This window comes from Oncorhynchus clarkii, chromosome 7 (genome assembly GCF_045791955.1).
Source record: "Oncorhynchus clarkii lewisi isolate Uvic-CL-2024 chromosome 7, UVic_Ocla_1.0, whole genome shotgun sequence".
Taxonomy (NCBI): Eukaryota; Metazoa; Chordata; class Actinopteri; order Salmoniformes; family Salmonidae; genus Oncorhynchus; species Oncorhynchus clarkii.
This window is the reverse complement of record NC_092153.1, coordinates 48,465,208-48,609,386: the sequence shown is the minus strand read 5'-3', so window position 1 is coordinate 48,609,386 and position 144,179 is coordinate 48,465,208. Positions and strand designations below refer to the sequence as shown.

General features: G+C 43.0%; 1 protein-coding gene across 2 annotated transcripts; it reads right to left on the bottom strand.

Moving 5' to 3' along the window:
* Nucleotides 1-49,855: 49,855 nt before the first annotated feature.
* Nucleotides 49,856-120,086, bottom strand: LOC139413411 (ADAM metallopeptidase with thrombospondin type 1 motif, 9). Of its 2 annotated transcripts, XM_071160764.1 has the most exons (29): nucleotides 106,453-106,594; nucleotides 106,101-106,282; nucleotides 103,165-103,301; nucleotides 102,551-102,668; nucleotides 102,324-102,419; nucleotides 101,287-101,453; nucleotides 101,057-101,186; nucleotides 95,553-95,679; nucleotides 95,185-95,395; nucleotides 94,938-95,105; nucleotides 94,201-94,365; nucleotides 92,817-92,936; nucleotides 85,740-85,847; nucleotides 85,477-85,644; nucleotides 82,725-83,000; nucleotides 80,090-80,251; nucleotides 79,640-79,816; nucleotides 71,936-72,103; nucleotides 66,355-66,531; nucleotides 60,182-60,352; nucleotides 59,852-60,046; nucleotides 59,630-59,759; nucleotides 59,409-59,503; nucleotides 57,354-57,448; nucleotides 57,112-57,245; nucleotides 56,419-56,510; nucleotides 53,661-53,765; nucleotides 50,867-50,975; nucleotides 49,856-50,715 (listed from the first exon to the last, which is right to left on the bottom strand). In XM_071160764.1, the coding sequence occupies exons 2-28, from the start codon at nucleotides 106,243-106,245 to the stop codon at nucleotides 50,886-50,888; spliced, it is 3,927 nt and encodes a 1,308-aa protein (XP_071016865.1). In that variant the 5' UTR covers nucleotides 106,246-106,282; nucleotides 106,453-106,594; the 3' UTR covers nucleotides 49,856-50,715; nucleotides 50,867-50,885. The 2 variants fall into 2 exon arrangements, with proteins under 2 accessions (XP_071016865.1, XP_071016866.1); XM_071160765.1 differs by lacking the exons at nucleotides 49,856-50,715; nucleotides 50,867-50,975; nucleotides 53,661-53,765; ... (7 more) ...; nucleotides 66,355-66,531; nucleotides 71,936-72,103 and adding exons at nucleotides 107,761-107,865; nucleotides 108,325-108,466; nucleotides 108,867-109,013; ... (6 more) ...; nucleotides 119,092-119,486; nucleotides 119,770-120,086 and having other exon boundaries at nucleotides 79,101-79,816; nucleotides 106,453-106,598.
* Nucleotides 120,087-144,179: the final 24,093 nt, after the last annotated feature.

The following is a 144,179-nucleotide window of genomic DNA, read 5'->3' as shown; positions in this document are numbered from 1 at the left end:
CCGTAGAGCATACAAAAAACTAAACATCAGCCCCACAGGTAACTTACCCCGTAGCACTCACTTCTGTCATCATGAAGTGCTTTTAGAGACTAGTCAAGGACCATATCACCTCTTCCTTACCTGACACCTTAGACCCACTTCAATTTGCTTACCGCCCCAATAGATCCACAGACCATGCAATCAATCGCCATCGCGCTGCACACTGACTTATCCCATCTGGACAAGAGGAATACCTAAGTAAGAACGCTGTTCATTGACTATAGCTCAGCATTCAACACTATTGCACCCTCCAAGCACATCATTAAGCTTGAGGCCCGGCGGCTGAACTCCGCCCTGTGCAACAGGGTCCTGGAATTCCTGACGGGCCGCCCCCAGGTGGTGAATGTAGGAGACAACACCTTCACTTCGCTGATCCTCAACACGGGGGCCCCACAAGGATGTGTGCTCAGCCCCCTCCTGTACTCCCTGTTCACCCATGACTGCTTGGCCACGCACATCTCCAACTCAATTATCAAGTTTGCAGATGACAACAGTAGTAGGCCTGACTACCAACAATGACGAGACAGCCTACAGGGAGGAGGTGAGGGCTCTGGGAGTGTGGTGCCAGGAAAATAACCTCTCACCCAACAATAACAAAACAAAAGAGATGATCGTGGACTTCAGGAAAGAGCAGAGGGTGCACCCCCCTATCTACATCGATGGGACCGCAGTGGAGAAGGTGGAAAGCTTCAAGTTCCTCGGCGTACACATCACTGACAAACTGAAATGTTCCACGCACAAAAACAGTGTGGTGAAGAAGGTGCAACAGCGCCTCTTCAACCTCAGGAGGCTGAAGAAATTTGGCTTAGCGCCTAAAACCCTCAAACTTGTACAGATGCACAATTGAGAGCATCCTGTCGGGCTGTATCACCACCTGGTACGGAAACTGCACTGCCCGCAACCGCAGGGCTCTCCAAAAGGTGGTGTGGTGCAGTCTACCTGCCCTCCATGACACCTACAGCACCCAATGTCACAGGAAGGCCAAAAAGATCATCAAGGATAACAACCACCCAAGCCACTGCCTGTTCACCCTGCTATCATCCAGAAGACGAGGTCAGTAAAGGTACAAAGCTGAGACAGAAACTATTTTTCAATCTCTCGATCTCAAGGCCATCAGACTAAGGATCAGACCCTTTTTTTCAATTTTCGCCTAAAATGACATACCCAAATCTAGCTGTCTGTAGCTCAGGACCTGAAGCAAGGAAATGCATATTATTGATACCATTTGAAAGGAAACACGTTGACGTTTATGAAAATGTGGAGCTACAGTATAGAAAACTAATGTCATATGTTTTTTTTTATTGTGTAATGTCATTAATACTGGTATAAAATAAATACTGTAACTTAAAAAGTATTTACACTACAGGTATAAAGTCTCCATCCTTTACATTGTGCATATAATATGACAAATTATTCACATATTTTTGTTAAGATAGGAATGTGATTTTAGGAGGTATGAGAGAATCTATAGTTGAAGTCGGAAGTTTACATACACTTAGGTTAGAGTCATTAAAACTAGTTTTTCAACCACTCCACAAATTTCTTGTTAATAAACTATAGTTTGGGCAAGTCGGTTAGGACATCTACTTTTTGCATGACACAAGTAATTTTTCCAAGAATTGTTTACAGACAAATTATTTCACTTATAATTCACTGTATCACAATTCCAGTGGGTCAGAAGTTTACATACACTAAGTTGACTGTGCCTTTAAACAGCTTGGAATATTACAGAAAATTATGTCATGGCTTTAGAAGCTTCTGATAAGCTAATTGAAATACTTTGAGTCGATTGGAGGTGTACCTGTGTATGTATTTCAAGGCCTACCTTCAAACTCAGTGCCTCTTTGCTTGACATCATGGGAAAATCAAAAGAAATCAGCCAAGACCTCCGTAAATAAATTGTAGACCTCCACAAGTCTGGTTCATCCTTGGGAGCAATTTCCAAACACCTGAAGGTACCATGTTCATCTGTACAAACAATAGGACGCAAGTATAAACACCATGGGACCACGCAGCCATCATAGAGTTCAGGAAGGAGACAAGTTCTGTCTCCTAGAGATGAACGTACTTTGGTGTGAAAAGTGCAAATCAAATCCAGAACAACAGCAAAGGACTTTGTGAAGATGCTGGAGGAAACAGGTACAAAAGTATCTATATCCACAGTAAAACGAGTCCTAAAAATCGACATAACCAGAAAGGTTGGAACTTTGAACCTCAACACAAGGTTGAAAAGGAATAAATAAACTCGCCTTCCTTTAGACCAGAGAGACGGCGAGCTGCAGCTCATGTCCAAATCCTGAATAATCAACGAGGTGTAGGCGAAAAGCTCACCTCTCAGACAATCACTCAGAGTCAGATAGAGGAAAGCGAATCTAAGAGGGAACCATACCACTACACTTCAAACCATCCCATCCTACTCTCAAATCACCGTATTCTCCGACTATCATCACCAATGGGAACCGTCGACACGGCTGGCTGGCTAGCTATCTTCCAGAGTGAACATCTCTCCCTCTCCACTCTTCATTCGTTGTAACAATCCGTCATATTTTAGTCAGTACCCTAGGGACATGTGTCTCATGTAAAGGGTGTATGTTTATTCTGTGTTATTATTTAGTTAGCTACTGAATAAATAATTAAACCAATTTTTGTAGTACTGAATCATGAGTAAGGCTGGGTTTTTTGCAGATGCGTGAGGTTACAACTGTTCAGAATGATGATATGATAAGAGTGACTGTTTATCGATGTAATAGATATATACCTTAGAGTTTAATTTGTGAGATGGTAACTCTTTAAACAACCTCTTCCGTGGTGCCCCAAATTCCTAATGAGTTAGTTGTTACATGATTCATTTAATTTGGGTAACAATTAAACATAGTTAGTGGATTAAATAAAAAACAGTCATCAGAGTAATGAAAGTAAAGTCATGACATGTATCAAGGATTAAACTTCTATCTCGCAGCCCTTTGCTCCATCTTCTGTGATTTGAACTGTCTGCTTCTGGGTCTTATCCTGACTTCTGATAATGTCTCTATTCTTTTGGAACTTTTGTAAGTGTATTTTATTTCACTTTTGTTTATTATCCATTTCACTTCCTTTGGCAAAGTAAACATGTGTTTCGCATGCCAATGAATCCCTTTAAATTGAAATTGAATTGAGAGAGGAGAGAGAGGAAAGAGGGTGAAAGAGAGGAGAGGAAAGAGGAGGAAAGAGAGGAGAGAGAGTGACAGAAAGTCATATCTACAGTATGACTGCAGTACAAAGTTAGCGGAGGTCAGGGGCCAGGGTCGGCAGAGAGGAGACAGATTTGTCTCTGATGGCTATTTTTCGATCTGTTTATTCTCTGAACGGACGGAGATGAGAGCAGACAGTAGATGAATGAGGTTGAAAACACTTCCTGCCACTTAGAGGATGGATTTAGTTTCACAATACCCAGCTGTTTCCCTCTCCAGAAAGCCCATGCAAATTCCAACCTGCAGTTTGGAGACTCCAGAACAGAACATAGACTCTGGGGACTGGGATCAGAGCTGAGGATCAAGCCACTGCTACAGAAGGCTCAAGCCTATTCTCTCATCCCTCCCTTCACCCTTCCCACTCTCTGCCGTTCATCTACTCCTCCCATGTCCTCTCTCCAGGGATAGTTGGATACACACACAGGCTCGCGCACACGTACATGCACAAGTCTGTTATGGCAGGATTAGTGTCCCTCTCATTGAAAGCGACAGCTTTACAGTACCCCATTGTCGCAGTTAATTGTTAATACAGAGGGAGAGAGACTGAGGGAGCCTTGACCTCATCCTAATTCTTCTCCATAGACAGTGATGATACAGCCTGGGTGTCTCATCTCATTCCCCCTGTCTTCTGGCTATTAGTCATATACATTACCTGATAGGAGACGTCAGAGCTCTTCAACATGGTGAAGATCCATAAATATGTAGGTGAAGCTACAGCATATTGTTCTATCCAGTGCACTTTCAGATCTGTGGCCACCAAAAGGAAATTAAAACAAGACTAAGTCCTGTTAGAACCCTGGTCTATCCATAGAGTTGGGAGTGTAATCCCCCAGTGAACAGGAGGTGAGAGGGTCATAGGGATGTGACTCCTGAGTCAGTTCCCGGCAGCCAGCGGCTTTGCAGCATCAGCCATCTGTAACTCATTCTCAGCGGGATGGAGTCACTGACTGCAAAACCACAGAATGCAGCCAGCCAGCCCGCCCATCACAGCTGAGCTACAGACCTCTGCTGCCTCTGATTATAGACCGTCCATCTGCTACACATTCACAGGATGGGAATTGAGCAGGATCCATTCACTGCATCATCACTGCAGCCTCCTTTATTATACAGTACCAGTCAAAAGTTTGGATACACCTACTCTACTCATTCAAGGGTTATTCTTTATTTGTACTATTTTGACATTGTAGAATAAAAACATCTGGAATCAGGGAATAACCCAGAAAAAGTGTTTAAAAAAAAAAAGAAATATATTTTAGATATGAGATTCTTCAAAGTAGCCACATTTGCCTTGATGACAGCTTTGCACACTTTTTGCGACTGCACTTGAAGAAACTTTCAAAGTTCTTGACATTTTGTGTATCTTCTGTATACCCCCCTACCTTGTCACAACAACTGATTGGCTCAAATGCATTAAGAGGGAAATAAATTCCACAAATGTACTTTTCACAAGGCACACCTGTTAATTGAAATGCATTCCAGGTGACTACATGATAAAGTTGGTTGAGAGAATGCCAAGTGTGCGCAAAGCTGTCATCAAGGCAAAGAGTGGCTACTTTGAAAAATCTCAAATATAAAACACCTTTTGGTTACTACATGATTCCATACTGTGTTTTTTCATAGTTTTGTTGTCTTCACTATTATTCTACAATGTAAAAAATTAAGAAAAACCCTGGAATGTTTGTCTCGTGTTTGTCTTCCACACAAGACGTCTTTGTTTTTGGCAGGCAGAGAGTGAATTCTAACATTTTTTTTTCTTCTGAAGTCCCGGGGTGTAAACACATGAAATGCTTTTCCCGCTCATCAGCAAGCACATCCACAATGACGCAAAACATATGCTCTCTCCCTTCCCTCCTCCTCTCATCTAAAACCCATTGCTTCCCTCAAAATATTTAAGATGGTGCCGGAGCAGAAGGCAGACGTTTCACGTGCCCCCAACCGAGAGAGTTTTCATCTGTATTCTTAGTAGCTGTTTACATACCACCTCATTCAGAGGTTGGCACTAAGATAGCATTGAATGAGCTATATTCCGCCATAAGCAAACAAGAAATCGTTCACTCAGAGGCAACGCTCCTAGTAGCCGGGGACTTTAATGCAGGGAAACTTAAATCAGTTTAACCAAATTTCTAACAGCATGTTAAATGTGCAACCAGAGGGAAAATACCTCTGGACCACCTATACTCCACACACAGACAGACATACAAAGCTCTCCCTCGCCCTACATTTGGCAAATCTGAATTCCATCCTCCCGATTCCTGCTTACAAGCAAAAATTAAAGCAGGAAACACCAGTGACTAGATTTTAAAAAGTAGTCAGATGAAGCAGATGCTAAGCTACAGGACTGTTTTTAAAGCACAGACTGGAATATGTTCCAGGATTCCTCCAATGGCATTGAGGAGTACACCACATCTGTCATTGGCTTCATCAATAAACGATGACGTCATCCCTACAGTGACAGTATGTACATACCCCAACCAGAAGTCATGGATTACAAGCAGTATCCGCACTGAGCTAAAGGCTAGAGCTGCCGCTTTCAAGGAGTGGGACTCTAACCCGGAAGCTTATAAGAAATTCCGTTATGCCCTCCGACGAACCATCAAACAGGCAAAGCGTCATCACAGGACTAAGATCGAGTTGTACTACACCGGCTCTGACGCTCGTCGGATGTGGCAGGGCTTGCAAAATATTACAAACTACAAAGGGAAGCACAGCCGAGAGCTGCCCAGTGACAAGAGCCTAACAGACGAGCTAAACTACTTCTATGCTCGCTTTGAGTCAAGCAACACTGAAACATGCATGAGAGCGCCAGTTGAACTGGAAGACTGTGTGATCACGCTCTCTGCAGCCGATGTGAGTAAGACCTTTAGACAGGTCAACATTCACAAGGTCGCAGGGCCAGACACATTACCAGGAGGTGTACTGCGAGCATGTGCTGACCAACTAGCAAGTGTCTTCACTGACATTTTCAACCTCTCCCTATCCTAGTCTGTAATACCAACATGTTTTAAGCAGACCATCAGTGCCTGTGCCATGACCAGCCTTTCAATGCACTTCATGGCTACAGATGTGAGTGCTACGGGTTGGTTAGGGGCTCGTAAGAAAGCATTTCACTGTAAGCATTTCACCCCCCCGGTACCAGCTCTCTGTGTTAAACGGTGACACTGTCAATCAGAAGATATTGTCTCCATTGACAGTGCCCAGAAGAGCACTGTCAATGGAGTTACTATGTTGTTACCACCCACTCTGCATCACCCTCGCTCGCTCTCATCCTCTCTCCTTAAAAATGTCATCCTTTCTCTGTTTCCAGCATTGTCTCTTCCACATCTTTCTCCTTGATCTCTCCCTTTTCATTTCATCTCTCCTCTTCCTCACACGCTCAATCTATAGATCCTGGCCACTAACCCAACTTGACAGCACATAATGATCCTTTCCTTGGGGGCCACTGTGTATGGCCTTATGAATATTTAATTGACTATGATTTCTTTGCATGCATAATGGAATAACTGTTTAAAGAAGGGGGTATCAAATGGGTTAAAAGTATTCAAGAGAAAATGAGACGCTGGAAATAAAATGACATTGAAAATGAGATCACAGAAGACCTATATATGTTTCGGTAATGTCTCCTTCTGACAGAGAGCTGTGGATTGAGGCAGAGCCATTAGTGAGGTTAGGAGCTGAACTGGACAGGAAGCAGAGGGTGAAACTACACTCCAGAGGAAGACAGCAGTTTTACACGGTCTATCAAAGGGATGAAAAAAGGCAATAAGCTCCCTGACAGCAACGTGTAAACTTCATGAAGCCAGTGTCAGCTCCTCTCCCTGTTCCACATGAGTGATTTTTATCTCTCAGAAAAACAGGTCCTCCTCTCGCCTCTCACACTGAGAGGCTCCCCCACACCCCGCCATCCCTTTTCATCCCTCTGCTTAGACAGCACAGAGAAAATACCGGAGATGCATTTCCATGTGCCACTAGGGACGACCAGACAAACAGATGTCATATATCAGACTCTCCAAGGAAGCCAAACAAACCCACTTTCAGTCAGAGAGAGGGGAGGGAGGTAGGCAGGTAGGGAGAGAGCAGGAGCGAGCCAACAGACCTTCCCCCTAGTCTTCTGGGCAGACAGGGAGGAGAGGAACAAAAGGATGATCTGGGGGCCATGGAAAGCAGGCGCTCAAAGGCTGCCTTTGTCTGTGAAGTGAGGAGAGGGTCAGCAGGCCCTACACACTCCATGTGCCCTACACACATGAACATAAAAGAGCACACAACACAAAAGGAGAGACATCAGGAATGATTTAATAATAAGCAGCAGTAACAGTGTGGGGTCACTTCACTGTAATGTGACCTGGCTACTGTATCCATCTACCCCCCTTTGGCAATTACACCAGCCAGCCAACCAGCCTCCCCTCCCTCCCTCCCTCCTCTCACCCCCTTATAGTTCTCTGTGGAATACAATACAGAAAGCAATTTGCAGTGAGCTAAATCACTTCTGCAATGAAAGGCTATTCAATTGCTCTTTTACTTTCTGGCGTACTTCTAGAACATGGCACAGTAAGTGGTTGTCAGATGAGCCATCATGTGATCTGCTGGTGACGACCTGTACATGTCAGTCTAAAAGGAGAGGGCTGGATGGAAGATGGAACGGCAATATGTGTCATAAATCAAAGAGCTGGTTCTCAAAGAGAAAAATGAATTCATAAGAGGAATTTGACTGGCTGCGAGACAGAAATCTACTCCACATGACATTGCTAAATGAGCATATTGTTATCACCTACGTAAAAGTTTGGATTTTGTTGAATTCATTATAATATGAAGATTCATTTGGTCTATGAACAACTGTTATATTTCAAGACAAATATTCTATAGCAAAAAAAAAGTGAATTCCCTGTATGTCATTATGCATGCAAACTCTAGGTACACTCGTAAGAATGACTCTCAAATAGGCGTCAATATCTGTAATGAGTGTATAATATGTCAGCTGTGAGATTTAAGGTCTGGGCTGACAGACAGTCGAGACACCACAGTCGAGACACCACCAAGTGAGCTGACACGAGGCTGGCGTCTCTCTATGGACCTGGGTGACAGTGATATCACACACACACACACGGTGTGTCCTATCTGTGTCCAGGTCTAGCTGTTCATGGTTCAGGAGTTCTAAATCTCTCAGATGAGCTGCTATTTCCCTGGCTGTAAAAATATATATATAATATTTTAAAAAAAAAGATAAATCTGCTAACACCACTCTGTCCCTGGTGAAGGTTGAACATGAGGAGAAATACATTTTAGATTTGAAATTCTGCCTCTCTGACTAGGTCCTCCTATATGTTGGTAGCACAGTAGTCTCAAAAACCCAACCCTAGGCAACAGTGACTAGGGTCTGGTTACAATTATGGACTATGTTGGCAAAAAAAGGGTGGGCTCCCTTCAGACAGACAACTCTCTTAACAAATTACAAGGCAGACATGCCAGAATGTCTACATTCAAAACCAAAGTTTGCATCAACTACCTTCACTAAAACCACTGAAAGAATTTTGCGAAATGCACTCATTAAAAATAACCTCAGTAATCTCCATCTGCTAGCTCCTACGTTGTATTTTATTCAAGCAGATAAATTAGCAGTGGCAATTTTTTAGCATGTAAATCTTGGTGGGGCAAACTCCCCAGAATGTATTTTTATGCATGCCAGCAACGCTAAACAATACGTTAATTGCACTATAACAGTGCCAAACGGTGCCCACAAACTGTTAAGGACTACGTAAAGCTGTGCAAACAGCAGAACTTTCTTTTCAGCACCATGGAGTGAATCCTTACCTGGATATCAGCGGAGCCTTGTCTGGCAGCGAAACAGTTCATTCAGTCGAATGTACTGCCTTTAAAAAAAACCTAGCTGATAGGGATGACTTGCTTATACACCCATGGTTTCTACTGACAATTGAGATGTACAAACTATGGCATAAGGGGATGACGAGCAGATAAGAGGCAATCCCTAATTCAGATTAAGACATTAATGAGCGAGCTAGGATGGACAGTCAATATAGCATAGTAAAGAGACCCTTAAACCCAGACTTGAACCTCAAACCCCCTCCAATGAATAGCAGGCTAGTGATTGTTTTACAATGCTTGCATTTAGCCACTGATTCCTTCCAAACCATTCATTGTTGAATTTGGGATTTCCAACTTGTTGTGTAATGTTTATGTCCAATGGCCGATGAGCACCGGAACGTTTTATCTATAATTTCTCTTCACATGATTGAACAGGATTTGCCAGTAGATTGTCGACGTGATTCATGAAGATGACTACTTGTCTAGCTTGCTAGCTAAGATTTTTAAAGTATGATGTTGCCATGATCAGTCAAATGACAGCACCCAAGGGTCTTGACTTTTCTAGCTCTCCCCGTAGATGTTGCGGTCACATAGTGTCCCCATGAGTGAGAATACTGATCCAATCACAGTCCAACTAGGGAAAATGACCAACTCCTATACTCCGTATTTACTGCTGGCTGCCCCACCACCACAGAAAGCACTGAGCTAGGCTCAAACACCTGCATTTTGGAGCTGCCTTAAGAAATTAAAAAGTGGCCATGTTTGTCTGCGGCTTTATTAACTTAATTTTTATTTTTTTAATTGTTGGCAAACTGATATGCGACACGTATTAATGACAAAATAACATGAAAACCAGGCAAAAACAAAATCAAAAATGTTTATTATTTTTTTATAGCTAAACAGATGGGGCTCAAATCAGCTGGGGCTCTGCTCTGAATGACGGGTCGTCACTGTAAATCAGTGACGTAGGTAGTGAGGTAGTTCCTCTATGCCAAAAGAGTCCATCATTGAAACCAGACCCTAGTCACTTCCCACTGGGCACAGACATCAGTTCAATGTCTAGTTTTGATTTACATTTGGTTGAGTTGTCAACTAATGTGAATTCAACAAAATAATTCACCATGTCATTGGACTTACGTAAAATAAAAATAAAAAATATGAAAATTGCTTACATTGATGACATTTTGCAAATCAAAATCCGTTGTCCACGTTGATTCAACATCATCAGATTGAATTTTTTTGTTGAAATGACTTGGAAACAACATTTACTCAACAGTTATTTGCCCAGTGGGTGTTGTCTAGGGTCGGGTTTTCGATACTAGTAGCACAGTGCGCACTAAAGCTGTACTAAAACTACAAAAACATGTGAGGGGAGCGAGATACATTCTGGAGAGAGAAAAAGTGAAAAAAAAGATATATGATCCGGAGGGAGAGAAAATAAGAGTATCTTCTTATCATGCCCTCATCGTCTCTTTCATTCTTGTCCCTCCATCTCAGTCTCTGTCTTTCCCTCTCTCACCCACAAATCATTTTCAGAAATAACATTGGACAAACCTCTGGTGGAGAGAGAGAGCGAGACAGCGGTAAGGATAAACAAAGCTTTCTCCTGCCACAAGGGAGTTTTACAAATAAGTTTAATTATTTGATTTGATGAATGGAATGACTCAAATTAATAGTTCATTCAATTATCCTGTGAAAATCGAATGAACTTTTGAAAGCTTTCAGACCCCTGGACTTTTTCCACATTTCGTTATGTCACAGCCTTATTCTAAAATGAATTTTTTCAATTATTTAAATTAAATCTCAGCAATCTACACACAATACCCCATAACGACAAAGAAAAAAACAGGCTTTTAGAAATTTGGGAAAAAGTATTCAAATTTAAAAACAGAAATACCTTATTTACATAATTATTCAAACACTTTGCTATGAGGTGCATTGAGTTCAGGTGCATCCTGTTTCCATTGATCATTCTTGAGATGTTTCTACAACTTGAATGGAGTCTATCTGTGGTAAATTAAATTGATTGCACATGATTTGGAAAGGCACACACTTGTCTATATAAGGTCCCACAGTCGACAGTCCATGTTAGAGCAAAAACCAAACCATGAGGTCAAAGGCATTGTCTGTAGAGCTCCGAGACAGCATTGTGTCGAGGCACAGATCTGGGAAAGGGTTCCAAAAAATGTATGCAGCATTGAAGGTCCCCAAGAACAAAGTGACCTCCATCATTCTTAAATGGAAGAAGTTTGGAACCACCAAGACTCTTTCCTAGAGCTGGCCGCTCGGCCAAACTGAGCAATCGGGGGAGAAGGGTCTTGGTCAGGGAGGTGACCAAGAACTCGATGGTCACTGACAGCTCTAGAATTCCTCCAGAAGGACAACCATCTCTGCAGCACTCCACCAATCAGGCCTTTATGGTAGAGTGGCCAGACGGAAGCAACTCCTCAGTAAAAGACACATGACAGCCCGCTTGGAGTTTGCCAACAGGCACCTAAAGACTCTCAGACCATGAGAAACAAGATTCTCTAGTCTGATGAAACCAAGATTGAGCTTTTTTGGCCTTGAGATGATCTGCAGAGAAGAATGGGAGAAACTCCCCAAATACAGGTGTGCCAAGCTTGTAGTCAATGCTATAATCGCTGACAAAGGTGCTTCAACAAAGTACTGAGTAAAGGGTCTGAATAGTATTGTAAATATAATATTTCAGTTTAAAACATTTCTAAAAAACAGTTTTTGCTTTGTCATTATGGGGTATTTTGTGTAGGTTGGTGAGGGGAAAAAAATATTTAATACATTTTAGAATAAGGCTGTAAAGTAACAAAATGTGGAAAAAGGATCTGAAAACCTTTTCGAAGGCACTGTATGCAAAGCAGATGTGGAAGATAAATACGGTACCAGGCGCAAACACTCTACCGTCAATATCTTGCTTCTCTTCATGTGGTGTTTAGACCACAGACTAGTCTTCTCTCCACAGCTTGACAGTTTATACAGCACATAACAGAAAAGTTATACTGCTGAAACCCACAACGTAGGACAAATTATAGCTATCTTGGAAGATAAACACGTTTTTTCATGTTAAATACTTCATCTGTTTTCTTTCTGACTGATGGGTATGAGTGGAGAGCAGAGACGAGAGTCGTGAAAAGGGACGAGCGACTGAGAGGGAGAACATGGGCTCAGGCGAGATGGCTGTTATTGTACTGATCCTGAATCACATCTGTAATGAGTCCAAACCATGGAAAGTGGAAACAAGCATTTAGGATAGATTCACCTCCCTACTTCCTTCCTTCTCAGGCTCCCCTGTCTGGCTCTCTCCATCTTTCTCAGGCTCCCTGTCCATCTCCATCTTGCTCTCTCTGTCTGTCTCACTGTCCCTCTCACACACCTTCTTTCTCTCTTTATCTGCCCATCTCTGCCAACCCCAGGCTGTATACTGTATCTGAAAAGAAAAGATCAATAGACATAGCTAGATGTCCCAGTAGACCATACATCACACACAAAGGAAGGTTGACACTTCACTGAAAGTCTATTTCAGAGCTCAAACAGACAGACTGATGTCACAGTGCTGCAGTATACCGCTCTCTAAACAGTAGTCCATGATGACAAAAAGTTTCAGATGAACAAACTTCAATAAGATGGCCCCATTTCACAAAAAAAAAGATTAATTGCACTAGCATTGCATATTTTTTTTCCTGAAAAAGGTCCACCTCATTCCTAAAATATATTAATTTCTGGAAATGGGAGCTCATTAGCGAAACGTGAAGCTGGGTTTCTTTTTGCACTACAAAGCTTAGCAACTAGCAGATGTAAATCAATGCGAGTGAGAGATAAACAGAAGGAGGGCACAACTTCAAAGTGTTGGTCTGGTGAGATAATCATCCCTGCTGGTGATCCTGCAACAGGTCATCTCTAAATCCACCTCCCATGGAGACTGGCCCAGACTCCGCTATTAGCAGCCAATTTACACCACTTGGAAACAAGAGCTGACACACACACACACACAAAACGCATATGCACGCGCAGGCACACACACACACACACACACACACACCAGCAAAGCCTGTCTTTTCTCTGGGAAGTAGCTACTGTTAAGGTGGTGAAATGTCCAGAACAAACTTTTCAAAACTGATTTACATTCTCCTCCATTGGACCTACAGTCAGAATCTATTTCCTTCAGACTAGAGCATGGGGGTGCGGTGGGTTCTGCTCTGGACAGACTGGCTCCGCTGAGCCAGGTGGTCTAATTAAAGATGACTTCTAATAAAGCTAACACCACCCGCTTGGCATATCACACGCAGACCTACCCTCACCCATGCTGCCTTCCTTGTTTCACCGACGTTTCACAGAGACACCAGGCTGCCTGCCCTCCCACTCCAGGCAGACCCGTTCTCCAGAGAGGGAGATGGCAGAGGAAGCCCATATGGGTCATTACATCTAATATAGTCAGATTATGACTGGTGAAGGAGAACAGCCAACCTGCCCTCTACTTACACCAGTGGCGATTTTAGCTTATAAATCTTGGTGGGGCAAACAAACAAATTTTGCGGGGATGCATGCCAGCAAAGACTCTACACAACACAACACAATAAACAATACTCTAACTGCACTATAACGGTGCCAAACGGTGTCCACAAACTGTTGGGACAGCTTTATGTAGGCCCTAACAGCAGAGTACCAGCACCTTACCACTGCTACACCTGCCTATCAGCGGAGCCTCGTCTGGCAGCGAAACTGTTCATTCAGCCTCATTTACTGCCTTTTAAAAAAACATAGCTGATATGGCTGACTTGCTTAAACTAATGTGGTTTCTACTGACAATTGAGATGTACAAACTATGGCATAAGGGGACGACGAGTGGATAAGAGGCAATCCGTCATTTCGAATAAGACATCAATGAGCGAGCTAGGACGGACGTGGTCAAATATAACTATTTGTTCAGCACTTTTGAAATGTACAGTGACAGACTGTACACCAAGTCAGAACCGTAGGATAAATAAAGGAGGTATATATGCAGACAACGAAAGCTCTTACAATGTGATTACATTTCTCTAAAACAGGTTATAGGCTTCATGTGCACCACCAAGTCAGAACAGTAGGCGAAATTAAGAGGGTAAAATAGACCAAATTATTAGGATGAGGCACATGGGCTACTAACAGCTTACTACACAACATATACTTTTACTTTCTTAGCTACAGTATACATATCTCCCTGGCATATTACATCACTTAAGCAGCAGCATACAATACATTTTTGGACTCACCTTGTTGTGCTGTGCTCACATGAACAGGAAGGTAGCGCGGCAGTCCTTCTTGGGCAAATTTTGTCATCTGGCATTCTCTGGATTATTGCTGTTTTCAAGACAACTGGGAACTCGGAAAAAAACAAGGTCGAATCTTAATGATGTCAGTGATTTTCAGGTCGTAGCTCTAGAAAGAGGCCTGAGGTCTCAACTTGCAATTCCGAGTTGCCTGACCATTTAAAAAGTATTTTCCCAGTCGGAGCTAGTTTTTTCCTGAGTTCCCAGTTGTCTTGAACTCACGGAAGTCAGATTTCCCAGTTCTGAGTTAACACTTGTTTTGAGCGCGACAGAAATCATGCTGGATTGACAGCATGGCCAATGTTGAATGTTTATAATTTTAAGCATGGAAAAGAAACTCTTAAATCCAGACTTGGGACCACACACACCACTGAATAGAGGGCTAGTGATTGCTTTGCAACGCTTGCAGTTAGTCATTGATTCCTTCCAAACCACTCATTGTTGAATTTGCGATTTCCAACTTGTTGTGTAACGTTCATGTCCAATGGCTGATGAGCACCGATACGTTTTATCCATAATTTCTCTTCATATGACAAGGATTAAAAGGATTTGCCAGTAGATTGTCGACTTGATTCACAATGACGACTGCTAGCTAAGATTTGGAAAGTATGACGTTGACATGATCAGTCCAATAAAAGCTACTGTAGTTATAACGTGAATTGACGTCACTTTATCTGTGGCCAATGACCTTCAACCTTCTTGGATGTAACTCTATGGCAGCACCCAAGGGGCTTGAGATTTCGAGCTCTACCTTTATATTTGGCGGTGACGTAGTGTCCCCATGAGTGACAGAACACTGAGCCAATCATGGCGCAACTAGAGAACATTACCAACCCCTAAACTCTATTTTCCGCTGGCTGCCCCACCACCACAGAAAGCACTGAGCTTGGCTGAAACACCTGCATTTTGAAGCTCCCTTACTCAAGATAGCAAAAAAGAGAACATGTTTGTATGCAGCTTTATGCTTTATTCTCAATTATTATTATTATTTTTTTTTACATTGTTTGCAAACTGATGTGGGGTTCAAAACAGGTGGGGCTCTGCCCAACCTGCCCTTAATGACAGGTCGCCACTGACTTACAATCACATCAATGTTGTGTTAACACAAATCCACAGTCCATGTGGTGGAGCCCATTTCATATGAGCTACTTGGAAGGTAAACTCATATAAAAGTGAGGGGTGCATACCGTTGGCTTATGCTGCTGCTCTGGCAGGGTTTGTGTGCAGCAGCATATGGGAGATGCATTAATCGCAACACAAATCACTAAGTAGTTCAGTCTGTTGAGCAGAGCTCTTGGCTTCGGTGCTCCTCAACTCTGGGATTTGAACAATGCTGACACAGGAGAAAGACAAGGAAAGCTCAACTGTACCCTTCATACCCATCACTGTGTGTTAATGAGGTTTTAGGACAGCAGTATTCGGAATGGACTGATTGGGCTTTCTAATTCATTACCATCTCTGTGAGAACTTGGAAGGATCCACTGGGCTGAGCCTGCCAAAGAACTCAAAGTTAGCCTGGCTTTCAGGTTGGCGGCATTGTGCATTTGTGTGACTACTGTGTGTGTGTGTGTGTGTGTGTGTGTGTGCATGCGTGAGATAGCACAAGAGCGGGACTTAGCTTTGTGAAAAGCACATAGCATATCCAGCACTAGAAGGCTCATGCAGGGCAGAACTTTCCCCACGGATCTCAGTTAAAAAAACACCCCTAGGAAAGATGTGATGTTATCCAACCATTTCGGAATAATACAAGGTTGAGACATTTTAGATGTAAAAATCATTTCCAATATCAGAAATCTCTCTAGAGAAATGTATCCTTCTATAAAAGTATGAAAAATGCTATTTAGGCTACCTTCAATTGAATCAAATCAGTTCTCTTTAAAAAACAACAACAGAGAACTTAATGACCCAACACCCCCACACCCCACCAATAATAAGACCAGGGCTGCAGCTCGTAATGACCCAACACCCCCACACTCCACCAATAATAAGACCAGTTTGAGGTTGTGGACAGGTGTCTTTTATACTGATAAGTTCAAACAGGTGCCATTAATACAGGTAACGAGTGGAGGACAGAGGAGCCTCAAAGAAGAAGTCACAGGTCTGTGAGAGCCAGAAATCATGCTTGTTTGTAGGTGACCAAATACTTATTTTCCACCATAATTTGAAAATAAATTCATTGAAAGATCCTACAATGTGATTTTCTGGATTTTTTTTCTCTCTCATTTTGTCTGTCATAGTTGAAGTGTACCTATGATGAAAATTACAGGCCACTTGCACAATTGGTGGCTGACTAAATACTTTTTTGCCCCACTGTAAGTTGCTAGCTAGCATTAAACTTTTATTATAAAAACAATCAGTCAATCATAATCACTAGATGATATTACTAGATATTATCTAGCGTGTCCTGCGTTGCATATAATCTGACTGAGCATACACGTATCTGACTGAGCGGTGGTAGGCAGCAGCAGGCTCGTAAGCATTCATTCAAACGGGACTTTCGTGCATTTTGCCAGCAGCTCTTCGTTGTGCATCAAGCATTGCGCTGTTTATGACTTCAAGCCTATCAACTCCCGAGATGAGGCTGGTGTAACCGATGTGAAATGTCTAGCTAGTTAGCGGGTGTGCGCTAATAGGGTTTCAAACGTCACTCGCTCTGAGACTTGGAGTGGTTGTTCCCCTTGCACTGCGTGGGTAACGCTGCTTCGAGGGTGGCTGTTGTCGTTGTGTTCCTGGTTCAAGGCCAGGGAGGAGCAAGAAGAGGGACGGAAGCTATACTGTTACACTGGCAATACTAAAGTGCCTATAAGAACATCCAATAGTCAAAGGTTAATGAAATACAAATGGTATAGAGGGAAATAGTCCTATAATTCCTATAATAACTACAACCTAAACTTCTTACCTGGGAATATTGAAGACTCATGTTAAAAGGAACCACCAACTTTCATTTGTTCTCATGTTCTGAGCAAGGAACTTAAACGTTAGCTTTCTTACATGGCACATATTGCACTTTTACTTTCTTCTCCAACACTTTGTTTTTGCATTATTTAAACCAAATTGAACATGTTTCATTATTTATTTGAGGCTAAATTCATTTTATTGATGTATTATATTAAGTTAAAATTAAGTGTTCATTCAGTATTGTTGTATTTGTCATTATTACAAATAAATAAAAATCATCCAATTAATCAGTATCGGCTTTTTGGTTCTCCAAAAATCGGTATCGGTGTTGAAAAATCATAAAATCGGTCAACCTCTAGTTTAGATGTCCTAAGAATTTGAAAGATTGCTCAGAAAACTAGTGTTTTAATCGCCATATGCTTACTTTGATTTTGACCTTCCTTCGATTAAGATAAGCAGAGTAAGGTTTTACATGACTACTGCCATAATCAGTTCAATATCCAATTATTAGTGTGCATGTAAACGTACGTATTCATTGACAATCAAAATAGGTAATGACTTTTCAAACCTGTCAAATGAACTAGGTCTATGTAAAATTCTGTTGTCCTACAAGCTATCCGTTAAGGGCATGTGGAGACTGAATGAAGTCTGTTTTTCATCATGATTTCAGATCCATAATAGTCACATCCCTCAGCCATTGCTACGGTGTGCATCTGCTCTGACAACTGAGTATGACTGATGCACACTCACGACAAAATAGCTTCCACATGTGGACGTTGAGCAAGTTCTTGACCCTATTTACCCAAAACAAGGCTTACACTGGGGCTTGCTAATGACGCCTCACCCCTGGTCCCAGCTCAGCTGACTCACTGACTGACAGTCACACACTGACGGACAGAGACAGCCAGACAGACGGGGCCTTAAAGAGCTGGTTCCTCATCCGCTCTCTGTTGACCAGGAGGAGGTCAAACAACAGATGGTGGGCAAAGGATTACTGCAAACTCTGTCACAGTCAAGTTTAAGTTAAGCACAGGTCTGCAGCGCAATCACAAAGCTACTCATGCATTACTGAACTGTATGGAACCTATTGTGTGCGTGCGTGTGTGTGTATACAGAGAGAAAGGCAACATCTGAAGAGCGACTTGTAAAAGAAACCCTCCAAATTACAGTGCAGAATTCTCATCATGTAATCTTGTTTAGCGACCCCTAATCATATACTCATGTTTAGAAAGCAAAGACCTGGGATTGGCTGGCACAGCAGCAGCAGAGGCTTACCCTCCCAACACCCTTGCATATAATGTCAAATCATAACCAAACACCAAATTTGATCTACTCAAGCTATGAAACCCCTTATTACGCAATCAAATGCCTGATAATCGGCCACCGAGATTTAAAAAAATAATAATTCCATTTGCGGCTCTTTATGAAGATTACAAATATTTTTTCGCACCAGGAAGAAAGGAAGGCGGAGGGAGGGAGAAGCCTTTGAACCGGGGAAAGAGGGGAATCGTGCTGTCTGAAAATAGCCTGATAATTTGGGGTCTGACACAGAAGGCGTCTGATGTCGTGGTTAGATCCACAGCTCTGGCTCGGAGGAGAAAGGGGCCTCTTCAGAAAGGCATCATTTCCAGGGTGCCGAGAGCACAGCTATCAAACCGTACATGACGGGTTTGATCATCAACACCTAGAGGCTTTAGAAAATAGATATATTTTTTAAAAATTATCAGCTTTAATATTGTAGATAGATTGTGGCATCCATCAATGTAATTGTCTGCATCATTTCCAATTCCCCATATATTTGTTTGTTTGTAAATAAATTAATTAATTCATTCATTAAAATAAACACACAGCATATAAAAAAAGATATATATTTATTGTGCCCTAACCCTACCACCCCTCCTCTAATTGGAGTAAACTAATGGACAACACAGCACTAGAGGCTTGGTTATAACACACACAGACCACCACAACAACCTGTCTGGCTGAGAACATATTCCCAGGTCAATCAATGTAAACAGTCAGTCTCAGAGGTTCATTGAAATGGGATTGAAGGATGCACAAATGAATATCCCTCACCCTGGTATTGTGCAAGGACAAAGGGCCTCAACAATAGGTGGGTGAAAAGCTAGAAAACAGTTGTAAGAATAGAGGAGCAAATTATTACACTTTTGTAAAGGTTTGGAAATCAGCATTGTCATACGCCCCATCATTTTGCACTAACGTGTTAACAGAAAAACACAGACCAAACCATTGTAGCAATGTTGTATGGGAGCAATAGCTACTGTATAATGTGTAGGACCTTTGTTTCATTTTACTTTTGTATGCCTCTCATCTCCAAAATACCCTTTTCAGGAAATGGAAAACACACCTATTTTCCCATTAACGAACATACAATTATGAATATTCAGAAGCTATTTTGTATACATTTTATTGGACCTAGTGTCATGAAATGTTCAGAGTACATTTAGGGGAGTTACTGCTTTCAGTACATGAATGGAGTTGCAAGGTTTTCATCAGACAGAGATGAATTATGGCTGCCATTCAGCAATATTGTAGCTCTGAAATCCCCACGGTTCTTAGCAAAGCACGCTGACTGCACAGCCAAGCGGAAGACCCTGAAGATCACTTAGAGCTGTCAGCCTAAACACAAACGCCTGAGCAGCCCCGCTGAATTAATATTATGATTGTGGCCCTTCGGGGCCCATTTCCAATACAGAAGGACTGTGGTGTATTGGTCTCTCCCTCATCATTCAAACCTACTGGGATTCACAGGTGCTGGCTGCTCAAATCCAATTCCAGCAGGCCAGGCCTGATGACTGTCTCAGTGATGAAGCTGCCTGTATTGGGCCAGGGTCTTTGTGGGTGTAGAGACAGACTCTTTGTGTCTGGGCAGAAGGCATGTCCACTCTCCACTCAATTGTGTCACGCCATTAATCACACGCGACAGTCCATCGCCTCGGGCTAATATATGCACTGGTTTTACCGAAGGCTAATACAATAAGGCCTGACTGACACACACAGGCATATGCACGCATGCACACACACCCGCACAATCCCTCTTTTATGGACTTCTTTCAAATCTCCATTGATTGACAAATATTGATCCTTGTTAGTAAAATAAGGAATTGTCACAGTGAGTCCCAGTAGGAGAGAAGGCCGGGGCCCATCTTAATGTTATGTATTCCATTCAAATCGTCACCATCTGGCCTACACACAAACTCACAACACGCACATCAAACATTCTCCTTCTAGTCCAAATTCATTATTCATTATTTCTAAAGGTGCACAGCTTGCCTGAGTTGGAGTTCAAACAGGGCAAAGGCTGAGTCTGCATTGAGAGAGAGGCTGTGGCACCAATCCACATACAGGACATGCCTGACTTTACCAGATAAAGAGATGTGGAGAGGCAGAGGGAGAGTGAAATAGAGGAAGAATATTTTGCTCGTGGTCTGCATAACTGAGGATTCACATGATATGATGTATGTCACATGATGTCCGTCACTGGCGTAAACGGAGGCTGAGGCCTTAACACTCACTATGGGAGTGCTCTTCTACCCTTACAGAGCTGGACCCCTGGAACAAAGACACAGTCTGTGTGTGTGTGTGTGTGTGTGTGTGTGTGTGTCTGATGGGACATAGCAACCTCAGTCATCAGTTGATTGAGATGGATTCATTTTAGATTTAATAATAAAATGTCAAGTTTGAGACACAGGCAAGGCCACTGTTCTTCTGAAGACCAGCATCACATTTACGCAACACAGACATTCATACCCAGGCCTAAAGTCTCTACAGGTCAGACAGTCTGTCTGGGGCTTCCATAAACATCCACCAAAACACACCAAACTGGACCATATGAATGGATAGATACACAAGCTGATAGAGGACACGTGTCAACAAATTCCCCCCCCCCCTCTTTAACTTGGAGGCACACACACACAAGCCTTTGGGCATCCCTTTGTCACAGGAGAGGATCAGGCATCTGGCACCTGCTCACACCCCCAGCCTGTACCCCACCCTACCCCATGATGCCAAACACACGTCTCCCAACCCCACCTGTGAGATTGAGACAAAGAGCTGTAACACAATCTCACACGGGGACACCTCAGACAGGAGAGGAGCAGGACGATGTCACAGACCACATGCCTATCCTTCTGAAAACATACACACACCTCCCCTGCCAACACAAGCCCTAATGTCCCTACATTGAAACATATCACTTTCACTCTTCCGTGGCCATCTAGAGAGAAAGAGAAATGTGGGACTATGCAGTCGTCTCAGCCAGGAGTGGACACCAGAGCAGGAACCAGATGGAACGTTTACACATGCATCAATGCTCTGGATCCACAGTCAGAGTAATCATAGTCTGCATCACTATTTAAACACATCAAAAGACAAACAAACACAGGGATTGTGATCCAAACCAGATGCACCTTGAAACCCATACGGGCCTGCTGAGGCTAAGTCACTGTTTATGGTGTGTCCCCACATGACATGACAGAAGATTCCCACACTGCTGTGTACAGGACGGTTTTCCATAGGTCAAAAACGGCCTTTTTATGTCTTCTGCATCACTCCCTCTACCTAAACAGTTGACATTTTACTCCGCATACAGCATTCATTAGACAGTATGTCTATTTGGCTTCAATCGGCATGAAAGAGGCTAAATATGGAAGAGGAGGATTTGAGTAAATACATAAGAGCAGATCAGGCCTGCTCTTGTTACAATCAAACTAGAAACCAATTACACCCCAAGAAGACTGATAAATATGTGAGCCTTTGATATCTGCGCTGAATGAGAAAGAGCCACTCTACAGACAGAAATTAGAGTGTGTATGAGAGAGATGATATAGACTGTGGCTTGCTTTACAGAGAAGGGTTTAACTGAGGCAAAGTTAACCTGACTCTAAAAGTATCCAGCACAGAGCCAGAGTCAAGGGGACTACGGTGGTGGTTAGTCTGAACATTTAGCAGTCCAGGTGTGGACAGCATGAGGAAACACGTCAACTGGAACGTTGGAAACATTTTGTACAACAAAGTTTACGCTAAAAGGTAAAGCACAATCATAATACTAGAAATATCATGCAGTAAAATATTGGCAGCATCAAATAAAATTGTATTTGTCACATGTGCTGAATGAAACAACTGTAGATTTACAGTGAAATGCTTACTTTACGAGCCCTTTCCCAACAATGCAGTTTAAAAGTACAAAAATTAACAAATAGATAAAAAGAAAATAGCAACACAATAAAATGAGGTTATATACAGGCTATAAACAAGGAGTACCAGTACAGAGTCAGTGTACTGGGGTGATTATTTGAGGTATTACGTAAATGTGGGTTTGGTTAGGTGATTGATTGAGGTAATACGTAAATGTGGGTTTGGTTAGGTGATTGATTGAGGTAATACGTAAATGTGGGTTTGGTTAGGTGATTGATTGAGGTAATACGTACATGTAGGTTTGGTTAGGTGATTGATTGATTGAGGTAATACGTAAATGTAGGTTTGGTTAGGTGATTGATTGATTGAGGTAATACGTAAATGTAGGTTTGGTTAGGTGATTGATTGATTGAGGTAATACGTAAATGTAGGTTTGGTTAGGTGATTGATTGAGGTATTACGTAAATGTAGGTTTGGTTAGGTGATTGATTGAGGTAATACGTAAATGTAGGTTTGGTTAGGTGATTGATTGAGGTAATAAGTAAATGTAGGTTTGGTTAGGTGATTGATTGAGGTAATAAGTAAATGTAGGTTTGGTTAGGTGATTGATTGAGGTATTACGTAAATGTAGGTTTGGTTAGGTGATTGATTGAGGTATTACGTAAATGTAGGTTTGGTTAGGTGATTGATTGAGGTAATAAGTAAATGTAGGTTTGGTTAGGTGATTGATTGAGGTAATACGTACATGTAGGTTTGGTTAGGTGATTGATTGAAGTACATGTGGGTAGGAGGTAAAAAGCAGAAAGTCCAGGTAGCCGTTTAATGAACTGTTCAGCAGTCTTATGGTACTTGGGTAGAAGCTGTTCATTCAATGTCAGTTTGTTATAACATTGGCATTTGATGAGAACGGAGATCAGGATGTCTTCCTTCAATACGTTGCTGAACTGGAAGCCATGTTCATTCTGTGCTTTGTAGCTGAACTAGTTATAGTGAAACACACAAACTGGATTATGTTATCATGTTGCCTAGTCACTTTACCCCTACCTACAGTATACAAGTGACTTTGGAAAGTATTCAGACCCCTAGACTTTTTCCACATTTTGTTACGTTACAGCGTTATTCTAAAATGGATTAAATAAAACAGAACTCAGCAATCTACACACAATATCCCATAATGACAAAGTGAAAACAGGTTTTGGCAAATATATACAAACCAAAACAGAAATACCTTATTTACATAAGTATTCAGACCCTTTGCTATGAGACTTTGCTATGCATCCTGTTTCCATTGATCATCTGTCAGATGTTTCTACAACTTGATTGGAGTCCACCTGTGGTAAATTCAATTGATTGGACGTGATTTGGAATGCACACACCTGTCTATATAAAAAGGTCCCATAGTTGACAGTCCATGTCAGAGCAAAAACCAAGCCATGAGGTCAAAGAAATTGTCTGTAGAGCACGAGACAGGATTGTGTCGAGGCACAGATCTGGGGAAGAGTACCAAAATATTTATGCAGCATTGAAGGTCCCCAAGAACACAGTGGACTCCATCATTCTTAAATTAAAGTTTGGAACCACCAAGACTCTTCTTAAAGCTGTCCACCCGGCCAAACTGAGCAATTGGGAGAGAAGGGCCTGGTCAGGGAGGTGACCAAGAACCCGATGGTCACTCTGACAGAGCTCTGGAGTTCCTCTGTGGAGATGGTTGACCTTCTGGATTGTTCTCCCATCTCTGCAACACCCCACCAATCAGGCCTTTATGGTAGAGTGGCCAGATGGAAGCAAGTTCCTTTTTACTGAGGACATGACAGCTCACTTGGTGTCTGCCAAAAGGCACCTAAAGACTCTCAGACCATGAGAAAGATTCTGTGGTCTGATGAAACCAATATTGTACTATTTGGCCTGAATGCCAAGCTTCACGTCTGGAGGAAACCTGGCACCATCCCTACGTTGAAGCATGGTAGTGGCAGCATCATGCTGTGAGGATGTTTTTCAGTGGCAGGGACTGGAAGACTAGTCAGGATAAAGGGAAAGATGAATGGAGCAAAGTACAGAGAGATCCTTGATGAAAACCTGCTTTAGAGCTCTCAGGACCTCAGACTGGGGTGAAGGTTCACTTTCCAACAGGACAATGACACTAAACACACAGCCAAGACAGCGCAGGAGTGGCTTCGGGACAAGTCTCTGAATGTCCTTGAGTGGCCCAGCCAGAGCCGGGACTTTAACACCCCCCCGATCTAACACCTCTTGAGAGACCTGAAAATAGCTCCCCAGCCAACCTGACAGAGCTTGAGAAGATCTGTAGGGAAGAATGGAATAAACTCCCCAAATAGAGGTGTGTCTTGTTTGTAGCGTCATACCCAAGATGACTCAAGGCTGTAATCGCTGCCAAAGGAGCTTCAACAAAGTACTGAGTAAATGGTCAGAGGACTTACGTAAATGTGATATTTCCATTTCTATTGCTTTGTCATTATGGGGTATTGTGTGTAGGTTCTAGAATAAGGCTGTAACATAACAAAATGTGAAAAAGGGGGTCTGAATACTTTCCGAATGGACTGTAGAAGTATTTCTCTTGCATATGCATATTGAGCAGTGTGTGAGTAGGGGTCTGAATACTTCCCAAATGGACTGTAGAAGTATTTCTCTTGCATATGCATATTGAGCAGTGTGTGAGTAGGGGTCTGAATACTTCCCGAATGGACTGTAGAAGTATTTCTCTTGCATATGCATATTGAGCAGTGTGTGAGTAGGGGTCTGAATACTTCCCGAATGGACTGTAGAAGTATTTCTCTTGCATATGCATATTGAGCAGTGTGTGAGTAGGGTCTGAATACTTCCCGAATGGACTGTAGAAGTATTTCTCTTGCATATGCATATTGAGCAGTGTGTGAGTATGTCCATACTTTGCACGACTGTGTGTGTCCATGCTTTTTACGTGACTGTGTATGTATTAATAGCCAGGAGGCTGCTAGTGAGCCCTGTATTTCATGGATGAAAGAGTAGCTGCTCAGCCGTTCTGGGCTCTGCCTATCAATGCATCTTAAAAGAGAGGACAGGAAGTGGGCCCCAACAGGAGAGAGGAGGCACTGCCAACTTCCTGTGATCAGAGACAGAACAACAGACAGCATCCAGAGACGCTGAACTCCCTGACACTCAGGCCAACACACACACACACTCTCTCTGCTGAGTGTAACCAGTGCTCCCGAGAGGCGCAGCGGTCTAAGGCACTGCATCTCAATGCTAGAGGCGTCACTACAGGCCCTGGTTCAATCCCGGGCTGTATCACAACCGGCTGTGATCAGGGGTCCCATCAGGGGTCCCATAGGATGGCACACAATTGGCCCAGCGTCGTCCAGGTTAGGGGAGGGTTTAACTGACTTACCTAGTTAAATAAAGATTAAAATCAATCAATCAATAAATACAAATAAAAAACGTAACGACGTCCGAAAGTAAGGGCACTGTAAAGGTCTTCCATCTGACACTTAAGAAAACAAAATACTTGTAAAAGTCTATTCTACACCATGTTTATGGATTTAACTTTTTTTTTTTTTTTAAAGAGTTTGTGTGCATGCGTCCGGTAGAGAAAAGGAGATAGGAGGCAGCACTTAGAATATTTCAGAATGAGCACCATGTGGGGTTTGTGGGCCCTGCCAATATCAGGCTCAAGCCTTTATCACCCTATTAAATCCTCCATTCCTAGAGGAGAATCATTGCACAAGAAACCAGAACTCTTGCTCCAGCAGCTCCATACAGAAACCAGAACTCTTGCTCCAGCAGCTCCATACGGAAACCAGAACTCTTGCTCCAGCAGCTCCATACAGAAACCAGAACTCTTGCTCCAGCAGCTCCATACAGAAACCAGAACTATTGCTCCAGCAGCTCCATACGGAAACCAGAACTCTTGCTCCAGCAGCTCCATACGGAAACCAGAACTCTTGCTCCAGCAGCTCCATACGGAAACCAGAACTCTTGCTCCAGCAGCTCCATATAGCACTGCATATTTAAACGCAACACTCATGCTCTATCTTGTACGGCCAAGTTTATTTGTGTAAATTGACTGGTTGCCAAGGAGATGTGTGTGAGTGACCAGAGTCGGCTGGTATCTTGACAACTGGCCATGCTAGAATAACAGAGCCATTACCATTAGTAGGGTTACAAATGGTCAGAGAGCCAACAGGCATGGCCTACACAACAACCAGATTAACAGTGAAAGAAAGGAAGGCTACAGAAGAGAGAGAAACACAGCTCTTTTGTGAATGTAATTGGCTTTCAACTCCAATGAGCTTGTTTTGTCCTCCTTGTCTGGTTAGTTACACTGCATGTCTGAGAACAGCTCAGTGCTGCTGCACGGTTTGAGTCCATAGCGTACTGCAGTAAAGTTGAGGCTGAGAGAGGAACTTGGATTGAGTTAACTGAAATTAATACAGTTAACCATATCAATGTTTTGCATCTTCTACCTTGATCTTCTTTTGTTGTGTCTGAAGATAAGTGCCACTAAGTTCAAAAATATTTTTATTTATTTAACCTTTATTTAACTAGGCAAGTCAGAATGAAGCACTTTGTGAGGTAGAGAGAGAGTCGTTTTCAAGTATCTGACAGAATACATTGACTATGCAGAATGACAACCATAAGCTTTATTGGGCTGTTGAGGGGTTGATAGTTATGTAAATAAATTACCTGGATTTTGTCTGTATTTCCAGTGTAGCAGAGTCCCATAGAATGCTTAAACTCATAAAGTATGCCCTACATTTGAAAGGTTTAGGGCCTTGTGTCTTGTGAAATAAGCGACCATATAAGTAACAAGGAAGGTCCCCTTTCATTTTAAGGCCACTCAGTGATTTATCGCTCAACCTGATATCCTTGTAGTTTGAGCTAGCAGGAAGCGTTCTTTTTTCACTCAATTTGAAGTTGAAAATGTTCAAATTAGCTTTGACTATTCACACAATGTCATATCTAGTGACCAGAATCTGTCAGTCCATGGCATCACAGGTTATTGTAAGGGTTAGTACTGTATATCACTATACCGACCCGGGAGAGTGACATGGGGGATATGTAGGTTGCCATTTGTTGAAGTGAACCAGGAGAAGACAGCAGGGTCACTGGGGACTGAGACATCATGGAGGAGGGGTTCTACATCATAGGGCATCGCTCTCACACCTCCATCCTCTCTCTGGATGCTTATGTAGCGTCACTAATGTGGAACAGCACTTTCTATGCAGTTTCAAACAAACCAACAGCCTGGCAACTGTCTGTTTGGCTTTCTGTTGTGTAATTTTCGGTATTTGAGGAGGAATTGTTTCTCCTCTCCTAGGCAATCAGCAATTAGTACCAGGGGGTGTGCTCTTCACTTTGCAAGACAATTATCAATTAGTATTAGTACTTGAGCCTCCCCTGTTCTCTCAATGGCAAAAGTGTCAGTGACGGTCTGGTCGCAAAACTAAAACCGTCACCGAAAGAAAGACAGTCCTGCTGAGTTCTTCTAGGAAGGAAAGAGGTGTCTCCACACCACTATCACCTAGTGATTTTTCAGATTCTTACTTTGCTCTTTTGTAGCTTTGGCAACTATGTGTGTTTTCTATATGTGTTCGCTCCTCTCCCTGTAAGCTTTACAGACGCTCCCCTACCCTTTGGCTGCAACCCTTCTAATTTTGTGTAACCTGCAAGCACAACCCATGTGGAATTCCTGGTCTCTGGCAGCGTTTGGATCTGACGATCTGTGGTCAAGAACACAGAGTTCATCTCGGCCTATGCTGCCCTTCAGTCCATTCACTTTTTTTGGTCCTGATGGAGACATGGATCACCCCAGAGAACACTGCTACTCCAGCTGCTCTCTCTTCATCGGACTACGTTTTCTCTCATAGCCCGAGAGCATCTGGTCGTCATGGTGGTGGCACAGGGAGATACTAATGTCTCCTAGGTAGAGATTTTCCCTTTTCTCCCTCACTCACCTGTCCTTCTGCTCAATTGAATTCCATGCTGTCACTTGTCCACTCAAGCTTAACATTGTCATCTATCACCCACCAGGTGCCCTTAAAGTTCCTCAATGAGCTTCACACCTTGATAAGCTAATTTCCTGATGATGGCTCACCGTTCTTTGTACTTGGCAACTTCAACCTCCTGATGTCTGCCTTCGATTCATTTCTTTCCAACTCTCTCCCCTCCTTGCCTCTTGATCTCACCCTATCCCAGTCCCCTCCCACTCACAAGGCAATAACTTTGACCTCGTCTTTACTAGAGGCCTACGAATCTCACTGCTACCCCCCCCCCCCCCCCCGGCAATCTTTGCTCTCTCTCCCACCACTCTCTCCTCTTCTATCATCTCTGCCTTCTGCTAAATCTTTCTCCCTCCGGTCTCCTGATTCTGCCTCTTGACCCTACTCTCCTCCCTTTCTACATCCTAGGACTCGCACTGTCCCCTTTCTAAATCTTATATAAATTTCAAGCTTCTACCTCTGTCCTTAATCCTCCACCCCTCCCCCTCCCTCTCTGCAGACGACTTTGTCAACCACTTTGAAAAGAAGGTTCACGACATATGCTCCTCATTCACTCAGCCTATTGAGTCCACTAGTCCCACTCACACAGAACTACCCTAGGCCTTGACCTCTTTCTCCCCTCTATCTCCAGATTAAATCCTATGACTAGTGAGGTCTTCCCTTCTCCAGAACATCTTTGGAGACCTTCTCCCATTCCTCACTTCCTTCAGCAACTCATCCCTGACCATTGGCTGCGTCCCCTCTGACTTCACTATGGCCCAAGTCACTTCCCTCCTCAAGAAACCAACACTCGACTCCTCTGATGTCAAAAATTACAGTCCGGTATCTCTTCTTTTTTTCTTTCCAAAACACTTGAGTGTGCCGTCTCTGATGAACTCTCTTGCTATGTCTCTCAGAACAATCTTCTTGACCCTAATCAGTCAGGCTTCAAGAGGGGTCACTCAACTGAGACTGCTTTTCTCTGTGCCACAGAGGCTCTCTGCATTGCCAAAGCTGTCTCTCGATTCTCTTCCTCCTAGATCTATCCACTGCCTTCGACACCGTGAACCATCAGATCCTCCTCTCCACACCTCTCAGGGCTGGGCTTCTCGGGTTCTGCACATGGATTGCATCCTAACTTGAAGGCCACTCATACCAGGTGACGTGGTGAGGCTGTGTCTGCACCACGTACACTCTCTTCTCTCTATACACCAAGTCACTCGGCTCCTTCATATCCTCACATGGTCTCCCCTATCCTTTCTCTGTGGATGACACTCAACTACTTTTATTCTTACGCCCAGGTGGCGACACACATCTCTACGTGCCTGGCAGATATCTCAGTTTGGATGTCGGCCCACCACCTCGAGCTCAACCTCGACAAGACGGAGCTGCTCTTCCTCCCGGGGAAGGCCTACCTGCTTCAACACCATCTCGCTCCTGCAGGTTCATGCTCTACAACATCTGTAGAGTACAACCCTACCTCACACAGGAAGTGGTGCAGGCACTTGTCATCTGGACGACTGCAACTCACTGTTGGATGGGCTCCCCACTTTTCCAGAGCGCTGCAACCCTACTGGTGTTCAACCTTCCTAAGTTCTGCCATTTCACACCGGTCTTCTGCACACTCCACTGGCTTACACAAAAAGCTCACATCCACTACAAGGCGATGGAACTTGCTTACGGAGCAGCAAGAGGAACTGTCCCTCCCTACCTTCAGGCTATGCTCAAACCCTACACCCCAACCCAAGCAATCTGTTCTGCCACCGCTTAGTCCCTGCCCATCTCCAAAAACCCTAACCTCTTCAAAAAGTAGGTCTTAAATAAACCCCCCCCCCCATTGTTAGTTCATGCCTTCATCATGAACTAACAATCGCACTTGGCTTTTCCCCCCTTACTAGCTCTGACTTTGCTGATGGCTACTTTGAGGTAAAATGTACTTACTATGACTGCGATATGTGATTGTCCAACCTAACTATTTTAAGACGAACACGTTAACTGTAAGTCTCTGAATAACAGTGTCTGCTAAATGACTCATATATACTAAAGCTTTTGTTCCTGTTTTGTTGTTGAGCTGCGTCATTAATGGACTTTGCTGTGTGCTTTGAGTCATTGTGAGCTGTGGATGTGATTGGGATAAAAATAACACTTCGCCCACTCCTGATGATGGAGAATACGCAGAGCCTCAGTACGAGGGAATAGATACAACACAGCTTGCAAAACATCTTGGGTCAGATAAAAATCAAACCCACACACCAGAACATTTGAGTTTTAGCTAATAAACAGACTTAACTGCATCACTCAAATGTGATTCATACTTTAAAAGAGAAGGAACAATGGGATTTTCCACAGAGCAGGTTAGATTGAATTCTGGCCCTGGTGCATGCAATGATGAATACTGAGTTGGACAACAGCTCACAGATCAATACGCTCCTAAAGGCAGTTGGCTAAATCAATAAACCAATCAAATACCTCAACAATGCATGCTGTGTCATCAAGTCCATTTTTAGTGGCTAAACAAATGAATACTGTTTCAATGGGATTCAGTAAAATAATGAAAACAGGACATTTCAACCTGTTCTGCACAAAAAGGATAAACTGTCTATTGTTTTGTCTTGTAGTCACCACATCTGATGGGAGATAATGTAGTATGTTTGGTGTCTGTAAAGTAGATTTTTTTATGCATTTTATTTATGAAATGACTGAGAAAAACACTTCTAGCCATATTGATGCTGAAAATGGCAGGCGATAACGTCAGATACAACACTGACCTCTGCTGGTGACTCTGGAGCTGATACGTCTCCGAAAAATCTGAACGGCAACGAGAAATCTAGGGGTGATGTAACAGTAAACTCATCATCGGACACATTAAAGGACTTATAAGTTCTCCTGAGCAGAAACACAGAATCATCAAAACCTCTCCAAAAATGCGTAAAGGCACACACAACTCATCTGGAATGACATACAACATTCTAACCTGCAGTAACATCCTCTATTACTATGGTGGCGGTGTGGGGTTCTCTCCCCATACAGGAACATGTGACTGGAGAGAGAAACAGAGAGAGAGGGGAGGAGGAGACAAAAAAGGGGGAGTACAAAATCAAACGAGTCTTTGAAGCGGTGCACTGCTCCAACTGAAGGTCCCACTGCAATCTGCAGTCTGCTGGCTACCTGAACACTGCACCTTGGTGCATAGAGAGAGGGAAGGAGGGAGGGATTGAGAGAAGGGAGATGGAAGGCAGGGAGAAGAGGATGGAGGAATGGAGAGAGAAGGGGATGGAGGGAGAAAGGGATGTATGAAAGGGATTGAGAAGGTATAAATCATTCTGCTGAATGTGCCAATACGATATGAAAGTAACACGTTCCTACGTCATACTTCTGGGTCATGTCCTGTAATCTCTCAACTAGGCTTCAAGATTATATATCAATATAACGTTATATTCACATTTGTGTATTGATTTTCTCATACCCCAATGCCTCATTTGAACTCCTGCAGCCTTGTTAGCATGCTGGAGCGTGTCTGCTCGGGTTGAGGACTCATTGATGTGTTTAATATTCTATTTCTTTTGAAGACGGGCAAGCTGTTGAAAGTGAGACCTATAAAGTGGGAGTTGTAGTTCATGTGTGTAGTTCCAATTGAAACGGTTGTTTCTTTTCAGCTCTGTGCTTCTTCTCGACCATAAAATACGTTGAAAGCCGGCATGTGGTAAGTAAATTCATTCGGAAACACGCATACATTTATTATACATCTTAAATTAACCACATTTTTATGACTGAGGACGCAAATTTGAGGTTAATTCTTAGCCTACAAAACAAGGATCCAGGAATTGTCACTTTCATACCGTATAGTCATGGGAAGTTAACAAAAAAGTTGGTGGGTGAGGAGTTAGAGACCTCCACAGCTGTGTGGTGTGTGTCTGGTGTATCTGATCCAGTGTGTGTTTCAGTGTTCATGTCTGACCCTGGCCTAAAGGGACATACAGATCATGACTGTGTCTCCTGCTGCTAATCTGGGACCGACTATCTGCCATCCCACTGTGCTAGGCTGAACCTGAGCCCGGGCCAGACGTCTGTGGACTGAAACCATAGCTCTATTAATATGACGTTTTACTAGAAAGTACTGTGTGGGATATCAAATCCTCTGCATCAATATAGTCTAACTCCAACTGTCCAGCACTGAACCTGATATATACCGAACAAAAATATAAAAACGCAACATGGGCCAATTTCAACGATTTTACTGAGTTACAGTTCATATAAGGAAATCAGTCAATTTAAATCAAATTCATTAGGCCCTAATCTATGTATTTCATATGACTGGACAGCAGAGCAGCCATGGGTGGGCCTGGGAGGGCATAGGCCCACCCACTTGGGAGCCAGGCCTACCCACAGGGGAGCCAGGCCCAGCCAATCAGAATGAGATTTTCCCCACAAAAGGGCTTTATTACAGACAGTTTCATCAGCTGTCTGGGTGGCTGGTATCAGACGATCCCACAGGTGAAGAAGCCGGATGTGGAGGTCCTGGGCTGGCGTAATTACACATGGTCTTCAGTTGTTAGGCCGGTTGGATGTACTTCCAAATTCTCTAAAACAACGTTGGAGGCGGCTTATGGTAGAGAACTTAACATGAAAATCTCTGGCAACAGCTCTAGTGGACATTCCTGCAGTCAGCATGCCAGTTGCATGCTCCCTTTTATTGTCCCAGCAGAAGGTACACCTGTGTAATGATCATGCTGTTTAATCAGCTTCTTGATATGCCACACCTGTTAGATGGATGGATTGTCTAGGTAAGGGAGAAATGTTCACTAACAGTAATGTAAACCAGTTTGTGCAAATAAAAATTGAGAGAAATAAGCTTTTTGTGCGTATGGAAGAATTTTGGGATCTTTTATTTCATGGGACCAACACTAAAATGTTGTGCTTATATTTTTTTCAGTATTTGTTGATGTAATTGTGATACCTTCCTGAAGGTTTAACAGTCGAAAAAGCAATCACCTGCAGTTCCACTGAATTCTAATTAATGAGTAGAAATAATAGAATATCCACAGTCTAATTGCATAGAGGAATGTTAACAGAAGAACATGTAATGTGACGTGAATGAACAATGCAAACCCTAAAAGGTGTGGGCGGGTGGGAATTGAAGGCTGTAGTACGTAGTGAATGTTAAAGTCAGTGTGGGGGTGACGGCTGTGAGACCCACCCCCCCCCCCCCTTTATTCCAGGTGACAGTTCAAAGGTAGCTCTGGATGCTAAGCCTTCATTAAGGCCAGATCAGCACCGGGGCAGAGCGCTGTCTGCGTGGATGGAAACTCCTGGGGATGGAACTCTCAGGCAAAGCCATGGTTTATTCACATCAAGGGGGAGAGTGCATTGATCAACAGAACCTTTTCCTCATTTCAGAGTGGAACAAAGATGTAAAACAGCAACAGCAAGGTTGCAAGCAAAATCCTTTTTTCTTTACAAAATCATGAGGAAGAATGTTTTTCTACTGTTATCCAATGTCCTTGGACAGTTTGTTACAAATCGATGTTTAAAATACCAAATGCACTTCTCCAGCCATTGGGATTCACTCTCCCTCTCTATTTCCATGTCTTTCCCACCGTCTCTCACTCCCTGCCTTAAACTCTAGCTGAACTCTATCCCCTAGGTAAAGGCTGCCTCCACCAGCACCAAATGTTAATTTGACCACGGTAAGCACCCACCCATGGAAGAGCTGAGTGACACACATACAGACAACTATATCCATCAGCTTGAGCTTCTCTCTGATAAAAAAAAAAAAGTCTATGAGACAGAAACAAAAAAATGATATGTGTGCTTGTGGATACAAATGCAATCATTATAGCGGAGATTATATGACTATAGATACAAAAGACAGTCTTAACTGTACAACTGGATCCAGTCTCCCTACATCATGTGGATAAGCTGGTCGACTACATCCCTATCTGGTGAGTATGACTTCTGCCACTTCCCCAGGGACAAAGAGGGGTTTTCTGATGCCTATCCGTCTCTGTCCATTACCCAGAGTGCTTTGGCACCTGTTCAGGATGACCTCTGATAACACAGTCTAGGAAAATAGATGGGGATCAGACTTAGCTGTAGACTTAAACTATCACAGAGACTCACAGAGATGCCTCTAGTCTGGCACAAGATGGCTATGCTTTTGTTCAGGGGTCAGCTGTCGAACACACGCAGTGCCATAAGGAGTCTACTGATTGTTGCAACAACAAAAAAAATAGTCAATGCAGCTAACTATCAGTACCAACAATTAATAAGACAATCACACAAGTGATACAAGCTGGGTGACTGTTCCATTTGACAGCCATACCTGATGTCTGCTTGCTGCAAACAAATTGCCCTTTGGGATTTCTACTCTAGTCGAATCTAATCTATGAAGAGTATGTTCGCCTCCCTGTGGACAAACAGAAGCGCTTCACTGCCGGGACAGTAAACGCAAACAACTGAACATGGCTCGTTTGAGTCTAATATAATTAGATGACAAAGAAAGTTACACCTGAACACGGAATGTATAAACTTTAAATGCAAATCATATCGCTGAATGTGCAGTCACTTTTGCGTGATGAGAAAGAGAGCCCATTTGGCAAGTGACTGCTGGGCCTCTCTAATTGTGTGGGTTTTCTGGCATGGGCACACTGGAGGTTGCCTCTACTCCACAGAGTCAAAGTCAGGGTAGAGAGAGTACTTCTGTTGTCTGAACAGGCCAAGACTTGAATCAATAGCACTTCAATTGAGCTATTAGGCTGTTTAACCTCTAAAAGTTAGAGCTCACTTTGCTGGCACAAAACTACCTCCATACTTCCATTCATTTGTATGGGTTACCTTCAGACGAGTCCCGGGACACTTGTGGGGGTCGTAGAGCAAAAAGAGAACACCATCATGTAGGCCAAACCGCTCGGACACTACAAACGTTTTCATCAGAAGACCGATTTTCGGGATGTCTCCATGGTCTGATAAACACCGCTGTAGCTCGGCCACCTCCCACCGCAGACGCGGAAGGGCGACATAGGCGGATGCGGTGGATTGAGACGCAGAATGATATCTCCAGCTTAGACTCTTAAGGATTAAAGAACAAGATGCAAGTAGATGGGTTGTAGGAATGTGAAAAGCGTGATACTAATGACATAAGATATGTAGTTTCTGTTTGAGAAAAGAGATAATAGCCACACTGGACCAGAGCAACCCAACACCTATGACCGCTTCTCCTCTTACATGCCCCATACAACGGCTGGTGAATAGGAAAACCCTCTCCCTATGACAAAGACACAACACAGTCATCAGATAACCATAGTGCATATAAGAACACAAAACACATCCGTCATGCAGTTTCATCTCCCCCGAGCTGCGTTCAGCATCTGCTACAGAGGTATAATCAGATATAATTTCCCCTCTCAAGGTAGACAAACACAGAAAGACCATAAAGAGCTGCTCTGACAGACACAATATGTCAATATCACCCTGGATAAAACTAAAACAACAGGCTCTGTTATCTGGGTAGGGATCCTTCCACAATGAGCTCTGTCTGAGAGGCAGCTAACCCTGGCTAATCTCGACTTTTGAAATGCCACTCCATTTGAAATCATGAGCCGTCCGATTGGCCCTCTGTTTCTCACCGGGCTACCACATGCATATGCCCCGCTTCCCGTTTCCGTGACCACCATCCATAATTGAAAGACAGACAATCAAAAGACTCTCCCTCTCGAGCTCATAGAGAAGCCAAAAAAGCAACTGATCTTGGACCAGCCTTTGATGCAGAAACAGAGAGAGTAAGAGAGAGATAGGGAGGAAGGGACCTGTCAGAGGATCTGTAAATGTCAAACTATGATTTATATCAGGATTAGAGAGTTCTCTGGGTTTGTATTATTGCTGAGCATCAGTCATCTATCAAAAAACCCTCTGGGGCTGTCAAAACACAGGCCCTTTCAAAAATGGACCCTCTTAAATGACAAAGACAAAACATTCCATTTACACGATAAAAAGCCCCCCCAACATCTCATATGCCTTCTGACCCAAATGAGTGTTACCACGCGGCACAGATGTTGCTGCTTTCCACTTCAAAGGCCACGGGGAGTGGACTGGAGGAGATAATGATTTGGGCCCATTACCAGTAAACTTCTCCACTGCTTTCACTGGAGGCTGGCCTCTATCTCCATGCTAGTACAGAGAAGAACACTGGTAAATCCACCAGGCCTATTGTGTGGTGGTGGTCACCAGGGTCTCCCCACCCTTATAGGCTGTGGCCTCTTCAGTACTAAACCGAGAGACTCCCTTTTAAAGGGCCATTCATATGCCAAACCAGTCTGACAGTTTTATTTGACTGGGCTGCTTGTTAACATGCTGAATAGCAGGGTGGGCCTGTGTTATGCAGATCAGGTCAGGTTACTGTGAGGACAGACGTCAGTGGGCTTTCAGCCCAACTCAAACCCCCCCCCCGCCAAACCCCCTCTCCTCTGCTTTTAGTCCAGCTTGGATTTCAATTTAGTGCTTGGTGCATACAAGAGCAGGCTTTGTCCAAACAGTATTGCAAATACCATCACTAGCATACTGTACAGTGCAAATTAAGGTGCTTGGCAACAGGAAATTACTGCAAATGGGGACATTTTACAGAAATCAACTAACAGGAAATTTGACTTAAAACCTTCCCCATTATTAACTACAGGTCAAGTGTTAACATTCAAAAACCATTATCATTGACAGCGGTGCGCTAACATGTCTCGATGGAGCGTTGGGCGAGTTATTGAATGAAGTTTTAAAACATACAGGTGCAGAGTTAAGTGGGTGACACGATTAGGCTGATCAGATATCTGGCGCACACACACCGTTCGTGTTAATAAGCTCTGTAATGAGTCTCATTAGTACAAAGAAAATCAATCAAGCCAATGGCTAGCATTACAAATTCAAAGGAGCGCGTTGCACAAGTTAAATCCACTCCTGTCTCCCCCTATCCTTTCCTGCCTAGAGCTGACAACTCTGTTTACACAGCACTATTGGCTCTCTGACACACTGGCAGTGGGGTTAGTAACATGCTGCTACTCTTCAGAAAAATGTTGCCAGTCTTGAAAAGATAGGTAGATTGAATTGGTCTGAAGCCAGAGGCAATGAATCAATACCACGAACTAGGCAGCCACTTGTTTATTTAGAATAGTGAAGCTCACAGTAGCTCATTACATATTATATTACTGTTCACACAAGTTGCTTTTCTGAGAACAAACCGTGTCATAAAAAAAAGTGACAAATTCTCTCATTGGACTTTTCCTTAGAACGAATGTGATTGGTTGGATGAAAGCTCAACAGTGGTGGATGGCGAATACGGTCAGTAGTAGGCCTGAATGATTTTAAATGGATGACACTTGACTGGGTTTTTAGTAGGACCTGAATGGAGCCAGCAAACACAGTAAAACCACAGTGGAAGAGTAGGCATGAACCCCCAAGACACCAGCTTAGCGGAAGCTTCTTAATATAGCGCGGAAGAAGGGAAGAACGGAAAAAAACGTACCATCTCTTCCTGGAAACTCAAGCTCCTGAATATTTAGAAAAACATGAATATTTTAGAGAATTCAGAGCCATACACACATGTTAAAGTGTAGGGAATGGTAGGGGGATGTTGGTCTCAGCGCTTACTTAACCCAGTCCCTTTTCCTGTAGTTATTTATTTTTTCCTGAGATTTCAACCCAGTTCTTAAATGGTCTGGCTCTCCCAGCCTCCCTGGCTCTCCCAGCCTCCCTGGCTCTCCCTGGCTCTCCCAGCCTCCCTGGCTCCCCCAGCCTCCCTGGCTCTCCCAGCCTCCCTGGCTCTCCCAGCCTCCCCCTGGCTCTCCCAGCCTCCCCCTGGCTCTCCCAGCCTCCCCCAGCCTCCCCCTGGCTCTCCCAGCCTCCCCCTGGCTCTCCCAGCCTCCCCCTGGCTCCCCCAGCCTCCCTGGCTCTCCCAGCCTCCCTGGCTCTCCCAGCCTCCCCCTGGCTCTCCCAGCCTCCCCCTGGCTCTCCCAGCCTCCCTGGCTCTCCCAGCCTCTCCCAGCCTCCCCCTGGCTCTCCCAGCCTCCCCCTGGCTCTCCCAGCCTCCCCCTGGCTCTCCCAGCCTCCCCCTGGCTTTCCTTCAGACTCACATTTTGCATGTCATCAAAGTGTGTGCTGCTGTGCAACTACATGTCTGACATCAGCAACCTTGAAAAATGTGGCTGTTTAAAGAGCTCATCCTGTTATAGAGAACTTGAAACAGTCACGATCCCCTCCCACACAAACACACGATGATCCTCATCAATAATGCCCCCAAGGAGACAATTCAAGGTCTAATTTTGGCAGTCTGGCAGGTCCCTGTGTTGACATAGAAAATATTGTTTTGTCACTCTTAGTTAATAAACAGCAGGGTTGATATGGTAGCCAACCCACAATGTACGCACTCCCTTCTCTGATTCCCTAATCTACAACACCGAGGTCAGATAAAGTCCACATTCCAAATAAAACACATATCTGTATCAATCGGCATGAAAACAGGCTTTCCTGAGAAAGAGAGGAAGAGACTGGTCGGAGCATTTTCTTTCCAAGAAGGAACAAAGGCGTTCAGTGATGTTTGTAGCCATAAAGTTCCCCCATACCGTTCCAGCGTCTACACACAAAGCAGGGTTTCCACGACCCGTCTGTAAGAAATGTCCGCTGTCGGGTTGGTTTTTCGGGAAAAAGTGTACTTTTATTGTGGCACTGCAAAGGCAATTAAAGGCACATTCCAGAGGTTGACTGTTATCCCGTAATGGTTTACAGAATGGAGGCCTGAATCATGATGATCCTCTGCCTAACATGCCAGCCCCTCCCCTCCTCCCTCTCTCTCTCTCATTGTAGATTTGCTTATGGTGATAGCATGCTTCAGTTCGGCTGGCACCTAGCCGAATGACTTTACTCACATACTCCTTTAAAAAGACCTTCACTTGAAAAATGAGAAAAAAGCAGCAATAGTTCTGTTTGTCCATTTTGAGACGCCGTAGCCAGTATACACTTCCTTAAAAATAGTCTGAATTAATTTAACTCAAGAAATTTGTCATAAATGTTTACGTTTTTGCTTCAGAGATCTTGGTCGTGCAATTTTACATTTAACTAAGATGTTTGGAGTATTTTTCAATGAAAAAATGTGCATAAAAAAAAGTCACCTCTCGTTGAATGACAAACTTTGTTGAAGAATCCCTACCGTTGGCCAAATCACCGACGGAGGGGGGTAGACTTAAGTCCAAAACGTCACTAAATGTCGTCATAATGTATGCACGAACTCCACTGATCTGTTTCAGCTGGGAATCATGCGGACGCCTTTAGACAGACCAGGCATTGCTTTCGTTAGGGCTGCTTACATTGCTGCTACAGACGACTCTTTAAGTGGAGGTGGCAGAGAGGAACTTCGTACCTCTTCTTGCAGGAAACAAAATCATGATGTAGGGGTAAAGTAATTGCTTTCAATTTAGAAACTGTATTCCTAATTGAGGAGTGCCCTGATTTACCGAACATATCATACTAAATGGAGTGTCGCGGACTTACGTACAGAATAATACGAAATGCTCCGAGACCAGGTTGAACCACACCACTGCAACTGCACTTGCCATATTCAGGGCAATGCATGTTTTAGTAATAACTCTTGTAAACAGTTCTGAAAAACTCATGTTGTCTTAAATATATAGCCTCTGCAAGAGTGAACCAAACAAACACTGCTTATATGTGCGGCATATCAAAGACAAACTACCCAGCGCTCTTTCCTTTCACTCTGAAGCAAATACAACAGTTGAGAGCGTTTGTAGAATGTCTGCTTAAATCTCTCATATTGCATGAATGGCTAAACTGTTGAGTTAGGGCACACAGATTCTGAACAATGCCTTGCCGACTCTGATACGCACGGCTGAGTCCATTTAGCAAAAACAGGATGGCTTCAGTAACCCTCAAAAGGAGTCCTCCAGACCAGTGCCTTGCAGAGGGGGAAGTGTCCACTGCATCAAACTGGCATAGAGACATGGTTCATACTACTCAAGAGCAGTATGTATTCAATTTCCTCAAGACGTTTTCTAAGACAGGGAGCAAACAGCATTCCACGGTACCAACTGCCACCACTGAAACTTTGAACTTAAGTGGACTGATGTTTTTGGCTGGGAGGGGCGGAGGGATAACTAGCCACAGTAAGGGCAAAGATAGAGAAGGAGAGTGAGGGTCCCTACCTCCATTTGTGCAGAGTGAAGCCGGGACACTGGTCTCCACACACGTTACACGGCTGTCCTCTCTCCGGCTCATCAAGGGTGTTCAGCTAGTGATGGAGAGAAGAACCTATATAGTTAATGGTCACATGATACCTGCTGTTATCGCTCATCTCTTCTAGATTCATCAAACACATGCTGTCTCTCACATGACAATTCACATTGGGACAGAGTGGGTTTACAGAAGACTTCAGAAGTCTAACTATTTAGAGAAGACAAAAAAGTATTCAGTCATAATTAGTCATAATCAAACCTAAAAAAAACATTGAAATAATGAGACAATGACATCAAGCCTATATATGACTTGGCCCAAATTATTTTAAAAAGAGTACCGTAACTACTAAATACAGAACTCAGTAATAGTCGATTGCCTCTGGGTACATGTGTGGAACACAAATGAGGGCAAACACTTAGGAAAGAAACGTCTGGTGCAGTGAACTGAAAGGCTTAACAAAGTATGCGTATTGGGGTAGATTCGTAGAACACAAACCAACTATTATTACATCAGCGGGATAATGTTGCTTAAATGAGCCTTTGAAATGTACTGGTGGATGTGTTCTCTCCCGATCAAATGAGAAGTGCGAAGAGGACTAGGAATTTAACGTTACTGCTTTACCGATTAAGAAACAAAGTCCACAGACTGCAAAATAACATTTCATTTATATAGACTTAAACCACAACACAGTGTATCTGGACACCGGGATTAAAGAGCACGCCGTGGTCGCGTGCGCCTCATGCAACCGTACTGTACCACATTTCTGCAAAAACGTGGGATCCTATGGAAAAACTACAATTTGTATCACTCACCGATCTGCTGGATTCTCTCTTCTTGGAGCTGCGAGTGAACATGACAGTCTTGTTCCAGGACAGTGGGCTGAAAACTGGAACCAATAACGCAAAAGGGACACTTGGAGAGTGTCCACGCACTTTCGTAAACAAATCCCCACGGTGGCGCTCGACGTTCCTCAACCAAACAGAGCCCTCGCGGTCCTATCCCGTTACCCTGTTTCATTAATGAATGAAGGAGCGCGGTTTCCGGATTCGACCGAGGGTGCCAGCTCCACCTTATTGCCTTTCAGCCAATAGAATCAGCTAATTCCACAGACGATGTTAATCTTGAAAGTATAATATTACAGGGAACACTTAACTTTACACTGTCCTTATTAATTGCATTTGTAAAAGTAAAGTGTTATACATATTCACTACATTCATTACGTATAATCAAAATATACGTGACATAAGTGAATTGTCAGAGCATTTTTCTAAAAGTGAAGGGCATATAGAGCAGTTGTTCTATCATGTAGGCCTAGAGTATGAAACAAACCAAACAGTAGATTAGTTGAGAAACTTGAGATCCTGCCATGCAAATTCTTCATCACTAGACTGTAACCAAGCCAACCCCAAGGTTACCAGGTTACCAGGAGAAACTCCCCTTTTCAAACAAGACTGAGGACACTGTACAGTGTTGTCTCTCTGAGTGCTAAATCACACGAGGACATAAATGATTAATTCTACCCCCGTTTGTTTGATGAAGCATCTGACTTCTGCCTCCCACCCAGGGATTTCCCATTTCAATTTCCTGTGAGGTAATGCAGACAGAGTTGGCTCTCCAACAAGTGCTTGCCATTTATCACCAGAGAAAAGCTTTGCAGCATTACCTCGACAGACAGACAGGCTCAATGCACTCGAGAGCGCCCAAGGCCTTTCCTCTCAAAGGAGAATTCTTCAAGGAGAGCAGAGCCATGTTAAGAATATCCCAGCAAGAATCTCCTTGCTCAGGGCTCTATTCACTTTACTGGGATATTATGTATATTCTTCTCTTACCCTTCAAAGGATGGTATTATTAACTAACAACTTTTTGAGTTCCCTCTTGGCTTTTCTCTATCTTCGACACCACCAGTGTACAACTGAGTTCACTAACTTTCTATGTTCTGAACTTGCTTCGCTTCCCACATCTGTTTTCAGGAGCTTTTGAATGTGACACAAGGTTCAAATGACTTTGGCCAAGCAGTACTGATGAACGGAAGTGTAGAGAAAATAAAGATAGACAGACGTGTCTATGTGTGACATAACTCTCTGCTGTGACCTTCAGACACTTCCTCACACCTGTGTGTGGACTAAACAACCACAATGTTCCACATCAGCAGGCTCGAGAGAGAGAGAGAGAGAGAGAGAGAGAGAGAGAGAGAGAGAGAGAGAGAGAGAGAGAGAGAGAGAAGAAAGAGATGCCGAAAGAGATGAGACATAGAGAACGCACACACACACACTACAACAGACACAGACATGAAGGTCCACATTGTTTGTGTGTGTACAGAAAGCTGGAGGCTAATCAAACCTAGTGTAAGTTCAAAGCTGTCTGTGTCTAATTACCCAGGGGAGTGGTCCTACAGGGTACTTTATCTGTTGCTGGTTTTAGAATCATCTTGATGTCATCTAAATACAGGACCTACATGGCCTAAGGAGGGTCTAATAGTAGCCACCTTTACATGATTAGAAAAGACACATGGACAAGTATTACAAGAACCCACCAGTGTTTACAGATAGGTAGGGCTGTGTTTGAAATCAAAGGAATCTCATATATTTTTTCTCATACATAGACTTATTATTTCCGGGACATGCCATTACCCTCACATTGTCAGTGTTCAGGAATAAAATGCCCTTAGTGTGAAGGTCAGAGGTGTCAGGAAAGTACAGTAGAGACCTAGGACCTATAAGGACTGAGGTCACTACTTTAATCTGTGTGGGAAGGTCTGGGAATGTGTCTGAGAACAAACCATGGCTGGGTTTCTGTTTAAGCACTTTGTGAAATCTGCTGATGTAAAATAAATTTGATTGATTGATTGATTGATTGGTATTTAGTGATTTAAGCACACACAGACACACAGGTACAGATACAGACAAAGACACAGACAGACACATGGACACGCACATGTGCTTATGTGCGGGCGTGCACGTGTGTATATTGAGAGGCTGTGTTGTATTGCTACCCATCTGATTCCAAACAACGATATTAACTGCAAATATGGAATTACACCCAATGAAATTAAATTGATTTGAAATAGCATCCAGAACAAGATGATGACCTGACATAATTCACACCACACATATTCCACAGTGACAGATTCTCCAACCACTCCCAGAAGTAAATGTGCTCTGATAAATATGAGTGTGCAGTCTGCACAGCTCCACAAGGTTAGCTGAAAGAAACAGCTACACTTGCTCTAATGCATAATTCAGAGGTTTCTCTCTCTGCACTGCTAAAGGGGGGCAATGTCAGAGCTTTGCAGATGGAACACTGCATACAAAGGTGCTTTTAGTACCGAGCCCACGGAGGGGTAATCTGTCTCTGGCTGATACCACTTAGAGGGCATGGTACAGGTCTCCCTCCGGTGGTTGATATTGGGTGCAGGGACGCTGAAAGAGCCCACAGGAAATGAGGCAATGGTCCAGGTGGGACACTGCAGTTACTCTTACCCCCAGGCAAAACACTTTATCTGGACAGTTCCCATGAAAACGAGCTAGCAGTCTGCTCCAGCTTGAGTATTGCCAAAAGGTGAGGGAGTAACGGAAGAGCAGTCGTGTATGAATTGTTGATAAGGTAAGATTGAGCTCAAGCCATAACATACAAGCACCTCGATATAACTACTTATGAAAACAGATCAAATGTGTGTGATAATGATCAAATGAATAAAGTAAATAGATGTCCACTGAGCGATTCTAACTCATAAAGCGTATAAGAAATTCATTACTGAAAGAAGTTCATCTGTTAATAAAATAAGTCAACTTACCTGTTAGAGTAGTTGTTTGCTCTTCTTCTTTCAACAGTGATATGTGGAATTGGAGTTGTGAAGGACAATGTGTGTTCCTACCACCTGGGCTCTGTAGACAGGTGTTTGCCGGGTTTAAAACAGAACACGCCTACGTGAGGGATCCTTGGAGATAGTAAACAGTAACTAAATCAAGTGAGTTGGGGGGAACACACACACACACACACACACACACACACACACACATCAAACAGACCACATTAGAGAAGCAACAAACTTGCCACCATTTAAACCCCACTAGACACTGACACTCTACTGTCAGAGATGTCGATCTAAAGGACAATGAGGGTGTAGTTAATACATTACACAACAGTGAACACCATGCTTTTAAAACAATCAATATAATGCTCATAAGAACCACTACATGAATAGATCTGTTTTTCTGGCATCCGGTTAGTGCTGAACCAATGACCATGACATATTACAGAGGACCTACATCTTACATGGGAAAACATGAGATTTAGTGGGCTATGTAATTTAACCTGAGATGTGGGGGAATTTCCATACATCTGGCTGCTACAATATATCTGATGTTATTTCTGTGATGAGGGATACTCTGCCAAACACCATTGGTTTTGTAAAGATAAAATGCTAACATGGTAAATTAACTGTCCTTGTATGTTAGATCCCCAACGTACCTACTATATGGGTACAACACAAACTGTCTGGACACGAATACAACTGGTTTCATTTTGTTATAATTTTTCTGAGGGGCAAGACCAACCTTATTACATTGAGGGTACACAGTGTATCTACTGTACTTACCAATAATCATTTCCCTGTGAGCATAAAAATCTGTCATGTAATTTCCAGGAACAGCACTTTTAAAACACAAGGTATTCTGGCTTGGCTCTGTCAGATCCTTCCGCGTGGTAGAATGATAGCGCTCTCCCACTTTCTCTCTCTTTGTCTCTCTCGCTCTGTCACGTCCTGACCTTAGTTCCTTTTTTATGTCTCTATTTTAGTTTGGTCAGGGCGTGAGTTGGGGTGGGCATTTTCTGTTTTGTTCTGTGTGTTATATTTCTAGGTGTTTGGCCTGGTATGGTTCCCAATCGTTGTCTCTGATTGAGAACCATACTTAGGCAGCCTGTTTTCCCACTATGGGTTGTGGGTAGTTGTTTTCTGTTTTGTGTGTCTTCACCTTACAGAACTGTTTTGTTTCGTTCACTCTCTCTCTTTGTTGTTTTTTTGGTTATTGCAGTGTTCAGTTTATTTATTAAAATTAACATGGACACTTACCACGCTGCGTTTTGGTCTGATCCTTCCTATTCCTCATCCAAGGAGGACAACGATCGTTACACGCTCCTCACTTATGCTACTAAAAGAAACATTCTTGACAACTAACAGTCATTGCTAAAATAATTCCGCTCGCTCCCTACAATACACCTGAGAGTTGGCACAAAAATGTAACATAGATTAAAGGACTTGTACAAACTAGCTGGCGCCTCAGCACACTACTTACTTGAATGCATATTCATGGCGCCCCACAGTCATAACATTGGCTTTGTATTCCCATGACAGGAAGTCAACAGTACAGGCAGGACTAGACCATGGTCACAGTACTGCACATTTTAGAGAAACCTACCAAGCAGTAATTGCTGAGACTCTCATAAACAAACCAAACACAGGCAGTTAAACAATAAAGAATGGGGGCGTTAGAGTCAGATCCACATACGCACAGCATAAACCAGTTCTTTATAGTATGGTGGGGAAAGTGCAATAATCACAAAGTGACAATTACGAAAGCATTGTGAGCTTTATGGCAGAGGCATGTCCTTTCATTGATTGGAGCATAATAGGCATCATAGCTTGTTACATCAAGGTCAGGTTTGTGTAGGAAAACGATGTATTAGCATAATATGTGCTCATAGGAATGGATGAGCTGTGTCAGTGACTTTATTTCCTCTGATCCTTCCCTTATCTCATCTCATACATGAATCATACATTTCATGTCGTGGAATTAAACTACGTGACATATTACGCAGACATGACATATAAATATGAACATTTGCTGGGAGAAATGGCTTGCCTGGAGCATACAAAGTGGTATGATTTGTAATAAAGAGGTATGTTTTATTTAGGTCACAATTGCATTATAATTCATAATCATTTATGATTCAAAGGTACAATAAGTACTTGCATATTGAACAAAAGCATGTATGATTTCTTATTATAATACTTGTTAAGATCATTTAAAAGTAGGACAAAAAATGGAAAAATACATAGATTTATCAAAAGGTCAACAATGGGGGAAATGTGGAATAAGATACAGTATATATAAACTCAGCAAAAAAAGAAACATCCCTTTGCAGGACCCTGTCCTTCAAAGATAATTCGTAAAAATACAAATAATTTCACAGATCTTCATTGTAAAGGGTTTAAACACCGTTTCCCATGCTTGTTCAACAAACCATAAACAATTAATGAACATGCACCTGTGGAACGGTCATTAAGACACTAACAGCTTACAGACGGTAGTCAATTAAGGTCACACTTATGACAACTTAGGACACTAAAGAGGCCTTTCTACTGACTACGAAAAACACCAAAAGAAAGATGCCCAGGGTCCCTGCTCATCTGCGTGAACGTGCCTTAGGCATGCTGCAAGGAGGCATGAGGACTGCAGATGTGGCCAGGGCAATAAATTGCAATGTCCATATTGTGAGACGCCTAAGACAGCGCTACAAGGAGACAGGACGGACAGCTGATCGTCCTCGCAATGGCAGACCACATGTAACAACACCTGCACAGGATCGGTACATCCGAACATCACACCTGCGGGACAGGTACAGGATGGCAGCAACTGCCCGAGTTACACCAGGAATGCACAATCCCTCCATCAGTGCTCAGACTGTCCTCCATAGGCTGAGAGAGGCTGGACTGAGGGCTTGTAGGCCTGTTGTAAGGCAGGTCCTCACCAGACACCACCGGCAACAACGTTGCCTATGGGCACAAACCCACCATCGCTGGACCAGACAGGACTGGCAAAAAGTGCTGTTCACTGACGAGTCGTGGTTTTGTCTCACCAGGGGTGATGGTCAGATTCGCGTTTATCGTTGACAGAATGAGTGTTACACCGAGGCCTGTACTTGGAATCAATTTGGAGGTGGAGGGTCCATCATGGTCTGGGGCGGTGTGTCACAGCATCATCGGACTGAGCTTGTTGTCATTGCAGGCAATCTCAACGCTGTGTGTTACAGGGAAGACATCCTCCTCCCTCATGTGGTATCCTTCCTACAGGCTCATCCTGACATGACCCTCCAGCATGACAATGCCACCAGCCAGACTGCTCGTTCTGTGTGTGATTTCCTGCAAGACAGGAATGTCAGTGTTCTGACATGGCCAGCGAGGAGCCCGGATCTCAATCCCATTGAGCACGTCTGGGACCTGTTGGATCGGAGGGTGAGGGCTAGGGCCATTCCCCCCCAGAAATGTTCCGGAACTTGCAGGTGCCTTGGTGGAAGAGTGGGGTAACATCTCACAGCAGGAACGGACAAATCTGGTGCAGTCCATGAGGAGGAGATGCACTGCAGTACTTAATGCAGCTGGTGGCCACACCAGATACTGATTGTTACTTTTGATTTTGACCCCTCCTTTGTTCAGGGACACATTTCATTTCCGTTAGTCACATGTCTTTGGAACTTGTTCAGTTTATGTCTCAGTTGTTGAATCTTATGTTCATACAAATATCTACATGTTACATTTGCTGAAAATAAATGCAGTTGACAGTGAGGACGTTTCTTTTTTTGCTGAGTTTATAAATTGTTACATAAATATAAGACATATAATAATGTTCAACTAATCCCTTTATTTTAACACCTGAGAATACATATACAATCTGGATCATCAGATATTCACAATCAGACTAAAGTTTCAATCCCTTTTCACTGGAGGATATTATTTGGACAATAAAACATTTAACGTTAACAGTTAACATTTTTTACTTCATTAAATCTAAACTAATATGATTCCAAAGATAAATTCAGAATGGCTATCGGTTACAACGGTGTGGAATTCCCTTTTAGCGAAAGGTTGGATGGAACCATGACAAAGTAAGAGTTGCACCTTCATGAAAATGTCCTGCTGATATTCTCAAGGCATCATTTATAAGGCAAATGTAGCAAATACGGCTTTGTCCTCTGAATCTATCTCAGGTACCAATGTCCATCCACCCCGCCAAACCCTGTCAAACAAATAAATACACACGAGAATAACCTCATATGTGTACAGTAAGGTGATATACTAAACTTCCTTATAACATCACAGTCACTTACGTTATTCATTTTGGGATATGTATCTTATCATGTCAAAAGAATCATACAAATTATTATAATTATTATTATTTGTCATTCACTTTCTATAAAAGTCTTATAAAAATCTAATGAAGGGCATTGGTTGCAAACAGTATATAAGATAAAGAAAACACACATTCAAACAGAAAGTACCCTGATATTGTCAAAACACTTACATCAGACAGCAGAAAAATGGACTGACTGTTGAAAGGCAATAAGATAAAGGCTGAGAAAAAAGCTACGTTGTTTGAGTGGAGGTACAGTAAGCAGTTCTTAGAGGCAGCATTTGGACACCTACACCTTTAAGACATCAACCAATCTCTATGGAGCACTGGTGTTGTTATAGGCCTGAGGTAAACTCTGCTTGATTCATGTAGTTATAGCCATGGGAATACGGCCTCTTTCTCAAAACTAAGGAATAACGGCTATTCCCTGTCACAACACCTGAGATACCCAGAACAAACAAAAGGTGAGTCTTTCTGATGCTTTGAAGCACATCTCTCTGGATCTATCAGCCTGCAAGCCTTTCCTCCCTCTCCTCCTCTAGCTGTGTCTCTGCTCTGACCTTAAAGCCCCCCGGGGCCACTCCACTGTCTATTCCCCTGACACACTCCCTCTGGGTAGGTGACACCTTGTACTTCCACGGATAAGTATGAAATGTTAAGGTTCTGCATCACAACTTTCATGTCATTCACTTTTCTCTCTCAGCAAAAATATTCAAGTATGTCCCACCAAGGCAGGGGTTGACTGACTCTCTCTCTCTCTCTCTCTCTCTCTCTCTCTCTCTCTCTCTCTCTCTCTCTCTCTCTCTCTCTCTCTCTCTCTCTCTCTCTCTCTCTCTCTCTCTCTCTCTCTCTCTCTCTCTCTCTCTCTCTCTCTCTCTCTCTCTCTCTCTCTCTCTCTCTCTCTCTCTCTCTCTCTCTCTCTCTCTCTCTCTCTCTCTCTCTCTCTCTCTCTCTCTCTCTCTCTCTCTCTCTCTCTCTCTCTCTATTTTCCCTGCTGCTGAATTCTTGAACTCCTCAACTTTACAGGGATGGCTATCTCTTTAAAGCACTCATTCCCATTCCTCTCTGCATATGGCCCATCTCAGGGTTGTTCCTCTGTGGTAGTAACACCTGGCTGGGTCTGCCTCTGCAGCAGCTGCCTGTGCTAGCCTCGACAGCACCAGCATTCCCCCTGGCTGTCCCAGATCGACCTTTACAGCACGCTGCGCTACGGTTCACTACACCGTCTCTGTGCCGTCTCTGTCTCTGTACCACACCTGACTAATGTACCAGCCCACTGATCACCGCTGGCGACTGTGTAGACCAGGTAATTAGAACAGCCTAAACAGCCTTCACACTCTAAGACCCAGGTAGGAACATACAGTAGCACTTACTACACTGGTTGATAAACACTCAGGCACTGAACAAGGTTGGATAGTGACACCACACGGCATAAGATGCCGAGACCGTAACACAGCTACGAGTGTAAAAAATGAAGTACATACAAAGTGCCCACGTCCGTACACACAAACGTGAAGCAGAACTGACAATCTCCTTCTGCATCTTAAGACATAGAAGAGCCAGGCTGCAACACTGCCACAATATGAGAGACACAACAACGCAAGAAACACAAGCAACTACTCTGGACTGAATATGTTAAATATTTCTAAGGCACATTTTTGTGTTCTAGTTAATGCAATGCGAATAGATGTCCATGGTGTTTGTTGCAAGAAAGAAAACACAATCCTTAAATTATCTTACAATACAAAAATAAATGTTGAGTATATAGTATAATAAATAAGTCATTTACCATGTTATGTACAGTACTTACACCTGTTCTATTGACATATTTACACATTGGAGGGAATAGAGGTCGTTTGGAGGATGGAATCCTCATTACTGTAGCACCACTGAGAGGTTGGACATCTTGGCTTGAAGAGAGCTGTGAAGAGAGAAAGGGATGCCAAAACCACATACTTTACTATACTATACAAACACATGTTTAGGATGAGGAGGGGAATGGTGGTACACATAATAACAGACTGAAGCTATAAAACACGATATATTTCTAAATAATAGTTAGTATTACACACCTGGTTAAACACTGTAGATTTAGGCCACTGTGATGAGCAGGTAAGAGCCGGAGGACGGAGTGCATTTCCCACAGTAACCCCCACACATTCCTGTTACTCTGCTGCCATCCTGTGGACAAACAAGGAACAATATTTACTCTGCTATAATGCAGTTGTTTTTTATTTATCGCTTTGGTGCAAAGTATGTGGTACATTTTCACAATTCTTAGTACAAAATTCAAAACAGATCATCAAAAGGGCAGTTGTTTCAAAACTTTAAGCACGTTTTCAAACAACTAAGTACAACAGACAAATCAAATCAAATGTTATTTGTCACATGCGCCAAATACAACAGGTGTAGGTAGACCTTACAGTGAAGCACTTACTTACAGTGTCAGTGTTTCATATAGAAATACGTTTCACATTGCAATACATGCTCATATAATGTAATTGCCTTTCACAATGCATCGCTCACATTACTTTTGATATGATTCTCTTCTCTTTAAAAATAATTGTACTATTACTTAATCTGACTGCTCTTAATTGATAATCACTTAGCCATTTGATAAACCTGTAGATGTTACAGGTAAACCGGTTTGTCTACTACAGATTTTGAGAACTACTCAGTTCACACTGCTTTATTAAAATTGCAATGGCCAATACAGTATCAACGTTTTTAACCAAAGATACAAAAGTCCACACATTTGGTATGTGACCCCAGTGGGAATCGAACACCCAACTCTGGTGTTGCTAGAGCCATGCTCTTATGAACTAAGCCACATACAGGACCACTACACAAGTACAATACAATACTGTAAAATACAATGCACAATCACAATACAGGCGGAAGATGTATGATTGACAACCCTATGAGCGTACCAACACCCTCCAAACCATGGATGAGGCATGCAATGGTTTCAATCGAGACCTACAGTATGTCAGGCTTGGATTGGCTATGCCAAAAGGTTTTTCACCAGGTGCGTGAACATTGAGGATATGTACCGCGATTTTGATGAGAACCTATGGCCAAATGCTCAAGACAGGCTTGATGCAAACTAGTGCCTGCTAAACATTGTTTCTTTAATTTATTTAATTTAAGTATATTGTGAAAGAAGTCTTCAATGATCACAACTTTGATCACACAAATGATGAAAATGTGATGTTTTGTATATTTTTATGGGTAGTGCAAGTGTATTGCCTAATGTACAGCACTGTAGCATACTACATTCAAAGGACAATTTTGAAACATGTATCTAGCATTTTTTGTTATTTGACTGTAACTGGTTGTTAAAATAACTAAATTAAGAAGATATCATTATGTGGTGTTTTGGTGATTAAACCAATGTACTCATTATATTTCACAATGAACTTGTATTTTAGATCAATGGTTGTGTGGTGAGAGATGTCTGCAAACAAAATGAACACAATGAAAGGTTTTGAATGGAAGACTGGCTGCGTAACAAGTGCTACCAGTTTGAGTTTTGCACTAAGAGTTTTGAAAATTCACCACAAACCAAAGCCACAAACCTGTAAACAGGATACCACATGGTTTAGTGACAGTAACACAAATCACAATGTATCCACTCATTTATCATGCACACTCAGTTGAATGTGATTTCAGGGTTTGGTCTTTTTTTTTTCGGTTCTCTGTGACTACATTGTAAAGGTTTTACACAAAAAATGTAAAAAATGTAAAATGTTGTAAATGAAAACTTGTTCTCAACTGGCCTACCTGGTTAAATAAAGGTGGGGGGGGGGGGGGGGGGGGGGAATGGGGCCTCTTAATGAATTACATTAAGAAAAACACAGTAATATTAGAAAAACACAGTAATAAAATATCATTAGCTAAGCACAGATGCAGAACACTCAGCTTAGAAAGGTTGAGAAATACACAGGTGAAACATTTCCCCAGAAATCTATCCCACGGAATGAATAGGAGCGGCATTTCCTCTGAAGTTTGGCAACTCTCATCTTGAGTGCCCTCCAGCACACTTGACTTAAAACAACCAGTGTTCAGCTATCCTTGAGTGTCCAAAGCTCCACTGGCTTTGAGACAGATTCAACCTTTTTCTCCCTGCCAAAAGCGGTCTTCAGCCTGATCTCCATTACAAAACCAGGAGGGCCCACTTCCCTCGGCAGCTGCCCAATAAGGCTCCTCTCTCACCAGTCACATAACAGCACATTTCCATATATGATTTACCTCAGCGGTTTACCCAAAAGGCTCAGACTTTTCTCTTTCCATCTACGCAGGCCAGCCCCTTTGTCTCATTGGGCCATGGTTCCATTGGACCTGCTCTCACTTGGGGCCAAAGCCAGGCCTCTGGTACTTTTCATTTTTCATTTAAATAACAGTGGCCAACTGTGAACTTTAACACCTTCTCACCAAGCAACTGTTTTGATTATGCTATTCTCAAGTCCTCACTGTTAGAATTAGCTATGGAAAATCGTCCCGATGCTGAATCTAGTTGATGATCCCTGCACTAGTGTTACAGTCGAAAAACAGCATTAAGGCACCAGGGGAGTCAGGGATACAGAGTCCACTTGGGCCAATGCCCAGAGCAGAGGCCCCTCTGAAGCCAAAAGGAAAGGAGGGGGGAAGGATGGAGAGAGGTAGGGTGGGGGGGAGGGAGAGAAGAAAGGAGGGAAGGAAGGAGGGAAGGATGGAGAGAGGTAGGTTGGGGGGGAGGGAGAGAAGAAAGGAGGGAAGGAGGGAAAGTGGAGAATGACGTTGTCTGAAACCAAAAACGATGCTAATAAGATGCTAATCTAAATCATTCCGTCCATGAGGCTGTGTGAATGTGCATCATATTTTTACCTGGGATTTGTGTATATCAGCAACTGCGTAGTTTCCTTGGGAGATCCACTTGGTTTCCTCAGCTAGCTGGAAGCCTGTCCCTGAGAGGTTGATGCTGAATCGACCCTGAGGAAACATAGAAGTAGGGAGGAGGGAGGGAAGAAGAGAAAGAGAAAATGAAGAGAGAGAGCAAGGGAGAGATATCAGCACCCCCCCACTACGCCAACCACAGAAAGCAGTAGAGAGCAGTTCACTAACATGCAGCAGCTGCATTTACGTTTCATCAGAGCCCAGCTGATATAAGCCAGACAAAACCCATGGACAAATACCAGACACTTTACGGTACCAACAGCTATAAACAGAACGGAGTAGATCATTCAGCCAGAGGTAAGCATCTACAGTTGAGTGTCTCTTGAAACTCTAGTATGGAAGCATAAATATTTGTCAAGTTCACAGAGCATGGTGTAGTGCAGCGTTTTCCATAACTCAATCCTCAGGACCCCAAGGGGTGCACATTTTGTTTTTTGCCCTAACACTACACAACTTATTCAAATGTTCAAAGCTTGGTGATTAGTTGGTTATTTTAATCAGCTGTGTAGTGCTAGGGCACAACCCCAAAAGTTCCCCCAGGGGGGGCCCCAGGACCAGGTTTGGGAAAGCCTGGCGTAGTGTATGGCTAATTTAAATGTGTGGATAAGTGGTGTGTTGTGTTGATGGAAATGAAAAACATGTTCACTAACTTTTGGCAAACAATAGAATGTTTCTTTATTAACTTAGCAAAACCAACATGTTTTGGCAAATAGCTTTCATTGTAATTTTTTTGTATTGACTTGGTGCTGCCTATCTTGGCCAGGATGCTCTTGAAAAAGAGATTTTAATCTCAATGAGCCCTGGTTAAATAAAGGTTAAATAAATAAATTGGGGTCTTTTTGGGTCATTGGAAACACATCTCCTGAAATGAGTCGGAAGAGGGGAGGAAAAGTGAGGGGAAAGCAGGTGAACCGGGGTCTTTAAAGGATGTAGGACTGCAGTCTGCGACACCACGGAGACAAATCATACAGTGCCATCAGAAAGTACTCATACCCCTTGACTTATTACATATTTTGTTGTGTTACAGCCTGGATTCAAAATTCATAAAATATGTTTTGTTTCTCAATCATCTACACACTATACCCCATAATGACAAAGGGAATGTAAAAAACTTGGAGATTTTTGCAAATTTGTTGAGGCAATAGAGAAATATCTAATTTACATTAGTATTCACACCCCTGAGTCAATACATGTTAAAATCACCTTTGGCAGGGTTTACAGCTGTGAGTCTTTCTGGGTGACTCTCTATGAGATTTGCACACCTAAGTCAAAACCGTAACTAGACCACTCAGCAACATTCAATGTCGTCTTGGTAAGTAACTTCAGTGTAGATTTGGCCTTGTGTTTTAGGTTATTGTCCTGCTGAAAGGTGAATTAGTCTCCCAGCGTCTGTTGGAAAGCAGACTGAACCAGGTTTTCTCTAGGATTTTGCCTGTGCTTAGCTGTATACAATTTGTTTTTTTCCTAAAAAAACTCCATAGTCCTTGCCGATGACAAGCATACCCATAACATGATGCAGTCACCACCATGCTTGAAGATATGAAGACTGCTACTCTGGTGATGTGTTGTATTTGCCCCAAACATAATGGTTTGTATTCAGGACATCAACATAATTTCTTTGCCACATATTTGTAGTTTTACTTTAGTGCCTTATTGCAAACACTGTCAATTAGGTTAGTATTGTGGAATAACAACGTTGTTGATCCATCCTCAGTTTTCTCCTATCACAGCCATTAACCTCTGTAAATGTTTTAAAGTCACCATTGGCCTCATGGTGAAATCCCTGAGCGGTTTCCTTCCCTCCGGCACCTGAGTTAGGAAGGACGCCTGTATCTTTGTAGTGACTGGGTGTATTGATACACCATCCAAATTGTAATTATAAACTTCACCATGCTCAAAGGGATATTCAATGTCTAGTTTTTAGGTGGAATGGTATCAAATACATCAAATACATGGTTTCCATGCGCTTGGTGCCATTCCATTTGCTCCTGTAACTCACACACTCCCCTGTCTCTGATATGTGGGCATACCCCAGTTGAGGGAGACAACACCAGAAAGACATGGGACTAATACAGTCTCACATGCAGCATCTGTGGTGAGGGGAGAGAGTGTAGAGGGACAGCACATGGTGTGTCGGTTTGCCAGCTGTAGACAGGGTGTATTTGATGTGTGTTTGCCAGGGCTTGGTGTGTGTGTGTATGTGTGTGTGTGTGTGTGTGTGTGTGTGTGTGTGTGTGTGTGTGTGTGTGTGTGTGTCAGCCGTCTCCTCTCACAGACTAACAGGATCTGATCTGCAGACACTGGCACAGGCAGGGAGTGTTTCCAAATCTCCCCTCAGACAGACGGGCCTCTCTGTCCTCAGGCCATGTGTGTCTGCTCTGCTCGGTCCCCACTCACAGAACACACCCCTGCTCTCTCTGTTCACAGTATCACCACACTCAGCATCTGACTAACCTCTTGAGCATTAGGCTCTGCTGGAACTAAGCACACATTGAACTCAACAGCACAATTCTACGGTCAGACACACCACCGAAGACACAGCTGGTAAACGAGATGAACCAAGACTAGTTAAGTCCATACAAGTCCTTAGTCCTAACCTCAGAACTCACGCCCTAGTGAAGACTTGAGTCAAACCTTTTTATTCTCCACTAGTTCTCTCCCAGTGGCTCCCTGGCCATGCAGTTCTTACCTGTGGACACCGGGCAGCGCTGTAGCAGTCTCCAGCGGTGGCAAAGGGAACTCTGTGGCCGTCGCGTGTGAAAGCAAACTGCCAGTCTATGGCTGAACGACAAAAGAGAGAAACAATGGCAGGACATATTAGTAAACATGACAGAAGCTTGGTGAAAAATGAATCGGGAACATAGCTCGGTCTGTTTGACTGGTCAGCATAACTACGACAGCTCATATAACATCAAAAGAACAGCCTGCATCTTCCAAAATGAGTACACTTTCACATAACCTGAATCCGGGCTTCCTTTTAGGGGTCACCATAATGGCAATATCAGTATAATTCCATCTACTTATCCCCTAAGGCCCTTTAATTGTGTGCTCCTAGAAGACATCTTGATCCCATTAACGCCACTCTGCTTGGACTTAATGAAATGTCTATGTGAGGATAGAGAGGAGTGGGGAGGAGGCTCTGACTTCCAAGCATGTTGGGGGAGCCAAGCATGGTACTCTGACACTAGCTGGTTAGCATTGACATTCAGGTTAGTGTAATGAAATCTGATGTAGCGTGTGTGCGTGTGTGTGTGTGTGTGTGTGTGTGTGGTGTGTGTGTGTGTGTGTGTGTGTGTGTGTGTGTGTGTGTGTTTCAATAATTGGTAGGCTAGTCTATGTGGCCTTGCTGAATGTGTTCTGCAACTGGTTCTGGCCCACTCACTGATGATGTGCATCTTGCTGAGGTCCAGTCGTACTCTGGTGAAGGTGGAGAGGCCAGCAGCGGTGTAGTCTCTCCTACACTCACAGTCCTCTCTCCTTGTCCCGTTAGCAGGGCACTGTGTGGGGTCTATCAGTCTGAAGAGAAAAAGAGCAACCAAGTTCATATAAAATGTGTCCTCCACACTTTTGACAGTGTTACATGATGATACATGAAGTAATCCACAGCCCCATAGGTTGCTTTACCTGAAGCCAAAGACTTCAGAGTAGTTCTCTCCCTCTCCGGTCGTCAAGGTGAGGTACTCCTGCGGCCTGTCAGTCTGCATTCCTGCACAGTAGACCTGAGGAGGAAGAGGAGGTGGAGAAGGAGGAAGGAGTGAGGAACGAGCCCAGAAATTAAAATCAAAACCTCTTCAGGACGACACACGCTATTTCTAAACCTGACCTGGGTTGGCTTGGTTCTCAAATGGACAGCCAGATAGATAGCCAGACAGAGAGCGAGACAGCCAGACAGCCAGACAGATAGCCAGACAAAGAGCGAGACAGCCAGACAGCCAGACAGAGAGCGAGACAGCCAGATAGAGAGCGAGACAGCCAGACAGACAGCCAGAAAGACAGATAGAGAGCCAGACAGCCAGATAGAGAGCGAGACAGCCAGACAGAGAGCGAGACAGCCAGACAGACAGCCAGACAGCCAGACAGAGAGCGAGACAGCCAGACAGAGAGCGAGACAACCAGACAGAGAGTGAGACAGCCAGACAGAGAGCGAGACAGCCAGACAGCCAGACAGAGAGCGAGAGAGACAGCCAGACAGCCAGACAGAGAGCGAGAGAGACAGCCAGACAGCCAGAGAGCGAGAGAGACAGCCAGACAGCCAGACAGAGAGCGAGACAGCCAGACAGAGAGCGAGACAGCCAGATAGAGAGCGAGACAGCCAAACAGCCAGACAGAGAGCAAGAGAGACAGCCAGACAGCCAGACAGAGAGCGAGAGAGACAGCCAGACAGAGAGCGAGAGAGACAGCCAGACAGAGAGTGAGAGAGACAGCCAGACAGCCAGACAGAGAGCGAGAGAGACAGCCAGACAGCCAGACAGAGAGTGAGTGAGACAGCCAGACAGACAGAGAGCGAGACAGCCAGACAGAGAGTGAGTGAGACAGCCAGACAGACAGAGAGCGAGACAGCCAGACAGAGAGCGAGACAGCCAGATAGAGAGTGAGACAGCCAGACAGCCAGACAGAGAGCGAGACAGCCAGACAGCCAGACAGAGAGCGAGAGAGACAGCCAGACAGAGAGCGAGAGAGACAGCCAGACAGAGAGCGAGACAGCCAGACAGCCAGACAGAGAGCGAGAGAGACAGCCAGACAGCCAGACAGAGAGCGAGAGAGACAGCCAGACAGAGAGCGAGAGAGACAGCCAGCCAGCCAGCCAGCCAGCCAGCCAGACAGACAGACAGACAGACAGAGAGCGAGAGAGACAGCCAGACAGCCAGACAGAGAGCGAGAGAGACAGCCAGACAGCCAGAGAGCGAGAGAGACAGCCAGACAGCCAGACAGAGAGCGAGACAGCCAGACAGAGAGCGAGACAGCCAGATAGAGAGCGAGACAGCCAAACAGCCAGACAGAGAGCAAGAGAGACAGCCAGACAGCCAGACAGAGAGCGAGAGAGACAGCCAGACAGAGAGTGAGCGAGACAGCCAGACAGCCAGACAGAGAGCGAGAGAGACAGCCAGACAGCCAGACAGAGTGAGTGAGACAGCCAGACAGACAGAGAGCGAGACAGCCAGACAGAGAGTGAGTGAGACAGCCAGACAGACAGAGAGCGAGACAGCCAGACAGAGAGCGAGACAGCCAGATAGAGAGTGAGACAGCCAGACAGCCAGACAGAGAGCGAGACAGCCAGACAGCCAGACAGAGAGCGAGAGAGACAGCCAGACAGAGAGCGAGAGAGACAGCCAGACAGAGAGCGAGACAGCCAGACAGCCAGACAGAGAGCGAGAGAGACAGCCAGACAGCCAGACAGAGAGCGAGAGAGACAGCCAGACAGAGAGCGAGAGAGACAGCCAGCCAGCCAGCCAGCCAGCCAGACAGACAGACAGACAGACAGACAGACAGACATGTAAAGCCATGTATGATCACTGGCCAACAGGTTTTTATTGACTGACATTGGCATAGATACTCTCTCTATTCATTTACCATTTACATTTGCAAAATAAGTCAGTAATCACTATATACTATATATACTAAAATGTTATAAAACGTTGCATAGTGCACTTAATAAGAAAGATGATACCATGGTCTTACTTTGAGTGCTTTTCCTTGTACGTTGAGAAACTGTTCACCATCAGGCTGGACGCCAGACAGACTCTGGACGTCACTGCAGCTAGTGGGCAGATGGCCTAAGAGAGAGAACAAAGGACATATTTAGGAGAGGTATAGCTATGGTATAGAGGTTTATCACACATATACAGTATAACAGGAGTTATGGAGTCTGTGGAGGCTGAGGCTACTGTATGTCTACTCACAGGCAGGGCTGCTGCAGACTTTGCTGGCTTCTGGTTTAGTTTCTGAGGGACAACTGTCACTGCCTTGTCCCTCAGTAGACACACACTGCACTGTCCTCTCCATCACCCCACCTCCACAGCTTACTGAACACTGAGAGGGAGAGAAGAGCAGGTGTAAGGGAGCCTGCCAGGATGAAAAAAGCACTGAACACTGATAATACATAGAGACTGGATGCCACTCACAGGTCCCCAGACTCCAACTCTCCACTCGTGTGTTGGAGGACAGGGGCTTTGGCTACACGGCATGTAGCTCTCAGGGGGGGTCCCAGGGCAGTTGGACAAAGACTGATGCCCATACTCATAGTTATCATTCCCAGCATGCACCTCACTGCAGGAGACTAGGCGTCTGTGGTATCCCTGTCCACAGCTGGCCGAGCACTGCCACAGGAGAGAGAAAATTTGATACGATAACGACACTGCAATCAAGCACGATCAGATAGAACATTAATGTTAGATAACATTATTAAAGTGACATGGTTGCATTTTGAAACAGGCACATTCATTGACTCTCACCTCTGTCCAGTCCCCTGTGATCCAGATGAACTCACAGACGTGGGTATTACAGCTCTCAGAGTCATCTGGCCTTCTCTGATCCACACAGAACATCTCATGGACCTCCTCCCCTGTCTGGTCCATACACAGCACCGCTCGACGCCGGTGGCCCGACCCACACGACTTACTACACTGGAATGGAAGCGGGAACATCACAAACAACGGGAAAATCAAAGTTAATGTCGTCGAAAACAACCCCAAGATCCTTCCCATAGCCTTTATCTGAGTCTTCAGAGTTGAAAAGACTGAAGGGGTGGGTTTGTTTTCAGCACCAGCAAAGGGTTGGTTCCAAATGTCAAGGTGATTTATGTACAGATGTATTTTATGTTTGTTCTAAGACCCTTACCTACATCTAATATGGATATCAGAACAGGAGATAGGAGGCGGAAAACATGACTGAGCCTGACCACTAACGGTAATACTACAACACTAGGATTTGCACAATTTCAACACGTTTTTTTGACTTTCTGCAAGACTTCTTACAGTATGTGACCTTGCTGATCTGACACAGTCTTGGACAAGTATGCTGGATGAAGAGTGAAATTTGACTAAATAACATGATGGCAGTGTGCTATGGACTTAACAGCAGCTGTGATGTGTTTATAGTCCGGACTGACTGAAGCTGAGTGAAGTCTCAGGCCGTCACCCTGGTTCTCTACATCCAGATGTATGTAGTAACTCAAGTGTTGTGACGCTGTGTTATGGTGGTAATCCAAGCTACAAGCTTTTTTGGAAGGGCTTAGAGAGGCCTTGCGTCAGAAACACCTCAGCTCTTACGAATGCACTCCAGCTGGTCTTCATCTACCCTATGTGTCCAACGCTGTCAAACAACTAAAATACCTGGAATTGTTGTTGTGAGCTGAGCAGCCATGGTGTGACTTAGTGGAATGTAGCCTGCCATAGCAGGCTGTTGAGTTTGGGCTAATGTAAAAACATTCTAAACGTGGTATTATAAAATGATATACTTCAACAGCTCAAAGTAGCCTATACTTACAAATACCTATACTGGACAGAAGGACAGAGTAACATAGCCTAGCTCGTATAATGATATATTACAACTCCTAGTTATTAGAATGAGTGGCATAGCCTATGTTATTACACGATATGGTGAGAAAAATGAAGAACAGATTTCCACTAAACCCTTTCCTCAAGCTCTCAGGTTAACTGGCCATATCGGCTGGTCCAGAAACTAGGCCCTACCCATAGCCCACTTAAGCACTAGGCCTAAAAAATGACAGGATATGGCGGAAATGAACATGTGTCTAGCTGTCAGAGCACATGTTTGAGCTATTGCTTGCTATAGGCCCCCTACCTATACCATTCTTTTAAATCTGGATGAAGCATATTGAGGTATAGCAGTGGCTAAACAGACTAGAAAGGCACAAGAAATTCCCGCATCTGGAACTTTAGCTGAGGCAACATGACCTAGTCTCGAAAACCCTACCCTAGGCAACAGTGACTGCTTAGGGTCGAGTTTTCGAGACTGAACTTGACCCGCCAAACGTCCCACAGGAGCAGGAGGTGAACTGCCATAATTACCTCCAGCTGTTTGCAGCGTGAGGGGGTGCCGAGCTCCCTCAACTAATTAGGCTACACTCTCCTCTGAGTGCAGTGATTTCATGCTGCTTGTTGACCTAGATTTAAGGCTTCCTGAACAAAAATACTAACCCCAACCAACATAGCCTGAAAGCAGTGTTTGATAACTTGCCGATCATGGGCTTATCTTACCTAAAGAAAATGAGTTGATGAGATCAGATTGGGTTGAGGTACTATGTTCAATAAAACATTTCTTGAGAAGTTGAAACACAGTGTGCCTCTGAAGCTCGATTCCAGTATGTTTTCAGCTCTATGGGCCTACTGTATTTGTAAAGGAGTTGAATCATTCAGGGGGAATATGAGAGAAAGGGAGTCATCTGATTTTTATCACAGGCACTTCTCTCATATGGATGAACTTTTGTGCCTTTAGTGTCAAGCAAACGTTTTGAATTTGAGAACAAAATTCTTATTACAGCAAACAAAACTACTGATATTGAAAGCAAAACATTAACCCAAAAATATTGAGTGTAAAATTAATAATATTGCAAGGAAATCTTTTTGAAAGGCAAGACAAAGGAATATATTTTCAGTGAAACGCTTCCCTCTTTGCCTGCAATTTTGTCTATATTTGTTTGTTACTCTGCCATTTTCTTTCTCTGCCTTTTTTTGCATTTGAAAAGTTTTGGCATATAATTTTGTGTAGGTTGGTTTAGAGGGAGGCATAGATGATGTGTATCTATCTATTGGTCAACCTGTTTTGGAGTGAAAGATCAACCTCATTTTTTAAAATCCCAGCTAAAGTTAGCAGCTTAAAACAATGGCCAGTACAGCTATGTTCGATAGCTACCTAGCTAGCTGGCAATGCTGAGAAGCAAAAGTGTTTTCTGCTAACTAGCGAGCTAGTGCATGAAAAAGCTTGATTATTTTTTATTTATTTCCATTTTGGATAAAAAGGGCTCAATGGCTACTAGCTAGTCACTGGGACTGACTAGCCTAACTAGATAGCATTAACTTTACATTAATGAGGACATCGGGAAACACACTTCTTTTGTGTCTCTCCTGTCTCTCCTGTCTCTCCTGTCTCTCCTGTCTCTCCTGTCTGTCTGTCTGTCTGTCTGTCTGTCTGTCTGTCTGTCTGTCTGTCTGTCTGTCTGTCTGTCTGTCTGCCTGCCTGCCTGCCTGCCTGCCTGCCTGCCTGCCTGCCTGCCTGCCTGCCTGCCTGCCTGCCTGCCTGCCTGTCTGTCTGTCTGCCTGACTGTCTGTTAGTAGTTCCAGATGTGGCTGGATAACAGCGGAGGGCATTTTCTCCATGTAGGAGCTAATCCTCATGGAGTTCATCTATACCTGCTGATAATATTTAGCCTATATTAGGTAAGCCTGCTACTACTTGGATAGATAGTAGGTAGAGGTTGCAAGCATAGGGGTAGATCACGTATATAGTATTTTACTCTATGGTTGCAAGTCATTACAAGTCTTTATTTGGCACTGATTCTACTCATAGGCAGTACCAATTTGGTTTGACCTAAAAGTAATGTTACACCCTGATAAAAACAGAAATACCTTATTTACATAGGTATCAGACCCTTTGCTATGAGACTCGAAATTGAGCTCAGGTGCATCCTGTTTCCATTGATCCTCCTTCTACAACTTAAGATGTTTCTACAACTCCACCTGTGGTAAATTAAATTGATTGGACATGATTTGGAAAGGCCCACACCTGTCTATATAAGGTCTCACAGTTGACAGTGCATGTCAGAGCAAAAACCAAGCCATGAGGTTGAAGGAATTGTCCGTAGAGCTCAGAGACAGGATTGTGTCGAGGCACAGATCTGGGGAAGGGTACCAAAAAATGTCTGTAGCATTGAAGGTCCCCAAGACCACAGTGGCCTCCATCATTCTTAAATGGAATAAGTTTGAAACAACCAAGACTCTTCCTAGAGCTGGTTGTCTGGCCAAACTGAGCAATCGGGGGAGAAGGGCCTTGGTCAGGGAGGTGACCAAGAACCAGCTGGTCACTCTGACAGAGTTCCAGAGTTCCTCTGTGGAGATGGGAAAACAATCCAGAAGGACAACCATCTCTGCAGCACTCCACCAATCAGACCTTTATGGTAGAGTGGCCAGATGGAAGCCCCTCCTCAGTAAAAGGCACATGACAGCCCGCTTGGAGTTTGCCAAAGGGCACCTAAAGGACTCTCAGACCATGATAAACAAGATTCTCTGGTCTGATTAAACCAAGATTGAACTCTTTGGCCTGAATGCCAAGCGTCATGTCTGTAGGAAACCTGGCACTATCCCTACAGTGAAGCATGGTGGTGGCAGCATCATGCTGTGGGGATGTTTTTCAGAGGCAGGGACTGGGAGACTAGTCAGGATCAAGGGAAAGGTGAACAGACCAAAGTACAGAGAGATCCTTGATGAAAACCTGCTCCAGAGCGGTCAGGACCTCAGACTGGGGTGAAGGGTCACCTTCCAACAGGACAACGACACTGGAGAGACCTTAAAATAGCTGTGCAGCAATGCTCCCCAGAAGTCCACGACATCTGTACTTCCGAGAGGAGCCGAAGCCACCCAAGATCTCTCGGGAATCATTGGGGATGGGCGACTCGTTCACTCTGGAGCCTACGCAACTGGGCAGAGCTAGAGTATCGCCTAAGGAACGTTTAACGTAGGCTGAGCTCCAACAGTTGTCTGTATTGTGGTGCTGCGGGTCATTACATAGCCACCTTCCCAGTAAAAGACCTGGCTCCTCACTAGATACGAGTACACTGGTGGGCCAGACTGGGAGTTTTCTAACTCCCGTTACCCGTATTCCTTTTTATGTTACCCTGCTGTGGGGTGACCGGTCTAAATCTCTCCGGGTGCTCATTGACTCTGGGTCTGATGAGAGTTTTATGGACGCTACTCTGGTATCTAACCTAGGTATCTCCTCACAACTCCTCTCTGTTCCCATGGACACCAGAGCACTGGACGGACCCTCCATTGGCAGAGTCATGCACAGCAGAGTTCCAACTAACCTGCGGGTATCAGGCAATCACGGTAAGTCCATACATTTTCTCCCTCTGGATTTTCATGGCTCCTGAGGAACAACTCCCTTATTGAGTGGAACACTGGTTCTATCCTGGGTTGGAGCCCATTCTTCCACTCACATTGCCTTAAGGCGGCACAGCCTCCCCCGGGCTGTGCTCCTACGGGTTTAGGTAAAGCCTCGGACTTGTCTGCCGTTCCCGCAGAGTACCAGGACATGTCAAGTCACCAGCGTGTTTTTCCGTGCTCCTGTTTTACCTAGTCTCTGTTTTTCCAGTCCACCCGGTTCTGACTCTTTGCCTGCCCTGACACTGTACCCGCCTGCCTGACCATTCAGCCTGCCCTGACTATGAGCCTGCCTGCCGCCCAGTACCTTTTGGACTCTGACCTGGTTTATGAACTTCTGCTTGTCCTCGACATGCCTCTTGCCTGCCCCTTGTTTTTCAATAAATATCATACACTCGAACCATCTGCCTCCAGTGTCTGCATCTGGGTCTCGCCCTGTGTCGTTATAAGGCCAAGGACTAGATAAAGTGTATTTTTACCTGGAGTTTTTCCTTATTGTAGGCTACTACGTTTACAACTTTAAGTCTTGAAATCTTTGTTGTTTACTAAACTACTCACTCTTTTTAGTACATGGCGTCACATGTCAATCCTTAAAGAGATGGGTTGGGGTAAGGCTTAAGAGGCTGTGAACGATGCTGAACCGGTGTAGACAAAGAGCTCTCCAGTAGGTGTACCAAAACATTCAAGGGCCATTTTCTCAAAAGTGTGGTTACAAGTTCATCAACTTTCAAAGAAGAATTACTTTCCCATTGTTCCTCAACTGCTGTGTATGATATACCATTTTCTATCACAGAGTCTCTACTTTTATTCAATGTAAAAAAAACACAATTTCAAATGTTGCTACATAATAAGGCAGTGGTCACAAATGAGAATGAACCAATTGACCAATAGAGACACATCATCTATGCCTCCCTCTAAACCCCATGTACAGGGAATGAATCTGGCAAAACTTGGCAAAAGCTAAAAAAAGGAAGAGAAAGCAAATGGCAGGGTAAGTTAACCAAAGATTTAAAAAAAAAAAATGCAAGCAAAGAGGGAAGTTATCATTGAAAATGTTTAGCTGAATTTTTTTTTTTTTTTTTTTGCATGAATTGTTTTACAATTAATTTGTTCTTGCCTTTCAAAATGATTTCCTTGATATGTTTATTTTGCTCTCAATACTTTTGGTTAATGTTTTGTTTTCCAAATCAGTATTTTTGTTTGCAATACTAAGAATGTTGTTCTCCAATTAAAAAGGTTTGCTTGACATTAAATGCACAAAAGTAATTCGATACACACGAGCCTTTGCGCGCTCTGGAGCTCCCCTCAGCCCCCTCCTGACAGCGAATGTCTCTGGGACGAGCGTGAGGTCCCACTCTGTCTGTCAGCTGCGCTGCACCTCGCTTGAAACAGCAGTGCGCGAAATATCCACGCGCCAACTGAGTGGACACGCCGACGCGCACGCTGTTTGTTTATTTTGGAGAACATGCAAATGGTGTTATCCGGAGAGACGTCAAGGCTGCACTTACCGATTGCCACTCTCCCTTGCTCCACCGGTACGGAGACGGGCAGTCAGTGACCCGGCAGGTCTGGCTGGAGGCCGGACGGGAGGATGGGGGGCATTCAGTCTCCTCCGGGCTGCGCCGGTTTCCAACCTCACAGAAAACTTCCCGCTCTTGAATTCCATTGCCACATGACGCTGAGCACTGAAACAGAACAGGACAGAAGGTAAGATGTATTTAAAACGATTCTCTACACGTCTGATATTTACTTGATTGTGATGTCATTCCTCTCCACCTATTTTTTTCTCCAATTATAACCAAGTTATTTGAGTACAAGTTGACTGTAAAAATGAAATCAACGTGTGATATTTTTGTTATATATGAACTATTATTTTTCGGAATATGAATTGACTAGAAAAAGCACAGGAAGCAGAATTTCATTGAATCATGTATTATTGAATGCAATTCAAACAAAACTGATTAGAGGCACTGTTGTTTTTATCTCTGCAATTGATATAACCTCAAAGGATCATATATGACAATACAAGTCTAGCCAACTACTTCCTACATTAAAATTATACACTTGTTGAAACCAAATATGGAAATGATGTACTCTTTAACATACAGGTGTGTAGGATCTTAATTTTATTTTGTAGTGTATTTTGATGTTTAAAAAGACTTCTGAAGTTGATAGTTTGATAGCATGATTCTTGTCCTGCTGTAGCAAACTGGCTCAGATTAAGATGCTACATCTGTAGAGTTTCGTTGTTAATTTCTATGTTTATTTACCCTCATTTTAGACCTGTGTGGAATTGAATTCAGGAACCACATACAGGTGGTTGCACTATTCAAGGCTACGCTACACCCACTTTCCTTACCTTCCACAGCAAAGATGTCAGTCACACACACTGGTTTAACTTACCGGGGGTTTAACCCGGGTTAGTTGGCATAAGTCTTTAGGTCTTAAATAAGGTTATGTCCCTGCACGAGACTACACTAACAAGCAAAGCACTTCGGGTTACATGTGCCTGTGAAACTAATGTTTTGAAAGACACAGGTAGAAACATAGTTAAATGGCATAAATGGTTTGTCATTTTGTTTGTTGACTCACACCAGACCCCTCTATGGTTTATATGTAATACAACTTGACTTAGAATTACATGCTGGCTTCAGGTTGAAGGACACAGCTCATTATTAAGTCTTTGACTGCTGTACCACTACAATTTTAATTCAATATCATTCACTACAATTTTAATTCAATATCATTCACTATAATTTTAATTCAATATCATTCACTACAATTTTAATTCAATATCATTCACTACAATTTTAATTCAATATCATTCACTATAATTTTAATTCAATATCATTCACTACAATTTGCCTCAATGTCAACAGCAATACTTCTAAGTAAAGCTAACACATCATAATCATTGCATAACCTGATATTGTATTATTCCAAAAAGTATGGGTCTAGAGCTTTGATCCAAACGATCTAACCACCGGACGTTGCGGGCAAGAAAAATGTAAGCTTGAATCAAGGTTGTGTTTGCAGAATTTTAAATCTTAAAATTGGGGCAGAGTGTAACCACAGTGAAAACCCTCCAGACGGATGGGGTTCTTTACACACGTGTGCTCCCGGCTCCTCTGTGTTAATAAATAGCAGATTTCAACCCTCTGTGAAGAGGGAGAGAGAGGGAGAGAGGAGAGGGAGTGTCCACTAGACAGTCAAGTTTGAACCCCTGCCTTGAGGACATTGTATTTTGAATGTATAATGTCTTGATGATTTAACACAGTTTTTTTATCTTAAAAAGTGCAAGAAATGTGAAACATTTAATCTATTTAATCTACAGCTGCACACAACAGAAATACATCTGGAGGAAAATCCCAACATGTAAGTAGAAAGAATGATAGTGGTTGGTGGGAACACTCTTAGAAAGGTGCTATCTAGAACCAAAATGTTTTCTCTGGCTGTCCCCATAGTAGAACCCTTTTGGTTCCAGGTAAAACCATTTTAGGTGTCATGTAGAACCCTTTCTAGAGAGGGTTCTACATGGAACTCAAAATAGTTGTAACTGGAACCAAAAAGGGCTCTACCTGAAACCAGAAGGGGTTCTCCTATAGGCACAGCCACAGAACCCCTTTGGAACCATTTTTTCTAAGAATGTAATGTTCACTACTACCTTGTTTTCCTCACATTTGTGCATGTTCAGCATGCCTATCTAGGTCTTTTAAAAATACTGTATTAGAAACATAAAATTACATTAATAAGGCAAATCTAATCATGTTTATATGTTTACTGTGTATGCTTATCATCTTAAAATAAAAATATCCACTTTCAAATGAAACAGTGGGGAGCAGGTCTCGAACCCTCGACCTTCTAGCCCGAGGTCCGGCGCGCTATCGACTGTGCTGCAAAAGCATGCTCCAGTGGCAGAGTCGATTTCCGCGCTTATAAACCCAGGGTCGTTACAATACTGTTAATCCTGATACTGTTTGTGCTTACATTTGAATTGGTTTTGTGCACCAACATTAATGGCAAACAGTGCATTTTCCTAAGGGAGCTTTTATGTTGTAAAGGCACATGAAGATCATTATTACACATGCCTTAATTGATTATAAAGTGTCTTAATTGATTATAAAGTGCATTTATTGGTGTGTTTTTGTGTGTGAGTTTGTGTATCTGTTAATGTCTATATTATTGTGTGTGTGTGTGTCTGTGTGTGTGAGTGAGTTTGTCTATCTATGTTCATGTGTATATTATTGTGTGTGTGTGTGTGTGTGAGTTTGTCTATCTGTTAATGTGTATATTATTGTGTGTGTGTGTGTGTGTGTGAGTTTGTCTATCTGTTAATGTGTATATTATTGTGTGTGTGAGTTTGTCTATCTGTTAATGTGTATATTATTGTGTGTGAGTTTGTTTATCTGTTAATGTGTATATTATTGTGTGTGTGTGTGTGAGTTTATCTGTTAACGTGTATATTGTTGTGTGTGTGTGTGAGTTTGTTTATCTGTTAACGTGTATATTGTCGTGTGTGTGAGTTTGTCTATCTGTTAATGTGTATATTATTGTGTGTGTGTGTGTACATGTTATTACCACCCAATCGACTGTACATGCTCTTAAAGGTTAGAGGACTGTGTGTGTGTGTGTGTGTGTGTGTGGATCAGTAAACACATCCAGATGTCCATACCCTCCTGAGGCCCACAGAGCGAGAGGTGAGACATCACCTTGTTAAATTAGTTGCATGTTAACCATTAAAAGCCCCAAGCATTCCATATTTTTATGCTACCTATCCTCTCTGTATTTCAACAATGTGTATTACTTTCATTCTCAAAACAAGAAAAACTAAATGTGATTAGTGAAAAAGCTTTCATCTGATTTATTTTATATTAGGGTCACCTGCTTGAAGAAGGAATATTTCCAGTGTGAAATGCCATAATTGTAGTATTTAAAGGTAGACTCAGCTAAATGACGTTGCCACGAGCAGCACCGGAGATATTGAGATGAGCGAGATGCAACACTTCACTCTCACACAGTATCCGGACAAGTGCATGGGTTCCCTTCACGCTGTTCACAGCGTGGTAGCCAGGGAACCAAAACAGGGGAGAAGTTTAGCCTCACGCATCAACGCTCTTAGTTGTTGTGGAAATGTACCCACAACGGTGTTTACTTTCTGCATCTACATCATATCGCTGAGTCTGTCTTTAAGACTATATTTCGATTGACTAATGATTTCTTGAACATCATATTTCATAATCACATTCAAAATAAAGCTGATTGTTTATGAAGGAACTACTCACTAAGGCTTAAAGGCTAATACCACTCAATAACAGTAGCGTTTTGCATGACACTTTCTGTATTTTGAAAGTTCTATATCTTCAACATTAGATTGCTTACATGTAAAACATGTTGGGACTATCAACAGTGGACTAAGATAGTGTTTGAGCGGTGTTTTCCTTGAACAAGTGGGTAGGATGTCAGTTGTTAACATGTGGAGTGTTTTTTTAAATGTTTTATCTGCCAATTATTTGATGTAATTTTGTGTGTGCATTTTTTAAAATTTTGTAAAATGGTCCATGGCTACCATAGACTGTCTGTTTAATAATTACGGTACAGTACATTCAGGGAAATCATTTGTTACCTGGTTATATTAATACGATTGCAATAGAGCTGTTTGAGATAGACAACAAGTCCTCTGAGGTATGGAGGACAGATGTGTATCTCTTCTGGGCCCCTGATCAGTGGAGAGAGAGGAAGAGAAAGAGACAGAGAGGAATAGAGGGCGAAAAAGCACCAGGGTCTCCAGCTGGGGATGTGCATGTTGGGAATGTGTCTGGCCTGCTGTGGTAAGTGGATTGTCTCGCTGGCCAACCTGGACTCAGGGGTAGCCATAACATAGTAAACGAAAATCTGTGACTAGTATTTTAAAAATGTAACCTTTATTTAACTAGGCAAGTCAGTTAATAACAAATTCTTATTTATAATGATGGCCTAGGAACAGTGGGTTAACTACCTTATTCAGGGACAGAACAACAGATTTTTTGATGATTTGTTACATTTGGTATAGTATGTATTATTTTGTGGATGTAAAATAAATAAATAAAAGCTAGGTGGCTAACGTTAGCTAGGCTAGGGGTTAGAGGTTAGGGTTAGGAGTTAGGTTAAAGGGTTAAGGTTAGTGTTAGGGGAAGGGTTAGGTAACATGCTAAGTAGTTGCAAAGTAGCTACAAAGTAGTAAGCAGTTGCAAAGTTGCTAATTATCTAAAATGCAAAAGTGTTCCGTGATGAGATTCGAACATGCAACCTTTGGGTTGCTAGACGTTCGTGTTATATGTCGGCCCATCCACCCCGACCAACCACACTCCTTTTGTTTTTGCATTAAGTAACCTTCTGTCTTTGGGCTCCCCGGTAACATGCATCTCAGTGCTAGGTGCGTCACACAGACCCTGGTTAGATTCCAGGCTGTATCACAACTGGCTGTGATTGGTATGCCCATAGGGCGGCGCACAATTGGCTCAGCGTCATCCCGGGTTAGGATTTGGCCATGGTAGGCCATCATTTTAAATAAGAATTTGTTCTTAACTGACTTGCCTAGTAAAATAAAGATTAAATAAAGATTAAAATGTAACATGCTAATTTGAGTGTCATGGATTTTCATTTTCTATGTTACTTCTAGTCTATGAGACCAGATTGCTCTGGGTGGGTAGAGGAAGAGGAGCCTCTGACACATGTTTCCAATTGGGGAGGTATAGGATAGGAGAGCGGGCGCGCGGGAGGGAAGGAGCGTGGAGTGGGGAGCTTCATGCTGGCTAAAGTCTACCTCAGCCAAGCCCAGATGAAAGTGGAGGCATGGCTATCCCTCCCTCCCACTGCCCCAGATAGCAGCCCAGCGTGGGATCCTCTCAAACCGCCAGAGTGGTGAGCCACAGAACACATATTACTGAACAGTAGTGCATGTAAGAAGAAATGCCAACTCAGACACATACCTCACAGTGCACCAGTGAATCAGCAAGTTAATGAGCATTAAAAGGAAAAATAATGAGTGCTGAACTGAGAGCATGATTGGTGGTGGTAGCATGTAGTGTTTATTTCAGGTTTAAAGAGTACCTCTCCCCAGCTCCCTGCCTTCCATTTGGGGCAGCGGCGCCCCCGGCAGCTCCTCTCCTTGCTGGGTTGGGTCAGGTGTTTACAGTTGTCCTCTGGAACAGGTCGACCGGATCGGGTCACACAGCTCACCTTACGGTTCTTCGATCCTTTACCACAGGCGGAAGAACACTGCAACAGGAGGTCAAGAGGAGGTCCAATGTAATAAATTGTTTATAGATAGGGGGTGTACAGAGATCAAATACCAGAACAATGTCAAATACTAGATGACAGATGAGTATAGTATAGAACACTTTTATCATTCACTTGAATAGTTTTTCAGTCTACTTCTTCTTGAGAACAAGATCACATGTAAAGGGCTTCAGAGTACACAACAGGTTAGTGACATTTTCATTAGCAAATACGGTATGTAACATGAGGTGGGACATAAGATCATGTGAATAGGTTTGAGACATATTTAGCACATATTTAGCACATTTAGCATTTAGCACACATTTAGCACTTTGACACGACTTTAGATATTAATGCACTGCCTTTTACACACAAAACAGTCTCTACAGTACAGCATTTTAGATTTTAGTGAATGCAAGCTGAGCGTACAGAAATGTGCGACGGAAGAGGAGGCCCCTCTGTTAAACGGGTGAAGTCCACAGAAGGTAGAGTCATGAGAGCCAAGCAGCGCACAGTCACCAGCCACGTTCACATCCAGGTTCATTGAGCTGGCCCAGGTCTAACTCTGTCTGACAGGCAGGCACCCCACACACCAGCACCCCCCAGCACAGTCAGGCGCTCCCAGGCCTGTGAGTTCAGTGGGGCTGTTGGGTTGGGTAATCAAAGCGTCTCAGAGTGTGAGGACAGATAGGATGCGACAGGCCCTGGGTTGAACGAGTGCGTCCCAGCATGACGGCACTGCGCTGCCCAGCGAGGGATCGCGCCGGACAGGAACCCACAACGACCTTTCACCTCATTAAGGGGGGGGGGGGGGGGATAAATGTCATCAGAGCCCATAGGACAACGAATGGCTCAATAAGGAGGAAGTTACCCCCCCCGGAAATGACTGTAGAGAGGTGAGTGCCTTGTGAATGTATCTGCTTATTATACATCATAGGCATTTCATTTTATATTAACAAATTCAAACAAAAGCACAAAATGACAAGGAATGACAAATATAATGTTACTAAAGTCATTTAATTTAAGGGATTGATACGGTTTTACATGTTTAACCACAGACACCAATTTCATATAATAAACTTGATTGAAAATGAAACCTTCCATCGAATGTTAGTTTGTTCCATTAACAAATGGAAAATGAAGCCAAAACAACAACAATGTGTGATTACTTGCTGTAATGAATTTCAATACACCTAAGGGAGAACATTTAAATGTGAGTACTGTACTGTATGTGTTTTTTTTACATTTAGGCAATCTGACTTAGTCGCCCATATGTTCCCCACATGCACACATCTGGGAGAGGCTGTTATTGGGGCCCAGCAGTGTGAGAGTCTGTCACCAGTTGCAGTTAGCCCTCCTTTAAAATAACCACTTGAGGCCAGATATCAGTCTGCATGAGAACTTGAGGCTGCGTTTACACCGGCAGCGCAATTCTAATCTTTTGCCCATTTATTGGTAAAACAGCTGATCTGATTGGTCAGAAGACCAATTAATGGAACGAAGATCAGAATTGGGCTGCCTGTGTAAGTAAACACAGCCTCAGAGCGTGCAGCACACTTCTACTTTTAAGGTGCAGTTATTGTCCATCTGTGGTGTTTTAGTTACCATAACAAATGTGATACTATTGATTCACCCACTGGCCTATGAGCAGACGTTACAGTGGTGTTTGGAATTTGGAGTGAGGTAGACACGAAGAGTACACACACAGGCTATGATCATGGTCATGGAGGGCCATTTAGGAGAAATAGCATTTTACAAAGGTTTAAATAATTTAATAAAATGCATTTACAATGAGGGGCAGGGAGCCAGACTGATGCTTTTTAAATGTCAGACCATTCCTCAGTTTTATATACTCTTTAAATGAGCTTTCCAGCCATAGTGCTCTGCACTAATAACTTTCTATTACCTTGGGAATCATTACAACACTGGGGAAGTAAATCACCAACCAGTTCTCTATATCCACAAATTCTGTAGGTATCCACTAGACACCTTCCTTTCATGTACTTGGAATTTACCCTACAACCTACCACGTGCCAACCATTTAATAAACTAGACTCCATATTTTAGCATATTTTATACTTTCATGTCAATGTAAACTGTAATCATCACAAAACTACCTTTTATCGACAACACTATTTCCAACTATCACACTATTTTCAACTATCACGCATTCAGACACAATTTTATTTTATCGTTCAATCAGATGCTTTTATTACCGTGTCAAATTAAACAGTGCCTCTGACAGACCACTACTTGTGCCTAAAATACACCACATTCCGATGCCTGCGTTCCGTCCTGGAATTCTAAAGAACCCAGGCGACAGGGCCTTTCGGGCCCCCACAGACAACAGGGCTTTCCAGGCTTTTTCCCCTGGGATCACAGCCCTTTCCCAGAAGCCCATCCATGCTGATTAGATGTACAGGGAAGGGGCCCCTCCCAGATCAAACGTGACCCTTGACCTCCAATGCACTCCTGTATTGTCTTTCTGACGGGCTCTCATTTGAGTCACTGTCATTGGCCCCCCGCCATCGGAACAATGTCATCAACCCGCCAGTGAAAAGGGGAAAGGGGGGGACTGGCGAGAGGCGGATGAGGGGGCGACATAGTTGAAGAGAACGTGTCGTCAGGCGCACAAAAAAACATGTCAGCCATTAGGAATCAGCACAGTAAATGGGAGTCCTAGCCTGTGTTACAGAGACTCAAGATTTACCTTGGTACGAAAGGCATTGAACTCTGGCAGAGACAGAAATATCATAATTGCTCAAAGAGATCACTGGGTCCCTGACCTCATAAGACAACAGAGATATTGCTCAGTGATTTGTACATTTTCATTCACTGAAAACACCCCTTTCAAAACAACAGTCAGAGAGCTCGAGTAATGCTCTCTGCAGAGATAACTTGCAGAGAATTTCCTATCTAATCCATAGTTGATTTAGGTTAACTATATGGACCACTTCCATGTTCCTACTGTAATTAGTGTAAAGCCAAATCCGGTAATCTAAAGGTAATCTTCTTAATTAAAGCAGACATGTTGATGAGATTTTTAACAGGACTACAAGGTTGCCTGTGGTAGTATAAGTGAATGTGTTCACTTCACTGTTAGTGGTTCTTCATGGCAATTATCTCATTTAATAAAACTATTTCTAACAAAGTGTTCCCGAGGTATCAGTTTTCGCCATAAGCTCTGGTCCTACTGTAACTAAGATGAGGTCAGGAGTGCAGATGTCTCGTCTCTCTTCTCTCATATGACCTCCATTTTTCACTTCCGATATCCATACAATAAAACACATTTCTGCACGCTAAATCAACTAGCTAGAGGATTGACTAGAAAGGAAACAAGTATAAATGGATGTTTTGGAACTTAGTTTGAGAATAAGCACTTGTTCGTGATGGTTCGTGAATCGTGAACATGATCTTTTACGGTGAATACTATAAATGAAAGAAACGTTGTTTTTTAATAGTATCTCTACTTCACTTTAATAGTTACCTTTCTGTGAGCGAACAAATTCAGCAAGTTCAAATAAAATTAAATATTGACATGACATTATAATGAAGTAGAAATAAATACAGATAATTACATAAATATGCACAAATGTCCTTGAAACCCAGACTAATACTGCCATATGGAATGAGAGGCATGGAGTATTTTATTTCAAGAGCCTGTTCATACCATCAAACACATTGTAAATGCATCATGCCGTACTGCTAAAATATGCACCCTAAACTCCAACAAGGAGCCAAGCTGTAATGTGTGGCTCTAGATAAAATAATACAACTGTGTTTTATTCTACACATCAAATGATCGACAATTCCACATTGCAATGAGACTTAATGCGTGTGGAGTTGTTTCAAGTAGGGTAAAAAGTTGCACACTCTTATTGGATTCGTCATAATCAACCCAAACCGTATGCTACCTTGTCAATACTCATATGGAGATTGTTAGAAATGATAGTATTTATTTCGTGAACATGGTGTGGTGAGAAATACACTCACTTCCTGCTTGAGAGCTGTGTTAACAGGCCCTTAAAATAAGGTGTGATGTCTGCAACTTATGCACACACATTAATTACCAAGGAGGTTACAGTTAGCCTTAGGAATGACTGGGTGGGCTCCAGGCAGAGGTTGCGCCTAACCACAGGTCCAAGATCAGCTTTCACTACCCCGATCCCACTCAACTATTAAGAGGTAGAACAAAACACAGACCCTGGATCTGTGCTTAGGGCCAACACCCTGATGAATTAGAATGAGAATGCAGCCCTCCAGCAGAAGAGGTGGTGTTAATAGAGAATGAGGTAGACACATACGACTGGCTCAGAGGATAAGCTCCAGGTATATAGAACACTATAAACTCTCCCTGTGGTCGCAGGTACTGACTGTGTGTTCACAATGCTAGGACAAGGGGCATTCTCTTTCAGCTACAACAAAAACCGGTTTGTTGGTGAATAAATGGAACACACTTCAAAAGTTATCTTTACCGTTAAAAAAAAACTATAACACATTTTCACCTAACATAACTACTTTTTTTTTTTTTTTTACATAATCAATAATCAACTAATCATGAAAAAAATGTGATTATGAAAAACGACTCAAAACAACAGGTGTTTAACATACATATCTCTATGTCACAATAGACAGTTTGTGACCGTAAGTTCTTTTTGTTCTTTTTTATGTTTACATCTCATTTCTCCCTTGTTTTGCAAAAGCACCATTGTAAGTATCATAAGTTAATGGCTAGTTGAGTTGTGTTTGTTCTAAGTGAGGTATGGTTGAGCATGGCATATTTTCACGTGTGTATTGAGCACTGGTGAACACACCAAAATAAACTATTTACAAAGCGAATATATAGACATATCTAACAAGACATACATACACTCATATCAAGCACCTTTTGAGCGGTGGGCCTTGGACCTACTGGTTTGGCTGGGTGCTTATGTCTGTGCTAATAAAAAGGAGGGAATCTGGGTCAGGACTTCAAGCTGTGGTAAAATGACTATTACCTTGAAGAATCACATAATATATTAAATAACATGGCTTTCACCTTATTCTACAGTCCACTTTCATCTGGTGTTAACCTGTTCTTTACTGAGAAACCCTATTGTTTCTTTAAGAATTTAGCATAATTGGTAACTAGCCGGCCCATACATGACTAAAAAGTAATTATTAGTTCATTACCATGTAACTACCATTTTACGACGTAATTTCTGAGTAAATAACAGTGGACTGGAAAATAAGGCAGAAACATAAGAGAGTTAGTAACATCTCTATAATTAATAAGGAGCAATCTGCCATTGCTACATCTGTTTTTTGACTTTTAAATATCTAAGCTTGTTTCACCCCTTTGTTGGTGAACAATGTAATTGTAAACAAAACACTGTATTAAAACATGGTTAAAACATGGATGGTCGGTCCATGCATCTATAGATCTGTCCATGACATTTCTCCAGCCCCATCCCTCAGCTGTTTACTGAAACAGTGGTGGGCTGATGCTTTGTTATTGTTTGAACTGCAGATTGCCCCTTTAAGACCAATTGAATACTTACAGTTATGATGGTCAATAAAGCTGTAGCATCAGAATGATATATATAGTGCCTTTCGGAAAGTATTCAGACCCCTACACTTTTTCCATATTTGTTAAATTACAGCTTTTTTATTATTAAATTGTTGTTTTTTTCCCTCATCAAATTGACACACAATACCCCATAATGACAAAGCAAAAACAGTTTTTTTAGAAATGTTTGCTAATTTGTAAAAAGGTGAACCTTCACCACTAGTCTGAGGTCCTAAGCGCCCTGGAGCAGGTTTTCATTAAGGATCTCTCTGTTCTTTGCTCCGTTCATCTTTCCCTTGATCCTGACTAGTCTCCCAGTCCCTGCCACTGAAAAAAATCCCCACACATGATGCTGCCACCACCATGCTTCACTGTAGGGATTGTCCTCCAGACATGATGCTAGACATTCAGGCTAAAAAGATCAATCTTGGTCAATCTGTCATGTGCCTTTTCCTGAGGAGTGGCTTCCATCTGGTCATTCTATCATAAAGTGCCTGATTGGTGGAGTGCAGCAGAGATGGTTGTCCTTCTGGAAGGGTCTCCCATCTCCACAAAATAACTCTAGAGCGCTGTCAGAGTGACCATCGGGTTCTTGGTCACCTCCCTGACCAAGGCCCTTCTCGCCCCGATTGATCAGTTTGGCCGAGCGGCCAGCTCTAGGAAGAGTCTTGGTGGTTCCAAACTTCTTCAGTTTAAGAATAATGGAGGCCACTGTGTTCTTGGGGACCTTCAATGCTGCAGAACTGTTTTGCTACCCTTCCCCAGATCTGTGCCTCGACACAATCCTGTCACGGAGCTCTACGGAAAATTCCATCGACCTCATGGCTTGGTTTTTGCTCTGACATGCACTTTCAACAGTGAGACTTTATATAGACAGTTCCAAGTCATGTCCAATCAATTGAATTTACCACAGGTGGTCTGCAATCAAGTTGTATAAACATGTTAAGGACGATCAATGAAAACAGGATGCAACTGAGCTCAATTTCGAATCTCATTACAAAGGGTTTGAGTACTTATGTAAATAAGGTCTTTCAGTTTTTTTTATATTTAATATAGTTGAAAGAAAAATCTAAAAACCTGTTTTCGCTTTGTCATTATGGGGTAGAGTGTGTAGATTGCTGAGGATTTAAAAAAAAACATTTTAGAATAAGGCTGTAACGTAACAAAATGTGGAAAAAGTCAAAGTGTCTGAATACTTTCCGAAGGCACTGTATACCTCTAGAGTACAAAAAAAACGATATAGTCCCAATAGGGTTGGTGTATTCACTTGGACTCTTTTCAGGTTATTTTCTTTGCCACGTGTAAAAACTATGAACAGCACCAACACTTGAGTATACCGTATCTCCATTATTTGGGTGTTTACAAAAAAAAAACAAGGAATCTTAAATTCCTGATATACAGAAACATTCATTAATATTTGCATATGAACAACGATTGACTGTGTGCGAATACAAAGAGGTATGACAGAAACGTTGGAGGTTAATGCTACTGTATATACAAAGGAAACCAAGAAGAAAATCTCTTAAGTAATAAATTATATTTGAAAACAATATCTTACAAACTAGCTTTGATTCTGAAATACCAACTGATCCTGAATTTTGAACACTGACTAAGACTGATAACAGAGAAAGTGTTCTTATGGTCACAGCTGTCAATGAAGCATTTCATATGTTGTACTTTTTGATGTGTTGTGTGTTTATTTTTTCTCTTAAGTGCAACAGAAATCAATTCCCATCTGTCTCTAGAAGGATGACCAGTCTCAGGCACCAAGGGAAAGGGTAAAGGTGAGGTGGAGGTGAGGTGAAAAATGGAGTTTCCAGCATGTAAGTCTACAGAACCATCCTTATCCCTCAAGTTTAATTCTTTGTTTGTTTTGCTTTGTCATGCTACACAGTTTAGTGGTGAAACTCTGTGTGTGGTGAAATGAGAGGACTGTTAAAAAAAAAGAGGGGGGGAAGAAAACAAAAGGGATATATTTACGAGCGTACCGAGCTCCATGGGTCTGTGCTCCAGTGGGGGTTAGACGGGCACGACTGAGTATTGCACTGCTCACGGTCGGGCGGTTTGTCAAGAATCTCACAGCTCAGATCGTTAAAGCGCTCTCCGTTGGGTCTTTGACACGCCACGAGCCGCGTCTTTATTCCTCCCCCACACGGCTTGGTACACTGCAGGACAGAACAGAAGTAAGGAGGAGTGTGTAGACAACACACTCCACCCAACATACGCCTACCTATCTAGGACATTGAACATCAAACACCTCATTTCTATCCTTTAACCTCTAACCTTTAGACATACAGCCCAGCAATTTCAGAAGAATGGAATTATAGAAGAATGACCGCTGTCAGAACGCCAAGGTTCATAACGATGGGATGAAGTCATCAAAGTGCAACTAAGCCCCGCAGTGTATCAGTGCTGTAGGGCGGATTGTGTTCTCTCACCTCTCCCCAGTTCCCATAGACCCACTGTGGACAGGGTCCGGACTCACAGGAGCGCTGCTCGATGGGTTTGGAGTGCTCCTCACAGTTGTTGACAGCATAACCATTCTCATCCTGGCACACCACCACACGCCTCTGGAAGCCGCCCGCACACGTGCTCGAGCACTGACGTCACATGGAGGAGAACACCGTTTGAGACAGATGGATAACACACTCTCACACGTACAGGTGTGTGTGCACTAACTCAGAGACAAGCAAGTAGACATCCAAACACTAATACATGTACATGTACTCATCCATGCAAATGTATGGCGCTCATCAATACACACATACCTCACTCAACCAATGGGTTACAACAAGAATATATTGACCAAGAAACACAGTGTCACATACTGCAGACCTTTGCACATACACACACCAGCTACAGTGAAACAAGTGCACACACAAAGACCAACACACCATTTTTTAAATACAAACAATAACAAACTAACATACAGTATGTGCAAAAAGGCACCCGTTGACAGACAAGTATACAAAAGCACACATACAGTGCCTTGCGAAAGTATTCGGCCCCCTTGAACTTTGCGACCTTTTGCCACATTTCAGGCTTCAAACATAAAGATATAAAACTGTATTTTTTTGTGAAGAATCAACAACAAGTGGGACACAATCATGAAGTGGAACGACATTTATTGGATATTTCAAACATTTTTAACAAATCAAAAACTGAAAAATTGGGTGTGCAAAATTATTCAGCCCCCTTAAGTTAATACTTTGTAGCGCCACCTTTTGCTGCGATTACAGCTGTAAGTCGCTTGGGGTATGTCTCTATCAGTTTTGCACATCGAGAGACTGAATTTTTTTCCTATTCCTCCTTGCAAAACAGCTCGAACTCAGTGAGGTTGGATGGAGAGCATTTGTGAACAGCAGTTTTCAGTTCTTTCCACAGATTCTCGATTGGATTCAGGTCTGGACTTTGACTTGGCCATTCTAACACCTGGATATGTTTATTTTTGAACCATTCCATTGTAGATTTTGCTTTATGTTTTGGATCATTGTCTTGTTGGAAGACAAATCTCTGTCCCAGTCTCAGGTCTTTTGCAGACTCCATCAGGTTTTCTTCCAGAATGGTCCTGTATTTGGCTCCATCCATCTTCCCATCAATTTTAACCATCTTCCCTGTCCCTGCTGAAGAAAAGCAGGCCCAAACCATGATGCTGTCACCACCATGTTTGACAGTGGGGATGGTGTGTTCAGCTGTGTTGCTTTTATGCCAAACATAACGTTTTGCATTGTTGCCAAAAAGTTCAATTTTGGTTTCATCTGACCAGAGCACCTTCTTCCACATGTTTGGGGTGTCTCCCAGGTGGCTTGTGGCAAACTTTAAACAACACTTTTTATGGATATCTTTAAGAAATGGCTTTCTTGCCACTCTTCCATAAAGGCCAGATTTGTACAATATACGACTGATTGTTGTCCTATGGACAGAGTCTCCCACCTCAGCTGTAGATCTCTGCAGTTCATCCAGAGTGATCATGGGCCTCTTGGCTGCATCTCTGATCAGTCTTCTCCTTGTATGAGCTGAAAGTTTAGAGGGACGGCCAGGTCTTGGTAGATTTGCAGTGGTCTGATACTCCTTCCATTTCAATATTATCGCTTGCACAGTGCTCCTTGGGATGTTTAAAGCTTGGGAAATCTTTTTGTATCCAAATTCGGCTTTAAACTTCTTCACAACAGTATCTCGGACCTGCCTGGTGTGTTCCTTGTTCTTCATGATGCTCTCTGCGCTTTTAACGGACCTCTGAGACTATCACAGTGCAGGTGCATTTATACGGAGACTTGATTACACACAGGTGGATTGTATTTATCATCATTAGTCATTTAGGTCAACATTGGATCATTCAGAGATCCTCACTGAACTTCTGGAGAGAGTTTGCTGCACTGAAAGTAAAGGGGCTGAATAATTTTGCACGCCCAATTTTTCAGTTTTTGATTTGTTAAAAAAGTTTGAAATATCCAATAAATGTCGTTCCACTTCATGATTGTGTCCCACTTGGTGTTGATTCTTCACAAAAAAATACAGTTTTATATCTTTATGTTTGAAGCTTGAAATGTGGCAAAAGGTCGCAAAGTTCAAGGGGGCCGAATACTTTCGCAAGGCACTGTACATCATTTTTGCAAGTGTCAGATTGACCTCAGAGACTATGTGCTTTAGGAAACTGGGATGGATAATGCACTGCTATATTAAAACACATATCCTCTGGAAAAGGAAGGAAGAGATCCCAAAAATAGCCCTTGCTATTTCCCATGATCTTTTAAATAACACCAGCTATTTGGGGACACAGATTGCTGTGCAACTGACTGTAATAACCCCGTTTTGAATAACAGCTATACAATAGACTACTAACTGCCAAAACCATCAGCAAAAACTCATTGACTTCTTGGGTTAGGATACATCACAGACAGACAGCCTCATAAAGGTCAACATCAACACAAGACTGAGATAGTGCTCAGCTGTGCTGCCTTCCCACTTATACAATTGTAATGGGAGACCACTTAGGTTGTATGCATTCATTTAAAGTTAAGGAACCTAGGACTCCAAGATGATTGTAAATGGTGTCCAGTGTAAGAAACTCACCGCTCCCCAGGGTCCTGTTCTCCACTGGTGGGCCTGGGCTCGCCCTCCACCGCGCCCATCAGCAGTCGTGGGCAGGTTATTGCGGGGGCCCCCGCTGGGTGAAGGGAGGGGCCGAGAGTCACTGGAGCGGGCAGCAGGGCACTGGGACATGGCACACTCCTGCTCTGTGGCCGGACGGTCATCAGCGTCACACTCCACTACGTCCACTATCTGATCACTGAAGTTCACACACACCACCTGGCGTGTGGTCTTCCCCTGCCCGCAGGATACAGAACACTGTGCACACACACACACACACACACACACACACACACACACACACACACACACACACACACACACACACACACACACACACACACACACACACACACACACACACACACACCCAGTAAGATACAAAGCATATAAACACAAACAGAACTTGCTGCAGCAGCTTAGGTCAGTGTCTTGTCTCTTTAAACATGGCTGACCCAAACAGATCTTCCTTAAAGAAAATAAAAGAGAGCTTCTGCCAAAGACTCATGCTGCTCCAATTACGTCTGGCCAAGTGGAGTAAACTGGACTGTATCTGTCTTGCATAAGACCTGGAATTATGCAAGAACTGTCCACTGTACTGTACTGTACCATGCTACTGAGCCAGGGATTACACTGGCCAAGGGTTTACTGTCTAGGACTCAACAATGCTGCCTATTTCAAATAGGTGTGGATATTGCACAAGCATCTCCCAATCCGAAAAATGGTGTAGTTACTGCACTTTAACAGGCCCTGTGTAGGCCTATGCACAAGTTAAAACCACAACACTTAGGCTGCTTTTACAGTTAGGTCTTATATTGGTAGAACAGCCATTAAACTTCATGGCCTAACTGGGACATCCGCCATGCCATAGCTATCACTCCCTCCATCAGGGTTCATTTCCGGTTCCATATCAAGAGCGTGTAATGTGAACGTTTAGAGTCAGAGCGGTCTCTCTCTGTGGCTCTGTTTGCTGTGGCCTTGGGCTGAGCTGCTTCCTGCCTGCCTGCCTGGAGCCCACTGAGTTGCTCTGGAATAAATAAGCAGTCAGAGAGACCCTCCCTCCCACAGCCTGTATCTAGCTATCTGTGTGTGTGTCTATGTGTGAGTGAATGTGTGTATGTGTGCATTCGTGCGTGCGTGTGTGTGTTTGTGCGTGGTGGCCATAACTGCAGCATGGTGGGAGTATGACTAGTGCTCTCTGTCTGATGAGAAACATCTGCAAACAAGGACCCTAGCCCCTCTCTCCAGCCCCTTGTTCCTCACGCGTCCCTCTATCCCCTTGCCAACCCTCCAAACACACCAAAGCCTGTTTCATCTCCTCCTCCCCTTGGACCAGAGAAACACACAATCACACAAAGTGATTATGAACAGTGGTCTGAAAGGTTCAAGCCACAGCTAAACAAACCTCAGATATTATAATCCACTGAGCTGGCTAGAGATTTCATTGTGAAATACAACTTAATGAACAGTGCCGACAGAGCATATAATGGTTGTCAGATTTCCCTCTCGAAGAGTTCACTTTGGAATTGAAGGTTAAAGGCCCAGTGCAGTCAAAAAAACGATTTTGCTGTGTTTTATATATATTTCCACACTATGAGGTTGGAATGATTTGTTAAATAAGAAATAAGAAAGAGAGTTCCAAACCTCTCTGCCAATAACAGCTAGATTTCAGTTGTCCCCTACCCACTTACACTACACGACCAAAAGTATGTGGACACGTGCTCGTTGAAAATCTCATTCCAAAAACATGGGCATTAATATGAAGGCGTTCGATTGGGTTGACGTCAGGGCTCTGTGCAGGCCAGTCATGTTCTTCCACACCGATCTCGACAAACAATTTCTGTATGGACCTTGCTTTGAGCATGGGGGCATTGTCATGCTGAAACAGGAAAGGGGCTCCCCAAACTGTTGCCGTAAAGTTGGGAGCACCGAATTGTCTAGAATGTTGTTGTATGGTGTAGCGTTAAGATTTCCCTTTACTGGAACTAAGGGGCCTAGCTCCTCTACAAACCTTTACAGTTGGCAGAGTTCTCCTGGCATCCGCCAAACCCAGATTCATCCGTTGGACTGCCAGATGGCGAAGTGTGATTTATCACTCCAGAGAACGCGTTTCCACTGCTAAACAGTCCAATGGTGGCGAGCTTTACACCACTCCAGCCGATGGAAACCCATTTCATGAAGCTCCCAACAAACAGTTCTTATGCTGACGTTGCTTCCAGAGGCAGTTCGAAAATCGGTAGTGAGTGTTGCAACCGAGTACAGACGAGCTCTTCAGTAAGGCCATTCTACTGCCAATGTTTTGTCTGTGGAGATTGCATTGCGGTGTGCTCAATTTTATACACCTGTCAGACATGGGTGTGGTTGAAATAGCCGAATCCACTCATTTGAAGGGCTGTCCACATACTTTTGTAAATATATTGTAGACCACTCCCAGACAGTCCTAGCAGAATTCTTGCTTGAGAATTTGCTCTGTGCTAAAAAGCAATTATTAAAAAATGTTGACCATTTTAATTGAAAACAATCACGGTAAGGTACATAATTGTTACTCAGAAATTATTTGATATTGAGATAAAAACAGCTGCATTGGAACTTTAAAGAGATTAGTAATGGATATAATGGATATATGGATGTAATATCCTTAGCCACAAGACCCTGTGGTAATGTCAAATATTTTAAGTGTACATGGTAAATGCATTAAACATTGGTGGTTGATTGAACAAAAATAGTTACTTACAGATGTCCATTCAAGGACCTTCCACTGTCCGCAGGCCACTACAGAGCACACCTCCCTGGCCGGGGGCTTGGCCAGGTGGGAGCAGGCAGAATCCTCCGCAACGCCACCCTGGTTGTCACGGCAACTGACATAGCGCATCCGGGTCCCTTTGCCGCAAGTGGCGCTACACTGTGGTGGAGATGGAGGCAATTTGTACAATTGTAGTACAACACACAGAGTATGTAATTGCTTCATTGAGTGGTGGAGTAACTGATAGAACCAACCTGTGTCCAGGAGCCGAACCTCCACTGGGTTTTGTGTGGGAGGTGGGAGGGCACTTTGGTCCCCGGCGGTACCGGGTGACTGATGGGACACTGGGTCAGTTCACAGTCCTACAGGGACAACCATACACATCCATTAAAACAATTACAGTGACAGAAACACAGCCTACTGTACTGTCATCTACTTACTGTGCAGCTCCAACAGAAGTGTACCCATCATCAGACTAAAAGTAACAGTGTTACTCTGACGGATCCCAGAAATACAGTGTTAAACCCCTCCATCTGAATAACTTGATGCCTGTCATAACGTGTCACAGTGGAGGAGGATCCCAGAAATACACAGTGTTAAACCCCTCCATCTGAATAACCTGGTGCCTGTCATAACGTGTCACAGTGGAGGAGGATCCCAGAAATACACAGTGTTAAACCCCTCCATCTGAATAACCTGGTGCCTGTCATAACGTGTCACAGTGGAGAGGTATCCCAGTCTCCAATGCCAACACTGGCGTGTTACTGGGCTCCTCCTTCTTCCGCCGTGCTCTCCTCCCCAGAGCCCTCTCATGACCTTTGACCCCCTAGTTCTGGGTTGAGCAGAGAGGTGAGCAGAGAGGGGCCTAACTTAGGTATAGTTGTGTTACAGAGGGCTCCACATTCCACACTCATCCTCTGAGTGGAAATAAACAGGACCCTGGCAGCCAGGCAGGCTGGAGAACACAGCCTCCGCAGCCTTACACTAACACAGTTAAATACATTGTAAAACATGGTGGTGGGGGTGGAAGTGGTGGGAATAATAAGAGAAAGAATGAAGGAGGCAACCAAGACCTGTCTATGACTGTGGGTGTGTGTTGATGTATGTGCGTCTTTATATAAATAAAGGGGCCAATGTGTGACATCAGGGTCAACATTTCAAAATGGTTAGATATACATTTAAATATGATTTTCTTGCAGCTTCCCATATTTAGTTACAGGAATAAAAGTATAGATAGGCACAATGAGACCATAATTCCACTTAGCAACAACCCCAAAAAAATTCAGAATATCACAAGAAACACTGCGTGTTTCCTTGTCATGCTTAGTTGCCAGGTCTTTTTGTGCTTTGGTCAAATTCTCTATCATTTAAAGCCGTGCCAAACATTCCTGGACAACGAAAAGGATAAACAACAGCATTACTATATGTTTTAATAGTGAATATAATAATATAATATAATGAAATAATAATAATACAATGGGTTTTGTCAAAAAAATCATTGACAATAATAATAACCAATAATGAAATCATTATAATCAGTAAACTCTTCAAGCATTGTGTGTGTGTGTGGGCGTCTGTGTCTGAAAACGATTATTTCTTCCTCTGTCTTTGTTTCTTCCACTCCTTGAAAGTGCATTGCAGCTGGAGGGGAGGAACCTTCACTCCTCTCCCCCAATGTGCTCTGAGAAGGAGGTGAGGAATGGGGTAAACAAGGGGAGAATCTGAATTGCATTTCCTTGATTCCTCACGTCCTCTCTCCTCACCTCCTTCTCAAAACCAATTGGATAAGAAGGTGAGAGGGGAAGCACCTCTGAGACGAAGAGAGGAGGAGCGAGGTTGCAATGGATCAAGAAAATGTAATTGAGATTCTCCCAATGATAGAGGAAGCATGTATTTGACAGCTATTAAAGCATCCATGCAGTCTTTGTAATTGTATTTTTAAATCATCACTGTATATCTAATAAATCACTGTGTTTATTTAATGAACATAACTCCAAAGTACTTTTCATTTATTTCCTTGAGCCTCCTTTGGTCCTTGAAATGCTCAGATTGATCATGTGGGGGATAGGAAACTAATGTGAAGATATTTACAAACACAGCCCTGATTGGCTGATAGGATGGTCTAGAGTCCACCCCCTTTCCCAGATGAACAGTCATTGGTCTATGATAATCATATCACATTATGATGTCATGATGTGGGCCAAAAGTCCCATCCCACCTGAACAGAAATTACAGACATTTTTGGAACAGCTCTTACACAATAAGGCCATTATTATAATTTTCACGATTTCAGAGTTTTATTTTGACCTCATAGTAGGGCCGGGACGATGCCAATATCATGATACTCATTAGTATCGTGCCAAAGAAACAAAACACTTAGCGGATTTAACTTATTTAGGAAAACACCCCTAATGTTGGCTACAAACACCATTAAGTTGTCTTCCAGAGTCACATGCATTTATTTTCCAAGCTATACAGTAGCACACAATATTTTACATACAGCAGGTTTTTAAAGGACCAAAGAGTTTGGTCTGCTTTGTGTTAAAATGTTTGCCATGGAAAAAATATTGCAATATTGATATCGTCCCGGCCCTACCTCATAGTGTGTGTGTGGAAATCTCTTTAAAAAAACAGACCAAAATCTTGTTTTTAAATGCACTGCCTTTTAAACATTTTAGACTGTTCCAGGCTGACTGACTGCTCTACCATAATACCTATGGCTTGTCCAGAAACAACACCTAGCCCCTACTGCCCAGAGTCTAGACACTTCTGGAGATCTGAGAGGGATTGATTGGTGGTGACATGGTGAGAGCTCCACCTTACCCTCTCAAAGGCTTGGTGGAAATTTGGCGGTATGGCTTACACCTGTCCAATCCTCTCAGATCTCCACAAGTGTCTACGATAGGGGCTGCTTCTGGACAGGACCCCACAACTCTCCGGACGTGTGGTGGACCTACAGCACGACTCAAGGCATTGGTTGGATGTTTCATTCCATTGCTATTCACACCCACGGCACCCTACCAAGCTGATCAGACAGTTCTGGGTAGCTGAACACAGTCTCTACCATTCACACCCTTACTTAATTACAGCTAGTTAGATGTGCAACCACTGAGCTACACTATAGCTACAGTAGGGCCGTATCTCTAGTCTAGCAATAGATACGGTTGTTCATACCCGTGGGAAGTAGGGATGCCGAGGGTGCTGCAGCACCCCGTGAAAAACCTGAATAAAAATATATATTACTCAAATGTGGTGGATTTATGGGGGCCATTTTTTACCTTCACAAAAGTAGTGCACTGGGCCTTTACTAGTCCTGTATTAGTGGACCAAAATAGTCGTCTGTAGCATGGGCAAAACAGTTGGAAGGGTGAAGTCCTACTTTGAAAGGACAGGAAGTGTTGGCTGTGCACTTAACCAATGACAGGCATTCCACATTTAACCCCGTCTACATGTGAAAATGAACATTTTTCTTCTTCTATTTCTATTCAAGAATGGCTAAACAAGCCATTTTCAATTTTCCGATTGCACCATTTTTACAACAAAAAAAATAAATAAAAAGTGGCTCAAACAGTGGCGTGTCGTCTTGGGAGTCAAGGGAAGCCAGGCTTCCCCAAACAATGTACCAAGAAAAAAAGAAACAAAATAATGTATCTTTCGTCTCTGTTTCCAAAATGTCCTTCAATTCACAACAGGCTGAATGTATCTCACCGGAGAAAGTATCTGTGAACAAAACAGCGCACCTCTGTCTCAGTATGTGTAGCCCATCTACCCAAGGTAAGCCAGTGAGCATTTGGCCTCCCTTGAGTATTTTTTAAAATAATAATAACCAATCAGCATTGCGCTAAACTGAACAAGTTCAGCTATGAATGGTGCTGGCACACCAAAAAAAGTGTCAAGGGAAGACAGTTTGGATTTGGTTTCACACCAATCACATCATAAGCCAAACGTCATTGAATTGTTGCATCTCACCATGCTGTTGTCGACCGGTTGGTTGCTAGCTTGCTAAAATTGTCCCTTTCCTAAATTAGCCATGGATGGAGATAGGGATTAATACTTTTTAATAAGTTTGACTTAATTCTCTGTACTGGCCAATGATTATAATGGTGATTGTGATCCAACCATAAATGAATACATTGTGCCCCTGACCTGAGAAAATGGAAGTTCAATATGTAGCTAGATGTCGTAGGCTAATGTTAACTAGCTGGCCTGGAGCAAGTTTGGCTAGCGAGCAAGTATTTTAGCCAGGTAGACTAGGACAACAAAAACTTAAAGCGCGTACTGTATGGCAGAGTCATAGACCGTTTAAACAACATGAAAGAGGAGGATGACATTGGCGTTTCTCTACAATTAGGGTGAGTCAACACATTTCTTTCTACTTGCAAGCATGCACGTACGCACGCACACACACACACAGAAATCAGTACTAGGTAAAGCCACATAATATTTAATTTACGTTTATTGGACTAAATTGTTTTTGGTATCTTTTAGTTGTCAATGTGTTAGACTAAGCATAGGTGATTAGATAATGTTGAAATGTTAAATTTGAAATGGTGCTGGATCAGTGGAAGCAGCACCTGTTTTCTTTGTGACTTGTGGTAACTCTGTGGTTCTAAATCAATAGCTGTTTAGTAGTCCTAAAATGTCAGGAACATTAACTTGCTTGACCATGCTATTCGTCATGTAACGTGCAATATGCTTCGTGGACCCACTGGACAGAGGTTGCTCTCCGGTTTTCTGATAAACAAAGGTGTGGTTGAATTTATTCTGCAGCTGTGTCTTATTGTCTCGGCCTTTAGGCTTATATATCACAGTGTCAAGGAATATGAACTATGCGTTGTTTCCTAGAGCAAAATATGCAACTATCACAAAACACAGTTTGTAATATGGCTTTTTTGGGAGGGCCTTGGGTTCCCGGTGATTTTACACATGCACCGCTACTGCGATCAAAACGTACACGGACTGTATGTAATCTTACCTCAGGAATGTTGACATAATGTTGTCCAGGACATAGGCTAATTAACTTGACCGCCACAGCAATATAGACACCAACATGTTCTGTCAATTCTCCAGATCAACGTTCATTTCTGCACTTTGGCTGTTGTTCAATCGCATGCTGTATCACACCAGCTTTCAATAACTTCATAATCCTTTCCTGAATCGGCTGATCGTTTCCCCACGTAACTTAACAGCTCGGCATCAAACGCGCATCGAACAACTATCATTTTTGAAGAACCCTACTAATGACAGTATCGATTTTTGTTTGATTATTCTTGTTCAAGTTACTCTTTCTTGTTAGAAGAATTCGATTTTGCAATGTGTCCATGAAAATTGTCATCACAGCACAACATAGGGAGATACGAAATGCTATGAGGTTACAGTACACTTCCAAGATCTCATTACAAAAAAAAAGAGTCTGACAGCAACATCCAGGAATTTTACAGGATCATGTTAAATGTGTAATTCAATTGTTAAATTCTTAGTATATGAAATAACGAGAAACAGCAGTATTATAAATGTAAGGAAAGAAAGGTTGTGTTTTATGTCACACGATTTTTGCCAAATCTGTGAAGACTCCAAGCACGAGAAAGAGTTTAAATATAGACTTTGATTCAACTCATTAATTATATTGAATGTATTTATGTTCCACCCATTATATCTTAATGTATTCACAATTATTATGAATGACATTGCAACAGCTACAAACAGTCCACTACAAGAAAAGATCACTAGTACCCTAGTTTATAGAAAGACCCATGTTGTGTACCCATCTGCGGGTAGGTGTGTATGAGGCAAGTGTTCAGTCATCGTTGTGTGTTTTTTGGTTTTTCTCCCCTCCTTCTCACTGGTCAACTGAGGTAGAGACAGGCGTCCTGAAACATAAGCTCCATTCTGTCGTCTTTCCCCCTTTTCCAGCCCCGGAGTGGTTTAGGGTGTGCGGCCTCGGAGCTGACTTCACGGATGACTGGCTGGAATCACAGGGAGATGAAGTGACTGGTTCAGGGTCACTGGGCATGATGGCTGAGTCGGGAATTAAGGCCTGAACCAGGGGGGCCTCCCTGTGACCGGAGTCTCAGCCAGTGTTTATGGCCCACCCCACCCCATCACAACCCACCCCTCCACACCCCATCACAACCCACCCCTCCACACCCCATCACAACCCACCCCTCCACATCCCACCCAACCAGGACCCGCCCGCCATGCCGCGGGAAAACGGTCCATCCTACCTTCCCACTATTAGCCTGAAGAAGAAAGAAGCAGGCCCTAATAAACTAAATTGATGCACAAAGAGGAACATAAAAGTAGAGGCTCATGAAATGTGTGACGATTACTCCGCAACTGTTTGTGTTCACCATCTATGTCTTGGTCATGACACTTCAACAGAGCGGGAATTGTCTTCCTGAAGAGGTTTTTCAGATAGGTTCACATAAGGTGTTGACAGACAGACATTAAGGTGGGAAACTAGACTATTACACTACACTACAACACTCTTTACAGACAAACAATACAGCTAGCAGACTGTAGGTTTGATTTACATAACCAAGGTGAGGACATTTTCCACAAATAATCAAGGAATGTTTTGCCCCATCATCCAGTCCTGCCCCATGGCCTACTGTTACTGCAAAATCTTTCTGTTTCTGGGGTTAGAGCCAGCTTCCACTCCCCCTCTATCACCCATCCCCAGACACCCTCCTGTTCCTTGACAGGAGCTGTTGTGCGGACCTGCCGTGGACAGGCCCTCTTTCCTCCTCCCTCATGCTTGGTAAGGGGATGGACTGCTGGAGGGAGACAATCCCAGCTATGTGTCTCCGTCTGGGGGTAAGAGCCAGCACAGCCCCCCTCTAACCCCTGTCTAGACAACAAGGCCTTATTGAGTCCAGGTGGTAATGGACTGGGTGTGGGACTTCCTTCCTACCTCACAGTGCCAGTGACTGTACCTGTGTCTCAGCCTGCACGGGGAACCCCCCTTTCCTCACTATAGAATTGAACACCATTCTACAACTGGAGGGGATAGGGCAGGTCACATGGTCAGCTCACAACCAAGCATTCGAGTAGTGTGTCAGGAGCGGGTTAGGGTCTTGTGTGGTCTACTGAGTCTGACAGTCAAGCCCTGGGTGGCCTAATACTGAGAAAATTGCATGTAGGCCTCCCTAAAATATATATTCTCACAAATATCACTTGAAAGGGCAGTATATAAAAGCATTTTCACAAAATGAGAAGGAATCCACCCCATGGCTTTCACTTATCCCGTGTCAAGTGTCCAGATCAGTGCAGAGGAGATGAGTGGAAGTTCTAGAGATGTTGAGATGGGTCTTAGTGGAATGTGTCCTTACCTGAGTGTCAGTGGGCCGCGTGGCAGCGTTACATTCAGTGTCGTCCATGACGGACCCGTATGACCCCACAACGCACTTCACAGCTCGCATCTGGTAGCCGGGTCCACACGAGGTAGTGCACTGAGTCCACCAAAGAGAGAGTAAGTGAACAGAGAGATATGAAGAATGAGAGCAATGGAGAGAAAGATAGAGAAGGAGAAAGAGAAAGTCAGAGAGGGACAAAAACAAGCCAACGTAGCAAATCTTCCCAAAAATGAGTAACTGAATGGAAAAGAAGTGCACTGGTCAGACTAGTGCCAGCAGATAACAGCCTTCAGGATCATAATGCATGAGTAACTCATCTACTTTCCACTGTAGCCAAGTCAGTGGGTACACACCACACTCTCTTCTACCTCACTGACTCCGATGAAATGAGGTCAAACTTGTGTGGCAGCAACTTCAGCTAAGATTCCGCGCGCTTCATTAAACAGCTTCAAATATACATTTAACATGATTGCCTATGCCATGGTATAGGAACACCTAATCTCCCATCACACGTTTAGGCTTACAGGCAGTTTGCACACACAAGCTGTGTTAAGATGAAGTGCCCAGTTTTGATTTGCAAAACGTTGCGACACCTTGCTACAGGATTGCTACAGAGAACATTTTTTTTTTGCGTCCTGAGAGATATAAACTGGCAATGCATTAGCAAGCATAAATATAGGGGAGTATGTCGACACAGATTGTGTACAGATTGTATATGCTTATTTTGGCACGGTCAGCAATGTGCCTAAACAGCAGAGTAAATGGGGGATAGACTAAATGAGTGGCTTGTCTTTCTCCTGTCTTTGCTCTACATCTGGAATAGTGGAGGCTGCTGAGGGGAGGACGGCTCATAATAATGGCTGGAAAGGAGCTAATGGAATGGCATCAAACACATAGAAACCATGTGTTTGATGTATTGAATGCCATTCCACTGATTCTGCTCCAGCCATTACCACAAGCCCATCCTCCCCAATTAAACCAACCTCCTGTGATCTGAAGAAAGTTCATAGGAGATTTCTTTTATTTTTAAAAAATCACATTAGGCTCTGTATAGCCTCATGAACACATAACTACAACTCTGAAATGGGTTTATTATGATAGATTGTAAAAATAGCTGCTTCATTGGGTCATATTCTAATATTAGAAACAGTTGGACACAGTTGGAATGACACATAAGTTCAGATAATCGTTAGCTTTTACAAGGCACAACACTATAGTCTTTGAGGGACAGGGGGTGACTGGAAGCCACAGATGTCACCTGAAACACAGTGTGTGCCACCCGGCAAACAGATCCTAATATTACCTGCCACAAAACATGTCACTCTACAGGTATGTCAACTGTACAACACGCGTGACTCACCTGTCCCCATGGTCCGACCTGCCACGAAGCACAATCCTGCTGCTGACACGTCTGGACGGACTCAGGCTTGGACATCGAGTCACAGAAGCGGTCGTCCAGTCGGTCCTCCGCAAACTGGCACCATGTCTGCCGATGCTTGTACCCTTTCCCACACGTCACCAGGCACTGCAACAGTCAACGGGCACAATGAGAAACAGGGGCACATAGATTGACATGTACAGTAGGCTAGCTATGTGTGTACAGTGTTTGTTTGTGTAGGCGCACTCAAAGCCTTTTGAACTGCTGGACAGAACGTGTAAACTACACAATCAAGCTAGTTACTACCCAACAAACACGGGTACAGTAGTGCACCGGACATGACAAGACATTCCTTTGACCAACGTCCCTGGCGCCCAGTCATTTTGACATGTTTAATACTTCCTCTTTATATTATAGGAGTAGAATTCCTTAGTCAAACAAATTCAAGATTATTCCCATAATTCTGTCCTATAAATGTTATTTTTACACTATGTCTGCTGTCAGGTGTAGAATCAGAACCCTGATTTGGCTGCGAACTGGTCGTAGTGTAAAAAGGCCATCTGGGTTCAAAATTCCTCAATTTGCTTCAAATGCTAAGCAAACATTCTCCATAGAACTGACCTCAGACCAGTCTCCGGTCTGATTACCTTCAAATGATTAGCTTCAAATGCTAAGCTACATTCCCAAAGCGTAGTCCAAACATTCTCCGTAGAACTGACCTCAGACCAGTCTCCGGTCTTCCACGCAGGACATAGGAACTCATTGCAGTTCTGGACGGTGGTCAGCTTGTCTCTCTGGCTGCACTTGCTCTCATCACTTCCCGCTTCAGAAGACTTTCCACACACAGCCGCACGACGCCGGGACCCTCCTCCACAGCTTTTGGAGCACTGCAACACATGCACACACGTATTAAACCTTTTCCTTCTCTTTTTATAAATCCCTTAAAACTATAACAGGCGTTCTCACCTCTGACCAAGATGAGTACTCCCATCCTCCTGGGTTACAGTCTCCATGGCAACTCTCCTTGTCGTCAGGTTTGCGTTGACTGCTGCAGTAACGCTCGTCCACCTTCTGGGTCTTTCCATCGGCACGGCTGAGTTTGGCGCAGTAGATCTCCAGCGTACGATATCCCACCCCACATGGGACTGTGCACTCGCTCTTCCTCGCCACATGCCACCTACACAGACAGGAAAGGTCATAGGTGAAAGACGCTGACAGGATAAAACTGAACTTTGTATCAAACAGCATACATATCACAGATATAAAGACTGAGAGTGATCAAAAAAATCTGCAATATGGACAGATAAAGCGATTGAGAGTGGTTTAGGCAGTACCTGATTTCACACTCTGCGTTGCAGGGTTCTGTGACCATGGCTGGTCTGGCAGCCCCATGGCACCTCTGGTCTGAGACCACCACACGGTCCGACTCTCTACTACACAGGATCTTCCTCTTACGCTCTCCTGATGGGGTGGGAGAGAGGGTTTAGTTCCTTGGTCATGGTCCTGCTGCTTTTAGTTTCTCCCAGTACCTGGCATTGAATCAATAAATCGATTGGCTAGAGTCCACGCAAGCTTGAATTCTTTGGAGTCTAAATCAGACACTTGTCAAGACGGAAAACCAGCAGGAGTGTGTGCCTCCAGGAATCGTGTGGTTTAAATCATAGCAAAATCTTTCTAAGAAACATCACTCTTCCTCCTATACCTTCTGTTCTTAATTGTTATAACCAAGCATTATGAGCTGTAAATCAGTAAAAGTGGCAGTAAATCCCCATAGATAAATAGATATGTATTAGTGAAGAAATACACTGCAGGCTCTATTGTCAGCCAGGTTCAGCAATTTACCTGTCTGACATCAGCTTACTTGCCTTGAGGTGGGATGGTGGGAATATTTGAGGCGTGTCTTTAAAACTCGCACAAGTGAAATATTCATTCAGTGATTTATGACTCACTCAGGTATTAACGGTAATGTGGATGATAATGACATTGATTTTGACAGCGGATGCGCAGCCTATCCAGCCGTGACGGACAGTGCCCGTATGCTCATGGAACAAGAGATATGTGCTTTTCTCCGCATAGGCATTTCATTTGGAACAATAAGGATATTTTGTATAGATATTTTTTAACAACTGGTTTAATAATCATATGCTGCTGGTGAGTCAACTTTTTAATGCAGAAGGATTGTTACTCAATTATGAGGATTTAAAAAAATCTCGTTACAATATCCTTGTTACACCTAGAGAGTTCGCCATAGTCTTTGATGCTATTCCATCTGGAACTTTCATGTTATTTAGAGGTGTAACCAGAATCACTACCCGATGTAGATCAGAAAACACATTAACATTAACAGTACTTTTTGTGTTGAGCATCCAGACACAGTTTTACAATTATTTTGGCATTGTCTACATGTAAAGAAATTATGGCAAGATATTCATAGTTTTATACTGTTAATATTCTTGATGACTTTTGTTTTTTTATGGGAGAATGTGCTGCTCGGTTTCCTTAACTGTAATAAGGATAAAGAAAACATGTTTTAACTCATAAATCTAATTGTGCTAATGGAAAAATGTAATATTCATAAATGTAAATTCACTAATAAAAAAAACTCTTCCGTGTTTTCTATAAGGAATTTTAGCAATACATTAAGAGCACTTGTACGTTTTTCTAATAAGAAAGCTGTTAAAAAAAAGGTATTTGTATAATCTAGAATTTGTTGTACACCATAGCATATGTTATCATTGTCCGTTTGTATACTTGTATATATACAGTTGTTTTCTAATAAAAATAAAAATTTAAAAAAAAATATATATATATTGAAAATTATTTAAATTATTAATTAATTTTTAAAATCATTAATTATTAATTAATTATTTAAAAAAATAACCACAGCATTTTGACATGTCCCTCTGACCACCCTCTGTGACTTAACCACAGCATTTTGACATGTCTCTCAGTACACCCTCTGTGACTTAACCACAGCATTTTGACATGTCCCTCAGTACACCCTCTGTGACTTAACCACAGCATTTTGACATGTCCCTCTGACCACCCTCTGTGACTTAACCACAGCATTTTGACATGTCCCTCTGACCACCCTCTGTGACTTAACCACAGCATTTTGACATGTCCCTCAGACCACCCTCTGTGACTTAACCACAGCATTTTGACATGTCCCTCTGACCACCCTCTGTGACTTAACCACAGCATTTTGACATGTCCCTCAGTACACCCTCTGTGACTTAACCACAGCATTTTGACATGTCCCTCAGTACACCCTCTGTGACTTAACCACAGCATTTTGACATGTCCCTCTGACCACCCTCTGTGACTTAACCACAGCATTTTGACATGTCCCTCTGACCACCCTCTGTGACTTAACCACAGCATTTTGACATGTCCCTCTGACCACCCTCTGTGACTTAACCACAGCATTTTGACATGTCCCTCTGACCACCCTCTGTGACTTAACCACAGCATTTTGACATGTCCCTCAGTACACCCTCTGTGACTTAACCACAGCATTTTGACATGTCCCTCTGACCACCCTCTGTGACTTAACCACAGCATTTCTCAAAGTTTTCACCATCATTGTAAAGCCCTAGTTATTATGTTGCTTTGTGGCGATTGTTATTCATTTATTTAATGTGATTAGTGATTCATAAAACATTTATAACATTTTTTCCCCTCATTTTAAGGTCATCCCTGTTATGCGATCTGAACTCTCATTTTAATATGGTAATACTATTCCTTTTAATAAAATTTAAAAAAACTAAAATAAACATTGTAGTCAAACCCTAGTGTAAAAGCAGGTGAGCTGGTTCTAATCTTTTTTGACATTTTCGGATGTTTGAGGTGGAAAATTGAGCGGGACAAGCATAATATGTCAACCCTGTGACCCATAGATAGACAGACTAGAAATGTTTTAACAATTTCAATGTTTTTTGTCAAGCTTGAATTTAATTGACCTTCTCTGTTGCACACAACAAGCTTCCATTCTCCCTGTAACAGGGGTATTTATGGCTGACTTAAGATGAAATCGTCAACCCTTATGATCAACCCTGTTAATTTACTTGGCACTTACTATCGTAATTTTGCTTATTACCTTACCTTTTGAGATGGGAAAACACGTTTTTTAATTAAGTTGAACAAGTGCTCTTTATGACAGAATGTTTAAATTAGGTTAATAAATCCCCAAGTTACACTACTCAAAAGGCACCCAAGGGGTGGAGCGACCTGTATAGGCCTATCGGTTAAGCAAGTACAAACGGACTCGGGGGAGAATATTGCTGTGCTCCCCAGCCAAATTGAAGTTGATGGCAACACAAAGACGGTCAATAACCTACACAACTTGAGATAACAGCTTGCAGTATTAAGCCATGGAACACGTTGATTGGCCAGTGAAGGATCAAGCCCTCCGCCAACCTACAATTGATTTATTCATCAAAAACCCAGCGCTTTCACGCCACCGCCAGCTATTGCGCCCATAATTCCCACTGTAAAAATAGCACAAATATTTCTGACACATGCCCAGACCTATAGCGCTACCACCAGTGCTAAGATTTACCATTGCGTTAGGTTGTTAAAATAGAGCCCTACATCTTCAAAGATTATATTCTAAAGTTATTTTGTACATTTCATTCTATTGCTAATGGTTTGCTAATGGTTGTTCATATTGCTAATGTTTTCAAGCATATTCCTAACGCGAAACATGTCCCACTGTTGTTAGAGAAAAAGTCACATGCGAGTAGAAATGTGTCATTGTTTAATTAGAAAAAAAAAACATTTGTATCGCCAATCTGTACTCTCCATGGCAGATTGTTTTGTGGACTGATTTGGAGAGCACGCCGACCGGTCACATGCACATTGTTATCCATCATAGTTATCCATCATAGCTCTCCATCATAGTTATACATCATTGTTATCCATCATAGTTATACATCATTGTTATCCATCATAGTTGCCCATTACAATGTTCTATGTTGAGAGAGGTTTTCCGAATATCTACAGTATATTCATTGAACATTAATGGGATATTTTGTCCTCATATGATGAAATGTATTATGGAATGGTCATTGATATGATAACTATTGAGAAGTACTAATTGTGAAGGGAATTATTAGGCTAATGTTAATTGATTAAATACTTGTTTAGATGCTTTTGGGATTATCCCAGTGTTAGGGGTTGGGCTTTAAACCTGTTCAGATGCCCATTTTCAAGAGAGGCCAAGATCTCTGATTGCGAGAGCTAGAGAGAATGGCGGAAGTGGAAACCGAGTTTGAATTTGATGGCGCCAGCAAAAATGAGATTAAGAAGGAAGGTGATGACAATACTGGATGGACTACAGTCGATAAAGGACGGATAAAGAGCGCTATAATCACAGTTAAAACGCTGTCTAGTGAGCCTACTGCTCCTAGCACAACTACTTCACAGTTTGTAGTAGGAGTGCAGTTTGACGATAAGAAGATGTACCTGGGAGATCCGTTTTATGTTGCCAAGATATTGAAGATGGTGTACTGTGGAATCCGTTCGGGTGAACAGAAGTGGAATTTCGTAGATTTTTGTATGTCGGCAGAACAGAAGGAGTGCGCGTTGCGCCTTAGCAGATTCAAGGAGAAAGAGTTGACTGCCTTCGATTTTCGGAGCAGGGCACCAATCAAGGGCGTGATTTCTGGATTCTATGTAGAAGTTAGGGCTAAGAAGATCGCAATGAAAATTCCTGGAACAGTTGATGCTTGGCGATTGACGCGTTCAATGGAAATGTCCTGTAAGGGTGAAGGAAGCAGAGATTGCTAGGTTAAAAGCTGTTCAGCGTGTCTCCTAAGCAGAGGCTGCGAGAAAAGTTAAATGATGTTCTAGTGGTTCGGTTGCCATGGGGACACCAAAGTTCAGAAGAACTCAAGAAAGATCAATATCAGCTTATCTGCAGCTGAACGCTTTTTGGGAATGAAGGATGAAACAGGTGAGGAGCTGCATGGCATACTGAATGGAGCAGAAGTTCCATCCTCTCAGGTCACCAGATCTGAGTAGTGCTCTGAGTGGATTTTGAAGAACTTCGTTTTTTTTGTTATGGATTTCCCGCCTTTTTTATTTCCCGCATCCAATACAACGTTTCAGGTGTAGTCTGCCCTAAAACACTACAGGAGAAGAAGAAGAATTTTCAAGAGTGCATAGGCTGGACTGACATGTTGTCTCAGACTCTGCTAAACTCAGCTGTGTGAGGAATTACTGATGCTTTGTCAAAGTTAAAGGTGCTCTGTCTTGTTTGAAGGTGGTCCTTTGTAGCTCATTTGGTAAAGCATGGCGCTTGTAATGCCAGGGTAGTGGGTTTGATTCCTGGGACCACCCAAGTCGCTTTGGATAAAAGTGTCTGCTAAATGGCATTTATTAGTATTATTATTCTGTCTTAGAAGGCAAATGTAGCTTCAGTATATTGACTATAAGTCTGTAAGTCAGTGTCCATCAACATCCTGTCAATATTAATACTGTATATCCAGCTCACCTTCTACATCTGTTAATTAATACCAGCATTTTGCTCCTGAATTCCATCTGACTCCTGATGCTTCCCACCGCCCTGACAACACTGTATGGTCCACTATTCTCCACTATTTAATGCAAATTTCTTAGTACATGGTTGTAAGAGCCTTGGAGCCAATATTGGATTTAATAGTGGTCAGATACAACCACATAAAGACTCACCTTCTCTCTCCCTCAACCTTTCACCTCCCTCCACACCTCCTTTCCCACACGCCCACACCTCTCCACCACCTCAACCTTTCCGACACCCCTCATCTTCTCTTTAACCCCCAAACCACACCCCTTACGTTCCCTTCCCATCCCTCACCTTGGCAGGGCCTGCTGCAGTCCTGCCAGGGCCCGTAGGCATCCCAGACAAACTGCTGGGGTTTATCCTCGATGGGGATGTTATAGGAGTACCTGACGTCTGGGTTGTACAAGTTACCTACAGAAAGCACCTGAGGAGGGATCGGAGGGCAGAGGAACAGAACAATCAGTACAGTTCCACTGTTCCATTTGCATCATAACCTTCTCAACAGGCAGGTAAGGAGTTGTTACCTGGACAATGATCTCCTCCTCGATGCGGTCAGTGCAGTTGATTCTCTCGATGACGTGGTCAGATCCGCTGTACTCGATGACGGCATTGCCCACTTTGATTTCCCTTTTAAACATGCTGACTACAAACTCGCCATTGAGCAGGAAGTCCCCACGACTGTTTGAAACAGCTGGAGAAAAAGACAGAGGAGGTGACACTGACATGAGTAAATAAGATGGCATAAGATTCTAAAAGTACAGTACGGGACAGGGCGCAAAACCACAAGTCTTTATTAAGTTCGCTAAACTCCTTTTTCCTTCTCTTGAGGACACAGTGATAAAAACATAGAGCAGCATAACAGTTGATGTTTTCATTTACAGCAAGGGCTGCAACAGAGAGCAGATAAACCTAACTGGGGTAAAATAATCCTACATTTCTACTGGAGGAATCTCAGTCCTCCTGTTCTGTTCATCAGACAGTCTGCTGCACACATTCACACTAATGCGATTATGGAGCTAATTTCCTGAGTTACTTTCCTCACCATTTCACACATCACAGTAATGTGGCCACAGAGACCAGCCCACTTCCCACAAGCCCCCTACCCCCTGTTCCCTCCCTGTTCCCCCTTAGGCCCCAGCGCACCCGCAGAGAGTCACACGCGCACGCACATGCACACGCGAACAAAGAAACACCAAGAAACACAAGCATAGTAGCTTTTACACTTTTACGAGCAGCACAGAGAGAATGAAATTACACCCAGAGGGCTATGTGAGTTCTGGGTAATTAATGTTTTAGCATGTGTGCCACAAACTCTCCAACATGCCAAGTTCAACAGGCCCTCCAAATCTCTCCGCTGAGGACAGGCAGGACACTACAGTAGCACCAACAACCAGACAAAACATATCTGCTCAAGAAGAGAATACTAAAGCTGTTGACACCTCTGAATGTTAGACATACTGAACTTTGACATGACAGACAAATCAAATCCTCCAGCTAATGTTTCAAATTCAACAGCCAACAAGACCCCTAAAAGTGTTTTGATTGTGAGTTTGAGTCTTACCGAGGTAGTTATCGTCCTCTGGTTTCCCTGAGTAGCTGTGTTGACGCACATCAATATTTGTAGCACCACTGGGTATTCTCACCACTTCGTTGTATCCTGCAGCACAACCAGCAGAGGAGAACTCAACGTCTCTGAGTGACCATGACAAGGTCAGCGGTCAGTACATAATAGTGAAAAGGTTTCAATGACACTTTTCGGTCATTGGGATAACACACAGTTTGGCTCACCGTAGCGCACCATGTTGAAGGTGCCTGCCACGGTTTTGCACGAGGAGTTGTCACCGCCACACACACCACACTTATCTCTCCTCGCCTTGGAATTCAACACATGGTCACATCCCGCTTGCTGCACAGGGATGATGAGGAGAAAGGAGGGAAGGAAAATGAGGAGAAGGAAGTGGAGGAGAAAAAAGCGGGGGGGAAAGAAATGTCATTAAAGTAGTGGAATTTCTTATGAAATCCTGTAATGTGCCCTGCAACCTTCTCCCATCTGCAGGGATAAAACCTAATAAATTGTTTCCTTAATACACAGAATCAAACCCGGTTAAGTGTGTTAAATTCATTTAACTGTAACACCTGACAGAAATTCTCTATTGTAAATAGCACGACAGGGAAACTTTATTCTGGTATAATTGGTTTTAGTCTGTTGCCTGTAATAGGGACGATGGACTTTAGCTCAAGAGTACAGTAAAATGAAGAACCACACCTCCGTGAATAATATTCTCCTCATTTTAAAATAATGCCATCATGACAGCTGTTATAACAGCTCTTATGACTGTTACGAATGGTATTTTAGGTTAACTGTCAGGCTGAGGTCGTTAAAGGCTGTGTGTCAGTCTCACCCTGCACAGGCCCTGCACACAGATGTCGTTGGTGTCGGGGCCACATGGCGTGCCGTCGATGACCCGGTCCCTGAGCTGGTAGTAGGCCGTGCTGCCAGCCACCCTGCAGAACAGCTTACAGCGATCCTTCATCTGAACTACAGGACAGAAGAGGAAGAGGGAATGGTGAAAACAGTCCACTGACCTCATTAAAGACGACAATAAATGGTTCCCTAAAGAAAATCAAATCCAAACCTGGCCAAAAGAGCACTCTTCCATGGCTAAATGGAGAAATCTGGAAATTGATGCAACAACGAGATTATGCTCTAAAAACATCGCTAAGATCCAAATTGGAGCATGACAGATGTAGGTTTACCATGTTGAGAAATAAGGTGATGAAAGAAATCAGACAGGCCAAGGCAAACTTTTTTATTAACATAATTGGTGAAGCAAAGGGAAATTCTAAACTGATCTGGGAGAATCTAAAAAAGTTTACAGGGAAAGACCATAGTAACACTGCAAAAATACTAGAACTCATGGTGAATAACAATCTAACACAGGATGCAGTCGAAATAGCAATAGCCTTCAATTCCTACTTTATTGACTGTCAGGGTGCTGACACAGAACCCCTCCATTGGTATCTTGGGATCAGTGCTAGTGAATGACGCTCAACCTGTCTTCATCATAAGGGAAGTTTCTGAGTCAAAGGTGAACAAGGTGATTAGCTCACTAAAGAACTCTAAAGCAAAATATGTGTTTGGGCCGGACTCTACCTTTCTTAAAAACTACAAAGAGTCACTCATTGGCCCCATTACTAAGGTCACCAACACATCTATTGGTCTCGGGGTGTTTCCAAGGGTATGGAAGTCGGCCATCATAACGACCATCTTTAAATCGGGCAACCCTGCTGACGTGAGTAACTACAGGCCCATTAGTATACTACCTGTGATGTCAAAGGTTGTTGAAAAGTGTGTAGCAGAAAAACTGATTGCCCACCTCAACAACAGACCCTTCACATTACACTCCATGCAGTTTGGCTTCAGAGCGAAACACTCCACAGAAACGGCCAACTGCTTTCTTCTGGAAAATGTGAAGTCCAAGATGGACAAAGGGGGCGTTGTTGGGGCTGTGTTTCTGGACCTAAGGAAGGCTTTTGATACTGTTAACCATGAGATTCTCATCACAAAATTGTCCAAGTTCAACTTCTCCCCCGGTGCCTTGAGATGGATGAAATCATACCTTGAAGGCAGAACTCAGTGTGTCAGAGTGAGCAATGAGCTGTCGCCCACTCTTAGCTATGATGTGGGCGTGCCCCAGGGGTCAATACTGGGGCCCCTCCTGTTCAGCCTGTACATTAATGATCTGCCTTCTGTTTGTACTGGGTCTGAAGTTCAAATGTTTGCAGATGATACAGTGATATATGTGCATGCAAAGAGCAAACAACAAGCTGCAAAATAACTCACTACTGTAATGGTCCAGGTTACAAAGTGGCTCAGTGACTCGTGTTTGCATCTCAATGTGAAAAAAACTGTCTGCATGTTCTTCACAAAGAGGGCAACAGATGCTACTGAACCAGATGTCTATGTGTCAGGGGAGAAGCTCCAGGTGGTATCTGATTTTAAGTACCCTGGCATCATTCCAACCTCTCTTTTAAAAAGCATGCGAAAAAGGTCATTCAGATAACCAAATTCAACCTAGCTAATTTCCGATTTATACAAAATTGTTTGACTACAGAGGTAGCAAAACTGTACTTCAAATCTATGATACTCCCCCACTTAACATACTGCTTGACTAGTTGGGCCCAAGCTTGCTGTACAACATTAAAACCTATTCAGTTTGTCTACAAACAGGCTCTCAAAGTGCTTGATAGGAAGCCCAGTAGCCATCATCACTGTTACATCCTCAGAAAGCATGAGCTCGTGAGTAGGGAAAATCTTGTGCAATACACCGACGCATGTCTTGTATTCAAGATCCTAAATGGCCTGGCTCCCCCTCCACTCAGTATTTTTGTTAAACAGAAAACCCAAACATATGGCAGCAGATCTACAAGGTCTGCCATGAGAGGTGACTGTATAGTTCCCTTAAGGAAAAGCACCTTTAGTAAATCCGCTTTCTCTGTGAGAGCTTCCCATGTCTGGAATACACTGCCTTCAGACACACATAACTGCACCACCTATCACACTTTCACAAAATGTATGAATACATGGCTAAAGGTCAATCAGATTTGTGATCATAATCCCTAGCTGTGTATTGCCGCTTTCCATGTTGTCTGTAGCTTGTGAGGTGTGGAAACACTTTGTTGCTTTTATGAATTTTGTCTTGCTGCTTTTTGTTCTATGTTGCTCTGTCTGTATGCTACTTCTTGCTTGTCCTATGTTGCTCTGTCGGTATGCTACGTCTTGCTTGTCCTATGTTGCTCTGTCGGTATGCTACGTCTTGCTTGTCCTATGTTGCTCTGTCTGTATGCTACGTCTTGCTTGTCCTATGTTGCTCTGTCGGTATGCTACGTCTTGCTTGTCCTATGTTGCTCTGTCTGTATGCTACGTCTTGCTTATCCTATGTTGCTCTGCGTGTGCTCACTGCTCAATGATTGTCTATATGGTAATTGTTTTTAATAACCTGCCCAAGGACTGTGGTTGAAAATTAGCCGGCTGGCTAAAACCGTCACTTTTACTGAAACGTTTATTAATGTGCACTGTCCCTGGAAAAAATAAATAAACTCAAACTCAAAGTGGCTAATGAAAATTCAACCATTTGGATGTTCCAACAAGTTCACATAACTCCTCATGCTATATCGCATCGATTCACCGAGCACTCCGAATGCTTTGTGCACATCTACAGGAAATTTTAGTTAGCTTACAACGGCACCTATTCTAAAGGCCTAAGAGTCCAGTAAATTTTTCTCTGTGTTAGTAAGATGCAAAACCAAGAAGGCGTAAAGAGAGAGATGTTCTTACTTCCGCTGTACTTGGGTACCCAGCGCACGTTAGGAGGTAGACCGTTGATGTTGAAGTGCCGGCCATCAAAGGCAGCACACTGCTCCTCTCTGAAGTCTTTCTTCTGCTTGGAGCAGGGCTCTGAGTTACACGAGCGGAACTTCATCCTGCGCCCCACACAGTACTTCCCCCCGTTCTTGGGTCTGGAGGAAGGTGGTAGATAGATACAGCGTCAAATCTGCTGTGACTGTACTTTAGAATTGCTCTGGAAAGAATTCATTTAAGGAGGCTTGATGTTATGGTACATTGACCACTGCAGCTCATAGGGAGACACAGTTCAGTAGATGTGCATGACTACAAAGACTGTGCTTACACAGGTTGGTTGCACTCGCGCACGGCAATCTTGATGCCCCCGCCACACGTCCTCGAGCAAGAGCCAAACGGAGACCAGCCTCCCCACGCCCCGTCCACGGGGGTGGCGTCGTGCTCCTTGGGAATGCACTGGCCATGTTTACAGTGCTGTGGAGAGAAAGAAAGAGACAGAGTGAGAGAGAGAGAGAGAGAGAGAGAGAGAGAGAGAGAGAGAGAGAGAGAGAGAGAGAGAGAGAGAGAGAGAGCATGATAGTAGGAAATCTTAGTATGCACACTGGCAACACATTACCCTGAAAGCACTTCACAACCTCCTTTGACGTTAATCTGGGAAAAATGACAAGACGACTAGAAAAAGACGGAACCCAAAAAGACACCCATTACAAATGTCCCTGTCTGAGAGGAAGTGAACACAAAGGGGAAGATATGTTTCAGTTTATAGCGGACAATCCATTTCCCTTGGTGACAACGACTGCATTCTAAACAGCGGCAACCTCGGTGCTGAGCATGCCACAGCCATAGGCTTGGCATGAGGTTGGTTTGTGTGCAGGAATACAATGTGTAACCAGAGCAGGCTCTGAACATGTGTGCTATGGGACCTCAGCAACCCGGCCCGGCCGCCCCGCAGCCCTTTTATGTCAGACAGACAGGCAGGAAGTGAAGGGTTTGGTACAGGGCCTAATTAGAAGCTACACTAAAGCAGTAATGGAGAGGGAAATCTCCACAAGCCTACATTCACAACTCCACCGTAAGCCTATTATTGCCTAATAATAATACAGTCTCTGAAGCAAACAAATCCATGTTTAAACAAATGGAGGAATTTGGAGCAACTGCCACGTACGTCCCACTCTGGCTCACGAGTTTATATCCAGTCTTCATTGGTGAATTGATTTCTTGGCAGATTTCTGTGATCTTGTTGTTTTCTTTTGTCATTTGGGCTTTTGAAAAAATACATTTTATAGTTGTGAGTCATTTAAATAGCAGCCGGAACAAAGAAGGTTCATATCTAAGTTTCCTTTGTGGTTATTTATGGGGTGTATTTTGACAGTTCATAACATTAAATGTTCCAGCATGCTCCAGCATAGTGATAAAGCTGGCTTGGTTGTATGTGAATGTGTTTGTGTGTTCATGCACAGATGTGTATGAAACTATTTTAGCCTCTCTCTCTGTGTACACACTACATAAGAATCTGGTGCTCGTCTCACTCTATCTTTCTCTTCATCTCACCCTTTCTATTTATCCCCATCTGTCCATTTCCTTCCCTCTCCCTATCAGATCCTTTCATCTTGCGGTACGTCTCTCTGATACTTGCCTTTCCTGGAGAGCACTCGGTCCCGTCAGCCCAAGGCATGTGTTGGGTCCTGCAGCCCCTCTGGGCCCCCTCTGGGCTGGTGCACCACAGTCTGCGGCACTGGACCTATAAAACACACACACACACACACACACACACACACACACACACGTTACCATTCCCTTGCCTAAGCCCCATCCACAATCACACACAGTTACCATTCCCTTGCCTGAATCCCATCCACAAACACACACAGTTACCATTCCCTTGCCTGAGCCTCATCCACAAACACACACACAGTGCTATATACTCTTCCATGTCTTACAAGGCGTGTGCCCTTTAAACAAAGCCTGGAGCTAAGCCCTGACAACATCAAGCCCAGCGGTTTGCAGGGCACATTCACTCACAGGAGGAGTAGTGTGTAAACAACTGCTTTAACACATGCTGTACAGAAGGCCTAGCTGAGAGATAGCCAACTGACAGAATAAGGTGACTCTGGTGTAGAATGTCTAGAACCATAGACTATAATAATGTAGGACGAGACAGTGAACTGTCATTTGAAATCTGTGTGGTCCATTCTCTTACCATATATGGGCACACCTGTGTCCCCGGCCCAAATATCAATTCACATTGTTTATTGACATTGTATATCCGTCCAGGCAGCTGCTGCGACAGACTGTATGGCCTAGAAATGGGCTCATCAAGTAAGCACTCTCCATACCCTGTGCTATTAAGAAATACAAATAAAATGACTTCAAGAAAAAAGGGGAAAAAACAAAGACACAAACAGACAGAAAACACACTCAGTACAGATGGCGAGGTAGTACCCTGTAAATAACAGAACCCCTACTGCACCTACTACAAGGCGATGGATATGAAAACAAGAGCTGGAACTCTATTCAATCAAAAACTATATACGGAAGTAATAAACATTCCAAATATACACTAACAACACAGAAGTCTTGTTGTTTCCCTTTAACCCAGAAATATCCAGATACCAGTTTTGATTGAATAGCTGACTGGTCATTTAACCCATACTGCGGTGTGGTGCTACTGACGTTAACGACAATAACACTTCTCCATAATGACATGCACGTCTAAAATAGAAAACAATGGCCGTTACATACTCAAGGAACTCTGTGATGTATTTCCTGCTACACTTGGACCACATCCAGGGGTTAGTGTAGTAGTTGAGTGTGGGCGCCATCACATGCTGCTGTATTTTAACCCCCTCCTCTTTGCACTTGTTGCTGTCATCATGGGGCATGTTGAATCTGTCAGGAGGCCAAACCACAAGTGAGAACGTATATTCACCACAACACACAGGTCTAACCCATCATCAATAAACCTACATGTAAGACTGATTGTTCAACTAAGCACGAAAGGACCGGTTTTGGGAGATTTGTTTGACTGTGGTAAGTAAAGCATAATTCTTTAAGCAGCAGACTGGTAACACACAGGGTTAAATGACTGGGCTGGTTGGGGTTGACATTAGTAGCAGGTCTGTGCAGGGGCCAGTGTCTGGTAGAGTAGGGTCACAGGGGATAGGTATTATATAGTATGGTACCTCTCTCCTATGGTACTGTACTGTACCGTATGGTACCTCTCTACAGTACAGTATGACAGGTAGGTACTGTATTCCACCAAGCTTTGTCGCTAAGCAGACCTGAAGCCGCTTGGTGCTAATAAGAATGGAATTCAACAATCCCACCTTTTGTGTGTGTGGCAAAAAAAATATTATTTGACTAAGACACAAGGGTTGTTCAAGTCTGTAACAGTCTCCAATGTAGTGGCCTGGGGTTGTATTGCCAAGCTGGATGAAGGCAGGCAGGTGCATGCTGACTTGGGACGTTGCACATGCAGACTTAGATCTTGAAGCTTGGAGACATTTTAAGAGGAAAACCAGGGCCACATAAGCATGACACACTAATACAGCTTTAGAATTGTAATGACATGAAATCAATCAAAGACTAAACAGCATGCCGTACTCACACATGGCCCAGTTCATGGGCGATAGTGAACGCAGTGCTGAGCCCATTGTCCTCACTAATACTGCAGCTTCTGTATGGATCACACACGGTGCCGAGCTCTGCAAGCCCTGCAAACCAAGAGTATCACCATTATCATCATCATCATTATATTGTCATCAGCACTATCAAAAGCAGAATCGTTATCTGGCATCAAGTACATCAATATGGTTATGAAACTGTCCTCAATCAAACGTTATGTTGCACAGTCTATTGTATGTGTCCTTAGAGCTCCTCTTACCTAATGTGTCACACTTGTCCCGCGCTCGGCAGATGTCTTGCCTGTGAAGAACACACAGACGGAAGTCATGTCACTGGTTTCATGCCCCAGAACTGTGACACCAGAGATGCCCTATGTCAACTAGTGTACTCGTTTGTATAAACAAAAGGCAACACATTGCAGAGAATTCAGGGGGTTGCCCCCAAACCAGGGCTCGAAACGAGGCCCAGCGACTGTCAACACAACACTTTAGCCGTTACACCAAGAGATGGTGCTGAGAATGGCTGTGTCGTGGTGGGAGTGACAGCGTACCTGGTGATGAGAATGGCTGTGTCGTGGTGGGAGTGACAGTGTACCTGGTGATGAGAATGGCTGTGTCGTGGTGGGAGTGACAGTGTACCTGGTGATGAGAATGGCTGTGTCGTGGTGGGAGTGACAGTGCACCTGGTGATGAGAATGGCTGTGTCGTGGTGGGAGTGACAGCGTACCTGGTGATGAGAATGGCTGTGTCGTGGTGGGAGTGATGATTCTCATCTTGGTGATTTTGCCTCTGTTGCCAGATACAGAAGTTCTTTAAAGTGGTCTGTGCATTGAAGGAAATGGTTGGGCCATCCTACAGCAGAGAGTAAGAGGGAGATGTTTACAGTACTGTAATGTGCTGCTGGAACTGAATGACTGCAGTGTTTTAGAGATGTGATCTCACCAGCTCATTGTTGATTATGACTAACTTCACAATCACAACATTAATCAGATTTCCGATGCTGGGATCCTTGTAGATGGAAGACACCTGAAGGGAAAGATTATAGACACAGTTTTTTTATCAATACATTTCAGTCTCCGGAATACATAAACCCCTTAGGAGTCTACTCAATCAGTGGTTCAGATATTCTAAATCAACATGCAGTTTTAAGGGAAGAAAAACCTGGACTCATAGTCCTATTTGAGAGGTTGATTATGGCTGCAGTCAGATCTTGTAGAGAATGCAGACGGCCAGGATCACAATAAAGGCTAGTTTAGCTACCCCATATGTGCTGAGCCACAAACACCTGAAGAAGCATTTATTTGAAGTGGACAGGAGGATGCCATCTATGCAACATACCTGAGATTATTTTTACACATTCATCAAAGCTCTCAGACAGATCCACCTCATGCTGCCCTTCTCCTGACCATTTGAACATTTTGTTTACTCCTTCCCCAGGCTGCCCTTTCCCTCTGAGCTCTGCCTGCCTGCCAATGTCCCGGGACAGAAAATCAAAGAAGCTGGCTGGCTCGCTTGCGGTCGGTTAACGGAGCAGAACTTACGATAGACATTAATGTGAGTATGTAGTGCTGAAGGTTGCTCCCGTGATGTTCCACCATCTTGCTGTCTGCCACCACCATGACTTCTACAAAGCGGGGATAGGAGAGGAAGCGCTTTGATCTCCTGTGAGGTCCTGAGTCGCCGCTGCTGTCATTAGCCGGCCGTCTGCCGCTCTCTCTCTCTGTTCTGGAGAAGGGATCGGCAGTCAGGCCTGCAGACAGGCCGTCCAGGTCGTCCAGGTCGTCCAGCATGCTGCTGCTACTGCTGGACAGCGGGCGTCTCTTCACCTTGTCGCTGTTCCTCTTGTATCTGTGTTTATGTCCTGGAAAAGAGATGGTCCAATGAATATAATACACACAATATGAACCACAAGCTTATACTGCAAGCTGGGATCACAGGCTATTGAATTTATCATACAATCAACTCTCACTCGCTTCCTTGAAAGCCTGTTTTTACTACTAGAGAATGCTTCCAAAGTAAATATGCTGCTGCTCTTCTTTAAATATTATTGCTGAAGGAATGAGTCAAAATGAACGAGTTGAGGTCCAAGGGCCTGGAGAGAGAAGGAGTGAAGAGGAGGAGAGATGAGGGGGTGGGTGGGGTTCACTTTAGGTAAGCCTGGCACTCTGCCATACACCAAAGATGGCGCAAAGCCCCAACATCATAGACTGGTGTCATAGACTGGTGTCATAGACTGGATGCCAGACTACACTGACCTTTCGTTTTTCAGGGGTTGGAGGGTGACTTCTGAGTCAGATTTTAATCTTGAGATGACAACCAAACTCAATGGAGTAGCACCAGTACCTCTTCACTCTTGTTTTCTTAGAAGAAAGATCACTAAATCTACACCAATTGCAATGCAACACCAGTCATAGAAAAAGGCCTCTGTCTCCAGCACAAAGGTTGAACTGTTTCTGTTCACCATGATTCTTATCAGAAGTAAACATATTCCTTTATTGAAAATCCAGAGCTACAAAGGGCCTTTGTAAAAGCCAACACACGGTCTTATATTCATCCCCACTGGTTAAAAAACATAGTCAAATGTATTTCTAAGACTTAATATTCAATGTACAGGTCATACAATCTGAAATGTAACACACACAAGCAAACACACACTCAGAGGGTTCTCAGGACCGAGGAGATATCAAACACCACTTTCCTCTCTCAGGAACCCAAACACTCTTCCTCAGCTCCTAATCACCACAATCACACACGTCCCTGCCATTTCAATTTCAAATCCTTTGCTGTGCACACCACACACACACACACACACACACACACACACACATACACGCACACACACCCTACCACAAAGACCCTTCTCAGATGTGAAAAACAGCTATGTGCAGTGACATGTTTTGCGTTTTACTCAAATCAATATCATTCAGCTTTATTTTCATAGTAATGAATAGTTAAATGTTTGAAGTTGGCATCACTTTCATACAATACAATATACACCATGTCTTCATGGTACTGGGCCCATCGTGTTTTCTTACCAAAGGACCACAGGAAGTGCCAGAGTCAACAGGAACTTGTGGCAATAAACTGAGATTTGGCGATACTAGGAAGAACTTCCAAAATTATTTTCCTGTGCCTGAGCTGAAAAAGCATCTAGTTACAGTAGAACTTGCTTGGGAAATTAGAGGTGAGATGCATCCATATCCTGCCCTTTTCTCTTGGAAACATGAATAACCTCTGACCTTTTGCCCATAATGCATTGTAGTGGGCATTCCATCTGGATACAACTCTCTGCAATCAGTTGTTCATGTGAGGTTGCTGTGCCACAATTTGTTTGACTGACTGATGGTGGGATCATATGAGTGAATCCATACAGATACGCTGTTTATCAGATATGTCAGTCACTGTAGAACCACTCATACATAATCTGTTATACTGTATCTGCCTTACAACAAAAATGTACAACTTTGAAATAGTTCTTACTGTGTTTTTATGAGCCAAATTATGCTACTGCTTTACATCAAAGTCTAAATATGACATCACAGTAGTGTGGTTATGCCTGTAATAGTAAAATGTCCTATTGCAAATCATATACTGAAGTTTTAGGATATAATACTGTATATGACAGACAACGATTATCCGTCCTTGCTAATGTCTGTTGGAACTCGTTAAAGGCCGGGTAACGAGGGGAGGGGGGGGGGGGGGGGGGGTGGGTTATCAGGGAGACTGAGACACACACAAACACACACACACACACACACACACACACAAACACACACACACACACACACATTTGTTTCCACACGTAGCAGCTCGCACAGGGAGTCCCATTCTCTCTCATCTCCTCTCCTCTCAGAGCCATCAGAGTGCAGGAGCACCAAGAGGAAGACACCAGATGAAAGTCTGTCAGTTGACTCAATGGAACTGACTCAGCTAGCTGTAGCTGTAGCTCTCTCTCTCTCTCTCTTTATCTCTTTATCTCTCTCTCTGTGTGTGTGTGTGTGTGTGTGTGTGTGTGTGTGTGTGTGTGTGTGTGTGTGTGTGTGTGTGTGTGTGCGTGCGTGCTTGCGTCTGTGTGTCCAAAATTCTCCTGACAAACTCTATAACACACCAGAAACACTCATCTCAGACCAAAACATGTCCATTGCACCTCTACTCTTATAATTTCAATGTACCTGATGTGTCACAAGCAGTGTCCTCCACGGCTGCCTCATTCACAGAGGCTTTCTTTCTGTACACAATATGAGGTTTGGTGTGTTCTTCTTCATAGAGTTCTCCATTGTAACTGTGAAGGGGCTCCACAAAATATTCCCCTTCCGGTGACCTGAAAGTGCCAAGCTGAGGGGGAGAAAAAAGGAGGAATTAGAATGGTTTGAAATAAGTGCAGTAACATTGGAGCGTACTGCATGGACACACTCCACAGAGGAGTGGAAATTGTCCTTGTCAGAGCCCCCACTGGCTTTGATTCACAGCTATTCATTTCATGGTTATGTGGTGAAATACATGTATTTGCATGCATATTAGTAAAATGGTCCCTGAAAAGAGAGGAGAAATGAGAAGAATGAAGCCTATGATGCCTATCAGAAAACAATGTGAGTCTTATTGTTGGTTTCTTGGCACCGTTTGCAGACTCGATGGAAGCCGTGTTACATTTCATAAAGCACAGGCAGTGCTACTAGTTAACGTGGAGGTCAAAGATACACCAGACATGTGAAGTGCCAAGCTAGGCAATGTGGAAACAGCATTTATTTCTAATCTAGATTGAATTGGACAATGCTGCACTGCGCAATGTTACAGACCAATAGGGTGGCCCACAGTAAGCCTAATTCACCATGAAAATATATTTTATTGTTTGTGTATGATGAAAAGATTGAAACCACCTCAAAGTAGTGAAAATGGAATCTCACAAATATACTGTATTGATGTAATGACTATTGGGAACATTCACAATTGTGCTCAAATGCACACAAGATATAATGACAACACCAACAATGACAACTATTGATTTAGTTGTGGTAGCCGCTCGTAGTATTATGGAGGATGACTCTTCTAATATTAAAATGCAAAGTGGAATTGAAATGAAAAACAGAAAATTCTCAGCCTCATGGCAAAATGTGTAGAATAGCATGTGGCTAGCTATAGAACTGCACAGGTCTCTCTTTGCCCCATGGCAAAGTGCAGGGAGTTAGGTTTTTCTTTTTTTGGGAGAGGGGGTAGGGGGGGGGGGGGGGGCGCAGCCACATTTTGTACTACTGTGAGTGAGAGTGTCATTCCAGTTTTTCTAATGTGTTGTGTTATGCCAATACAAGTTATAATTGACTATGGCCAGTGACAGTGTCTTGTGAAAGACTCCTTCCTGTATGGCCTTGTGCCAATTGAGAACAGTTGACTAAATCAATGAATGGTTCTCAATTCTCTAAGATACCACCAGCTCTAGCAGAGGTGGCTCACTTTATTCAACTTGTCAATTAGCACAATAAAAACACCTATGGAATTTTAACAGTATAATATGGCTGACCAGCATAAAAAACCCAGTATGGTTCTTCAAAAGGATTTCCAAAGAACCTTCAGATTCAGAAAGGTTCTTTATAGAACCATTCCCCATAAAGGTTATATAAAGAACCAGAAGAAAATGGTTCTATATAGCCACAAACAGTGTTGTAACCATAGCGGAACATTTTTTGGTGCTATATAGAACCTTTTTTAATGGCACCATAATGGTTCCATTTAGAACCTTGTGAGCATGCTTCTTTATTGAATCTTCAACAAAAGGTTCTATATGGCACCAAAAAGGGTTCCACTATGGTTACAAGCCAAATAACCCCTATCTGGTACTATTTAGAACAATCATTTTTGTGTGTGCTAAATTTATTTAATAGCTCATCTCATGCTATTCTACACATTTAGCATTTATTTAAGCTAATTAAAGCTAAAATGGAGGTGTGTTGACTAGGCCTGGGCGGTATACGATATATACCGTATGCCGGGGTATTTGGAAATAGCCATGGGATGTTGTTTTTAGTACCGTCAATAACATTAAAACAATTTATTTTAAGTCTTTTTTTTATTATTATTTGAATATTTGTAGGTAATTTTGAAATAAATACCTGCAGTCGTGTGCAATATGCTAGGAGATAAAGAAGATTGCGCCCTTAACTTCACCTGTCCCGTCATTTTTCATTCTGAAGTTTACCGGTAGTACCCAGTCACGTGGTGTTTGTTTACAAGCACACAACGACAAGAAACCGAAGCCTTGTGAGTCACTCACTGTTGTGCAGCACGCGCCAGGTGATCTAGGTCAAGTATGGAATTCACAACTAAATGTTGGATAAAGTTGTGTCTGTCAACTGTAGAGGTGCTCATGTTACTGGTGCGAGAAAGGCAGGTTGAGGTGGCAAGAGTCAGAGTAGTGTGGAAAGTGTCATATGCTGAGGCAGTGAAAAAAGTAGAGGAAGATGGATTAAGGTTAAGGCTGAGGGATACTGAAAGGTGTGAAATATTCTTCAGTAAGGTTGCCTTCTTAGCGTTCATAGCAATGGTTATTTACTGTTCAGGAACAGATAGGGTCAAAGTAGTAGAATGGGGTAGTGGGTTTTTAAATGAGTGTAGGGTTAGTTGGAAGGTTGTTTATTTCCCCCTTTTTCCATTTTGGATCACAAGGTATAATGGATTTATACTATAGTCCAGTTGGGTGCGGTATTGCAACATATTGGATGCCAACTGCCATTAATAAACCCCACCAAAGAAGAAGACAACTAAATGTTTGCCAGCTGGACATCTTAAAACTATTCCAAATCAAATCAAATTTTATTTGTCACATGTGCTGAATACAACAGGTGTAGGTAGACCTTACTGTGAATTGCTTACTTACAAGGCCTTAACCAACAATGCAGTTCAATAAATAGAGTTAAGAAAATATTCAAGAAATAAAATAAAGTCAATTTTTTAAATTAAAGTAACATGATAAAATAATAATAACGAGGCTATATACAGGGGGTGCCGGTACCGAGTCAATGTGTGGGGGTACTGCCTAAAATGTGCTAAATGTTCTGCAGTTGTACATTTGGTTTGATAATTTAGCAGCTCGTTAGCTATATGGCTAAGTGGTTAGCTTCTTCCAAAGTCAAGCTTCATTGGCCGGTAACAGCAGGGAATCCCCTCATGGACCTTGCTGTCTAATATTTGTTTTGTGCAGAAAACTGTGAGTAGCATTTTTGAGTTACTTGTATAACTTTGTGAGCTGGGATGTCTCTCCTGAAAATAGTTTAGGTCAGAGACTGTATAAAATGTTTGCAATACACTCGTTAGCATTTAGAGTTCTCAATGGGATTCAACATGTACTTGTTAGCATTGCTAACCTTCAGATTGCAACGGTCCAGTGAGGTTTGAAAACAGCTCCCTTTGTGTGCAGTACCGGTATTACCGAAAATCCCGGTATGGCACCAGGTCGGGATGAAAAGATGACAATTGGAATATCGCCCAAGCCTAGTGTTGACTGTGATAAAGGCACTGAATGATGAGCTGTCTTTTTTGCTAAATGAACAAATGAAATAGGCAGTGACATGTCGAGAGCTTGGGACTATAAGGTTATATCTGCATATTGAGTTATTGACGTAGCCTTGTTCAGTTCAATTTTATTCCTATATAGTAATCTAAATACCCCAATTCATGTTATATTCAAATGAATGCAAAATAAAAATAGCTGACACCAATCAAACCAATTAGGGTTCGGAACTGTAGCCCTCTGCTGCAGTCATTGACCAAAAGCACCCTCTTCTGCCTCATGGGTGGAATGTTATTAATATTTCATCATTAATAACATAAAATAAAATGAAGAAAATGACAAATCCAGTGTTTCTATGTCAAACAGTTTTGTTATATTTCAGTCTTCTGGGATGTATATAAAGTGTAATATTGGGATGCAAACTCAAAATGGAATAATGTCAACTCTATACCTGACATGGCACAGGTGTCTTCATTTTGTTAAGCCCATAACCATGTGTGTGTGGTGTATACTTTTGTTTCAAAGTAGATTTGTTTAAGACTACCAATAATCACTCTGTGTGACCTTGATTTATCCCACTGCAGTAAAAGGTTGAAGACAATTACCTCAGAATAATATTTTTGCAGATTGAACCTTATAGTCCCAAGCTCTCGTGTTGGTGCGTACAGCCATAGAAGCACAGTGGCATATGGCTCAATGCAGTCTTCAGTTCAGTTAGTTCTTCTGGCAACCCATCCCGTGAGAGTGAATGTAATTCCAGTTAGTCTGTTCTGTTATATTTAATGAAATCTGACTAACCCAGTGCAATGTGTGCTATGAATTACAGTACAGAATTACAGTATATCTGATGGTGTTTGCATGTTTAGGTAAAAAGACAAATAATGTCCCGTTTGGAACACTGACAAGTAAAGAGCATTAAAAAAATAATGTTTATTTTTCTCAATCTGATTGGGTGGGCCTGGCTCCCCTGAGTGGATATAATTCATAATGTATCAGTGGTCATATACCTGCTTCCGACTGTTTCCCTGTGAATAGGTCCAGAGCAAGTAAAAGTCCTTAGATGTATATGAATGAATAGCCTATACATACGTGAATCATTGTAACGTTCTAATAGTGCATTTTATTGGCCTAAACCACACCAATAGACCAACATGAACTTGTTTTATTTTAATGTCAAATGATCTCCAAGCCTACTAGGCATATGGTGCAGGCAAGACCCATTTGTTTAATTTGTGGTGACCTCAATGATATTCACATTGGGAATTTAACTGTTATTATTACAATATATAAGTATCCCTAGTAAATTTCAACTCCACGCAACTTCATGCATGCATGGGGATTATGTCCCTGTCTGAGACTCAATCTTGATGACGTCAGTATCACTGGCGCTCCCTCTGCACTGATGTGCGTAACGTAGGACGTCACTGGTTACCGGAGAAGCGTGCATGACACTGCATGCAGAGTATGATGGCTGAAGTTGAATGGGACTACTAGGCTCAAAGTTATTTATGTGAGCAGCTCATTTACATGTGAAGTGGTCAGGGATAGAAGAGTTAACATAAATGGCATTCTCTCACTAACAGTCAAACCACTTTTAAATCGAACACAAACGCACACGGCTGGAAAAGCGCGTTTTGTGCAGAGGTCTAAATCCATTCCATTACAGCACTCCAGGGTAAGGTTCCCCTTATGTTCTCATGTTGTCATAGTATTACAACAGCTGTATAAACTATTTGCATTACAGTTTCATATCGGCTCAGATAACAGGTGCGCCTATCATAGTGCAGAGAAACATTGTATCACACTGTATCAAGGGAGGGCTACTCAAAGTGCTTGGACTCACCAATCCAGAGCAGAGACTGATGACTGCGGTGTTCTCCGTTTGAGCATTCACATGTCCTTTATAGAAGCAGTGCTGATACTCCGTATCCTCCTCCGTCTCCTCCTCCGGGGTGAAATCCGTTATGTTAACTATAGGTGCTCCAAGTACTGTCACAGTGTATAGCGGAGCGATAAATCCTGACTCGAGTGTCAGGTTGAGGTGATAGTTCTGTCCAAACGCAGATATTTTGTAATGGATTGATGGCAAGGCCCATTGGTCAGATGAGTTGTCTGGGCTATCCTCCACACTACGCTTTTTCCTTTTGAAGTGCACGCTCGTGGGAAAGTTGTCACCGGCTTCATTCACTCGCTCCGGAGTTACAATCTCATATGCGCCAAGCTGCTCGGAAATTTTAGCTGGAGAAGAAACCCATGGTATAACGTGTATAGAATTAGCAATGTTAATTGGCTAATAATAGTCTTATAATAATAATAACAATAATAATAATGTTATTTGCGTTAATTACGTTTGCCTCTGTGAAATGAAGTCATTCAATAAACATAAGACCATTATAAAAGCATTCCAAGTCATGTGCTTTGCTGATACGGAAAAAAGTCATTCATTCTCTGTCTGCCGGTTAGCCTACAACATAACACATCACAGGGTCATTTTTTTTTGTGGCAAGTCAAAATACGTTACCTTTTCTTGAACTTAATAGCGATCTCCCCGTAGATGACACTATATTCAAAAAGTCAGGGAGAAATAGCAAAAACCCTAGTCCCCAAAACAGCATATGCATGATTGTCCACGTTAAGTAGAGAGCGCCACCCCGAATATAGTATTCCTCCTTCACTGCCGGTGCTCCGGTCACTCGGGCTTACCACCGTATTCAAACTCTCAAGTGCGCGCCACATCCAAATCGATTATCCTTGACTCTTCCGTGGGGGGTTTCTCACCGGTAACGTGCGTTGGGTCGTGAGCGGTTCGCAGATACCCTGGCGAACATGCTTACTGCAGAGAGAAGGGTCGGAGAGACAACTGTGGTGGGCTACACTGCACACACCACAGACTGCTGATGTGGGGGGCGGGATTAGTGAAAGGTGCATTACTGGAGCACGCCCTTTTGAACAAGCCACTCCCGTTTCTGTGACATACATACAGAATTCACGGAGGCCTACAGTATGATTGTGTTAACACTGAAATGACTTGAGTTAAACATCTTCAATAATGATTGCTGGCGGGGGTGGAGATGTTCTTTACCTGGAAACCATGAAGGAAGTCATGAGACATTGAATCATTTGTTGTTTAAAGGCATTATAAAGGCATCGCTTACTGTTTACTGATGGCTTTGTTAGGATACATCTTCCTCCTGACATTAGCCTACATGCCCTCCTTTGTATAGACACTGAGATCTAAGGGTTCTACTCCACGTCTAGCCTTCTACTGAATCCACCTCATTCACTGTGTCTTTACAAATGAGGATTTGCTGGGATCATTACATTTAGAATTGAAAGTTGAATTCCTCTAAATGTCTCCTCTCAACTCACCTGGAAGGCTCTGTCAGCTCAGCTCTGTCAGCTTAGGACATGAAGAAATACGTTTTCACCAGGCAGTCATGTACTTCAGATTAAAACTAGTCTAAATATCCTTGTTACAACACCGACCAGGGCTAGAATAGTTGAACGTGTAACATAGATGCCACTAAGCACTGCTTAAACACTCCCTTGGTTTGATCAGTGTGTCACCACTGCAACCAGTGCACCACAACACTAGATTCCTGGTCTCCCAGAGTGCGTAGTGATAAATGTTAGCAGATGGGACGTTACAGCTAATTTCTTTGGTACGATCAACACGCATGACCATTATAACCGTTTACATGGTTTGCAGGTGCACACCTTAAACAATAGCCTCATAGGAAATGCCTGTGGTGGACTCAGAAAAAAAGCCTGTAAGGAGGAGCCAAACATGGGCCCTCAGATCCTCAAAAAGTTCTACAGCTGCACCATTGAGAGTATCTTGACTGGCTGCATCACCACTTGGTATGGCAACTGCTTGGCATCCGACCGCAAGGCGCTACAGAGGGCAGTGCATATGGCCCAGTAAATAAGTGTGGCTGAGCTCCCTGCCAACCAGGACCTCTATAGCAGGCGATGTCAGAGGAAGGCCCTAAACATTTTCAAAGACTCCAGCCACCTAAGTCATAGACTGTTCTCTCTGCTACTGCACAGTACCGATGCACCAAGTCTGGAACCAACAGGACCCTGAACAGCTTCTACACCCAAGCCATAAGACTGATACATACTTAGTTAAATAGTTAACCAAATAGCTACACCAGACTATCTGCAGTGACCCTTTTTGCACAAACCTTTTGTGATTCATCACATACACTGCTGCATCTGTTTATTACAGTGCCTTGCGAAAGTATTCGGCCCCCTTGAACTTTGCGACCTTTTGCCACATTTCAGGCTTCAAACATAAATATATAAAACTGTATTTTTTTGTGAAGAATCAACAACAAGTGGGACACAATCATGAAGTGGAACGACATTTATTGGATATTTCAAACTTTTTAAACAAATCAAAAACTGAAAAATTGGGCGTGCAAAATTATTCAGCCCCCTTAAGTTAATACTTTGTAGTGCCACCTTTTGCTGCGATTACAGATGTAAGTCGCTTGGGGTATGTCTCTATCATTTTTGCACATCGAGAGACTGATTTTTTTTCCCATTCCTCCTTGCAAAACAGCTCGAGCTCAGTGAGGTTGGATGGAGAGCATTTGTGAACAGCAGTTTTCAGTTCTTTCCACAGATTCTCGATTGGATTCAGATCTGGACTTTGACTTGGCCATTCTAACACCTGGATATGTTTATTTTTGAACCATTCCATTGTAGATTTTGCTTTATGTTTTGGATCATTGTCTTGTTGGAAGACAAATCTCCGTCCCAGTCTCAGGTCTTTTGCAGACTCCATCAGGTTTTCTTCCAGAATGGTCCTGTATTTGGCTCCATCCATCTTCCCATCAATTTTAACCATCTTCCCTGTCCCTGCTGAAGAAAAGCAGGCCCAAACCATGATGCTGCCACCACCATGTTTGACAGTGGGGATGGTGTGTTCAGCTGTGTTGCTTTTACGCCAAACATAACGTTTTGCATTGTTGCCAAAAAGTTCAATTTTGGTTTCATCTGACCAGAGTACTTTCTTCCACATGTTTGGTGTGTCTCCCAGGTGGCTTGTGGCAAACTTTAAACAACACTTTTTATGGATATCTTTACGAAATGGCTTTCTTCTTGCCACTCTTCCATAAAGGACAGATTTGTGCAATATACAACTGATTGTTGTCCTATGGACAGAGTCTCCCACCTCAGCTGTAGATCTCTGCAGTTCATCCAGAGTGATCATGGGCCTCTTGGCTGCATCTCTGATCAGTCTTCTCCTTGTATGAGCTGAAAGTTTAGAGGGACGGCCAGGTCTTGGTAGATTTGCAGTGGTCTGATACTCCTTCCATTTCAATATTATCGCTTGCACAGTGCTCCTTGGGATGTTTAAAGCTTGGGAAATCTTTTTGTATCCAAATCCGGCTTAAAACTTCTTCACAACAGTATCTCGGACCTGCCTGGTGTGTTCCTTGTTCTTCATGATGCTCTCTGCGCTTTTAACGGACCTCTGAGACTATCACAGTGCAGGTGCATTTATACGGAGACTTGATTACACACAGGTGGATTGTATTTATCATCATTAGTCATTTAGGTCAACATTGGATCATTCAGAGATCCTCACTGAACTTCTGGAGAGAGTTTGCTGCACTGAAAGTAAAGGGGCTGAATAATTTTGCACGCCCAATTTTTCAGTTTTTGATTTGTTAAAAAAGTTAGAAATATCCAATAAATGTCTTTCCACTTCATGATTGTGTCCCACTTGTTGTTGATTCTTCACAACAAAATACAGTTTTATATCTTTATGTTTGAAGCCTGAAATGTGGCAAAAGGTCGCAAAGTTCAAGGGGGCCGAATACTTTCGCAAGGCACTGTATATACACATACTCATATGCAAAGAAGACATAATTTGTTCTTCATTATGTATGATTGTGCTTATCATACATGAAAGATGAGTAGCGTGGAAGGCTCTGTCAGCCCAGGACATGAAGAAATACGTTTTCACCTGGCAGTCATGTTCCTGAGATTAAAACTAGTCTAAATATCCTTGTTACAACACCGACCAGGGCTAGAATAGTTGAACGTGTAACATAGATGCCACTAAGCACTGCTTAAACACTCCCTTGGTTTGATCAGTGTGTCACCACTGCAACCAGTGCACCACAACACTAGATTCTTGGTCTCCCAGAGTGCGTAGTGATAAATGTTAGCAGATGGGACGTTACAGCTAATTTCTTTGGTACGATCAACACGCATGACCATTATAACCGTTTACATGGTTTGCAGGTGCACACCTTAAACAATAGCCTCATAGGAAATGCCTGTGGTGGACTCAGAAAAAAAAAACATTGCAGCTTAACCACAGGAGCTTTTTGATGGTAGCCAACCAGCTTGTACAAAATGTATGTTGGTTAACATACAGCAGGAAGTTCAAACCTCTATTAATTCATTTTGTAAATCATGACTTCTTTTTTGTATTTTAAATGATGAGAAAATCTGTTTGATTATCTGACTCAGCAGATTAGATCATTAGATACTATAGACGTCATGCTTTGCTAAGCCAATCTGGGACCAAACTCAAAGGCATACAGTATACATACACTACATGGTATATGGACACCTGCTCGTTGAACATCTCATTCTAAAATCATGGGCATTAATATGTAGTTGGTCCCCCTTTTGCTGCTATAACAGCCTCCACTCTTCTGGGAAGGCTTTCCACTAGATGTTGGAACATTGCTGCGGGGACTTGCTTCCATTCAGCCACAAGAGCATTAGTGGGGTTGGGCACTGATGTTGGGCGATTAGGTCTGGCTCAGTGTTCCAATTCATCCCAAAGGTGTTCGATGGGGTTGAGGTCAGGGCTCTGTACAGGCCAGTCAAGTTCTTTCACACCAATCCTAACAAACCATTTTTAAATGGAACTCGCTTTGTGCACGGGGGCATAGTGATGCTGAAACACAAAAGGGCCCACAAAGTTGGAAGCACAGAAACGTCTAGAATGTCATTGTATGCTGTAGCGTTAAAACTTCCCTTCACTGGAGCTATGTGGCCTAGCTCGAACCATGAAAAAAAAAGCCCCAGACCATTATTCCTCCTCCACCAAACTTTACAGTTGGCACCTATGCATTCGAGCAGGTAGCGTCCTCCTGGCATCCACCAAACCCAAATTTGTCGGTGAGTTTTAGACCACTCCAGGCGATGCCTGGCATTGCGCATGGTGATCCTAGGCTTGTGTGCGGCTGCTCAGCCATGTAAACCCATTTCATGAAGCTCCCAACGAACAGTTCTTGTGCTGACATTGCTTCCAGAGGCAGTTTGTAACAGTGTAGTGAGTGTTGCAGCCGAGAACAGACCATTTGTACGTGCTAATACTCAGTGTAGTGAGTATTCTAGCCACTACCTTGCCTTTGTAAAATGAACTGTTGTTAACTGCAGAGTGCATTTAAAATACCTACAATAGTGGCCTAGGGTGGTCTAGCGGTGCACATATACCGCTGCAGCATGGGTTTAAATCCCGACCACTGCAATTCCAGCACACCCTCTCCTCTATCTTTCCCACTGTCTCTCTATCCAATAAAGCATATACCGTGCACATGCAATCTCTCCAAACATGCAGTATGCAGACAGGCGCAATGCTCCCTCTGGATCTTCTTGCTGTTTTGGACTTCTTCCTCAGAACACAACATAAAAACGCACTGTTGGCCCAGTACAGTGGCACATCCTACTTCCAGGAACCCCTTTTAATGTAACCTGTCAATTACAATTATTCCATTCCCAGAACTCTCCATGAACCTTTTTACAACATAGGGGTCAAAAATACCCAGATAAACAATGCCACAAGGCATTGCTTTCGGATTTAAATACAATGGTGGTGGTGCAGTTGATATGATGCTTAGCAGTTGACTTATTGCATAGGGTTGTATGTATTTCTCATTGTGCTGTTCTGAACAGGCCGTTAGGCTACTGTTGGCCTCCCTCAACAGGCTGGTGGCAGGAGGTCATGGACCCCATGGTTATTCTCATTCGATAGTCACTGAGGTCAATGGAGCCACCTAGCCTGGCAAGGAACAGTAACAGGCAGCATACTGAGGGCAGTCTCCTCAAGACCGTGTAAACTTCATTTCCCCTCCTGTTCCGATGACGGCCGATAAGGTCTGAAAAGCTTGAATGGAGGCTGAATTCTGTCCTGGGGTTTCAAAGAGAGAAACCTAATTGCTTTGAACATCCCCCTTCCTCCCCTCATGACTAACTTCCTTGCCATACTGAACTTGTGTTGATTATTGGGTGAGGTCCATGTGTGCTGTGTTGGGACACCAGCAGGATATGTGCAGTTTCATTCCACTACCTCTGCACATTCTTGCGTACAGTGCCTTCGGAAAATATTTAGACCCCTTGACTTTTTCAAAAACAAAATTACGTGACAGCCTTTTTCTAAAATGGATTACATTTTAAAAAATCCTCAGAAATCTACACACAATACCCCATTATGACAAAGCGACAAACCCATTATGACATTTTTGCAAATGTATTAAAAAGATAAATACCTTATTTACATAATTATTCAGACCCTTTGCTGTGAGACTTTAAATTGAGCTCAGGTGCATCCTGTTTCCATCGATTATCCTTGAGATGTCTCTACAACTTGATTGAAGTCCACCTGTGCTAAATTCAATTGATTTGACATCATTTGGAAAGACACACACCTGTCTATAAGGTCCCACCTGTTGACAGTGCATGTCAGAGCAAAAACCAAACCATGAGGTCGAAGGAATTCTCTGTAGAGCTCATAGACAGGATTGTGTCGAGGCACAGAACTGGGGAAGGGTACCAAAAAATGTCTGCAGCATTGAAGATCCCCCAAGAACACAGTGGCCTCCATCATTCTTAAATGGAAGAAGTGTGGAACTACCAAGACTAAGTCTGAGCAAAGTACAGAGAGATTAGTGTTGAAAACCTGCTCCAGAGCACTCAAGACCTCAAACTGGGGCAAAGGGTCACGTTACAAGTTTTTTTTTTTTAAGAACACAGCCAAGACAACGTAGGAGTGGATTCAGGACAAGTCTCTGAATGTCCTTGAGTGGTCCAGCCAGAACCCAGACTTGAACCCGATCGAACATCTCTGGAGAGACCTGAAAACAGTTGTGCAGCAACGCTCCCCATCCAACCTGGCAGAGCTTGAGAGGATCAGCAGAGAAGAATGGGAGAAACTTCCCAAATACAGGTGTGCCAAGCTTGTAGCGTCATACCCAAGAAGACTCGATGCTGCCAAAGGCATTTCAACAAAGTACTGAGTACAGGGTCTGAATAATTATGTAAATATGATATTACAGTTTATTTGATAAATTAGCTAAAATTTCTAATCCAGTTTTTGCTTTGTCATTATGGGGTACTTTGTGTAAATTGAGGGGGAGGGGGAACTTTTCATACATTTTAGAATAAGGCTGTAACACCATTTCACCAAATCGAATTATGGGTATATGTAAATGAATTGGGCTAATAAAGGTGATTCTGATTGGCTGTCCATAGTTTTCAGCGCTCATCAGTTCCTCTGTGCTTTGGTTCTGCACAAATAGGGCTGATATAGACTTTATTCACATGCATTGACAGCTAGCTATATGCTGCTGTCTACATTACATATTTTTATGAGGCACTCAAAGCTCTTAACCTCAGTTGTCTCGTTGACCTTTCCAGCTGGGGTCCTGTCAGGGGATAGTAGTTGAGAAATACCCTGGTCTCTCTTCACCACTGTGACACACCAAGATACTTTTTCCCATGATATTCCCTGTGAGAAAATGCTCAATTGCCTTTCCTTGGAAAGCAAAAAAATGCAACACTTGAACATAGTCAGTAGGGCATAAGGTGCACATACAGTTATGCTTTCTGTTTTACATTTCTTGCTCTGATTCTGTTGATTTCAAAACAACGTTTTCCTTGAGCACTGTGAGGAGGATCCTCCTTGGCCGCAGGGAAGAAACTCCTTTTGAAGAAGGGACATGTGTGTGTGGTGTGTACAGCAAAGGATTTGAAGTTGAAATGGCAGGGACGTGTATGATTGTGGCGATTAGGAGCTGAGGATGAGTGTTTGGGTTCCTGTGAGAGGAAAGTGGTGTTTGATATCTTCTCGGTCCTGAGAACCCTCTTACACTTATTACTTCCTGCAGGATGGGACCGTTTGCACTTCCACCAGTAATTGGGTAAACATCGAGAGACTACAGCTCCCTAGGACCTGCAGACAGACACCCACATGCAGACACAGGCAGACAGACACACACGCATGCGCACACACAAACAGGCACACACACACACACACACACACACACACAGGCACACTCACGTGTACATTTACATTCTTATGTGCGCATGCACACAGAGAGGCATACACTGTCACACACAAACATCACAAGCTTTGTCCATAACTGTAACAATGCTGCAATTGGCAACTGTTCATGAATATTTAAGAAATATTTGAACATACTGGCAGAAAAAAATTACTTTGCAATTAAACTGAAAATAATAACTTTGACACAGTAATTTAAAAACAATAAAGCTGTGTCACATGTCCACAGCCTTTTAAGTAGTGCTTCAGACAGTGCTGCAAGCATTGAGGACTTTAGAAGGGAGATGCTGAAAATGCAACCTGGTCTCAGATAATTTTGTACTATTCTGTACGCAAATCCGAGAAATACTCCATTTAGTATCATATTTTACGTTTCATATGGTACGTATTAATTTGTGGATGTCCATCATCCATTTCATATGATATCTTACGAATGACAATTCATATGATATATTACGAATTTCAAAAACGTACAATATGTTATGAATTTTCTAAATGTATATAATGTGTCAATTTGCAAAACGTATGATATGTAATAAATTATATTTTTTGTGGCTAACGTTAGCTAGGTGGGTAGGTGGCTAATGTTAAGGTTAGCTAGCTGGCTAACATTAGCTAGGCTAGGAATTAAAATCAAATCAAATCAAATTTTATTTGTCACATACACATGGTTAGCTAAAAGGATTAAGGTTAGGGGAAGGGTTAGGTAACATGCTAAGTAGTTGCAAAGTAGCTAAAAAGTAGTAAGTAGTTGATAAGCTGCTAATTAGATAAAATGCTAAAGTTGTCCGTGATGAGATTTGAACAGGCAAACTTTGGGTTGCTAGACTTTCTCATTATATGCCCATCCATCCATCCATCAAACCAGACCAATCACCCTCATTTAGTTTGCATTGTACACTCACCCATCCACCCTCCTTTCATTTTTTACCTTAAATAGCTTTCTGTCTTTTGTAACCATACCAAAAGTAACACATCATACTAATTTCAGTGTCCCAGATTTACATATGTTAGGTCTAGTGTATGAGACCATAATGGTAAGTGGGCTTTTAGGATGTTCCTGGGCTAGTTTACGTTGGGAGAGCATACCAAAAACAAGGCCGAACTTCTGAAATGCCTTTTTGAGCTTTCACAGACAGTGAGCTAGAGGTCTGGACACTGCCCAAGTGGTAGCTGCCAAGCAGTCTTTCCCAAATTTGAATGCTTCCCATATATCAAAGCTCTCTATGGAATGGCAACAATAGCAACATGCTAAAGCAGATGTTTATCAGGTTTTGAGACCAGAGATTAGAGAAATGTAAAGAATTGATCAAAATTGCAAAGTCTAGCCGTACCATTGGATGTGCCACACACTAAGAAAGCCTCCAGCTGTGTAGTCTCCAACTTCCAAAAACCTCTCAACACTTCCACCAAATCCTGTGTTTACATGCCAAATGAATACGTAGTGAGTCATTCTTCCCCTGCTGAAGGTTTTGGAGGGCATGTATTCTTTCATAACATCATTACATGGACAGTGAACTGTAGAGCCGTGGTGTGGTGGTGGTAGTGCTGGTGGTGACAGGGGGTGGGGAGGGGTGTACAATGCAGTTGGGAGACAGACACCCAAGCACCTTGTTTGACTTGAAATGGATGTGACAGACCATTTTGGGGAAAGTAGTAATATCAGTTCTCCGAGTCCGTATGTCATCAGTTAGCAGCACTGGGCCTGTTCCCCCCTCTCACTTGTCATCCTGTGCTTAACAAAAGGACAACATGATGACCTAATCATTCTCAGCTGTGAGAGACATTGAAAAGATAACCCAACACCCTTTCCAACCCAAGCCAGTGTATTGATATGAGGCAGCTGGAGAAGGAGTGTGAGCATGAGAAAATAGAGAGTTAGTAGGGGGGCCGTGGGGTTAACACCACCTCTCCTCTTACTAAAAGAAAACAACTTTTATTTTAGATTTCTTACTCCAAAAATGCAGAATGTCACGAGGAGAAAAGGGAATACAGCAAACACAATGTTATTTTCTCTGATCCTTTGATTGGGCGCCATACAGAGACGCTCCTTAGATACCCGGGTGTCTCCAGAAATACAGAGTGATAATTTGTCATACATGAATTATCGTCGTGAGCACAAAGTGTTTTGTTTCTCATTCCAGGTCTCCTAAGCCAGGTAGTTTATAAGACCACTCTATTAATATCATTCTTATCCTCATTCATTTAACCTCATAATACAGAATCAATGCTTTTACACTGTAAAGCATGCATTGTAGTGTCTAACACATTCTAATTCCAGGTCTCTTAAATTATGTTAACGAGATGAAGACAGCACAGAGTGTCTAACACATCATTCTAAGTCCAGGGTGTCTTGAATGACCTTAGCGAGATGAAGACAGCTCAGACCTGAACTGAGCCTCACAGTAAACAGGGTGTGCACAGTACAGGAGGGATTAGAGGGGTACAGGGTTATCTTTAAACACACAAATTACTGCTAGATGTAGATTTGTTTCCCCTATGCTCTAGCTGCCTGGGTACTGCTTCTTTTGTCGTATTAGATATAGTTTAGTGTTCTGGGTCAGGGACTCTATTCTGTAGCTGTCAGGGCTTGGAGAATAGGCTGGCCCGGGTCCCGCTGGCAGCCCCACTGTGTCAGGGGCCGACAAGGACTGACAGGGGCCGCCAGGCTCACTGCAGATGACAGGAGCACAGCAGTGTGCACGGGACCTCCACTGGATGGGATTGGACAAAACACCATAGAAATGACGAACCCCTTCAAGACCAAACAACGCTCCTGTCACGCTAAGAGGGTTTACTTAAAACTAGGAAGAAAGTAGATAAAACAGTATGTAGTATAACTGCACATAAACCATTTCCAATGGTGATGAAGGCTTGAACACTTTTGACTTTGTGCAAGAATTGTATAAATCATACAATCGTAACAGTTGTATGAAAATGTTGAGTTCAATAGTATGCCCTTTTCCCTTCCTATGAGAAAATGACCCTTTCAGATTGGTGGCGTGTTTAACTTATACATTTAGATTTTACTTTTAGTGTCTCTTTTAACTTTTTAAATATTAATTACAAAATGATTGCTTTCTTTACCATGTAAGAAGTCTATGGACAAAGTATGACAGCAATCCTTGCTTTGGTTTAGTTTCCCTGGCACTGTTTCCACATGCTAACGTTCGAGCATTTATGGCACAATAAAATGCAAATCATAGGACCGATATTAGCATTTCTCACGCATCATGTTCCAATCATATTTAAGTTACTTTGTTGAGCTTCACAATATATTTTAGATACTTTCGGATGACTTGGACATGATGCATGACAATTCTAATATCGGTCCCATGACTTGAATAGGATTTGGGCCACAAATGCTAAAACATTAGTGCCAGGGAAACTTAACCAAAACATGGATTGCTGTCATAACTTGTCCATAGACTGCTTACGGGTTAAGGAAACCAATATGATGCTTCGTGGGTGACTGTTGTTGATGTGTGCAGAGGGTCCCTGGTTCGAGCCCGGGTATGGGCGAGGGGACGGACTAAAGTTATACTGTTACATTGATGCTGTTGACCCGGATCACTGGTTGCTGCGGAAAAGGAGGAGGTCAAAAGGGGGGTGAGTGAAACCGATGTGAAATAGCTAGCTAGTTAGCGGTGGTGCGCGCTAATAGTGTTTCAGTCGGTGACGTCACTCGCTCTGAGACCTTAAAGTAGTGGTTCCCCTTGCTCTGCAAGGGCCGTGGCTTTTGTGGAGCGATGGGTAACGATGCTTCGTGGGTGACTGTTGTTGATGTATGCAGAGGGTCCCTGGTTCGAGCCCGGGTATGGGCGTGGGGACGGACTAAAGTTGTACTGTTACATATGTTTAGATACTTTGGGATGATTTGGACATGATGCACAACAATTCTAATATTGGTCCCATGACTTGAATGGGATTTGTGCCATAAATGCAAAAATGTTAGCATGTGGAAACTGTGCCAGGGAAACTAAACCAAAGCATGGAGTGCTGTCATAACTTGTCCATGGACTGCTGTCAGGGTAAGGAAACCAATGTGTCATTTAGTAATTTGGGTGAACTATACTTATATATATATATATATATATATATATATATATATTTCTTGGCATCACCCATGCCAAGTTAAACAACAATAAAGCTACTATAGAGAGGAAGGCCAGTCATGCAGTATTATATGTATGAATTTGAGGCAGAAGCCCCAATTCAGTCCTTAGCTTAGCTCATCACTATGCTAAGGACCCTCGGACTAAACACCTCCCTCTGCAACTGGATCCTCGACTTCCTGACGGGACGTCCCCAGGTGGTAAGGGTAGGTAACAACACATCCGTCAAGCTGATCCTCAATATAGGGTCCCCTCAGGAGAGCGTGCTCATCCCCCTCCTGTACTCCCTGTTCACTCGTGACTGCAGGGCCAGGCACAACTCCAACACCATCATTAAGTTAACCGATGACACAACAGTGGTAGGCCTGATCACCAGCAATGATGAGACAGCATGGAGGGAGGAGGTCAGAGACCTAGACGTGTGGTGCCAGGACAACAACCTCTCCCTCAATGTGATCAAGACTAAGGAGATGATTGTGGACTACAGGAAAAGGAGGACCGAGCTTCACCCCCATTCTCATTGATGGGGCTGTAGTGGAGCAGGTTGAGAGATTTGAGTTCCCTGGTGTCCACATTACCAACAAACTAACATGGTGCAAGCACACCAAGACAGTTGTGAAGAGGGCACGACAAAACCACTCCAAAACCTATTCAATTACCTCGACTAACCGGCGCCCACGCATGTTGACTCCGTACCGGTACCCCCTTACTTTTCTTGATTTTATTTTTTTGGGGTGGGGGGGGGGGGGGGGGGGTATTCTTCTTAAAACTACATTGTTGGTTAAGGGCTTGTAAGTAAGAATTTCACTGTAAGGTCTGTGTGACAAATACAATTTGATTTGCCTTGCTGAGGTATTGACTTGTGTGGATTTATGTTGAAAACAGCTGTGATGAGGAAGAATGTCTGCGTTGGTGCTGTGCTCTCATTTCCCCCTCACTCCCAGAAGCATTGATTTTCTGACCACAGCTTCTCTTCTGTGTACATTTCTGTTTAGGAATGGATGGCTTCGGAGGTCCAGGAAGTGTCCCATGTCAAACGGCTATGATTCCTTTGAAATATATACAATGAAACACTCGTTCTTCTTTAGTGGAGAGGATTCCGGTGCACGAGTATGTCCTTTATTAAGGTCTCTTTGTTTTCCAGGGAAAAAATAAAACAAACCCAAGGGAACAATACTGTATTAGCAATGAGCCCTATATCCAAAACGAACTTATGAAACAGAATAGGATTTCTTCAGTTATTGTGTCTCCCTCCCATAAGTTGAAAAGTTTGAAAAATTGCTACGATAAAAGAATGTAGAATGACTTCATCCTATTGTAGGATATCCATTCATCATCCAAAGAAGGAAATAGAGACCTCTCCTAGCAAACCCTTAACATTTGGATCAGTGTTAATCAGCATTGACCTGAGCAGAGGTCATGGTGGGTTCACTGAGTGCCCATGTAAATGTTTTAGACAGTGGCGTGTATTCATGGACGTCAAGGGAAGCATCCGAGCGAGTGAAACAGCGCCCCTCTGTCTCTGTATGTGTAGGCTATCTATCTGATGCTGTCTGGTCATAAAGAGTATGACATTGTTGCAGCCCGTAGCAATGAATTCAAGGGAAGCCAGCAAGCACTTGGCCTCCCTTGATAAAAAAGTATAAAATGATAGCCAGTCAGTGTTGAGCTAAATTGAATGAGCTCAATTGTAAATCGTCCTGGCGCACCCACATTTATTTTCAAGGGAAGCCAGTTTTGATTTGGCTTATCTTCTCTCACATCACATCAAGAGAAATACGTCATTGACAGAAACAACTTGAATTGCGGCATCTCGATGTGTTGTTGTCCCCCGGTGGCTAGCTAGCTAGCTAAAACTGTCCCTTTCCTAAATTAGCCATGGATGGAGATAGGGATTTGTACTTGTGGTTTTACTTAATTCTCCGTACTGGCCATTGATTCTAATGGTGATTCTGATCCAACCATAAATTCAATTATTGTGCCCCTGGACTAAGAGCATGGATGTTCAATATGTAGCTAGATATAGAAGGCAAATGTTAACTGGCTAACGTTACCCATGAAAGGAAGTTAGGCTAGTGAGCAAGCATGATGTTGAAATGGTGCTGGAATAGTGGAGGCAGCTCCTGATTTCTTTTCTCTCCATGGTTCTAAATCTATAGTTGTTTAGTGGTCTGAAAATGTCGAAACATTAACTTCCTTGACCCATCCTGGCGGTTATGTAACTGTTTGTTACATGCAATATGCTTTGCGGACTTCAACGTACAGAGGTTGCTCTCCGGTTTTGTGATAAAACAAAGGTGTGGTTGAATTTATTCTGTCACTGTGTCTTATTGTCTCTGCCTTAGGCCTATATATCACGGTTGCAAGGCATATGAAATAACAGGTTATAGAACAGACAACACAATTATCACAACACATAGGTTGTAATATATTAAGGCTTTTTTTTATTGCTTGGCCTCCCCAGTTATTTTGCTACTGGTTTTAGACCAGTGACAAGGGGGTGGCCACTCCACTACTACAGAGTGCCCGGCCTAGTCCAGCCCCTGGATGGTCAGCTCAGCTGTGACCAGTGGTTTGGGGGAAAAGCCCAGCTTGTGTAACCAATACGGGTAGAGTTTCATGCCGGCTAATTAGGTTCCCCTTCTGACCCAAGGGGAGGGCATGGGAAGCACCCTGAAGCAGTGATATTAACCCTCTTCAGCCCCGGCTGTCATGTTTTTCACATTTACTCCCCCATCCTTAGGTCACCACATGATTCAGTTTCACATTGAAGTCCCATTGTGAGGGTCTATCTATCCACACCTCACATTGTTTCCCCTACAGGTTACCTTTGAGTTATTCTCCGTGTGGGATTCGGTACTCTGCTTTGTCACTGTTGTGGTCGATGTTATGATAAGGATGATTTAAACTTGGTCAGAGTATGGTTTGGAAATCCCTGTTGTTTTTGTAGTTTGAGCTCAGTGAGAAGGCAGAACCTACTGTAGGTTGGATTTAATCAAATCCAGCCGTTGTGCATGTCTCCCAAGGCAGGCAGGTTGCCTCCCACATTAACAATGTTTCGACATACACGTCTGCACAGGTACAAGCATCAGCTGGGATGGGCAGAAATAGGCATGCAGAAAATTTGTCCGGAGCCCATTAGTGCCCAAGTGTAAAATTGGAAGCTAGTTAAATGTAGGTCATTTTCAATGAGAGTATTTTGCATGTGAGTAGTTTGCATGTGCCATTACGGCTAACATTAGCACTACAAGATTTCAACCATTGACTGGCTGTGACCATAATAAGCCTAGCTATCTGCGTCCGCATTGTGTCCATCTCTTTCATGTTTCCGAGGGGATTCTTTTTCAAGAGCACAATTCCCGCTCACATTTTGAGCCCTGCCTACCCAAACATATTATTTGTTGGCAGAGTTGTTTCTCCCCTTTCAAAGTGGCCCAGAAGATTACAATGTTACACAGACCTAGTGCCGTTGCCCTAGGTTTCAGATTTCTGTGCATTACAGTCATTCATCATTTGACTCATTCATATTCACACATAATATATCAGAATCGCAACATAACAGATGCATTTCAACAGAAACAACACTGGTAAAGGGCACATTCTTGAATTGCGGTTGCATTTGTCAATGTCATTTTGGAAAAATGTTCTTATTTTTTCGAAATTTGTATTTATTTAATTGTTTTTTTGTACATTTTCACATTCATTCTAAATTACTTAAAACATATTTTTTTACTATTATGATAACCATGAGGATACCATTATGATACCATGATGATAAACATGATGATACCATGATGATAACATGGTGCCACCAGTAGGAGTAGAAACACCAATGATAGTAACACCAAATCAAATCAAATTTTATTTGTCACATGCGTCGAATACAAGTGTAGACCTTACCATGAAATGCTTACTTACGAGCCCTTAACCAACAGTGCAGTTCAAGAAGAGTTTTAAGAAAATATTTACCAAATAAAATAAAAAGTAACAATAACATCACAAAAACTAGGCTATATACAGGGGGTACCGGTACTGAGTCAGTATGCAGGGGTACAGGTTAGAGGTAATTTGTACATGTAGGTAGAGGTGAAGTGATTATGCATAGATAATAAACAGTGAGTAGCAGAAGTGTACAAAACAAATGTGGGGTGGGTGGGGTGGGGTCAATGTAGTAGTCCGGGTGCCATTTGATTAATTGTTCTTATGACTTGGGGGTAGAAGCTGTCGAGGAGCCTAGACTTGGCGCTCCGGTACTGCTTGCCATGCGGCAGCAGAGAAAACAGTCTATGACTTGGGTGACTGGAGTCTCTGACAATTCTATGGGCCTCTGACACCGCCTATTATATAGTTCCTGGATTACAGGAAGCTTGGCCCCAGTGAGTTACGGTGCTCTATGCACTACCCTCTGTAGCACCCTATGATCAGATGCCAAGCAGTTGCCATACCAGGCGGTGATGCAACCAGTCAGGCTGCTTTCGATGGTACAGTAGAACGTTTTGAGGATCTCAGGACCCATGCCAAATCTTTTTAGTTTCCTGAGGGGGAGTTGGCTTTGTTGTGCCCTCTTCACGACTGCCATGGTGTGTTTGGACCATTCTAGTTTGTTGTTGATGTGGACACCAAGGAATTTGAAGCTCTCAACCTGCTCCACTACAGCCCTGTCGATGAGAATGGGGACGTGCTCGGTGATCCCTTTCCTGTAGTCCACAATCATCTCCTTAGTCTTGGTTACGTTGAGGGATAGGTTGTTATTCTGGCACCACCCGGCCAGGTCTCTGACCTCCTCCCTATAGGCTGTCTCGTCATTGTCGGTGATCAGGCCTACTACTGTTGTGTCGTCTGCAAACTTAATGATGGTGTTGGACTCGTGCCTGGCCATGCAGTCGTGGGTGAACAGGGAGTACAAGAGGGGACTGAGCATGCACCCCTGCGGAGCTCCAGTGTTGAGGATCAGTGGGGCAGATGTGTTGCTACCTACCCTCACCACCTGGGGGCGGCCCGTCAGGAAGTCCAGGATCAAGTTGCAGAGGGAGGTGTTTAGTCCCAGGGTCCTTAGCTTAGTGATGAGGTTCGTGGGCACTATGGTGTTGAACGCTGAGCTGTAGTCAATGAACAGCGTTCTCACATAGGTGTTCCTTTTATCCAAGTGGAAAAGGGATGTGTGGAGTGCGATTGAGATTGCATCATCTGTGGATCTTTTGGGGTGGTATGCAAATTGGAGTGGGTCTAGGGTATCCTGGAGGATGCTGTTGATGTGAGCCATGACCAGCCTTTCAAAGCACTTCATGGCTACCGACATGAGTGCTACGAGTCGGTAATTATTTAGGCAGGTTACCTTCGCTTCCTTGGGCGCAGGGACTATAGTGGTCTGCTTGAAACATGTAGGTATTACTGTCAGTTAAGGAGAGGTTGAAAATGTCAGTGAAGACACTTGCCAGTTGGTCCGCACATGCTTTGAGTACACGTCCTGGTAATCCGTCTGGCCCCGCGGCTTTGTGAAGGTTGACTGGTTTAAAGGTCTTGCTCACATCGGCTACCGAGAGTGTTATCACACAGTCATCCAGAACAGCTGGTGCTCTCGTGCATGCTTCAGTATTGCTTGCCTCGAAGCAAGCATAAAAGGCATTTCGCTCATCTGGTAGGCTGATTGCACTGGGCAGCTCGCGTCTGGGTTTCCCTTTGTAGTCCGTAATAGTTTTCGAGCCCTGACACATCCGACGAGCGTCAGAGCCGGTGTAGTAGGATTCAATCTTAATCCTGTATTGACGCTTTGCTTGTTTGATGGTTCATCAGAGGTCATCAGATTCATCAGATGGTTCATCAGATGGTTCATAGCGGGATTTCTTATAGGTGTCCGGATTAGTGTCTCGCTCCTTGAAAGTGGCAGCTCTAGCCTTTAGCTTGTTGCGAATGTTGCCTGTAATCCATGGCTTCTGGTTGGGATATGTATGTACACTGTGGGGACGACGTCGTCGATGCACATATTGATGAAGCCGATGACCGAGGTGGTATACTGCTCAATGTCATTGGATGAATCCCGGAATTCCAGTCTGTGCTATCAAAACAGTCCTGTAGCGTAGCATCCGCATCCTCTGACCACTTTCGTATTGAGCGAGTCACTGGTGCTTCCTGCTTTAGATTTAGCTTCTAAGCAGGAATCAGGAGGATATAATTATGTTCAGATTTTCCAAGTGGAGGGTGTGGGAGAGCTTTGTATGCATCTCTGTGTGTGGAGTAAAGGGGGTCTAGAGTGTTTTTCCCTCTGGTTGCACATGTGAAATGCTGGTAAAAATTAGGTAAAACTGATTTTAGTTTGCCTGCATTAAAGTCCCCAGCCACTAGGAGCGCCGCTTCTGGGTGAGCATTTTCTTGTTTGCTCATGGCCATATAGAGTTGGTTGAGTGCGGTCTTAGTGCCAGCATTGGTCTGTGGTGGTAAATAGATGGCTACGAGTAATATACTTGAGAACTCTCTTGGTAGATAGTGTGGTCTACAGCCTCTTTAGGATTGTCTTAAATGGAGGCCACAGATTCTCAAATCTAAGGTCATGAATGCTTGAAAAATAATTTTCTAAAGTGATATGATTATTCGTTTTGCTTACAATGTACTTTCACTTCATTTAAATTGAGTAAAAACAATGATCAATGGAATCCTCTAATTTATGAGGGTGGGATTAGCTAACTATTTTCTTTAGTATACACCCCTCCCTGATAACAGTTTGCCACTGGAGCGAATGCTCAAGGTCCTTGTATATCTTTGTAATGACTGATTTTCAAGGCGGCAACACCACTGACATAAAACCTAGGGACACATTATAATTGTAGATTTTTCTAAATTTTATTAATAGATGTTTATTGTTTATATATAAGGATCGGACACTTTTTTTAAATTTTCTCCTAAAACGTCCAACTGAATGTATTCAACTGAAATGTGTCTTCCATATTTAACCTAAGCCCTCTGAATCAGAGAGGTGCGGGGGGCTGCCTTAATCGACAGCCACGTCTTCAGCGCCCCGGGGAACAGTGGGTTAACTGCCTTGCTCAGGCGCAGAACGACAGATTTTTACCTTGTCAGCTCGGGCATTCGATCCAGCAACCATTGTGGTTATTGGCCCAACGCTCTAATTAAACACTTTTTCTTAATTTCTAGCATTCAAAATAATTGATAAATATCTCTAAATCTCCAAAACATGTTGCTACTCACTACTCTACTGTGTCACTACTGGGACAAGCCAATTTGCTTGCCCCAAGTACTTTAAACAATGCATAAACATGTCATTTTGCAGTTTAAAGGACTTACATGATGTTTCGTCATTGATAAACAGTTCAATATAAACAAAAACATGTATCATGTGTAACTATTTGTTACAAAAGTTATTTTTCATGGTTGCAAAAGCGAGGAAAGCAAATGCCACCGCAATACAAGTACCACCCAAAGGAGACAAAAACATGCATGATGTGTAATTGTTTGTCACAATAGTTGTTTATCATGGTTGCAAAAGCGAGGAAAGCAAATGCCACCACAATTCAAGTACATCCACTGTGACATCCACTGTGTGTGTTGATCCATACGTTAGTTCTGTAGCCCTTTCCTGCAGTGAAAAGACTAGTGGCCTCATGGTTGGAATATTATTCATATTTTTCAGAATTTCATAATTAATAAACATAACTTAAAAAAATTCTGCTTGAAATCTGGTGTTTCTGTGTCAACCGGTTTTGTTATATATATATTTTATACCCATAATCATGTGTGTGAGGTGTATACTTTGGTTTCAAATTAGATGTGTTTAAGACTACCAAGAAACACTTCATGACCCTGATTTAGTCCATTGCAGTAAAAGGTTAATGAGCAGTGTTTCTAGGAGAAGTCCATGGCAGGTCTGTGGTGTGCTGTTATGGTATGGCATGGGCAGAAGCTCCAGGGAATGAAGCACAACATAATACTTGGCATTCTGACATGTGGGGGAGTGACCGTTCTCTCATACTTAACGTGCCTAACCACAGAAAACACATTCATCATGATCGTCTCTGGTGGCACATCGTTGTTAATCATATCCGTTCAGTTTTGTAGTGGAGAATGGGTCCTGTTCAACAAGAATGTTTTAATTTGACAGGAATGCCAACCATGACACAATAACAACACATGGCATTTTAAATGGCAGATTTAAAAATTGGGGTGAATTAGGAGTGGTGGAAAACGACAGCTATTGCCTGGGTGGGAGGTACACCATTTTTTATGTGACTTTTTACGTACAGACTTCACTCCAGAAAAAAAAAATGTAATTCAGAGGGGTAATTATCAAAGATTAGACCAGGGAGAAATACCACAATCAACTAATGGTGGTCAAACATTGATTGGCTTGTAATCAGGGCGGAATGACAAGTCTGTGTTCCACAGCTGGTTTCCCACCATGCCTTGCTCTGAGAATGGAAATCAACAACATCCAGTCTGACCCTATGAACTGATAACTGTGTTGTCTATTGTAAAAATAACACAGATATTATAGAAACAAATCAATACTTGTTCTCTTTCCTTTCCATGTTTGTTGCATACGTTTCCCTCTTTTTGCTTGGAGTCTATTGGACTTCCTGTAGTGCTCACACTTTATTTTTGTGAGGGTGCCTACCTTTGTAGTTTGTGTACCAAACGCACGGTTGAGAGCAGGCTGAGAGGGATCCCTTTTGACCCTGTGGTTTCCTGAAAGTCCACCTGAAACTGCTCTGTTTTCAATATGCACTGAAAAAAAGGCAAAAGAATGGATTCATATGTTATTCAACAACGCATTTTGTCATTCTGGATTGTACCATTTTTTTAAAAGTGTTATTTTTCAATACATCCAACTTATTGCCTCTTTAGAATATTTTAAACCAGGAGAATTTTCTTTCATCTAAACGATTGCTGTCGCAGTGGTCTGTCTGAGTTTTGAGACCCTGGATAGATGAGAATAAGTATTACAATAATTCATACTTAACAAGTTTCAAAGGCTTTGCAAAGCTTCTCTTCTCCACCATTCCCCCATCCTCTAAACCTAATGACCTGATTATCTAGATGACGGAGGGGAGGGGGTAGCAAAATGAGACGAGGTAGTGACCTCAACGGAAGCTATTGCAGCTGATAAAGAAGTGAAAAAAAATTCTGTCTCTTATTACACACTGCTATCGAGTGTTCAGTGTGTCCTTCTGGGACTCCAGGGCAAAGGACAATGGCCAACCAGGGTGTTCCTAATCTCCATCTGTGATACTAACCACTGGCAGGGAGGTTGGCAAACAGAGCAGGCAGAAAAGGACAGGGGAACGAAGGAAGGGAGGGAGGAAGAGGGGGGAGAGGGGAACAGAAGAGAGGGAGAGTGGGAATGAACAGAGAGAACCTCTGCCGTTTTGCAGGGCTTGTGGCTGCCATGTCTTTGCAGTTCCAAAGTGTCCTAATGCAATAGAATGCAATTAGAAACCGCACTCCTCAAAACCAATAGCAACTGCAATCTATTCATTCTCATGATAATGAATGTATTCTAAAATCAGAAGAAGTAGTAGTAGTAGAAGTAGAAGAGCTGGAGCAGGGGCAAGTTCAAAAGTGGATTATAGCGTAATAAAGTGAATGTTAAAAAGTGTAATGCAGACCCTGTCTGCAGAGAGAGTTGACCTTTTAGAGGCCCCTACTCGACTTATGCCTAGATCACACCTACAGCGTCATTGCGCAAAATGGTACACAACATCATCTGGATATGTATGCAACAAAAGTTCACCTGCTACCATTTCTGTCAAGCTGTCTACGCATACAGTTTGACGCATACGCAATGACGCTGTCGGTGTGATCGAGGCATAAGATAAATACTTAGCAAATCATCAGAGAAGACACAGACAGGCATGTGAAACTACTAGAATGGATTTTATTTTCATTAATACTAAAGAAGATTCCCACACAAATCATATTGAAATGAATTCCAAATCTGCATCATCGGCTTTTCCTGAAAGACTATACAGTGGGGCAAAAAAGTATTTAGTCAGCCACCAATTGTGCAAATTCTCCCACTTAAAAAGATGAGAGAGGCCTGTAATTTTCATCATAGGTACACTTCAACTATGACAGACAAAATGAGAAAAAAAATCCAGAATATCACATTGCAGGATTTTTTATGAATTTATTTGCAAATTATGGTGGAAAATAAGTATTTGGTCAATAACAAAAGTTTATCTCAATACTTTGTTATATACCCTTTGTTGGCAATGACAAAGGTCAAACGTTTTCTGTAAGTCTTCACAAGGTTTTCACACACTGTTGCTGGTATTTTGGCCCATTCCTCCATGCAGATCTCCTCTAGAGCAGTGATGTTTTGGGGCTGTTGCTGGGCAACACGGACTTTCAACTCCCTCCAAAGATTTTCTATGGGGTTGAGATCTGGAGACTGGCTAGGCCACTCCAGGACCTTGAAATGCTTCTTACGAAACCATTCCTTCGTTGCCCGGGCGGTGTGTTTGGGATCATTGTCATGCTGAAAGACTCAGCCACATTTCATCTTCAATGCCCTTGCTGATGGAAGGAGGTTTTCACTCAAAATCTCACGATACATGGCCCCATTCATTCTTTCCTTTACACGGATCATTCGTCCTGGTCCCTTTGCAGAAAAACAGCCCCAAAGCATGATGTTTCCACCCCCATGCTTCACAGTAGGTATGGTGTTCTTTGGATGCAACTCAGCATTCTTTGTCCTCCAAACACGACGAGATGAGTTTTTACCAAAAAGTTCTATTTTGGTTTCATTTGACAATATGACATTCTCCCAATCTTCTTCTGGATCATCCAAATGCTCTCTAGCAAACTTCAGACGGGCCTGGACATGTACTGGCTTAAGCAGGGGGACACATCTGGCACTGCAGGATTTGAGTCCCTGGCGGCGTAGTGTGTTATTGATGGTAGGCTTTGTTACTTTGCTCCCAGCTCCCTGCAGGTCATTAACTAGGTCCCCCTGTGTGGTTCTGGGATTTTTGCTCACCGTTCTTGTGATAATTTTGACCCCACGGGGTGAGATCTTGCGTGGAGCCCCAGATCGAGGGAGATTATCAGTGGTCTTGTATGTCTTCCATTTCCTAATAATTGCTCCCACAGTTGATTTCTTCAAACCAAGCTGCTTACCTATTGCAGATTCAGTCTTCCCAGCCTGGTGCAGGTCTACAATTTTGTTTCTGGTATCCTTTGACAGCTCTTTGGTCTTGGCCATAGTGGAGTTTGGAGTGTGACTGTTTGAGGTTGTGGACAGGTGTCTTTTATACTGATAACAAGTTCAAACAAGTGCCATTAATTCAGGTAACGAGTGGAGGACAGAGGAGCCTCTTAAAGAAGAAGTTACAGGCCTGTGAGAGCTAGAAATCTTGCTTGTTTGTCGTGACCAGACACGTATTTTCCACCATAATTTGCAAATAAATTCATTAAAAATCCTACAATGTGATTTTCTGGATTTTTTTTCTCATTTTGTCTGTCATAGTTGAAGTGTACCTATGATGAAAATTACAGGCCTCTCTCATCTTTTTAAGTGGGAGAATTTGCACAATTGGTGGCTGACTAAATACTGTTTTGCCCCACTGTAAATAATGTCCCCTAACAACACCTGTGTATTATAGGTTGACCTGGTGCATTTCGGTTTTGTTGACTTTAGGCCTTACATTTTATTTGTGTTCATGGTCAAATGAAAACAAGCAGTTAAATCACACATTAGAAGCCCTTTATAGGGGTTTACATTTTCACAAGTTACCGAGTTTACCTTTAGGCTTCAACTTACTATTGAACCAATTATTTAAAAAGCATACTCACAGTATTTTCTTGGTTTTGACCAAGAAAAAAAAGCAGCCAACATCTGCATGATTTTAATCTTGAACTGAGAATCCACAGGAGCTGACAACAATGGGAATGGATGGGCCCTGTTTAAAGCGAGGGAAGCCTATGGATGATTGTTCAAGTATTCTACATGGAGGCAGACTTTTCTCCACTGTTTATGTATTTTAGGAGGGAATCATGATTATTGCAGCTGCCCTTTGAACTGGAAACCACTTTGTCCTTCAAAACCCTGCAGTACAGGACTGGTATCTGGTTTCTGTTCCAAAATTACACACCCTGTCATTTTGTTATTCTTAGGGTTCGTATTGGAATTATTTTAAAACCGCAGTTAAACAATTCTAGTTTATAAAAAATTGCATTCCGAACGTCTAACTGCATTTTAATGCTACAGCTCTTCCCAAATAGTTCTTCTGTTGCTCAAATCAAGAGGGAGGACGTTTAAAAAAACAGCATATTATTATATTTAATTAAATGCCAGAAGCATAAACATGTTGACTATGTGTCTCGAGGCAGGGAAGAAAAAGTCTAAAAAAAATTGACTTCTGTTACCCTGGCCAAATCTACCACAGGAGCTCTGGTGTGGACTGGAAGAGATGTTTCAATTTCAGAATTTCCATATACAGTATGCTTGGTCCAGCTCTAATTGTTCTGTGAACAATGATTTGGGCCCAC

Bases quoted from the DNA above. Each gene is read 5' to 3' on its own strand.
- LOC139413411 (XM_071160765.1), bottom strand. From the start codon at position 119,869: ATGCATATGCTGTTTTGGGGACTAGGGTTTTTGCTATTTCTCCCTGAC. The intron at 107,866-108,324 runs GTAAGAGAATGG...TGTGTTTTATAG, and splicing joins CACAGGTGTGCCCATATATG to GTCCAGTGCCGCAGACTGTG. The intron at 95,396-95,552 runs GTACTGCCTAAA...CTGTCTGTGTAG, and splicing joins AACGCAGAGTGTGAAATCAG to GTGGCATGTGGCGAGGAAGA.